The sequence below is a fragment of the Salmo salar genome, chromosome 04 (genome assembly GCF_965601325.2).
Source record: "Salmo salar chromosome 04, fSalSal1, whole genome shotgun sequence".
Classification (NCBI taxonomy): Eukaryota; Metazoa; Chordata; class Actinopteri; order Salmoniformes; family Salmonidae; genus Salmo; species Salmo salar.
In genome coordinates this window covers 49,094,040-49,236,606 of record NC_138294.1, presented here as the reverse complement: position 1 = coordinate 49,236,606, position 142,567 = coordinate 49,094,040, and the positions used below count along the sequence as shown (strand labels likewise).

General features: G+C 43.5%; 1 protein-coding gene across 1 annotated transcript; it reads left to right on the top strand.

The window, feature by feature from the left end:
* Positions 1 to 22,331: 22,331 nt before the first annotated feature.
* LOC106603171 (gamma-aminobutyric acid receptor subunit alpha-3) lies at positions 22,332 to 106,022 on the top strand. The gene is made up of 7 exons (XM_014196486.3): positions 22,332 to 22,398; positions 48,754 to 48,974; positions 72,429 to 72,511; positions 88,742 to 88,885; positions 91,271 to 91,423; positions 98,379 to 98,584; positions 105,306 to 106,022. Exons 1-7 carry the CDS (start codon positions 22,396 to 22,398, stop codon positions 105,642 to 105,644), a joined length of 1,149 nt encoding a protein of 382 aa, XP_014051961.2. The 5' UTR covers positions 22,332 to 22,395; the 3' UTR covers positions 105,645 to 106,022.
* Positions 106,023 to 142,567: the final 36,545 nt, after the last annotated feature.

The following is a 142,567-nucleotide window of genomic DNA, read 5'->3' as shown; positions in this document are numbered from 1 at the left end:
TTTTTTATAAATAAATATGTATTTTATTTATTTTTTGCTAAAAATGTGGGGCCCTGAATGACGGGTCGCCACTGCGTATGTCTCATAACCACACTCCCCCTCATCCTTCATCCCCTGGAACTTTCCAGTGTTCTATGCCATATGTCCTCAAATTGGACTGTTCTATTATTCTCCATGGCCCACACCTTTTCAATATTTCAATAATAATACTTTGATTCATCCACTGTCGTAGTGATAGAGGATCATTTGATTTCCAGTTTTTAAGTAGAAGTGTTTTAAAGTCATTGACTAGAAAAGTATGGTCGACCCTGTTGGGTATCTTACCGCACCCTCATATGCCACGTATGCAGATAAACGGATTAATAGTAAATGTACATTGTAAAACGTCTGACAGCCAACTTCCTAGCTCCGCCCATAACTTTTGGACTTCATAGCATTCCCAGAAGGCATGAATTATTGAGTCCTTGTTAGTTTTACACTTAAGACATGACTCTGCTGTTGTGATGTAGTCTGCTCGTCATGGCGTACACCTGTCACCACCTTAACTCGTAATTACGCATTATGACACTCACCTGGACTCCATCACCTCCTTGATTACCTGTCCTTTATATGTCACTCCCTTTGGTTCCTTCCCCAGTCGTCTCGCGCATCATTACACAGATAGGATTCCCTCGACATTGCTCTGATGTCCAAAAGTTGCATATATTTGAAAATGTCTACATGTGTCAGTCCAAACTTGCTATTTAATTCTGTCATGGAAATAAATGTATTTCCTGTTACCACGTAATTTCCTGTTTCTATGCCTTTAGTTTTCCATGTGGGCGAATTTATCAGTGTATTCTGAAAATCTATTCAAGGATTGTTCCATAAGGTTGAGGTTTTTAGGGAGTGATATTGGTTCTTGTAGAATGCGCTTCATTTTCTTCCATGTTGTTATAGTGTTCTTAACTATGAAGTTGTTGAAAACAAACATGTGAAAAGATTCTGGGTGTCGCGTGTGCTCCCTCTCCAGCCTCTAGGTCACCAGGCTGCTCGTTATGGCGCACACCTGTCACCATCGTTACGCGGACCTGCGCATCTTCAGACTCACCTGGACTCCATCACCTCCCTGATTACCTTCCCTATCTATGTCACTCCCTTTGGTTCCTTCCCCAGGTGTCATTGTTTCTGTTCCAGTATCATGTCTGTGTGTTGTTCGTGGTTCTTGTTTTGTGTTAAAAGAGGTTAAGTTGCGTTTATTTATTAAAAGACTCACTCCCTGCACTTGCTTCCTGACTCTCAGCGCACATCGTTACACTGGGGATGAGCATGCTCGTCTTCAATAGGAATCCTTTCTGGGGGACGCGGTAGATTAAGTCAAACCATACTTTCGGTGCATAACAACAGAGATGTGCGCAATCATTTGAAAGACAACATAAGGCACATAAGCAGCGGCCTTGCACTGCAATCTTCACTCAGAAAATAGTTTTTATTGAAACTTGTGTTATAGTTGAGGGTTTACCTGACTTCCCCCTTTTAGGTAGGAAGTGGAGGGGAGCAGGGCTGGGGGTTATTGTGATGTGGTATCTGTCTGGAGAAATTTGGATCTGAACCGAAAATGTAAGTGTACAGCCGTACCAGCCATGACCAAGTTTGTCAATAATCCTTTTAGACTTCAGAGCACCAGAGTGCTTATACCTCCAGAGTATCTCTCCACATCAGCAAATCTGTCTCTCCCCGAGTCCTGCCGCCTCCCTGATGCCCACTGATACCATCGCCGGGCTCCAAATCGGCTTTGCTACAGTACAGGCAGGAGACTTTGCTAATGGATAAAGTTGTCACAGACAAATCCCCTATATTAGTTTCTGTCACTCTATGTATCGCCGCAATCCCTTACTGCACACACTCGGTGATAGGCAGGGCTTGATTAAACTATTATTTGCAACAATCCATATTTTACATATGAATGAGCAGCCTGTGTTAATTTCCATTGTACGGAGGTCTTATAACCTTGCCTCCAATCCACGCCCTCTGCAGCGCAATCACGGGCTAACGAGTGTGAACAGCCAGACCCGCTACTGTTGTCTGTTTTGTTTGGAATCGGTTTCAATGCCACCGGCCAAAGTGACACATAATCAATGGCTATGAGGGGGAGAGTGCCGTAAGTCCACTCCAGCTATTCCTGCGTATGGATCGCCTCTGAAGTTCCCCGGCTCCTCTCCCCTTCTCACCCTATCTCACATGCATTATTCACGGGACAGAAGGGAAGGGCGTCACTTTGAGATGTGACCTGGTGGACAGAGAACATTCTGTCAATGTTACGGTGGCATTGTCAAGGTTAATGTGTTACAGGGCTGGGCAAGGGTAATGTATTCACTTGTGGTGAGACTCTCTGTATGCAGTTGGATGACTTGGCTGCCTGTCGTAGATTTTCTTTTTCAGCATTAAGATGGGAATGGAGAAAATAGGAATTCAGGTAGGCTATACTGTATGGACAAATGTAAAACACAGCAGGTAGCATACTGTAGTTATAGTACCTGTATGTGTCATTATCATGATATGCAACAGCAATGATCCTATTACATCTTTACATTGCAAATACTATGGTGACAAGAATTGCCACATCTTTTGTTGCAAGTCAAGAGTTGGGAGTAGAATGCCGAGCACATCATGCAGAAGCATATCACTGTTAGGCACCACCCACACATTATCAACAGGGAATATTTAAAGGGGTTCTCCAGTACTTTTTAGCCAGTAGTTCTGAAGGCAGCGCCCACGAGCCAAAAGTGGTCCCCAATATGTGCACCAGGTCATTGCTTTCTCTCTCGCTCTGCTGTGTGTGATTCTTGCTAGCTGTCACTCAAATGGCGAAGGGCTGAATCTCATTGGCTGGATCTCGAATTGCTATGGGGCTGGCCCACATGGAGGGAAATGTAGGGAAAATGGTGCAGCGCAGCTTCCAGACAGCAGTCGCTTTCAAAGTAGGAATTTTATGGCTAATTGAGGTAAGACAGTAATTCTGCTCATAGAAGATGATATATGAACTACACATTGACACATCCAGCACAAGCTGGAGGTTTAAAAATACTCACTAGTCTCCTAAGTACTGGAGCATGTCTTTAATTAAGGCCAATGCTGTGAATCCGTAGGTAACCACCCTGTCCCGCCCCCCTGGATCACTTTCCCCATAGCTGAAGAGCCGAATCGCATTCTGTAGGTGTCACAGCTGTGATAAGGAGCGGACCAAAGCGCAGTGTTTTCGTGGTTCCACATCTTTATTTAACAGTGAAACGTAATGCAATACATAAATACTTAAACTAACCAGAAAACAACAAACTGTGACGCAGAGAGGGGGAAAAAAACACACTACTCAAAATATAATCACCCACAAACAACATGCAGAAACACCCCTACTAAATATGACCGACCTCCAATTAGAGTCAACGAGGACCAGCTGCCTCCAATTGAAGGTCAACCCAATAAACTCCAACCTAGAAATAGACAAACTAGAACTACAACATAGAAAGAGAAAATATAAAACAAACACAAAAACACCCCCTGTCACGCCCTGACCACTCTACCATAGAAAATAACAACTTATGTTGGTCAGGACCTGACAGTACACCCCCCCCCCCCCCCCCCCTCCCAAAGGTGCAGACTCCGAATGCCAACACCACAAACAACCCCCGAAACATTTCTATGGCGGCGGCTCTGGTTCCGGGCGTAGTACCCCCACCGCCCGCTGATCCCCCCCCGCTTCTGTTTGTCCGGAGGAACCAGACCCTGGATCATCGTCGGAGGCTCCGGACCGCCAACCGCCGCTGAAGACTCTGGGCTAAAAGCCGCCGCTGAAGGCTCTGGGCTGCAGACCGTCACTGGAGGCTCCGGGCTGCGGACCGTCGCTGGAGGCTCCGGGCTGCGGACCGTCGCTGGAGGCTCCGGGCTGCGGACCGTCGCTGGAGGCTCCGGGCTGCGGACCGTCGCTGGAGGCTCCGGGCTGAGGAGCGTCGCTGGAGGCTCCGGGCTGAGGAGCGTCGCTGGAGGCTCCGGGCTGAGGAGGCGCACTGGAGGCCTGATGCATGGGACTGGCATAGGAGGCGCCAGACTAGTAACATGCACCTCAGGGCTAGTGCGGGGAGCAGGAACAGGACGCCCCGGACTGGGCAGGTGCACTGGAGGCCTGATGCGTGGGACTGGCATAGGAGGGAACGTACTGAGCTATGAGGGCGCAACTACAACTACAACATAGAAAGAGAAAACATAGAACAAACACAAAAACACCCCCCTGTCACGCCCTGACCACTCTACCGTAGAAAATAACAACTTATATTGGTCAGGACGTGACAGTAGGTGTGTTTACTTTACACACGTGTTTTTACCTTCACCCTCCATTCACATTTCTCACTGCCAATCACCTACAGTATTGTTTTGAATTATGTACAGTCAGAGCAGATGGTTTTAACAAACTGTAGCATACCTGTGTTTAGTTTCAATCAAAGCAGATATTTTGGCTATTTTTGGCCACAGTGCGAACGGTCCAATTTTTCCTCTGTCATTCTAAAATCTCATAAGAAATGAGCTGGTGTTTTGTCTTACAGTAATGTTGTACAGCAGGCTACAACATAGATAGGCTGTTTGTAATAGGTGAATTACCCTATATGAATGTAGCTGTACGAACAGCTGTCTTACCAAAATAATACTAACTAAATGCTGAAAGTAATAACCTAGTTATTCATGCATGCAAACAAAAATACTGAATAGCAGTTTGGCTTAGAATACTGACACAACTGTGAACGAATGAATGTGAAAGAAGAAAATATCAGATCAATAAGGCATGACACAATCTACATTTAGGCTAGTTACATTAACAGTAAATAAACACAGTACAGAAAAGGCAAATGGAGATCCAAGTAACCAAAACACAGCCTACAGCCTACAACCCAACCAGCTAGATTGTTTCTTACCTTTTCAGAAGAGTTTGCAGCCTCCTTGATTCTCTGTGGAACTTTCTGAGTAATCGATCATTCCATTCTCCCCGAAGTCATCTTGTAAGAATCCTCCTCCAATGCCAGTTGGATTAGTTGAACTTTTCTCGGGTGACGCATACTTCTTCTGTGCTGACTGAACACAGTTTGTCAAAGTGGAAAATGAGTTCTCCCATGTACAGTTGAAGTCGGAAGTTTACATACACCTTAGCCAAATACATTTAAACTCAGTTTTTCACAATTCCTGACATTTAATCTGAGTAAAAATTCCCTGTTTTAGTTCACCACTTTATTTTAAGAATATGAAATGTGTAGAATAATAGTAGAGAGAATGATTTATTTCAGCTTTTATTTCTTTCATCACATTCCCAGTGGGTCAGAAGTTTACATACACTCAAGTAGTATTTTGTAGCATTGCCTTTAAATTGTTTAACTTGGGTCAAACGTTTCGGGTAGCCTTCCACAAGCTTCCCACAATTAGTTCGGTGAATTTTGTCCCATTCCTCCTGACAGAGCTGGTGTAACTGGGTCAGGTTTGTAGGCCTCCTTGCTCGCACACGCTTTTTCAGTTCTACCCACAAATTGTCACATGGGATGACGCTGGGGAGACGAAGCAGGTACGGAGAGTCAAACATTTAATAAAGAACGGACATGGAACGAGACAGGAACAGCGTCAGCAAACTAGTAATACAAACAAAAAAACGATTAATGCAGAAGCAGGGGAACAGAGCTGGGGAACTGACAAATATAGGGGAGGTAATAACAGGTGATGAGTGAGTCCAGGTGAGTCCAATATCGCTGATGCGCGTGACGAAGGAAGGCAGGTGTGCGGAATGGATGATAGGAGTGCGTGATGCAGGGCAGCCTGGCGCCCTCAAGTGCCAGGGGCAGGGAAGAGCGGGAGCAGACGTGACACAAATCTTCTATGGGATTGAGGTCAGGGCTTTGTTATGGCCACTCCAATACCTTGACTTTGTTGTCCTTAAGCCATTTTGCCACACATTTGGAAGTATGCATGGGGTCATTGTCCATTTGGAAGACCCATTTGTGACCAAGCTTTAACTTCCTGACTGTTGTTTTGAGATGTTGCTTCAATATATCCGCATAATTTTCCTCCCTCATGATGCCATCTATTTTGTGAAGTGCAACAGTCCCTCCTGCAGCAAAGCACCCCCAAAACATGATGCTGCCACCCCCGTGCTTCACGGTTGGGATGGTGTTCTTCGGTTTGCAAGCCTCCCCCTTTTTTCTCCAAACATAACGATGGTCATTATGGCCAAACAGTTCTATTTTTGTTTCATCAGACCAGAGGACATTCCTCCAAAATGTATGATCTTTGTCACCATGTGCAGTTGCAAACCGTAGTCTGGCTTTTTTATGGCGGTTTTGGAGCAGTGGCTTCTTCCTTGCTGAGCGGCCTTTCAGGTTATGTCGACACAGGACTCGTTTTACTGTAGATATAGATACTTTTGTACCTGTTTCCTCCAGCATCTTCACAAGGTCATTTGCTGTTGTTCTGGGATTGATTTGCACTTTTCACATCAAAGTACGTTCATCTCTAGGAGACAGAACGCGTCTCCTTCCTGAGCGGTATGATGGCTGCGTGGTCCCATGGTGTTTATACTTGCGTACTATTGTTTGTACAGATGAACGTGGTACCTTCAGGTGTTTGGAAATTGCTCCCAAGGATGAACCAGACTTGTGGAGGTCCACAATTTTTTTTCTGAGGTCTTGGCTGATTTCTTTTGATTTTCCCATGATGTCAAGCAAAGAGGCACTGAGTTTGAAGGTAGGCCTTGAAATACATCCACAGGTACACCTCCAATTGACTCAAATGATGTCAATTAGCCTATCAGAAGCTTCTAAAGCCATGACATTTTCTGGAATTTTCCAAGCTGTTTAGAGGCACAGTCAATTTAGTGTATGTAAACTTCTGACCCACTGGAATTGTGTTACAGTGAATTATAAGTGAAATAATCTGCCTGCGAACAATTGTTGGAAAAATTACTTGTGTCATGCACAAAGTAGATGTCCTAACCCACTTGCCAAAACTATAGTTTGTTATCAAGAAATTTGTGGAGTGGTTGAAAAATGAGTTTTAATGACTCCAATCTAAGTGTATGTAAACTTCTGACTTCAATTGTAGCTGTGGACACCCCAAAAGCCAGTCCGTGTTTCAGTGCAGTAAGCATGGTCGGCATAGCAGAGAGAGGCCCAGAGAATCGTTTCAGGATATCAAGTGGGGTCCATTTATCCTCATCGGAGTCGGAGCAGGCAATTTCAGTCGTCAAAAACTGGCGAGCGACACTAAAGTCAGCTTCCACCAAATCTGATCCAGCAGTGGTTTGACATTTTTCACATCTAGAAAGTCATTGCTCTCCGTGTCAAGGGCACAGAGGGTCTCCACCAGTTGGCTGTTGCGTTCGCTAAATCGTTCTGACATTTCACCAATGACAGCATCCAACGTGCTGAAAAATAGTATTTTACATTGAGTGTCTTCTCTGTCCTGCTGGCCTAGCGTATTGCTGGAGATTTGTACATACGTAACGTTGTCGTTTGCTTGGAGCTGGGGGTGCATCATTTGTTTGGAGGATAGAGAAGCCTGAGGATTCTGTGCACCATGTTGGCTGTAAACTTAAAGCCGGGGTCCGTCACCGCGTTCAGCAGCCCTGTAACCTCCAGTCTTACTTCTGCGATGTACGAACATGTGCATTCAATATCAGAGAGGAACTTCACAATGCTAGCTAACTAAACTCTGTAGTGGTGGGGTGTGAGGCAGACTCGAGTGAAGCAGCTTCAACGGTAAACCCCGCCCATAAAAATGAAAATTGACAGGCGGAGGCGTGTCACGTTATTCACTTAGCCTTGCACAGATAAGAAGCGTTTTTTCACGCTTTTCATGGAAACCCAAAGGAGTCATACCTAACCACCCAAGTGGCTTTCCATAGCCCCCCTACACACCACAGTGCACCCTGTCTATTATGCTGACACAGCGCAGCGGAGATACACATTTTTTTTGTAACTTTTTTGCTATTTTACATAGGGACGTAAACAACTACAACTGATGGGGCAGAGGTTTCAACTGAGGGGGTTAATCCCCCTTTTAACCTCTCGTGGAAGTGGGCCCGGCTACAATACTATAATATATGATCTTGCAGACATTGATTCAGCTTTGATCTAACTTTATTAAATGAGCACCATTCGCCAGAGTAGCCTGTTCTCTGGACAGGCGAACAAGTAGAGTACAGACTGTGTAAAGTAGAGAATCCAGCACGTGCGCAGAAGTGTCGGACCTTTAGTGGTCGCGAAGAGGGCTCCAGAAGAGTCGGATCCACAGCCACGCCGTTTAATTCTTGAGTTTAATAATCTCAAATTCTCATCATATCTCCCCCAAGTTCTCCGTCCTGCTCACAGTTTATTGATCTCTTGGCTAATTACCTGAATTTCAGATAGGATAATTAACAGCGGCATTGTGTTGATATATATTGAGTAATTGATCTGTCAGCTTCAAAGTTCCTAATTGGTGAACAATCAGATTAGAGCCGGAGTGGATCCTCCAGAGGGTGTGTCTGCACAGCTGCACTGTGGAACACAGAGAAACTCAATCGTGCTCCAGAGCAATTGGGGATGGATGTTGGTCTCCTTACTGACCAGTGACGGGAGTTGACTCAATGGATGATTCAACACCTTACGCGCTGCAGGGAATGGCTGTGCCAGAGTTTATCTATGCCATGTTAAACTCCCTTGAAGTTGAGCTTCATTAGTCATTGATCCCAGCTTAATCTGACAACAAATATTTTCTCCTATAGAGGCACTGTTTCGTTACATTATGTTTTCAGTCGCATCTGGCGTATATTCTCCAATTTCACATTGGTTTAATACAAGCCACTCTGCTTTCTTGATGCACTGTGAACTCTTATGTTGGAATTCACAGCAATTGGTATGATCCAGCACACCTCCAGATCCACATAGCCTTGCTGAAATCCTTCCATCTGAAAGCCAGTCAATGAGCCAGTCTGTTGGAGCATGCTCTGCTTGAGAATTATCCTACAGCACCCTGTCTGTTGGTATGCCAACATGCCTCATTGGCTTGAACACAAGGGAATAGGCGAAAATAAGTGAAGCATCAAGATTGAGCGTCTGTAAAGCAGGGAGCTTTAGTAAAGCATGATAAAAGTTATCTGGGACGCGAGTCAGTTAGACAATGTTCATTTAACAACAGGGGCTGCTCCATAAAAGCTGAAAAGTTTTACTGAAATAATAATGAAGTTGAAAGAGGAGAAGCTAATACGAGGAAAGCCCCTAGGAGTTGCATTCTGCCTTAGTAAAACGTTAGTAATAATTATCCCAACAGAAGAAAAAAAACATGTTTTATGCATGCTTCTGTATATTTCATTAATTAATACTCTTCTCACTAGAAGTTAATTTAGCCAAAGGCGCTAAACCAAGGACACATTGCACTTTAATGTTTGAGGGACAAAAATAAACAGATCAGAGTAATCTGTGAGCATACATTTTTTTATTTTCCAACCTCCTCGGGATGTTATTTCACAATGCTTGTCAGACTACAGTATGGTTGTAACATCTGTATGTTATCTGGTTTGACAGGAGCTGGTCCTCTCTTCTTGTTTAGTCGCCTCGCAGAGCCTGACTAGGTTTGTCAGTTAAAGGCTTATCCAAACTCTTGGACCCTAACTAGGGCTGTGGCGGTCACGAAATTTCGTCAGCCGGTGACTGTCAAGCAAATAACTGTCTCACGGTAATTGACCGTTAATTAACAAACACATTTAGCATCTCCTGACTTCCACACAGCCTACAAGCCACTGATGCTGACTTTAGGAACATTTACATGTTAATAAGTCTAATAAATCCATGTTATATAGCCTACTATTTCAGAAGAACAGAATAGCATACTCTGAGTTGTCCTTATGTTAGGCTCTGATCTGGCTATACCAAATGGCCGTGGGCTACATTAGTTCATTTAGCAGACAAGATTTGCTTAGAATTCCGTGGCATTATTTTATAGTATGAGGAATACAATTGAACAAAGCTGAATAAAATAGAAAGGATATTTTCTCCAAACGATTTGAAGGGAGTGCGCACATGCGGCTATTCTGTGTTGAGCAGTTAACAAAGAAATACGTTCTCCTATATGCTGAATTTAGAGTTATTCATGTAACTTTAGTTGTTCTACAAACGTTTGGCCAAGGCTGCATGATGTGTAAGGCTGCATGATGTGTAAGGCTGCATGACGTGTAAGGCTGCATGATGTGACTCTAATAATGATAACCCTATTTTACCCTGGCACTTCTGGGGAGTGGGGAGCTACTAGAATGGGGTTGTGGTCAGAGGATCTTGTCTGTAATCAAATGGGTGATGTAAATGAGCGAGGTTACATGTTCCTCAGAGGCCCCAGAGTCCAGATCCAGTGTGTTTGACTGCTGGCCAGACCGTGGAGGGCTGGAGGAGCAGCAGCAGCTGCCGGGCAGAGATGGCTCTGGTTTGGCTCAACACTCAGGCATATCCAACAGATAAACCAGGGATTACTATATTGGGTTTGTGCTGAAGGACTTCTGGATCAGTACACTGTTTCTGAGTCATATATTGGCCAATGGTGTAGTTTAGGGTGCAACCTGCCAGGTTTACTAGATCTGCTCAGTGTTGAGGCCAGAGAACACCACCATTAAACGTGCAGAAGAAGATTGAAGAGCGCCTACTAGGAAGTTACATTTACTTGCATTTGGCAGGCTGATCAGATTATATCTGACTCTGTTGTACACAACACTTGCCAAAGCATCAAACTGAGGTTTATTCTAAAGAGCTATTGATTTATTTTGGGATCAACCAATTTTAACATTCCCCAGCTCATTCACTTAAACATGCTGTACGAAGAGCTAGACATATTTCATATTGCATTAAAAGTGCCTTCAACCCCCATAGTATGTACAGTTGAAGTCGGAAGTTTACATACGCCTTAGCCAAATACATTTAAACTCAGTTTTTGACAATTCCTGACATTTAATCCAAGTTAAAATTCCCTGTCTTAGGTCAGTTAGGATCACCACCTTATTTTAAGAATATGAAATGTCAGAATAACAGTAGAGAGAATGATTTATTTCAGCTTTCATTTCTTTCATCACATTCCCAGTGGGTCAGAAGTTTACATACACTTAATTAGTATTTGGTAGCATTGCCTTAAAATTGTTTAACTTGGATCAAACCTTTCGGGTAGCCTTCCACAAGCTTCCCACAATAAGTGAATTTGGGCCCATTCCTCCTGACAGAGCTGGTGGAAATTAGTCAGGTTTGTAGGGCTCCTTGCTCACACATGCATTTTCAGTTCTACCCACAAATGTTCTATAGGATTGAGGTCAGGGCTTTGTGATTGCCACTCCCAATACCTTGACTTTGTTGTCCTTAAGCCATTTTGCCACAACTTTGGAAGTATGCTTGGGGTCATTGTCCATTTGGAAGACCCATTTGCGACCAAGCTTTAATTTCCTTACTGATGTCTTGAGACTTTGCTTCAATACATCCACATAATGTTCCTCCTCATGAAGCCATCTATTTTGTGAAGTGCACCAGTCCCTTCTGCAGCAAAGCACCCCCACAACATGATGCTGCCACCCCCGTGCTTCACGGTTGGGATGGTGTTCTTCGGCTTGCAAGCCTCCCCCTTTTTACTCCAAACATAACAATGGTCATTATGGCCAAACAGTTCTATTTTTGTTTCATCAGACCAGAGGACATTCCTTCAAAATGTATGATCTTTGTCCCCATGTGCAGTTGCAAACCGTAGTCTGGCTTATGTATAGCGGTTTTGGAGCAGTGGCTTCTTCCTTGCTGAGAGGCCTTTCAGGTTATGTCGACACAGGGCTCGTTTTACTGTAGAGATAGATACTTTTGAACCTGTTTCCTACAGAATCTTCACAAGGTCCTTTGCTGTTGTTCTGGGATTGATTTGAACTTTTCGCACCAAAGTATGTTATTCTCTAGGAGACAGAACGCGTCTCCATCCTGAGCGGTATGACAGCTGCGTGGTCCCATGGTGTTTATACTTGTTTACTATTGTTTGTACAGATGAACGTGGTACCTTCAGGAATTTGGACATTACTCCCAAGGATGAACCAGACTTAATAAATGTAAGAAAGAGAAGGGAAAGAGAAGATGGATAGAGATTAAGTCTGATTGTCAAGCGGGGTGAAGAGAAAAGTCTCCTTTATATTTTGAGTGAGTGAGTGTGAGTGTGAGTGTGAGAGTGTGAGAGAATTTACATAAGTATTCAGACCCTTTACTCAGTACTTTGTTGAAGCACCTTTGGCAGCGATTACAGCCTCGAGTCTTCTTGGGTATGACGCTACGAGCTTGGCACACCTTTATTTGGAGAGTTTCGCTCATTCTTCTCTGCAGCTCCTCTCAAGCTCTGTCAGGTTGGATGGGGAGCGTCACTGCACAGCTATTTTTAGGTCTCTCCAGAGATGTTCGATTGGGTTGAAGACTGGGCTCTGGCTGAGCCACTCAAGGACATTCAGAGACCTGTCCCAAAGCCACTCCTGTATTGTCTTGGCTGTGTGCTTAGGGTCGTTGTCCTGTTGGAAGGTGAACCTTTGGCCCAGTCTGAGGTCCTGAGTGCTCTGGAGCAGGTTTTCATCAAGGATCTCTCTGTACTTTTCTCTGTTCATCTTTCCCTCGATCCTGACAAGTCTCCCAGTCCCTGCCACTGAAAAACATCCCCACAGCATGATGCTGCCACCACCATGCTTCACCGTAGGGATGATGCCAGGTTTCCTCCAGATGTGATGCTTGGCATTCAGGCCAAATTGTTCAATCTTGGATTTATCAAATCAGAGAATCTTGTTTCTCATGGTCTGAGAGTCCTTTATGTGCATGTTGGCAAACTCCAAGCGGGCTGTCATGTGCCTTTTACTGAGGAGTGGCTTCCGTCTGGCCACTCTACCATAAAGGCCTGATTTTGTGGAGTGCTGCAGAGATGGTTGTCCTTCTGGAAGGTTGTCCTTCTTCTCCCATCTCCACAGAGGAACTCTGGGGATCTCTGTCAGAGTGACCATCGGGTTCTTCGTCACCGTCCTCCCTTTTACATTTGCAAACATTTCTAAAAACCTGTTTTTGCTTTGTCATTTTGGGGTATTGCGTGTAGAGTGAAATATTTTAATACATTTTGGAATAAGGCTGTAACGTAACAAAATGTGGAAAAAGTCAGAGGGTCTGAATAGTTTGCTAATGAACTGTATGTTTGCCGTCTTATCAGTGAGACTCGAATGTATGTTCCCGTCACTAACTCACAACATCCCACAGACAAGACTCTCGTCAGTTTGGTCATGGCAAGATAAACACATTTGTTTGTTTTTATAAAGCTGCTTGTTTACAAGGATGTTTGAGAGTGATGCTTGTTCCAGTTTCCTGGATAGCCTTATAGAAGTCAGCAGAACAGATTTGAAATGGGGAACGATAGTGGCTGCTGTTTCTATAGCAGGTTTTAACTTCTGAAGGAAAGGGAAAAGCAGACAAATGGTGTTATTTAGTGGCTGCTCCCTTGTACTGCAGATGTGATAGCAGAATCTCTACTAATTTTCTCTTCTTTTAATTCTCGCCCTCTCCCTCACGCCTTTTTTTTTATAGGACTGTAAACTCACTCACTGTAAACTCTGAGTACTTTTTAAGATTCAGTGTTTGACCATTGCATTTATCTGCCAGCAAGGCCAGAGATTCTACATGGGCAGAGAGTCACGAGTACTCCTAATAAAAGTCTGAGCTAAGTTTGCTGAGCAGTGAGCCTTCTTCAAAAGAGAACGCCCAACACGCATCCGTCCCTCATTAGCTTCAATTAGATAAAAGAAGAATGAACAGAAATGTTGGTCATTATTGAGCTGCGAGGTGGCATCTGCCCCTGAGTCAATCAATGCTGCATTAGCAACCATTGTTCAACCTGTTCCCTTTCTCTCCTGGAGGCCTTATCTCCTCTGAGCACAGACAATTGGTAGACACTAAAAAGACAAGGCCAACAAAGGAAATCAGGCATATTGTGAAGCCTTTGAATGATAGCAGGCATGTCTTTGTCGGATACAATGTGTCGTGTGATATGCTGCATATTAGTATCAATAGGTTGGTGACGGGCTGGGGCTGATGAGATGTGTGAGTGGGTTGCTAGGGAGGGGTTTACCCTTGGTGCTGATGGGTGGCAGTAGGGGGTTGGTTGATTCTGGAATAGAAATGTTGTTAATTAAGAGTTTATTGATGAGGGCATGTACCCCCTCCTTGTCATTCATACCCCCCTGTTGGAGGTAGATGGTGGTTGTCTTTCCTTTAATTTCCCCTTGCCATAGTAAGTAAATGAAGCAGGGCCCCTGTAGCTACAGCACGCTGGGGAGAATCATCAGCTTTCAAAATGTCATTTGTAGGCAGCTCCGACCGGGCTCACTAATCCTCTCCATTGGATTCTGGCAGCCTCCGGTACCCAGTAGCAAAACAATGAGGCCGTGTGGCGTGGGCCCAGCCACTCCAGCAGCGGACAGATATCGGGTCCTTATCAGTCAATCAGTAACAAGCCTCCCTATAAGCCCCCACGGCACACTCCAGAGAGCGGGAGGGAGCGAGAGAGCGAAGGAGGAAGGAGAGTTGTGCGTGTGGGGGATTGGGGGAAGCTTTCTGAGGATGCAGGCCCTCTTAAAGCTCAAGGAATTTAATTAGATGTCGGTGGAGTTATACCCAGTGCGGCTCTTTTTCCTTCCCTCTCTCTCCCCCTCTCTCCTTCTCCCTCTCTCTCTCTCCTCCTCTCTCTCCTTCTTTCCTTCCCTCTCTCTCCCCCTCTCTCCTTCTCCCTCTCTCTCTCTCCTCCTCTCTCTCCTTCTTTCCTTCCCTCTCTCTCCCCCTCTCTCCTTCTCCCTCTCTCTCTCTCTCTCTCTCTCTCTCCTCCTCTCTCTCCTTCTTTCTTTCCTTCCCTCTCTCTCCCCCTCCTTCTCCCTCTCTCTCTCTCCTCCTCTCGCTCCTTCTTTCCTTCCCTCTCTCTCCCCCTCTCTCCTTCTCCCTCCCTCTCTCTCTCCTTCTCTCTCTCCTTCTTTCCTTCTCTCTCTCTCTCCTTCTCCCTCCCACTCTCTCTCTCCCCCTCTCTCCTTCTCCCTCCCTCTCTCTCTCCTCTCTCTCTCCTTCTTTCCTTCCCTCTCTCTCCCCCTCTCTCCTTCTCCCTCCCTCTCTCTCTCTCTCTCTCCTTCTCTCTCACTCTCTCTCTCTCCTTCTATCCTCTCTCCCTCTCTCCTTCTTCCTCTCTTTCTCTCATTTTCCCTCATCTCTCTCTCCTCTCCTCTCCTCCACACCTTATCTCTCTCTCTTTCTCTCTCTCTCTCTCCCTCTCTCGTTCTCTCCTTTTCCCCATCTCTCTTGCTCTCTCTCGTTCTCTCTCACCCTCTCTCCTTCTCACCTCTCTCTCTCCCTCTCTCCTTCTCCCCTCTCTCCCTCTCTCCTTCTCCCCTCTCGCTCTCTATCTCCTTCTCCCCTCTCTCTCTCTCCCTATCTCCTTCTCCCCTCTCTCCCTCTCTCCTTCTCCCCTCTCTCTCCCTCTCTCCTCCCTCCCCTCTCTCTTTCACCCTATCTCCTTCTCCCCCTCTCTCCTTCTCCCCCTCTCTCCTTCTCCCCCTCTCTCCTCCTCTCTATCTCCTTCTCCCCCCTCTCTCCCTCTCCTCCCTCCGCTCTCTCTTTCACCCTATCTCCTTCTCCCCCTCTCTCCTTCTCTCCTTCTCTCTCTCCCTATCTCCTCCTCTCCTCCCCCCTCTCTCTCTCCCCTCTCTCTCCCGCTCTCCTCCCTCCCCTCTCTCTTTCACCCTATCTCCTTCTCCCCCTCTCTCCTTCTCTCTCTCCCTATCTCCCTCTCTCTCCTCCCTCCCTCCCCTCTCTCTCTCCTCCCTCCCCTCTCTCCTCCCTCCCCTCTCTCCCCCTCTCTCCTCCTTCCCCTCTCTCCCGCTCTCTCCTCCCTCCCTCTCTCTATCTCCTTTTCCCGCTCTCGCTCTCGCTCTCTCTCTCTCTCTCTCTCCTCTATGTTGCTCTGCTGTGTTTATCAATCAGACCTGATTCATTTTCAGCAGAGACCCCTTTGGCTTTGACTGACGTCTGAGATGATTGGATGTGAAATACAAATAGTAGTTCATACGTCAAGGTGCCACACGCATGCACACACACACATACACACACGTACTAAAGTGATGTTCTGTCTGTCCTTCCTTTTATGACATAGCCTTAACTGTGCTGTTAGTACTGGTGTACTGACAATGAGATTTCAGATGGACAGCTAATGTACCCATCCCTTGAAACATCACAATTTCTAGTCGGTCTGCCAGTTGAGGGCTTGTGTTTGTTTATCCTTATAGTGTACTATGTGAAGGGTAGATGTACCTGTATAATGTATTTGAACGCACAGTGACCAGCTGCACATGTAAGGTTGTATGTATGTGTGTTCATGTGAGAGTGTTTATGGGCGGTGCATGCCTGAGTATAAATTACTTTGGCTGCTAGCTATTAGTGGCCCTCAGACATTCTTGTTGATAGGGGTAATCTGGAGACAGGTCAGAGGTCAGTCCCTCAGGGGCTCTGAGTTTGATTGAAAATGGCACTCATTAGCTCATCTATGGTGCCCTCTCCGTCTCACCAGCACATTGTTCACTGGGGAACGGTGGCCAGGCCCACAAAGAGATAATTGCTCTGGCATATTTAAGGTAATTAAGGAAGCGGAGGTTGACTGCATATTCAGGACCTCGTTTGTCACTTGTGGGATATTATGCAGAATGAAGGAGGAAAAAACCCTGAGGCAGAGTTTGCAGCAGCTCTGTGACTGTGAGCTGTCTGTCGGAAGCAGCTCTGTGACTGTGAGTTGTCTGTCGGCAGCAGCTCTGTGACTGTGAGTTGTCTGTTGGCAGCAGCTCTGTGACTGAATTGTCTGTCGGCAGCAGCTCTGTGACTGTGAGTTGTCTGTCGGCAGCAGCTCTGTGACTGAATTGTCTGTCGGCAGCAGCTCTGTGACTGAGTTGTCTGTCGGCAGCAGCTCTGTGACTGAATTGTCTGTCGGCAGCAGCTCTGTGACTGTGAGTTGTCTGTCGGCAGCAGCTCTGTGACTGTGAGTTGTCTGTCGGCAGCAGCTCTGTGACTGTGAGTTGTCTGTCGGCAGCAGCTCTGTGACTCTGAGTTGTCGGTCGGCAGCAGCTCTGTGACTGTGAGTTGTCTGTCGGCAGCAGCTCTGTGACTGTGAGTTGTCGGTCGGCAGCAGCTCTGTGACTGTGAGTTGTCGGTCGGCAGCAGCTCTGTGACTGTGAGTTGTCGGTCGGTGTCACGCTGGTATGAATGATTCGGGAGACAGGCGCAGGAATGCATAATAGGGGTTTTATTCAGCGCAAATTACGGTGTGCCGTAATTTCCGGAGGGATCCGTGACTGCACCTGCAGCGCAACGACACCTGCCTCGAGGACGATCACAGGAACGCAGTGTGGGTCAATCAGGACCCGATGCAACTGCCGAAGTTGCGGCGGCGTAGGACGGACCAGTAACAGTGCCGTTGGACAGACCGGTTGTGATGGTGTCGGATGGACCGGTTGTGATGTCGTCGGACGGGCCAGTTGTGATGGCGTCGGACGGGCCAGTTGTGGCTGCTGAAGTGGCGTCGGACGGACTTGTTGTGGCGATGTCGGACGGCCCAGTTGCAGCTGCCGAAGTTGCGGCAGGGCCGGACGGACCAGTTGCAGCGTTGTCGGACGGGCCATTCCCGCTGTCTCCGTTAATGGTCGATTATTATGTCACGTTGGCATGAAGGAACGGGAGACAGATGCAGGAATGCGTAATAGTTTTTTTTATTTAGCCCAAATTACGGCGTGCCGTGTAAAGGCACGGGGACGAAGACCAAACAAACACTATACAAAAACACAGGGTTCAAACCCAAACAAAAGAGCGAGGAGTACCTAGAATAAATACACACGTGCACAATGATTAACACACGGGACGAGACCCGTAATCATCTGCGCAATCCGCAAAGGCACGAAAGCCCAAAACACACAGCACAAGCACTCACACGACCAACGGACATTGTAACAATAATCGACAAGACCATGGAAATCAAAGGCAACATATATATACAAATACTAATCAGTGGGAATAGGGGACAGGTGTGCGTGATGAACGTTCCGGAGGGATCCGTGACAGTCGGCAGCAGCTCTGTGACCGGCAGCAGTTCTGTGACTAATCCTTTTGGACTTCAATCAGTCTTTCCATGTCTGAGAGTGGTGTGCTGCCACACGACGCCCAAAATGAAATCCCAACATGTTTGGGTTTCAATCAATGCGGTAGCCATGACTCTGAAGGTTGAATTTAGAAAAAGGTTCAGTTACCCCTACAACTCTCTCAGTGGTTGGAAACAACAGTGGTAACTCCAATGGTTTGACCAGATCTCGTTGTAAACAGGAAATTGATAATGAGCGCAAAGTGAAGCTGCGGACAGACAGAGACGTGTGGTATTCTGGTTCGGTGGAGCTTTTTCTATTTAGTGTATTTCCCATGGCTGATCTGAGGAGCCGGAGGAACCACTGCTACAGGAAAGACTCAAAGATGTCTGCTGTGTTCAATCTAATACTTTCTCTCTCTCGCCTCTCTCTCTCTCTCTCTCTCGCTCTCTCTCTCGCTCTGTCTCTCACTCTGCAGGGCAGTGGTTGGGCACAGAGAGCCGTTGCCTGACGACAGTAGAGACAACATCACCATTTTCACCCGGATCCTGGACAGACTGCTGGATGGCTACGACAACCGCCTGCGCCCTGGGCTGGGAGGTAGGCTGGTTTGTTGAGCGAAGACACTGCTCACCCCTCCCTACCTCTAACAGCCAGACATACTGCTTATAGTGCTTTCTGGGCTCTGCCGCACACAATGTGTAGGATTCTCTCTAAGCTGCTGAGTCTGCCATCCACCACTTTAATAAAACTATGTTTGTTACATTCACTATATAGCCATACATTGCTTCAACGAGATCATCAGCTAGCTAGCATATTAGCTTTTTGTAATGTCGAACTGTCTGCTTCTACTACCTTAAACTATTAAAGTAAGCTACTTTTAACATGAAGAATCAATCAGCTATTTATAAAGACCTTCATTATCTGAATCAGTTCTGTTAGTGATGGGACAAAAGCTTGAACACATGATATGGCGCACCAGAACCAGGAGTGAAATACAATTATCTAGGTTAGTTAAAAACAAGCCGCTGGCCACTGCCTCTACTGAAACAGAGAGCACCTGCTCTCCTCTCTCCTCCCTCCCTGCCTCCCTGCGGTGCCAGCCCACGCCCAGCGAGCCAGGCAGCTAGCTGTGGCGTGCAATGATGGATTTGGGGCTGTGACCCCATGATGAATTGGTTCCCTTGTCAGAGTGACCTCCATTGATCCTTCAGAGTCTGATAATGGTTTTCATTACCAGCTCAGTTTCCCTGATCACAGTGAGAGTACATCTCTTCAAATGTTGAACAGATTGCTTTTTGGAACAGTGAAATGACTAATCCTCATCACAAGGAGATGCTTATCGCTAGCAGAATGCTACAAAGACCCTATTCAAAACAGCAGCTTCTTGAGACTTGGCATGCAAGCCCAGTCTTCAGATCCCAGAGGTCCAGCAGAGCTCTGATTTCCTGCCCACTGGGGACGGCCCGGCCTTGGCGGAGGAAGTGCTAATGCTACATACTCATCAGGGTGGCATTAAGACCGTATGCTAATGATTTTACATTCATTGTGGATATTTTTTTATTGAGCTTATTATAAGTCATTTTTGGATTCTCAGTCAGAGGTCGGTGAGAGTGTGAATATGAAATCCGTGTGACGTTTTAAGCTGACAGTGTTGAGCACCCCCACACTATTCCACCCCCCCACTAGGATGTCTGATAAGTGTCACCACATCAGCTATGCCACCTGTGCACTTTCCATGAGTCTCCGACCTTCCAGACAGAGAGATCTCAGGTGCCCTCCAAATGTATTGGACGTGTTCTGTATTCCAAAGACCTCAGCATGTGCATTTTGATTAATGGCTGATGTCATGTTGCCAGGGGAACTCTAAATTCCATAAAGGCAGGTTCTGGAAGCATTCCATTGGTTCCAGTCTGTCTAGGAGCAACGACTGGCAGACAGCCACTCACAGCCTTACATCAAAGCCCCTCATTTGCACAGAGACATTCATTTACATCCTACAATTGATTAAATCAAAGTTAAGGCCTTGAGGCTCTAATTGGAAACCTTATAACTTAAAGGTGATTCCCCGCAGTCCCGTCATCGTATTTAGGATGACTCATGTGCAGCACATTGTCATCTCTGTTACATCTCCTGTCTTTTCTTTAACTCTATTCTGAAACTGCACAATTCACCCAGTTACACCGGAAATGTTGTTTACCCCAGATAGGAAGCACTTCCAGTTGAAGGATAATAAACAGTAGAAAACCTTAGGATAATGCACAGTGAATAGCATCATCTGACACCAATACAAACAAGTCCCTCTAAACAGGCCTAAATATGATTTGAATGTGGTCCTGCCAACCCTCATTATTCCTGTGATTTCTCATCTCTCGTTTCTCATTTCTCGTTTCTAATCTCAGTTTGTGACTTTGATGATGATGATGCAAACACTCTCCCTGAAAACAACCTCCGTTAAAGTCTGGCTGTCTCCATACAGTAGGTTCAGTCTTGTTTATTTGGTGTAGAGTGTTGAGACATGAAATATTCATGCCTCTGCCTCTACCATTGGATTTGGAGTTTGGAGAGTGAACAGATTTTTCTGAACTGACATTAACAACTAACCTGAAGCAGACAGGGCAGCAGTAAGGTCTGTTGGTCAGGGAAAGGACCGGTCAAGTCAAATCAAATCAAGCTTTATGTATACAGCACATTTCAGACATGGAATGCAACGCAATGTGCTTCACAGGAAAAAACGAATACAAAATAATAATAGGGGAAATATTTACTACACAACAAACGTAAGATAAAAAACTAAAGAATTACAAAAACTGAACGACTAAAAAGCACCCTAAGGAAAAGCACAGCTAAAAATATGTATTTAACATCTCTTTTAAATATGTCCACAGTTAGGGGCCCCATTAGGTTCTCTGGCAGGCTGTTCCAGAGGCTGGGGGCATACTGTAAAAAGGTCAGTGCCAGAGGACCTGAGGGACCTACTTGGACATAACTTAAAAGCATGTCTGACATGTATTGGAGTGCACAATCGTGGATTGATTTAAAAATCAATAGAAGAATCTTAAAATGAATTCTAAAACTCACAGGTAGTCAGTGCAGATACCTAAAAACCGGTGTAATGTGTGCTCTCCATCTGGTCTTGGTCAGTACCCATGCTGCAGCATTCTGTATGTTTTGCAGTTGACCAATGGCTTTCTTGGGTAGACCAGACAGGAGAGCATTACAGCAGTCAAGCCTGCTTGTAATAAAAGCATGGATGAGTCTCTCTGTATCAGCCTGAGAGAGAAACGGCTGCAACTTGCCAAGGTCCCCCAGGTGGTAAAAAGCTATTTTGGTCACATTCCTAATGTGTGATTCAAAATTCAGTTCATAATCTAAAATGACAACTAGGGTTTTTACCTGGTGTTTTATCTTTATTGTCTGTTAATTAAAATGTGCGACTAGATTCTCTCTGTGCTTTGGCTCCAAAAATAGTACATCGGTCATGTCTTGATTTAGCTGGAGGAAGTTGTGAGCCGTTCAAGTATTTAAATCACTAATAAAGACTAATCATTTATCCGTCGAGCTAAAATCCTCTGATGACACAGAAATGTAAAGTTGTGTATTGTCTGCGTAGCAGTGAAAATCAATGATGTGCTTTCTGATAACACTGTCAAAGGGTAACATATATAAACTGAACTGTACCGGACCCAAAATCAAACATTCTGGAATGCCACATGTCATATTTATTTTCTCTGAGTTATGTTCACCAAGGGTGACAAAAACTCTCAACTGGTTAAATAGGTCCTAAACCCATTTAGAACTGGACCGGAGAGGCCAACCCACCTCTCCAGTCTGTCCAGAAGGACATCATGGTCAACAGTGTTGAATGCAGCACTTAAATCCAGGAGTACAAGGACAGAGAGCTGTTTGGCATCTGTGTTGGCTCTAAGCTCATTTACCACTTTAACTAAGGCTGTCTCTGTGCTGTGGTGAGCACGAAAACCAGATTGGAATTTTTCTAAAATATAGTTGCCACTAAAAATCAGCTGTTTGAAAACCAATTTCTCCAGAATTTTGCTTAAGAATGGTAAACATCTAAGATGGAGCACTCCTTTGTCATTTCATAAAGGTACTTAAACTCTGCCTCTTTGTCTTCTCTTCGTGCCCAAGCAGAGAGTGTGACGGAGGTGAGGACAAATATCTACGTGACCAGCTTTGGACCAGTGTCAGACACAGACATGGTAAGTGTTTTATTATTGCACCGTCATCCAGGTCCTCAGAATGTGACCCCTAAAGGACCAGCATGACTTATCAAATAATTCATCACAGATGTTGTAATATGCATCCATTTTTTTAAATTTATATTATATTTGAGACAAAACTGTTGTAATTATGTCATACTTACAGAAGGAGTGTTTAAGGTAATGTTGCATTGGACTACCCTTATCTGCCAAATGAATACTGCAAGCATCTTCTACTCGGCTGTACTGTATGTCAACACAGTAAATCCTATAGTGAGTGACTGGCTGAACATGACATCATCGGCGATATGCAAAAAGCCCATACAATGCAACAGGAAGTGACAAGTTGAACCCTTTGACCACCGAGACTAATGCAAGTCAAAACAATGTTGACTTATCGACACAGTCTATTGGTTACCTAACAAATGGGGAATGGCTTTTTATGCAAATACATATTCAGACGTCTTTTTCATGTTCAGTGACACACGTCAGCTGCTTAGAATGGAATGGGTTCATTTTAGAGATCAGGAAATTGGTTATGGGGCAGGCCTGGAGGAATTGTATGTGTCTTAATCATACACACAATTAGGTTTGGCATGCGAGATGAATGAATGGAGCCATGCAGAGCCACTGCTCATTCTGCACAGGCAGGCTTCCATCTACTAATAGTGAGAAGGAAACAGAGTGCAATCGGCTGCATTATATGGAGCGTAAACTGTAATTCAATTACAAAGCAATAATTAGCTAGGTTAACATTAACATAATCATCCTTTGAGTATCAAAAGGATTCAGCGAGTTTCTATAAATGATTTATTAATTACCAAAAAGTAGGACCGTTTAACGCCTGGGAAAACAGATCTAATTAACAGCATATTACGTCATTTCAAATGTTGTTCTGAGGACAACCTATACCCAGGCAACTCACAACTTGGTGTCTCACAGATCCAGTGGTCCTGTTGCCCATCTGTTGCCACTCCCAGCCAGTCTCAGGAATCCTCCCCCCACTCCCCTACCCCCAACTCCTACCCTCAGGACCATTCATCCTGCCTCCTCACTGGGCCCAATATGCCATGTCTGCTCTAATTTCTCCACCGTCACGACAGCGGACGAATCAGAGCTAAATTCAGGAAGATATTTTGGGCAAAACTGAAATATCAGGCCAATAACAAGAACACGCAAATTCCAGTCAAAGTGTAGAACGCTTACAGTAAGTGACTATGTGGTCCGCAGATGACTTTAGAGGCTGTCAGTCCAATCCCTTAATTGTGGATTATCTTGGTGATGGCTTGAGAGGAAGTGAATGTGTTGCTCTCTCATCTCTGTTCCTCTCTCATCTCCCTTATCTCTCCATTTCTCTCCCTCTCACCTTTCCTGTATCTCTCTCCTCTCCTGTCACTCTCTCACTTCTCTCTCTCTTTCTCCTCTCTCCTCTTGTCTCCCTCTCTCTCTTTCTCCTGACTCTCTCCCCTTGTCTCCCTCTCTCTCTCTTTCTTCTGACTTTCTCCTCTTCTGCTCTCTCTCTTTCCTCTCCTGTATCTCTGGAGGTTTATGTCGCTCCGTCCCATTTGTTCCTGTGTCTGCGCTGTCGTGGTGTATTCTCCTGTTCTCTGGCGGGCTAGCCTTGACAGGCCTGGTGTGATGAAATTGAGGGCAGTCTAATCTGCCCCAGGTACTGTGTAGAACCCTGCTTGATGAAGATGACAGAACTAGTCCCGGGGCCTGTCTTGATCCCACCAAGCTCCGCTCTCATTTCACAACTCTGTTGTGCTAAAAACACTGGAGACCCGCGGTATCAACACGCTAGCCAGTGGTACGCTGCATGGCCTAGAATGAAGCAGTTAAAAAGCCTTATCGTGCAAGAGATGAATAAAGGCGATATAATTTTCAGTGCCCTGGAGTTATTTTTGCTTGATTATAAAGCATCCGTCTACAGGCTAACAGTTTTTAGTGTTTTACTGAAACGGACTCTTCCTGATCCAAATGGAGTATAGGAGGTGGACGTTGGGCTTCTCTGTAGCTGGATATATTACTCTGCTCTGCTCTGGCCCTCCATTTATTAAGCTTTGCCAAAAGATGTCATATTTTGGTTTATTATCAACTGGTACAAATTTCTCTCCTTCCCTCTGTAGCCTATTTGGCTAGACCAGTGAAGTACTCTCTCTCTCTCTCTCTCTCTCTCTCTCTCTCTCTCTCTCTCTATTGCAACTCATATTTTTTCTGCTGTAATTGTTCCCTATTTCAGCTACCAAATTATATTTTCTGTGACGAGGGAAGAAAAATAACACTTGGATATAAAAACTTGGGAAGGAAAACTGTACAGTAAATGGTCCTACCCATGAACAAATTAGGTGGAGATATTTTTCCTGTTGGTGTTTGAGGGTGAATGCATCCATCACCGTGCCCTTGCTCAAGGGGACTCTCGCCATATTAGTTCTCTAGCAGGAAAATAAGAAAATAAATGCAGGTTGTAATAAGGATGGTTAACTGATAATTAAAACTATTGTTTCTGAGTCTCCAGTAAAAAGAAGTGTCCTTCAGGGAAACGCATTGACGTTCACTATAATGTGCTCTCACAATAGTCCTCCATCTTCTCTCCCACCATACCGGTCTTCATTTTGCTCTTTGTCACAATATGATAAACATATATTCAGGGCGGGAATAAGTGTTAAAAGCTTAACGGGCACAGTCTGGAGGAAGACAATTTGCATCCTTAATAGGCCACTTCCATGAGACTCTGTATTGTGTTGCCATAGTTACAAGTCGTTAAGCCGCTCTCTTAAGTCCATGCTGTGTAATTGCAATGCAACTTATGTCTCCCAAGTATCCCTCATAAACATTTGTTATGCAGTCTCAGAATTGTTTACTGCAGTTGCTCACTCATGCATGTCAAATGATCATTTCTTCTGACTTTTTGTTTCTACAACGATCATGTGAAATAATCTTGATATTGAGAGATAGCAGCACAGTATAACAAATCATACATACGTTCCATATTTTCATCCAAAGGTCATTCTGAAGATTAGACCAAACCGATTGAGCCAATTAGAATGCATCAGGGCGAACACACTAAAAGTTTCTGAAGAAAGTATTGACCCGTGGAGAGGCTGTAATCATCTGGTCTGGTCATGAAAATGACGGCACCGTGATTATGACACAGCAATCCCAATGTTCCGTGCTGCCTTACACTGCTCTCTGAGGACAGCCTTTAGCATGTCACATAACTGAGATGGTAGGAAAACGTCAGAGGTGAAGTGGACTATTAGGAAACACAAAATGCTCCAGTGAGTGGCTTATTGGGAAACCATGCAACATCTACACTATCTAATGTGAAAAGCATCAGAACATCTCTGAGATGTGTACATGCTTGTCATCATCACTGTGTTTACCTAACTGTGTCTGATGTACGGTAGCAATTTGAGAACATAATGCGATTCATTATGTGCGTTGTGTGTCATTATGCAATTATCCACATGAGGAAAATAGCTTTTCATTCGGTGCTAAAACTAGCTACAGTAGTAAGCATGATGTCTAACAGGGGACATTGACACATGTAAACTAAGTGTGACCTTGATCAGATCCTCGTTGGCTAATCGATACACCACAGGGAATTATTGTGTCATTATCGTTTCTAATCAAATAGTGTTATCGATCTCAAACCAAAATTATATGGTTCTTGATGTCCATTAAAACATAATGAGGAAATGTTTAGCTGTGTAAATCCTCTCTCTATCGCCTGTTCTATACTGAATAGTACCCACACACAGTTTGTATGGAAATGCTGTTGCCTGAACTCTGATTCTTCTGGAACAAATCAGACAGACGTGGTGGCCTGAAACAATCTGTTGCCAAAATGTGTTTCTGCCTCAGAGCCAAGTGTGGAGGAGCTGTTGGAACACCAAAGATAATGTGTGATTGACAGCACATCACACATGCACAGGTCAGAGTCCCAGCAGGGGACAACGAGAGAGGAAGTGAGGGAGAAAGAGATTGGACTGGGAAATGAGTGAGAGAGGGGAGAGAGAGAGGAAAAATGACTAGCTGTTAATTAACAAATACATGGGCCAGCTCATCATTACGGAGCTCAGGGAGAGAGTTGGTCTCATGGAACCAGGTTCGCCTCCAGCAACTCAGATTTTGAAGAGGAGGACAGACAATGTTTTTGTAGGAAAATCAAGACTGCCGCAGAACCAGACTGAAAATGAAGTTATTGTTTTCAATTTGGGAGGCACTGAGGTAAATTCAGGACTACTACTGCATAAAACTCACTAAGAGATTAACTCTTCTTTAGGTAGAGGTAGCTGCCCACATAAAAAATACTATGGTTTACTATAGAATACATTTTTCGAGAATAACACAACAAAAAGTTGAACATGTATTTCCATTGTGGTCCTAGTTCAAACATCAAACATGTTACACATTTACAACTAACCCACGTGAAAAAATCCTATACTGTATACCACACCCCCTCGGCAATAAGGCCCGAGGGGGTGTGGTATATGGCCAATATACCACGACTAAGGGCTGTTCTTGGGCACGACGCAATGGGGAGTGCTAGGACACAGCCCTTATCCGTTGTATATTGGCCATATATCACAAACCCCAGAGGTACCTTATTGTTATTATAAACTGGTTACCAATGTAATTAGAGCAGTAAAAATACATGTTATACGGTCTGATATACCACGGCTGTCAGCCAATCAGCATGCAGGGCTCTAACCACCCAGTTTATAATATGGTTTAAATAAATGTATATACTATAGTATTCACTGTATTGTTTTTTTATAACTTTGTAGTATTCATTGTAGTGTTTTTGCATGACCATAGTATACTATAGTATTCATTGTAGTATTTTTTGTGGACACGACTGTAGTGTTTTTGTCAACTTGACTGTAGTATTCTCTGTAGTGTTTTTGCAGACTTTAAATGAAATCAAATTGTAATTGTCATATGCGCCGAATTCAACAGGTGTAGACCTTACAGTGAAATGCTTAACCAACAAGCCCTTAACCAACAATGCAGTTTTAAGAAAAATAAATGTTCAGTAAAAAATAAATAAGTAAAAAATAGAAAATAAAAGTAACAAATAATTAAAGAGCAGCAATAAAATCACAATCGCCAGGCTATATACAAGGGGTACCGGTACGGAGTCAATGTGCGGGGTTACGGATAGTCGAGGTAATTGAGGTAATATGTACAGTTGAAGTCGGTAGTTTACATACACCTTAGCCAAATACATTTAAACTCAGTTTTTCACAATTCCTGACATTTAATCCTTGTAACAATTCCCTGCCTTAGGTCAGTTAGGATCACCACTTTATTTTAAGAATGTGAAATGTCAGAATAATAGTTGAGAGAATGATTTATTTCAGCTTTTATTTCTTTCATCGCATTCCCAGTGGGTCAGAAGTTTACATACACTCAATTAGTATTTGGTAGCATTGCCTTTAAATTGTTTAACTTGGTGCAAATGTTTCGGGTAGCCTTTCACAAGCTTCCCACAATAAGTTGGGTGAATTTTGGCCCATTCCTCCTGACAGAGCTGGTGTAACTGAGTCAGGTTTGTAGGTCTCCTTGCTTTTTCAGTTCTGCCCACAAATGTTCTATGGGATTGAGGTCAGGGCTTTGTGATGCCCACTCCAATGTTGTCCTTAAGCCATTTTGCCACAACTTTGGAAGTATGCTTGGGGTCATTGTCCATTTGGAAGACCGATTTGCGACCAAGCTTTAACTTCCTGACTGATGTCTTGAGATGTTGCTTCAATATATCCACATCATTTTCCTCCCTCATGATGCCATCTATTTTGTGAAGTGCACCATTCCCTCCTGCAGCAAAGCACCCCCACAACATGATGCTGCCACCCCTGTGCTTCACGGTTGGGATGGTGTTCTTCGGTTTGCAAGCTTCCCCCTTTTTCCTCCAAACATAACGATGGTTATTATGGCAAAAAAATTCTATTTTAGTTTCATCAGACCAGAGGACATTTCTCCAAAAAGTACGATATTTGTCCTCATGTGCAGTTGCAAACCATAGTCTGGCTTTTTTATGGCGGTTTTGGAGCAGTTGCTTCTTCCTTGCTGAGCGGCCTTTCAGGTTATGTCGATATAGGACTCATTTTACTGTGGATATAGATCCTTTGGTACCTGTTTCCTCCAGCATCTTCACAAGGTCCTTTGCTGTTGTTCTGGGATTGATTTGCACCTTTTGCACCAATGTACGTTCGTCTCTAGGAGACAGAACGCATCTCCTTCCTGAGCGGTATGACGGCTGCGTGGTCCCATGGTGTTTATACTTGCATACTATTGTTTGTACAGATGAACGTGGTACCTTCAGGCTTTTGGAAATTGCTCCGAAGGATGAACCAGACTTGTGGAGGTCTACAATTTTTTTCTGAGGTCTTGACTGATTTCTTTTGATTTTGCCATGATGTCAAGCAAAGAGGCACTGAGTTTGAAGGTAGGCCTTGAAATTCATCCACAGGTACACCTCCAATTGACTCAAATGATGTCAATTAACCTATCAGAAGCTTCTAAAGACATTACATAATTCTCTGGAATTTTCCAAGCTGTTTAAAGGCACAGTCAACTTAGTGTATGTAAACTTCTGACCCACTGGAATTGTGATGCAGTGAAATAATCTGTCTGTAAACAATTGTTGGAAAATTACTTGTCATGCACAAAGTAGATGTCCTAACCGACTTGCCAAAACTATAGTTTGTTAACACTAAATTTGTGCAGTGGTTGAAAAATGAGTTTTAATGACTTCAACCTAAGTGTATGTAAACTTCTGACTTCAACTGTACGTGTAGGTAGAGTTAAAGTGACTATGCATAGATAATAAACAAAGAGTAGCAACAGCGTAAAAGATGGGGGGGGGCAATGCAAATAGTCTGGGTAGCCATTTGATTTGCTGTTCAGGAGTCTTATGGCTTGGAGGTAGAAGCTGCTAAGAAGTCTTTTGGACCCAGACTTGGTGCTCCGGTACCGCAGAGAGTACAGTCCATGGCAAGGTTACTGGAGTCTGACAATTTTTTGTGCCTTCCTCTGAAACCACCTGGTATAGAGGTCCTGGATGGCAAGAAGCTTGGCCCCAGTGATATACTGGGCGTACGCACTACCCTCTGTAGTGCCCTGTGGTCGGAGGCCGAGCAGTTGCCATACTAGGCAGTGATGCAACCAGTCAGGATACTCTAGATGGTGCAGCTGTAGAACATTTTGAGGATCTGAGGACCCATGCCAAATCTTTTCAGTCTCCTGAGGGGGAATAGGCTTTGTCGTGCCCTCTTCACGACTGTCTTGGTGTGTTTGGACCATGATAGTTTGCTGTTGATGTGGACACCAAGGAACTTGAAGCTCTCACCCTGCTCCAAAACAGCCCCATTGATGAGAATGGTGGCGTGCTCGGTCCCCCTTTTCCTGTAGTCCACAATCATCTCCTTTGTCTTGATCATGTTGAGGGAGAGGTTGTTGTCCTGGCACCACACAGCCAGGTCTCTGACCTCCTCCCTATATGCTGTCTCATGGTTGTCGGTGATCAGGCCTACCACTGTTGTGTCATCGGCATACTTAATGATGGTGTTGGAGTCATGCCTGGCCATGCAGTCATGAGTGAACAGGGAGTACAGGAGGGGACTGAGCATGCACCCCTGAGGGGCCCCGTGTTGAGGATCAGCGTGGCGGATGTGTTGTTAGCTACCCTTACCACCTGGGGGTGGCCTGTCAGGAAGTCCAGGATCCAGTTGCAGAGGGAGGTGTTACGTCCCAGGGTCCTTAGCATATTGATGAGCTTTGAGGGCACTTGTGGTGAGCTGTAGTCAATGAATAGCATTATCACATAGGTGTTCCTTTTGTCCAAGTTGAAAAGGGCAGTGTGGAGTGCAAGAGATTGCATCATCTGTGGATCTGTTGGGGCAGTATGCAAATTGGAGTGGGTCTCGAGTTTCTGGGATAATGGTGTTGATGTGAGCCATGACCAGCCTTTCAAAGCACTTCATGGCTACAGACATGAGTGCTACGGGTCGGTAGTCATTTAGGCAGGTTACCTTAGTGTTCTTGGTCACAGGGACTATGGTGGTCTGCTTGAAACATGTTGGTATTACTGACTCAGTCAGGGACAGGTTGAAAATGTCAGTGAAGACACTTGCCAGTTGGTCAGCGCATGCTCAGAGTATTCGTCCTAGTAATCCCTCTGGCCCTGCGGCCTGCTTAAAGGTCCTGTGATCACACAGTCGTCCGGAACAGCTGATGCTGTCATGCATTTTTCAGTGTTACTTGCCTTGAAGCGAACATAGAAGTAATTTAGCTCGTCTGGTAGGCTCGTGTCACTGGGCAGCTCGCAGCTGTGCTTCCCTTTTGAAGTCTGTAATAGTTTGCAAGCCTTGCCACATCCGACGAGCGTCGGAGCCAGTGTATTACGATTCAACCATTGTCCTGTATTGATGCTTTGCCTGTTTGATGGTTCATCAGAGGGCATAGCGGGATTCCTTATAAGCTTCCGTGTTGGTGTCCTGCTCCTTGAAAGCGGCAGCTCTACCCTTTAGCTCAGTGCGGATGTTGCCTGTAATCCATGGCTTCTGGTTGGGGTATGTACGTACAGTCATCGATGCACTTATTGATGAAGCCAGTGACTGATGTGGTGTACTCCTCAATGCCATCGGAAAAATCCCGGAACATATTCCAGTCTGTGCTTGCAAAACAGTCCTGTAGCTTAGCATCTGCTTCATCTGACCACTTTTTTATTGACCGAGTTACTGGTGCTTTCTGCTTTAGTTGTTGCTTGTAAACAGGAATCAGGAAGATATAATTATGGTCAGATTTGCCAAATGGAGGGCGAGGGAGAGCTTTGTACCTATCTCTGTGTGTGGAGTAAAGGTGGTCTAGAGTTTACTGTACTATTCACTGTAGTGTTTTTGAGGAAATTACTGTAGTATACTATAGTATTCACTGTGGTGTTTTTGCGGACATGACTGTAGTATACTATAGTATTCACTGTAGTGTTTTTGCGGGCATGACTGTAGTATTCTATAGTATTCACTGTAGTGTTTTTTGTAGTGAAAGTAGCAGATCCAAGAAGTCTTATAAATTTATAAACTTATAAACTTTTTAATAAGTTTAGAAGTTGTTCTTATCTGCCTCTGTACTGACTCCCTTTAATGGTTATAGAACCTGTCTAACCTGTCTAGTTGTTACAATTGTAATAAAACATTTGTGTTTTTGCTAATGTGTTGTCTGGTCCGTTGCATTGCTCAAAACTGTTGACCCAACTCAATAGGTGGCATATCATGAACCTGTGTCTTATGTTCTGGTTGATGTGTCCCCCTCATTAAACAATAGGCGTAGTCTGGTAGTTGTGCCATCTTAGCTAACACTAATCGGCAGGTGTTACTACAATATACTACAGTCATGTCCACAAAAACATGACAGTAAATACTACAGTATACTACGATCATGTCCGCAAAAACACTACAGTTTAACACTATAGTATAATGCAGTTATGTCAGCAAAAACACTATAGTGAATACTACAGTTTTCACTATAGTATTTGTCCGGACTTCAGTTCGCAGAAATACTACAGTGAATACTATAACATATAAATATACTAATACTACAGTATTTAGACCATAGTACCTAGAAACAAAACACATACATAACCACAGTGAGCTGTACAGGCACTAGGAAAATAGGAGTGGCGTGTGCTTGCTGGGAGGGAGGCAGTCAGTCTGCCCTACAGCCGCTGAACATAACCACACGCTGGACCCCCTTAAATGGAGTGCCAGCTTCCGTGGCTGTGGCCTGTGGGCTATGATACACTGCCCACGGTCCAGACAGGGAGGGAGGGAGGGAGGGAGGGAGGGAGGGAGGGAGGGAGGGAGGGGAGCAAGGCGAGAGGTCCTCTATATCTGTTATCTGCTGCTTGGAGACTGCCGAGGATGTACAGACAAAATGACACATAAAAGAGCGAGCTATATTGGACTGCAGTGGACTGTAAGCTGAAGTCACATTACAAGAGATACCAGCAGAGAAACATGTTGCTAAATTGTAGAAAATGTGCTGACTTGCTGCTATTTCAAGAGTGTTTACCTCATATTTATTCTCATGTAATGCCCAATTCTGACTCAGAATTCAATTCAATTAAACAGATAATTTGCTCTGTTAGTGACTTTCCTACCTGAGGTGTGTTTGTGTAAAACCAGGCCTGTGTGGAAGACAGGTAAACACGATGATAGCTAACCTCAAGAGCCACTGCTCACAAAGTCAGTTCACATTCAGTCTGAATATCAGTCAGTTGCTTTTCACTCAAATTAAATAATTGATCCTATCTATACTGAACAACAATATGGAGCAACATGCAATCATTTCATTGATTTGACTGAGTTACAGTACCTATGAGGAAATAAATTCATTAGACACTAATCTATGGATTTCACATGACTGGGAATACAGATATGCATCTGTTGGTTATATATTTCTTTAAAAAAGGGCCTCACAATAGACCTCAGGATCTCGTCATTGTATTTTTGTACATTCAAATTACAATTGCAGTACGTCCAATCGGCCTCACAACCGCTCGCCCTCACAACGCCATACACGTGGTCTGCGGTTGTGAGGCCGATTGGACGTACTGCCAAATTCTCTAAAATGACATTGGAGGCGGCTTATGGTAGAGAAATGAACATTAAATTCTCTAGCAACAGCTCTGGTGGATATTCCTGCAGTCAGCATGCCAATTGCACGCTCCCTCAAAACTTGAGACATCTGTGGCATTGTGTTGTGTGACAAAACTACACATTTTAGAGTGGCCTTTTATTGTCCCCAGCACAAGGTGTAATGATCATGCTGTTTAATTAGCTAATTGATATGCCACACCTGTCAGGTGGACGGATTATCTTGGCAAAGGAGAAATACTCACTAACAGGGATGTAGACAAATTTGAGAGAAATCAGCTTTTTGTGCGTATGGAAAATGTCTGGGATCTTTTATTTCAGCTCACTTTACATTGTGTTGATATTTTTGTTCAGTGCAAATAGAATCATCAAAGCGAAGAAGTCCCTATCCAGACCATCAGGATTTGTGGATGTTTTTAGTTGTAATGAATAAACAAAAGAATAGAGGAAATTAATGTCCTGACAGACTTCATTAGATGGTAGAATTTCGATGCCTCCTTTTTAATTAATGTGCAATATGCCATAGTGGCCCTTATCACAATTACAAGAGAAGACTACCTTGGGAAATGTATGATTCATTTGTCATCAAGACCATTCCCATATGAGGAATGCACTTCTTTGGGGTAGAGACATATCATAGGAAGGAACTGTTCATTTATGTCTCTCTCTATGGGCTTGTTCTTTGTAAATGGACTCTTGATCGTTGTCGCCAATAAACCACAGGGGATCATAGATTGCATAGTGTGTCTTTCTTTTATATTTTTTCCTGTCTGTTTTTTCATGGTCCCTCATACTGTATACTGGCTTTACTCCTTTAGGACTTTGTTTTATTCGTATATTTCTAAACAGAATAGTCCATAACCTATCAAAATATACTCTCACATCTTATGCCCGCACCACACTAGAGACAGACCAGGCAGTACATATCCCTGGCAATGTGAAATCCTTTCATGAATAAAAAATTCCATGTCAGGTTTTGATGTGTAAACATTCTGACATCTAATTCAGCCCTTGAATCTTTCTGAGTGATCATGCACTCCTAGAGTGCTGTTCTCTCCAGCTGTTTCAACATATGCACGAAGACTTGCATTAACGAAGGCAGGAACATGGCAGGAACCATCAGATACACCACTGTCAGGTTAAGAGGCAACCTTGCGTGTTAGATATAGCATATACATTCAGAGTCGGGGTTCTACTTAAGCTAGGGCTAGAGTAAAGATTAAAGCAGGCGGCGCTGAAAGTCAAGTACATAATTTAAGGCACTTAAGAACATTGGCTGAAAGTCAGGCACAGCTGCACAGACATTTCAGTCGCTAATGGTTGTTTATGTTTTGGCTCAGTATTAGTGATCCATCGTCAGATGCAGCCTCGGAGACCCTAATTAGAGCATACTGTACCAGGCTGGTGCTGTTTGCGAGCCAGGCCCTCCTCCATATGCTCCTATAGGCTGTGGGAGTGGGGGACTGAGAGTGGCACCTGCCCTCTCCTGTTCGTTTGGTTCCTCCTACACACATGTTGAGAATTCGGTCAATCCCAAGCCACCTCCTCTCACTAGGGGAGAACGGCGGAGGAGGAGGAAGAAAGGAGAGACGCTCTTCTCTGTCTTCTTCTTTCCCTGGTGTCTGCGGCTCTCTCTCCTCTCCCCTCTGTGGGATGTTTTTGTGTGTGTGTGTGTGTTTTCTCCCTGTACTCTGTTGATGAGAAATCAATCACTCTCTCCCTGGAGGAGCACCAGCTGCTCTTTGAATCTGCCGTGCCACTTGGCCCTGATTGGCTCCGCTCTTTTCTTTTCTCATTCCTTTTTTATCTTCAAATGAGTTCCCCACCTTGACTCAGTAGCCTATCCAGGCCTAACAGGGAAACAAACCGATGATATCTACGCCCTGCTAAGCCAAACACAACTGGGCTACGTTTATTTATCACATGGGATCTCTGCCTGGGTTGTGTTGGGGGCAGGTGAGAAGTGTGAAGAACGTTAGGGTTTCGATGAAAAAGCTTGGCACAAAAAAAAAAAACGGTGGTTCGACATGACCGGAAGGAATCCTTGTGGTTTCGCAGTCAGTGTAGCAGGTGCAACACTTCTACAGTAGGTCATGAAAGGCCACAATACTCTGAAGTCACCATAAGGCTGCTTAGTCTCGCTCTATTTGTCTCTCTCTGTGTGTTCCCTCTATCTTCAAATCTCCCAGCCCCACCTATTACATCTGTGTACACTCCCAGCGTTTTCATTGATTTCTTTTTCAAAGTGGGAAAAGTGCTTTGGTGTTTCCACTGGGTTTCTACTTCAGAATTAACACCCTCCATGTGACATCATTAACACGGATGAATGCCTTAAAAGGGATGGACTAAATTCTTAAAGGAGAGAGGAAAAAAGCTGATAGAAGAGAGGGAATAGCTAGCAGAGAGTTGCAGAGAAATTGCAATTAAAACCGGAAAAATGCTTAACACGGGGGAAGTAAGGGGAAGAAGAGAAGTGACTTGAACATTCATACTAGAATGCAAACCATGCTTTTATTGTGTGTTCCCTCTGTTTGTGCTTTCAAGGTTTTCTCCATAGAATTACTGGTGTGACTTGGCCAGGGAAACAGAAGTTCAAAGAGTGCGATCCGAATTCCGAGGTCCTGGGCTGGCGTGGTTACACGTGGTCTGCGGTTGTGAGACCGGTTGGACGTACTGCCCAATCCTGTCAGGTGGATGGATTATCTTGGCAAAGGAGAAATGCTCACTAACAGGGATGTAAACAAATTTGAGAAAAATAAGCTTTTTGTGCATATGGAAAATGTCAGTTTTTTTCTTATTTCAGATCATGGAACATGGGTCCAACACTTTACATGTTGCGTTTCTATTTTTGTTCAGTATATATTTGCCTTGCATTAAACACAGACCCTTTCTTGACGTGCTGAAAAAAGTTAACATCCCCGTGGCTAGAAAAAAATAGAATCAACGCAGCGTTTGTTCATTGCTTTCGGCGACTTTCCACACCAAAAGCTTCTCATCTGCTTGTGCAGTTTTTTCTGTCAGTTTGGCATAACAGGGAGTTGTTTGCTCTTTTGTGAACATGCTCATTGCTACTGAAGGTTGATGGGTGGGAATCATGAATAAAGATGTGACTCTAATTGATCTTTTTATACAAGCATCAGCAAGGAAGGAAATGGAAAGGGTTTGTGTTTTAACCCAATAAATCCATCTTGCCTCTTTATCTACATCTAGAGAGGCGACAGATTCTTCTGTCATTTTGTTTGTGCGTTTGTTTGTGTACTTTGTGTACAGTGTGTACTGTATATAGCTGAGAGCATTTGGCTAGACAGAATTAGCCCATTTTAAAAGGTTTAATCCTCAATCTCTTATCTTCAATTATCATTGTCAAGACTATGAGTAATCACAGCCTCACATTCTTCTGTCTCTTACATCTACCTTTGGGCCATCCAGATCTCTCCCTCAAGCTAGGGAGGAGTGGAGTGTGTGCCCCCCCCCTCTCTATTTCTGCTCCCCTTCTTCTCTCTCGCTCTCTCTCAATTAAATTAAATTCAAAGGGCTTTATTGGCATGGGAAACATATGTTAACATTGCCAAAGCAAGGGAAGTAGATAATATATAAAAGTGGAATAAAAAATAAAAATGAACAGTAAACATTACCCTCACAGAAGTTCCAAAAGAATAAAGACATTACAAATGTCGTATTATGTATGTACAGTGTTGTAACGATGTGCAAATGGTTAAAGTACAAAAGGGAAAATAAATAAACATAAATATGGGTTGTATTTACAATGGTGCCCTTTTCTTGTGGCAACAGGTCACATATCTTGCTGCTGTGATGGCACACTGTGGTATTTCACCCAGTAGATATGGGAGTTTATCAAAATCGGGTTTGTTTTCTAATTGTTTGTGGATGTGTGTAATCTGAGGGAAATATGTGTCTCTAATATGGTCATACATTTGGCAGGAGGTTAGGAAGTGCAGCTCAGTTTCCACCTCATTTTGTGGGCAGTGTGCACATAGCCTGTCTTCTCTTGAGAGCCAGGTCTGCCTATGGCGGCCTTTCTCAATGAAAAGGCTATGCTCACTGAGTCTGTACATAGTCAAAGCTTTCCTTAAGTTGGGTCAGTCACAGGTATTCTGCCACTGTGTACTCTTTGTTTAAGGCCAAATAGCATTCTAGTTTGCTCAGTTTTTTTTGTTAATTCTTTCCAATGTATCAAGTAATTATCTTTTTGTTTTCTCATGATTTGGTTGAGTCTAATTGTGTTGATGCCCTGGGGCTCTGTAGGGTCTGTTTGTGTTTGTGAACAGAGCCCCAGGACCAGCTTGCTTAGGGGGCTCTTCTCCAGGTTCATCATAGGTGATGGCTTTGTTACGGAAGGTTTGGGAATCGCTTCATTTTCGGTGGTTGTAGAATTTAACGACTCTTTTCTGGATTTTGATAATTAGCGGGTATCGGCCTAATTCTGCTCTGCATGCATTATTTGGTTTTTTACGTTGTACATAGAGGATATTTTTGCAGAATTCTGCATGCAGTCTCAATTTGGTGTTTGTCCCATTTTGTGAATTCTTTGTTGGTGAGTGGACCCCAGACCTCACAACCATAAACTGATTCAAGTATTTTTAGCCAGATCCTAATTGGTATGTCGAATTTTATGTTCCTTTTGATGGCATAGAAGGCCCTTCTTGCCTTGTCTCTCCAATAGTTCACAGCTTTGTGGAAGTAACCTGTGGTGCTGATGTTTAGGCCGAGGTATATATAGTTTTTGTGTGCTCTAGGGCAATGGTGTCTAGATGGAATTTGTATTTGTGGTCCTGGCGACTGGACCTTTTTTGGAACACCATTATTTTGGTCTTACTGAGATTTACTGTCAGGGCCCAGGTCTGGCAGAGTCTGTGCAGAATATCTTGGTGCTGCATTTCTTAATATTACTCAGTTCCTTTGGCTTTGATGCCTCATGATTGACTATTGCTCGGTTCAAGTAGACTGTGATTTTGTTGTGATCTGAAAGGGGTGTCAGTGGGCTGACTGTGAACGCTCTGAGAGACTCTGGGTTGAGGTCATTGATAAAGTAGTCTACAGTACTACTGCCAAAAGATGAGCTATAGGTGTACCTACCGTAGGAGTCCCCTCGAAGCCTATCATTGACTATGTACATACCCAGCGTGTGACAGAGCTGCAGGAGTTGTGACCCGTTTTTCTTGGTTATGTTGACATAGTTGTGCCTAGGGGGGCATATGGGGGAGGGAATGCTGTCACCTCCAGGCAGGTGTTTGTCCCCCTGTGTGCTGAGGGTGTCGGGTTCTTGTCCGGTTCTGGCATTTAGTTCGCCACAGACTAGTACATTGTCTGGGCCTGGAAATGATTGATTTCCCCCTCCAGGATGGAGAAACTGTCTTCATTAAAGTATGGGGATTCTAGTGGAGGGATATAGGTAGCACACAGGAGGACATTTTTCTCTGTTAAGATCATTTCCTTTTGAATTTCTAGCCAAATGTAAAGTGTTCCTGTTTTTACTAATTTAATGGAGTGAGTTAGGTCTGCTCTATACCAAAATAGCATACCCCCTGAGTCCCTTCCCTGTTTCACACCTGGTAGTTTGGTGGATGGGACAACCAGCTCTCTGTAACCTAGAGGGCAACCAGTGGGTCCGTCTCCTCTATACCATGTTTCTTGTAGGATGACAATGTCTGTATTTACGATTTCTTTGAAGTCCAGGTTCCTGCTGTTTAGGCCAAAGGCAGATGACCTCAGGCCTTGGATATTCCAGCATGAGATAGTGAAGGCTTTGCGGGAGGGTCCCGCTGGTCTGGGAGAGTGTCTCGCTGGTCTGGGAGAGGGTCCCGCTGGTCTGGGAGAGTGTCTCGCTGGTCTGGGAGAGTGTCTCGCTGGTCTGGGAGAGTGTCCCGCTGGTCTGGGAGAGTGTCTCGCTGGTCTGGGAGAGGGTCCCGCTGGTCTGGGAGAGGGTCCCGCTGGTCTGGGAGAGGGTCTCGCTGGTCTGGGAGAGGGTCTCGCTGGTCTGGGAGAGTGTCTCGCTGGTCTGGGAGAGTGTCTCGCTGGTCTGGGAGAGGGTCTCGCTGGTCTGGGAGAGTGTCTCGCTGGTCTGGGAGAGTATCTCGCTGGTCTGGGAGAGTGTCTCGCTGGTCTGGGAGAGTGTCCCGCTGGTCTGAGAGAGTGTCTCGCTGGTCTGGGAGAGTGTCCCGCTGGTCTGGGAGAGTGTCCCGCTGGTCTGGGAGAGTGTCCCGCTGGTCTGGGAGAGTGTCTCGCTGGTCTGGGAGAGGGTCCCGCTGGTCTGGGAGAGGGTCTCGCTGGTCTGGGAGAGTGTCCCGCTGGTCTGGGAGAGTGTCCCGCTGGTCTGGGAGAGTGTCCCGCTGGTCTGGGAGAGGGTCTCGCTGGTCTGGGAGAATGTCCCGCTGGTCTGGGAGAGGGTCTCGCTGGTCTGGGAGAGTGTCCTGCAGGTCTGGGAGAGGGTCTCGCTGGTCTGGAAGAGTGTCCCGTTGGTCTGGGTGGGGTGTCTATTGATCTGTTGCTCCTGTGTGAAGTGTTGGAGCTGTGTTTGAGAGCGATGTCCTTTAGGGTCCGGGCGAAGGTGGCCACTGCTGCCTTCTATAGGTGGACCTGGTCATAGAGGGGGTTCAAGTCCAGGGTAGAGTGGTGGACCAGGTAAACATTTGGTTTTGAGGCCAAATACTTGCGTTTACTCGCTTTTTGTGGTAGCAGGGTGGAGATAACCACTTGTGCGTTGAGGAAAGTAGAAGAAGCTTTTTCAATCACTCCCTTGAGTGCTGTGGCCACCCTTTCCTGTTGGGCTCTCAGGTCGTTTGTGCCTGTGTGTATTATTATGTGGCTGGGTGACCCTAGTTGGTCCTCAGATAGAAGGTCTAGGGAGCGCTGGGTGTTTGGACACCAGAGTTTAGACAAACTGTGTTTGGTAAAAAAAAATGTTTGTTGTTGTATATATTTCCCATTTGAGTCCATAAGGAGTACAATATGTGTCTTGTGTATGTCCTCAGTGGGTGTGGGGGGGTTGTCAGGAGGGCTATCAGGGTGGCTAACGGGGGGGTGCTCAGAGGGGGTGAGATCCCCTGGGCTTGGGGTTATTCATTTGTCTGTCCTGCTGTGATGTTGAGGCTATGGTCAGGGTCTGGGGTGGCCTGTTCTGCTGTGGTGTCAAGACTTTTGTCGGGAGCTGAGGTGGGCTGTTCTGCTGGCTTCTCTGTGGGGGTGGCCACCTCTCTAGTGGGTTGTTCTCTGTCACACGCCATCCCCCTCAACCTCTCCTCCAGCAGTCTGATCCTCTCCCTCCATCCCCCTCAACCTCTCCTCCAGCAGTCTGATCCTCTCCCTCCATCCCCCTCAACCTCTCCTCCAGCAGTCTGATCCTCTCCTCCATCCCCCCTCAACCTCTTCTCCAGCAGTCTGATCCTCTCCTCCATCCCCCTCACCTTCTCCTCCAGCAGTCTGATCCTCTCCCTCCATCCCCCTCACCCTCTCCTCCAGCAGTCTGATCCTCTCCTCCATCCCCCTCACCCTCTCCTCCAGCAGTCTGATCCTCTCCTCCATCCCCCTCACCCTCTCCTCCAGCAGTCTGATCCTCTCCCTCCATCCTCCTCACCCTCTCCTCCAGCAGTCTGATCCTCTCCCTCCATCCCCCTCAACCTCTCCTCCAGCAGTCTGATCCTCTCCTCCATCCCCCTCACCCTCTCCTCCAGCAGTCTGATCCTCTTCTCCATCCCCCTCACCCTCTCCTCCAGCAGTCTGATCCTCTCCCTCCATCCCCCTCACCCTCTCCTCCAGCAGTCTGATCCTCTCCCTCCATCCTCCTCACCCTCTCCTCCAGCAGTCTGATCCTCTCCCTCCATCCTCCTCACCCTCTCCTCCAGCAGTCTGATCCTCTCCCTCCATCCCCCTCACCCTCTCCTCCAGCAGTCTGATCCTCTCCCTCCATCCTCCTCACCCTCTCCTCCAGCAGTCTGATCCTCTCCCTCCATCCCCCTCACCCTCTCCTCCAGCAGTCTGATCCTCTCCCTCCATCCTCCTCACCCTCTCCTCCAGCAGTCTGATCCTCTCCCTCCATCCTCCTCACCCTCTCCTCCAGCAGTCTGATCCTCTCCCTCCATCCCCCTCACCCTCTCCTCCAGCAGTCTGATCCTCTCCCTCCATCCCCCTCACCCTCTCCTCCAGCAGTCTGATCCTCTCCCTCCATCCTCCTCACCCTCTCCTCCAGCAGTCTGATCCTCTCCCTCCATCCTCCTCACCCTCTCCTCCAGCAGTCTGATCCTCTCCCTCCATCCCCCTCACCCTCTCCTCCAGCAGTCTGATCCTCTCCTCTATCCCCCTCACCCTCTCCTCCAGCAGTCTGATCCTCTCCTCCATCCCCCTCACCCTCTCCTCCAGCAGTCTGATTCTCTCCACCATCCCCCTCACCCTCTCCTCCAGCAGTCTGATCCTCTCCCTCCATCCCCCTCACCCTCTCCTCCAGCAGTCTGATCCTCTCCTCCATCCCCCTCAACCTCTCCTCCAGCAGTCTGATCCTCTCCTCCATCCCCCTCACCCTCTCCTCCAGCAGTCTGATCCTCTCCTCCATCCCCCTCACCCTCTCCTCCATCCCCCTCACCCTCTCCTCCAGCAGTCTGATCCTCTCCTCCATCCCCCTCACCCTCTCCTCCAGCAGTCTGATCCTCTCCTCCATCCCCCTCACCCTCTCCTCCATCCCCCTCACCCTCTCCTCCAGCAGTCTGATCCTCTCCCTCCATCCCCCTCACCCTCTCCTCCAGCAGTCTGATCCTCTCCCTCCATCCCCCTCACCCTCTCCTCCAGCAGTCTGATCCTCTCCCTCCATCCCCCTCACCCTCTCCTCCAGCAGTCTGATCCTCTCCTCCATCCCCCCTCAACCTCTTCTCCAGCAGTCTGATCCTCTCCTCCATCCCCTCACCTTCTCCTCCAGCAGTCTGATCCTCTCCCTCCATCCCCCTCACCCTCTCCTCCAGCAGTCTGATCCTCTCCTCCATCCCCCTCACCCTCTCCTCCAGCAGTCTGATCCTCTCCTCCATCCCCCTCACCCTCTCCTCCATCCCCCTCACCCTCTCCTCCAGCAGTCTGATCCTCTCCCTCCATCCCCCTCACCCTCTCCTCCAGCAGTCTGATCCTCTCCCTCCATCCCCCTCACCCTCTCCTCCAGCAGTCTGATCCTCTCCCTCCATCCCCCTCACCCTCTCCTCCAGCAGTCTGATCCTCTCCTCCATCCCCCTCACCTTCTCCTCCAGCAGTCTGAACCTCTCCTCCATCCCCCTCACCCTCTCCTCCAGCAGTCTGATCCTCTCCTCCATCCCCCTCACCCTCTCCTCCAGCAGTCTGATCCTCTCCTCTATCCCCCTCACCCTCTCCTCCAGCAGTCTGATCCTCTCCTCCATCCCCCTCACCCTCTCCTCCAGCAGTCTGAACCTCTCCTCCATCCCCCTCACCCTCTCCTCCAGCAGTCTGAACCTCTCCTCTAGTGCTCTGTTCTTCTCCTGCTCCTGCTCTTTCTCCTGTAGATGTTGTCTCACTACAGTCCAGAGTGCAGATATGTCTCTCTCCACCTCCAGCTCTCCGGGTCTGGTTAAGGGTTTTTTGTTGTGCTGGACTGTTGTCTGGGTCTGTGCTGACTGGAGTGTAATCACCTGTTGTTCCAGCTCCAACTGCCTTACCTCCAGCTCGGTAAATGTATCCTTCATTTCAATGAGGGGAGTAGTACTCTGTGCTGGGAGGCTGACTTTCCGCTTGGGGTTGCTCGTCCTTGGGGTTATATAATGAAGAGGTCTGGTCTGGTGGGGGTATCTTTCTCAAGGGAGAGCTTCTCCTGCTGAGCTAATTCTTTGATTAGGTGAAAGTCCAGCTGAAACTGTTTGGGGTTGCCCTGTACCAATACTGTTCCAGATTTATAGAGATTTATTTTAGCTGAATCAGGGTCCTCCGTTGTCTTGTATCCTGAGTTTCCACCCCTCGGTAACAGGGATTTAACAGGTGACATCAATAAGGGATCATAGCTCTCACCTAGATTCACATGGTCAGTCATTGTCATGGAAAGACCCGGTGTTCCTAATGTTTTGAACACTCAGTCTAACACAACAATTTTTAAACAATACATCATCTATGTACATGTGAGGCACGGGGCCTGCCTAAATCAGCCATTTTGAGCTAGATTACACACTGTCACTGTAAAGACTGTCTCTCAGCAGGTAGCCTAGTGGTTAGAGTGTTGGGCCAGTAACCAAAAGGTTGCTGGATCAAATCCCGAGTTGATAAGGTAAAAATCTGTTGTTCTGCCTCTGAGCAAGGCAGTTAACCCACTGTTCCCTGGGTGCTGAATACATGGATGTCAATTAAAGCAGCCCCCTGCACCTCTCTGATTCAGGGGGTTGGGTTAAATGGGGGAGACACATTTCAGTTGAATGCATTCAGTTGTACAACTGACGATGTATTCCCCTTTCCCTAATATTGTACAACATGTAAGCAGCCAATGCTTCAATATAAGGCAGGATGAAAACAATGGAATACATCCTGAAGATTTATATCATGCTTATTGAAAGTAGGTCATTTTCAAAAGACACAAAGCAGATAATGTGATATTGGTGCACACAGTGATTATTCAACATACAGCTGAAGTTAGGGGGTTGTTAGAAGTTTGTATTCAGATGAATACACAAGTCTTTTTTTCGGCACTAAGTTTTAAACTATGGGTGTGACATGACGCGTCATGCCCATAAATCAACGCAATGTCTTTTTTCGGGTTTTAGAATTGTCAGGGTCTTGGATAGAATTGGATTCATCTCCACTCAGTAGACAATATATTAGGTACACCGCTCCGTTCACGAAAATGGTCACGTGGCAGTGGCTTGCTATATAAAGCAGGCAGACAGGCATCGAGGCATTCAGTTACTGATCGATTGAACATTAGAATGGGCAAAACAAGTGACCTAAGCAACTTTGAGCGTGGTATGACCGTTGATGCCAGGCTTGACGATTCCAGAATATAAAAAACTGCCAGCCTCCTGGGCTTTTGACGCACGACAGTGTCTGTTTTCCAGAGAATGTATGTTTTTTGTTTGTCGTACCAGTCAGTGGCAGTCCTGTGGTGAAAGCAGCTTGTTGATGAGAGGTCGAAGGAGAATGGCAAGAATTGTGCAAGCTTACAGGCGGGCCGCAAACAGGCAAATAACGGCGTAATACAACAGCGGTATGCGGAACGGCATCTCGGAACGCGCAATTAATTGGTCCTTGTCATGGATGGGCTATTGCAGCAGACCACCACACCAGGTTCCACTCCAATCAGCTAAAAACAAGAAGAAGTGGCTCCAGTGGGCACGTCATCACCAACACAGAACAATTGAGGAGTGGAAAAACATTGCCTGGTCCGACGAATCCCAGTTCCTGTTGTGTCATGCTGATGGCAGAGTCAGGATTTAGTGTAAGCAGCATGAGTCCATGGCCCCATCCTGCCTGGTGTCACATCGGGTTCCTTGATACCAATTGGGCAATGTTTCCATGCCCTTAAGAATTCAGGCTGTTTTGGAGGCAAAGGGGGACCGACCCCATAGTAGATGGGTGTACCTAATAAACTATTCTGTGCTAGCTACAATATGGCAAACTTACCAAATGAGGCATCCTTATTCAATGACATTTGTTTGTTGCTCCTGCTAGTTTCACTCTATTAATCATGCTTTTTGTGTATGAATATTTCCCCTACAGATGTCATGTTGGTCAACAGATAGGTATTTCTGCATTAGTAATGGTTAGAACTTACTTACTGTAGCTCTGGTGTGTCAGCCAAAGCTATGTCCTGTGTTTTTGGGTAATGCATGTTGCTAAATCGCAGGGGGAATAGCAACGTGACCACGGTGTAAAATCATGGCATACAGTTATAATTTAAGTATATTTAGGAATATGATGACTATTACCTTAACACCCTAAGGTCGATGTTCACGCCCAGGTGGTAATCTAATTATCATAATAAAAAAATCTGTCAATTTAAGCTAGAGATACAGTATCTATTTTTTTGCATTGGATGCATCTCAATCCACCACATCTGCCTATGTCACACTTCCACATCTGCCTATGTCACACTTCCACATCTGCCTATGTCACACTTCCACATATGCCTATGTCACACTTCCACATCTGCCTATGTAACACTTCCACATCTGCCTATGTAACACTTCCACATCTGCAGTGAAAGGTGACAGTGCTATAGCGGTGTTTGTCAGACCATGAGACATCCCAAAAATGGGTCTTCTCACAAAAACGTCAGTAGTGTCTGAACTATTATGATCCCTCTATGGAAAGATGAGACTCTCACGAACATGATGGTGTTCTCCATTTTGCTCTACGACCTCCACAAGCGTGGGACTCCACTGAAGTCGGTACAGCCGATCTGCCAACTTCTGTCTATAGCGTCCGAACAGTTTGGGCTACACACTAATATGACCCCTCCGTGTAAAGGTGAGACCCTCATGAACACGTACATGTTTTTCTCTAGGACGCCCACAGGCCTCACAATACTCCTCTGAAGGTCTCCCGGTACCAGTCAAAAAAAGTTAATGGAAGTACTGTATATATGGAGACTGTTTAGTAAAAAAATAAACATGTTTTCTGATCTTTCTTATATATCTCAGATATACAGTTGAAGTCGGAAGTTTACATACACTTAGGTTGGAGTCATTTTTTAACCACTCTACAAATTTCTTGTTAACAAACTATAGTTTTGGCAGGTCGGTTAGGACATCTACTTTGTGCATGACACAAGTAATTTTTCAAACAATTGTTTACAGTCAGACTATTTCACTTATAATTCACTGTATCACAATTCTAGTGGGTCAGAAGCTTACATACACTAAGTTGACTGTGCCTTTAAACATCTTGGAAAATTCCATAAAATGATGTCATGGCTTTAGAAGCTTCTGATAGGCTAATTGACATCATTTGAGTCAATTGGAGGTGTACCTGTGGATGTATTTCAAGGCCTACCTTCAAACTCATTGTCTCTTTGCTTGACATCATGGGAAAATCAAAAGAAATCAGTCAAGACCTCCGAAAAAAATCGTAGACCTCCACAAGTCTGGTTCATCCTTGGGGGCAATTTTCAAACGCCTGAAGGTACCACGTTCATCTGTACAAACAATAGTACGCAAGTATAAACACCATGGGACCACGCAGCCGTCATACCGCTCTAGAAGGAGACGTGTTCTGTCTCCTAGAGATTAACGTACTTTAGTGATTAACGTACCACAGTCAAACGAGTCCTGTGTCGACATAACCTGAAAGGCTGCTCAGCAAGGAAGAAGCCACTTCTTCAAAACCACCATAAAAAAGCCAGACTACGGTTTACAACTGCACATGGGGACAAAGATCGTACTTTTTGGAGAAATGTCCTCTGGTCTGATGAAACAAAAATAGAACTGTTTGGCCATTATGACCATCGTTATGTTTGGAGGAAAAAGGGGGAGGCTTGCAAGCCGAAGAACACCATCCCAACCATGAAGCACGGGGGTGGCAGCATCATGTTGTGGAGGTGCTTTGCTGCAGGAGGGACTGGTGCACTTCACAAAATAGATGGCGTTATGAGGAAGTAAAATTATGTGGATATATTGAAGCAACATCTCAAGACATCTGTCAGGAAGTTAAAGCTTGGTTGCAAATGGGTCTTCCAAATGGACAATGACTCCAAGCATACTTCCAAAGTTATGGCAAAATGGCTTAAGGACAACAAAGTCAAGGTATTGGAGTGGCCATCACAAAGCCCTGACCTCAATCCCATAGAAAAGTTGTGGGCAGAATTGAAAAGCATGTGCGAGCAAGGAGCCTACAAACCTGACTCAGTTACACCAGCTCTGTCAGGAGGAATGGGCCAAAATTCACCCAACTTATTGTGGGAAGCTTGTGGAAGGCTACCCGAAAAGTTTGATCCAAGTTAAACAATTTAAAGGCAATGCTACCAAATACTAATTGAGTGTATGTAAACTCTGACCCTCTGGGAATGTGAAAGAAATAACTAAAAGCTGAAATAAATCATTCTCTCTACTATTATTCTGACATTTCCCATTCTTAAAATGAAGTTGTCTAACTGACCTAAGAAAGGACATTTTTACTCTGATTAAATGTGAGGAATTGTGAAAAACTGAGTTTAAATGTATTTGGCGGTGTATGTAAACTTCCACTTCAACTGTAGGATAGACATTTCAGAACAAACTTCTTTTAGATATTTTGGGGGGACTATCTGTTGTTCCATGATATGAATTTCTTAATTCCATTATTTTACCTTTACATTTGTTTGTGTTGTTGTGAATTGTTAGATACTACTGCACTGTTGGAGCTAACACAAGCATTTCGATACACCCGCAATAACATCTGCTAAATATGTGTATGTGACCAATAAAATTTGATTGGATTTTGATTTGTTATCCAATGCGTTTGTATGGGCTAATAGCAGGAAGGCCAAATACATTTTTTCTCGTCAAATTCTTTTTAAATATTTGTTTTATACTTGAAGGGGTCTTAAAATTCTAAATCAAATAGCAAAATGATCCTTGGTATGACCTTCTTAAAACAGTTCCATATAGATTAGTAGACACTCCACCCGCTCCGGGTTAGACAGGGCTTAGACTGTTTAGTGCCGGAAAATAAGAGTTAAATACATATAAAAAAATAACACATTTTTCCTGATCTTTCTTATATCTCTCATATATACGTTAAACACTTCATAACAAACTTGGTAACTTGGAATTACGTTCTTAAAACAATTCCATATAGCTTGGTAGTACCCCTGCCCCAGCTTAGACCGGGCTTAGACTCTTATTGGTTAATATGTTTCTGTGCATTTCATGCACTTATTTTGTTCCATGAATTGTTGATGGTTTATTTCAGGGTCCTTGATGGAAACGTATATAATATGTGCCATTCCTGTAGTGGCTGGCAGGGGACAGATTGCTACATTGTTGCTGACAGGCATTATTGTGGCCTGGGTGTATGTCTTGGTGTACACTTGATTACTATTATTTGATGTTCCTGTTTGTTCATCGTCCTGTTCATTATGACATGAATTTTCAATGAAAAACATCACTACACCATTCGTTCTAAATATGCTGGTGACCATTTCGTAAAACAGCCAAAGTCTAAATGAAGCTGAGATTATAGGCGATTAGTTTATGACATTTTAATACCTATGGAAAATCCTATCAGAATGGAAGAAACATCTGAGGAATAGAAGTGTGAGGCCACTCCCCTACTTCACCAGCAGCCACTAACGGCACGAGATTACTCTCTGAACTTAGAGAGGTTTATCGGGGACTCTGTCCCTTGTTACGTGTTTGGCAATATGGTCAGAGAGATAACTCTTGGAAAAGGCATGTTTTATCCCGCCGGCGACAGCTGTGAAAACGCAATCATTGGAGTATGAACTCTGAAGGACGCCTCGAGGATCCCGCATTGACAAGGCTGTTTTCCCCTTCAAATAAAATGCATGATGCATTATTGACGTCTGTGCGTGTTGTTGGGAGGGAACTCAACTCTCTGCTAGTCAAGGCCATAACTGACAATATACTGACAATATACTGTACCTACCAGGACAGCGAACAGTCTTTCCATTTGCAGCTCTTACGGGAGATGCTGAGTATTAGATTCATATTTGATTGTAAATTCTTACCTTATAAACAGACTTATTCTCTCCGTCTTTTCCCAGGAGTACACCATCGATGTGTTCTTCCGTCAGAGCTGGAGGGATGAGAGGCTGAAGTTCGACGGGCCCATGCAGGTCCTGCCTCTTAACAACCTCCTGGCCAGTAAGATCTGGACTCCGGACACCTTCTTCCACAACGGGAAGAAATCTGTGGCCCACAACATGACCACGCCCAACAAACTTCTACGACTGGTGGACAACGGTACCCTGCTTTACACTATGAGGTGAGCCATTACCCTTTATTCACCCATAGTACCAAGATTGGATACTTTCAAAATGATGTTGGCCCACTGCATACTCCACTACCACCCACCACCACTGTCTGACCAAACACCGCCACCACCACACTCATCCCGTTACTCACACAAAAAAATCTCCTGACAATGCACATTTGGTATTGGCTGGCTAGCAGAGAGGGCATGGTCTCCATCTTGTGTAATGTTATCTGAGTTAGGGGAGTCTGAGGTGGGCGACAGGAGTTTGAGGTGGGCAAGTAGGCCTGAGGCCAGCTAGTGGAATGACCTGCGCACAGAGGTGCTTTGATGAATGAAGGTGATAATTGAATAGTGGATGTCTGGGCCAGGAGCTATCCAGAGCAATGTGTCTGACTGCCAGGGGACTGAGTGGTCTCTCCCTGAATCCAGTCTGACACAGCACATGCTTCATGGAGGCAGCCATGGTGTAACTAAGCTCCTCTAGCCACACTCTTTTGTTCAGAGGATTGTAACTATGATGTTCAAAGTACTCTTTGTCCTGACAATCAGTAACCACTCAGCCAGTCTACTGTGTACTATGTAGCTGTTTGGACATCCTCAACAAGCTTGAGTAAAATTGTATTGCTTATTTAAGAAACCTGTAGCAGCAAGAAATGTTTTAGCACTTAACTGCCGCCACTCTGTCTCCTCATCAAGTATTGCTTCTGAATTTCTTGATATACAGTGCATTCGGAAATTATTTGGACCCCTTGACTTTTTCCACATTTTGTTACACTACAGCCTTATTCTAAAATTGATTTTTTTTAAAAGATCTCTCATCAATCTACACACAATACCCCATAATGTCAAAGCAAAAACATATATATATATATATATATATATATATATATATATATATAATTTTTTATTTTTTTTGCAATTTAATAAAATAACAAAACATCTGAAATATCACATTTACATAAGTATTGAGACCCTTTATTCTGTACTTTGTTGAAGCACCTTTGGCAGCGATTACAGCCTCGAGTCTTCTTGGGTATGACGCTACAAGCTTGGCACACTTGTATTTGGGGAGTTTCACCCATTCTTCTCTGCAGATCCTCTCAAGCTCTGTCAGGTTGGATGGGGAGCGTCACTGCACAGCTATTTTCAGGTCTCTCCAGAGAAGTTATTCCTGCTTTGTCTTGGCTGTGTGCTTAGGGTCGTTGTCCTGTTGGAATGTGAACCTTCGCCCCAGTCTGAGGTCCTGAGCGCTCTGGAGCAGGTTTTCATTAAGGATCTCTCTGTACTTTGCTCCGTTCTACTTTCCCTCGATCCTGACCAGTCTCCCAGTCCCTGCCGCTGAAAAACATCCCCACAGCATGATTCTGCCACAACCATGCTTCACCGTAGGGATGGTTCCAGGTTTCCTCCAGACGCGACGCTTGGCATTCAGGCCAAAGAGTTCAATCTTGGTTTCATCAGACCAGATAATATTGTTTCTCATTATGGGGTATTGTGTGTAGATTGACGAGGAACAAAAATAATGTCATTCATTTTAGAATAAGGCTGTAACGTAACAAATACTTTCCGAATGCACTGTATAACCCTTAAAATCTGAATAGAAGCAGGGCTCTTCATATAGTAATGACAGTAGTCCATAGGGACTCTAGCTGATAATTAGGATAGCTCTTATTGGGGTAGTTCATTTACCTGTGAATTTAATGCTGCAGTTTTCACATTGAAAGAGTCATGGAACGGCATTATTTTCCCAGCTGGGTCCCTTATTATGAGTTCATTTGATGTGACTGTGATTCTCCTGAGGCTAAGAATAACATTTGGATTTGGATTGATTATTAAAGGGCCTGTCACTTCTTCATTTGCAAGCAAAAGTAGCGTGTTGCAAGACAAGTTGCTATCAAGGGCTTTTTGGCTATTCTAGACACTGCATTAAGGCAAACAAGATACAGAAATACTATTTTATAAATAGTTTCTGGGGCTATTACACGTGGACATCAGTACACCGTATTAATTTCATTGTATTATTCATTTCATTGTTAGTATTCATTTCATTATTGATTTAAAATCATTTCCGATGTTTTAGGAAACGCCAAGGGCAGGCAATTTAGGGACACTACGAAACGTGTTCCAACTCGAAACGTGTTCCCCTCCGACAATCAAAATATTTTCACATGACCCTCCCTTTGTACTGTAAAAACAAATGTCACACCCTCCCCCCTCCATAAATCGAACTGCCAAATAGGGATTATCACCACAAATAAAAATAATTGTAGCAACCATGTGTTTATAAACGTGGATATTGCCTTGACCAAATCGACCTGGCCACTTCGCCGAACACCACGGATGAGCTCACTCTCCCTGCCATTACACTATGATCAGAGCCAGCTGCAAACAATGATCAGCTAGGGGGAAATCCGATTTTTTACATTTTGATGCTATATTTATAATCATATAAAATATATGCAACAAATGTTCCACCTACAGGTTTCTGTACCAATCCACCACACACAACCAACACATAACTGCATACCGATTACCGACTTCGAAAGCTTCATCATGGTTTACGTTTTCAACACCACAATCAAATAGAATAGATAAATAGAGTATGTCAATCTCGACAAACAGAAAATTCATCCCTCCCTACTAAGTATCTAAGACGTGGCTTGACAAGCTCTGAATGTCATTAAACCTTTTGGTGTTTTCTAACAAATGTCTCTTTTCATTCCATGGGGTGGCAGGTAGCCTAGTGGTTAGAGCGTTGGCCAGTACTGAAAAAAATGAAAGGTTGCTGGATCGAATCCCTGAGCTGACAAAGTAAAAATCTGTTGACTGCACCTGAGCAAGGCGGTAGACCGGTAGACTGTCATTGTAAATAAGAATGTGTTCTTAACTGACTTGCCTAGTTAAATAATAATAATAATAAAATCCATTTATTGAATTGATGCTGGTATTGATGCTGGTATTGGAGTGAAGTAGATTAACGTGCGCAGGTAGCCTACAGGAGACTTTTACAGGAGCTTAATCAAATTAAAACATTGTGACTGGTTTTGTTTATTCCACACATACTATAAAATGCATAATACATTTAAAATGTTAAATTACACATATTTAGGCTATATTGAAGCGTTACGTTCGAGGTCGAGGAATAGTCGCTCATATCGGAAAGGAGGTAGGAGGTTCGCATTAAGCTTTCCTGAATAACTGTACCTGCTGTGTGGCCACATTATATAGGATGACTTGGGCGAATGATGATTGGCAACAGTCAGTGCATCAGTATCAGAAGTAAAATTACAGCCAGACTGTCCTGTACTGTGGCATTCTACACCTTATCATCTGTCGAGTGCAGACCCACAACTGATCCAAATGGAATGAAACATTCAAATAACTGTCACAACTGTCGATGAATTGAGAGTCCAACCCCAATCAACTAGACATAGAAACACAGACATAGACCAGTGACAAACCCCATAATACATACATCAACTACCCTCTGCCACGTCCTGACCAAAATACAATAACCAAATATACTCTATACTGGTCAGGACGTGACAATAACAGAGCTTTTGCGCCATTATTCAAATTACATTTTCACTGCAGTTTCCAGCCTAGAGTAGAATTGTACTCACTTGTAAACAATAATGCAATATTCATTAGCCTGCATATTTAAAAAAAAAGATATAATAATGTAGCCTGCAAAAAAATACAAACCATTAAAAAACCAAGGGACCTCACCAAAAGATTTTAGCCTTTTGGTATTCCCACTTCTGACACCAGTGTAGCAAATGGCAGGACAAGGAAGTGAATCCAGGTCACTGGCGTGAAAGGCAAATGCCCTGTGCATTGTGCCAATAGGGTTAACCCACTTGGTAGGAATTGTACCATGACTCATATAGCGAGGATTGTGACAGTATAATGGCTTTGGTTTGACAGTCACAGGGACCAGGGTTGGAGTCCCAGTCAGGGTACCCCCCTAATCCAATATATTGGTGTCAGATGTTTGAGAACACCATTGAAAGCATGTCCCAGCCGAGTTTTAGTCACAGTACATTTGTGTTAGGCTAGCAATGTTTCTGTCAGGTTTCTGCACTGCATATGTGATGGCAGAGTATGCACCCAATTGACACAAACCACCATGATATCGTCTGCCAGGTAGACCTACTTTGCAGTCAACATTTCATTGGGAAGGTTTTTGGAGATTACTATTTCATGCATCACAGAGTTTATAGAGCCAATATGCTATATACAGTGAGGGAATTTTGTACGTTTGCCCACTGACAAAGAAATGATCAGTCTATAATTTTAATGGTAGGTTTATTTGAACAGTGAGAGACAGAATAACAACAAAAAAATCCAGAAAAACACATGTCAAAAATGTTATAAATTGATTTGCATTTTAATGAGGGAAATAAGTATTTGACCCCTCTGCAAAACATGACTTAGTACTTGGTGGCAAAACCCTTGTTGGCAATCACAGAGGTCAGACATTTCTTGTAGTTGGCCACCAGCTTTGCACACATCTCAGGAGGGATTTTGTCCCACTCCTCTTTGCAGATCTTCTCCAAGTCATTAAGGTTTGGAGGCTGACGTTTGGCAACTCGAACCTTCAGCTCCCTCCACAGATTTTCTATGGTATTAAGGTCTGGAGACTGGCTAGGCCACTCCAGGACCTTAATGTGCTTCTTCTTGAGCCACTCCTTTGTTGCCTTGGCCGTGTGTTTTGGGTCATTGTCATGCTGGAATACCCATCCACGACCCATTTTTAATGCCCTGGCTGAGGGAAGGAGGTTCTCACCCAAGATTTGATGATACACGGCCCCGTCCATCGTCCCTTTGATGCAGTGAAGTTGTCCTCTCCCCTTAGCAGAAAAACACCCCCAAAGCATAATGTTTCCACCTCCATGTTTGACGGTGGGGATGGTGTTCTTGGGGTCATAGGCAGCATTCCTCCTCCTCCAAACACGGCGAGTTGAGTTGATGCCAAAGAGCTCCATTTTTGGTCTCATCTGACCACAACACTTTCACCAGTTGTCCTCTGAGTCATTTAGATGTTCATTGGCAAACATCAGACGGGCATGTATATGTATTCTTGAGCAGGGGGACCTTGCGAGCGCTGCGGGATTTCAGTCCTTCACGGCGTGTGTGTTACCAAATGTTTTCTTGGTGACTATGGTCCCAGCTGCCTTGAGATCATTGACAAGATCCTCCCGTGTAGTTCTGGGCTGATTCCTCACCGTTCTCATGATCATTGCAACTCCACGAGGTGAGATCTTGCATGGAGAACCCAGGCCGAGGGAGATTGACAGTTCTTTTGTGTTTCTTCCATTTGCAAATAATCGCACCAACTGTTGTCACCTTCTCACCAAGCTGCTTGGCGATGGTCTTGTAGCCCATTCCAGCCTTGTGTAGGTCTACAATCTTGTCCCTGACATCCTTGGAGAGCTCTTTGGTCTTGGCCATGGTGGAGAGTTTGGAATCTGATTGATTGCTTCTGTGGACAGGTGTCTTTTATACAGGTAACAAACTGAGATTAGGAGCACTCCCTTTAAGAGTGTGCTCCTAATCTCAGCTCGTTACCTGTATAAAAGACACCTGGGAGCCAGAAATCTTTCTGATTGAGAGGGGGTCAAATACTTATTTCCTTTATTAAAATGCAAATCAATTTATAACATTTTTGACATGCATTTTTTCTGGATTTTTTTGTTGTTATTCTGTCTCTCACTGTTCAAATAAACCTACCATTAAAATTATAGACTGATCATTTCTTTGTCAGTGGGCAAACGTACAAAATCAGCAGGGGATCAAATACTTTTTTCCCTCACTGTACACTGAGTGTACTAAACGTTAAGAACACTTTCCTAATATTGAGTTTCACCCCCTTTTGCCCTCAGAACAGCCTCAATTTGTCAGGGCATGGACTCTAAAAGGTGTCAAGCATTCCACAGGGATACTGGCCCATGTTGACTCCAATGCTCCCCACAGTTGTGTAAAGTTGGCTGGATGTCCTTTGCCTGGTGAACCATCTTGATACACACAGGAAACTGTTGAGCGTGAAAAACCCCAGCAGCGTTGCAGTTCTTGACACATTCAAAACGGTGCACCTGGCACCTACTACCATACCCCCTTGAAATATTTTGAATGGAACACATACACAATCCATGTCTCAATTGTCTAAAAGGCTTAAAAATCCTTCTTTAACCTGTCTCCTCCCCTTCATCTACACTGATTGAAGTGAATTTAACAGGTGACATCAATAAGGGATCATAGCTTTCACCTGGATCCACCTGGTCAGTCTACGTCATGGAAAGAGCTCAGTGTATCTTGCCTTTTAGAAAAACAAAACAAAACAAGGAAATAGCATCATACATTCTTGCAATACTGCTACTTATATTCTTACACTATTCAAGCATGATTTTCCCTGAAAATGTTCAGTGTGTTGTTAGAGGTGTCCCCATCTTTACCATGTCCACCGTACGTGTCAGTGAGTCTTGCATATGCACGCTCTGATTCAGAGAGGTTGGGTTAAATGCGGAAGACACATTTCAGTTGAATGCATTCAGTTGTACAACTGACTAGGTATCCCCCTTTCCCTATCTTAGCACACGCAGTCGTGCTATTGAATCTACATCTGATCCGGTGCCACTACCAAACCAGAACCCTTATGCTTTACAACATAATGAAACACTTAAGTTGTATAATATGTTTACTTAGCGGGTTGAAAAGTGCCGTTTTGACTCATGCAATCTTTCAGAAAGCCTTCTAAAGCGTGTGATGTCATCATTTGTCCCTGTATTGCAGTGTATTGTAGCTGTTTAGTGGCGGCATTGTGTGTTGGCATTGTGAAAGCAGAGAGAGGGGGTTGAATAATAGATCCTGGACTGGATATTGCTGTTTCTCAGAAGCAGTTTTTTTTTCATAGAGTGCCTTGCCCTCCACAGTGCTACCAGTTATGTGTTAAAGACAGGCTGCAGTTGTCTCCAACAGCATTTTATGGAGAGTTCATTATGTTTTCATGAATTAAAGAGTACTGTGTGCAGAAACTGCCTGCGGTTAATGTGACTGATACAAAAGATAGATTACACTTCGATAGCATCCAGCCCTGTGAGCTCATCTGACTCAAATGCATCCTCTTAGCTATGACAGAAAACAAAGAGCTCCCTTCCTGTCTTCACATAAGACCCTGGTGAAATGAGAAGTACTATAAAGTTCTGCATTTCCATCTGGTTTGTTGCCAAACTTCAGTTCTTAGTTGTTGTTTATTTTTTGGAGTGGTTGGTCTATACTGTGTACTCTCAGATCTTCTGTCATGCCATTGTTTGGTCATTTGTAATTCGTTAAACTAGTATGGCAGGTCAAGCGTAGCCTGAGTGCCAGTCTGTTTGTACTCTCTTGCCAAGTCCTATGGGCATTGTCAAGTTCAGGCTAGGTCAGGTTAGGTCCCAAAAAAATACAGGTTTAAGACAAAATAATAATTCCACGTGGCAGCGTTCAAAAATAAACAAATTCATTGGACCAGCACCATTGTTGATCCTACGGGATTAGCATTAAAATTGTGACCAGCGGTCGGGAAATCAAGAAATAAAGTGGCTGTAGGTCATTTGAAAAACTTTTCAATGAATAGAATGATAGTAAAACAGTTATACTATGTGTTTTCTGAGTAGTTAGCTGAAATTCACCACGATTGTGTTTATTTTCCGCTTAATTGGCAAACTTTCTGTACAGCTAACATTCACTTCGTCATTTTCGCTCCACCACACCACTGGTCAAATGAATTTGTTTCTTTTCAACTGCTTCTGCATGTAATTGTTACGTTGTCTTAATTAACTTTGTTATCTTCCTCCTAAGGTCAAGTCAAAGCCATATATATTGAGTTCAGCCAATACCTTGTTAGTGTCCTTTCACTTTTATGATGCCATTATGACACACATCTTGAAGATTGTCCTGTTTTAATCAGTCTAGTGAATGAAGTGAATGTCCCAACCACAGTTTTCTGAAACTGAATCCTACTTTGGGTTATACTTTCTACAGTTTTTCCTATTTCCATAGTAGCATTTCATCATTGTCCTGCCACAACCAGTACTAGAGCTTCTAAAACGAAACAGGCAGATTCTGCAGCAGTAAGCATTTCAGCAGTAGAGGCAGGGGCAGGCAGCGCACTGAGAGAGAGAGAGATTAGAGGGGGGATCAATATGCCAAGACACAAGAAGAACAACAGATACACTGATTGTGGTTTTGTTTGGTGAAACGGACAGCGTGGTGCAGTCTCATCAAAGGCCGGGCCAAAGTCACAGTGCTTGTTATGAGGTTGGCTTCAGCCTTCCCACACAGCCAGGCCGTCACTGGCCTGATTCAGCCCAGATTGGCTCCACAAGGACAGGTATTGGCTGGAGGCAGTCAACACTGCTGCCTTTATGACCTGTCTGTCTATATGTTGTCTATTGGGGATGGGATGGTGCAGTGTGAAAATGAAGTAAATAGGTGAGCTCTGACCCTCCCACTAGCCAGCAGTAGAGAGGAGAGCTGTGTCTCCATTTACACCCCCCCCCCCCCCCCCCCCATCACACACCCACCATGACCTCTTCGTCCTCCAGTACTGTCTCATCTGTCCCAGACATCTCACTGTTCCAATCTGTAATCATGTAGTGAAGCAATGAATGTGTGCATAACTACAATTAAGGCACATTCGTCTATTTAGATGATCAGTCTAAGGCCCTTGTCATTTTTTCCAAGGATAATGTCCATTTTAATGATGATGATGTTGACGATGATGGTTTTGATGGGGCTAAAATATGTGTCGGTTCCTTTTTGTAATTTATCACTATCATGCATTCTTTATTTTGTTGTTCGAACTTACAAAAAGTAGAGAGGAGACGATAACGATGCAGCTGCAACCCCATGAGCAGCCAATCGCCATTGTCACGTTTCTGCAGATGTGCACGTGTAATGGATGTGCTTGAGGGAGCTCCATACTTACAGCCCACATGCTGCAGGTATCACATACAGTACCAGACAAAAGTTTGGACACACCTACTCATTCAAGGGTTTTTCTAGATTTTGACTATTTTCTACAATATAGAATAATAGTGAATACATCAAAACTATGAAATAACACATGGAATCATGTACTAACCAAAAAACTGTTAAACAAATCAAATTAGATTTTATATTTGAGATTCTTCAAAGTAGCCATCCTTTGCCTTGATGACAGCTTTGGACACTCTTGGCATTTTCTCAACCAGCTTCACCTGGAATGATTTTCCAACAGTCTTGAAGGAGTTCCCACATAGTATGCTAAGCACTTGTTGTCTGCTTTTCCTTCACTTTGCGGTCCAACTCATCCCAAACCATCTCCATTGGGTTGAGGTCGGGTGATTGTGGAGGCCAGGTCATCTGATGCAGCACTCCATAACTCTCGTTCTTGGTTAAATAGCCCTTACACAGCCTGGAGGTGTGTTAGGTCATTCTCCTGTTCAAAAACAAATTGATAGTCCCACTAAGCGCAAACTAGATGGGATGGGATGGCGTGTCGCTGTAGAATGCTGTGGTAGCCATGCTGGTTAAGTGTGCCTTGAATTCTAAATCAATCACATGACAGTGTCACCTGCAAAGCACCCCCACACCATCACACCTCCTCCTCCATGCTTCAGGGTGGGAATCACACATGCGGAGATCAATCACCTACTCTGTGTCTCACAAAGACACAGCGGTTGGAACCAAAAATCAAACGTTTGGAGTCATCAGACCAAAGGACATATTTCCACTGGTCTAATATCCATTGCTCGTGTTTCTTGGCCCAAGCAAGTCTCTTCTTCTTATCGGTGTCCTTTAGTAGTGGTTTCTTTGCAGCAATTAGACCATGAAGGCCTGATTCACGCAGTCTCCTCTGAACAGTTGATGTTGAGATGTGTCTGTTACTTGAACTCTGTGAAGGATTTATTTGGGCTGCAATCTGAGACTGGTAACTCTAATGTCTTCCCTGTGGCTCAGTCGGTAGAGCATGGTGTTTGCAACGCCAGCATGGTGTGTGCAACGCCAGGGTTGTGGGTTTCATTCCCACGGGGGGCCAGTACAAAAAAAAAAAAAAAAAATGCATGAAATGAAATGTATGCATTCACTACTGTAATTCGCTCTGGATAAGAGCATCTGCTAAATGACTAAAATGTAAATGTAATGAACTTATCCTCTGAAGCAGAGGTAACTCTGGGTCTTCCTTTCCTGTGGCGGTCCTCATGAGAGCCAGTTTCATCCTAGCGCTTGATGGTTTTTGCGACTGCACTTGAAGAAACTTTAAAAGTTCTTGAAACGTTCCGGATTGACTGACCTTCATATCTTGAAGTAATGATGGACTGTCATTTCTCTTTGCTTATTTGAGCTGTTCTTGCCATAATATGGACTTAGTCTTTTACTAAATAGGGCTATCTTCTGTATACCACCCCTACCTTGTCACAACACAACTGATTGGCACAAACGAAGGAAATAAATTCTACAAATTTAACAAGGCACACCTGTTAATTGAAATGCATTGCAGGTGACTACCTCATGAAGCTGGTTGAGAGAATGACAAGCTTGTGCAAAGCTGTCATCAAGGCAAAGGGTGAAAAATATTTGTTGAACCCCTTTTTGGTTACTACATGATTCCATATATGATAATTCATAGTTTTGATGTATTCACTATTATTCTACACTGTAGAAAATAGTAAAAATAAAGAAAAACCCTTGAATGATTAGGTGTGTCCAAACCTTTGAATGGTAGTGTATGTTCCATGTTGACTGGATGGATTACGCTCCCTCTGGGGGACTGACACTTCATCTAGGGCCCTCTCACTGTTTCAAGGAGTACTTTTTCCTTAGGAGTTTCTTGACATATGCAGATCGAGTTCTGTGGATTTCTTACTAAATGAAAAAGTACAGTCACTCGTTCATCTGCCTTCTTCAAGTATTTAATGACCATCGTCAATATATTTTGCACCTAATGCCTCCTCTCAAATTCTTATTTAAAACGCTGAAGGACAGAATTTCCTGAGAGTATAATGTAATTACCATCATTCTCTGTGCTTTTACATTTTTCCTCAATATTTTACTGTGAATTAAAAAAAAATATGACACTACATTATAGAGCCCTATCAACACTTAATGGATACATTACATGAGATTCGTACAGCCCCCTCCCTATATACTGTACCTCCCTCCCTCCCGTACTCTCTAGGTTCTTTTAAGTTCCCCTTGACCTCCCGGTGACATTCCCATCCAGCTCAGGCAGCTAGCCACTGTAGTTTGTTAGCCTGGGATTAGCCCTGTGGTGGTATGCCCAGGAGCCCTGTTCAGCCTGGCTCTTACTACCTGTCCCTGTCTCTGTCTCTGTCCCCTCCACAGCCCCTCAGCCCTCCCCTGGCCCTGGCCCAGCACTCGATATGGGGGCAGCAGCGGTTAGGATTTAATTGCACGTTCAGAGCTATAACAGGCACTCGGTTTGGGTGCCTGTTGGCAAAGCCCTGTCACAGAGCCAATAGTTATGTCTTCACCATCTCAGACCAGACAGAAGAGGTGTTAAGACAACCGTAGGGGCAGATGAGGGGTTAGATAGTCTAAGGGCAGGCATGGATTTCTAGTCATTTAAGCTTGCTGACGTAATACACGTATATAGATATACAGTTGAAGTCAGAACTTTACATGCACCTTAGCCAAATACATTTAAACTCAGGTTTTCACAATTCCTGACATTTAATCCTAGTAACAATTCCCTGTTTTAGGTCAGTTAGGATCACCACTTTATTTTAAGAATGTGAAATGTCAGAATAATAGTAGAGAGAATGATTTATTTCAGCTTTTATTTCTTTCATCACATTCCCAGCGGGTCAGAAGTTTACATACACTCAATTAGTATTTGGTAGCATTGCCTTTAAACTGTTTAACTTGGATCAAACTTTTTGGGTAGCCTTCCACAAGCTTCCCACAATAAGTTGGGTGAATTTTGGCCCATTCCTGATGACAACTGAGTCAGGTTTGTAGACCTCCTTGCTCGCTCACACTTTTCAGTTCTGCCCACAAATTTTCTATAGGATTGAGGTCAGGGCTTTATGATGGCCACTCCAATACCTTGACTTTGTTGTCCTTAAGTCATTTTGCCACAACTTTGGAAGTATGTTTGGGGTCATTGTCCATTTGGAAGACCCATTTGCGACCAAGCTTTAACTTCCTGACTGATGTCTTGAGCTGTTGCTTCAATATATCCACATAATTTTCCTCTTCATGATGCCATCTATTTTGTGAAGTGCACCAGTCCCTCCTACAGCAAAGCACCCCCGTGCTTCACGGTTGGGATGGTGTTCTTCGGCTTGCAAGCGTCTCCCTTTTTCCTCCAAACATAACGATGGTCATTATGGCCAAACAGTTATATTTTTGTTTCATCAGACCAAAGGACATTTCTCCAAAAAGTACGATCTTTGTCCCCATGTGCAGTTGCAAACAGTAGTCTGGCTTTTTTATGGCGGATTTGGAGCAGTGGCTTCTTCCTTACTGAGCGGCCTTCCAGGTTATGTCGATGTACGACTCGTTTGACTGTGGATATAGATACTTTTGAACCTGTTTCCTCCAGCATCTTCACAAGGTCCTTTGCTGTTGTTTTGGGATTGATTTGCACTTTTCGCACCAAAGTACATTCATCTCTAGGAGACAGAACGCGTCTCCTTCCTGAGCGGTATGACAGCTGCATGGTCCCATGGTGTTTATACTTGCGTACTATTGTTTGTATAGATGAACGTGGTACCTTCAGGCATTTTGAAATTGCTCTGAAGGATGAACCAGACTTGTGGAGGTCTACGATTTTTTTCTGAAGTCTTGGCTGATTTCTTTTGATTTTCCCATGATGTTAGGAAGTTAGGCCTTGAAATTCATCCACAAGTACACCTCCAATTGACTCAAATGATGTCAATTAGCCTATCAGAAGCTTCTAAAGCCATGACATCATTTTCTGGAATTTTCCAAGATGTTTAAAGGCACTGTCAACTTAGTGTATGTAAACTTCTGACCCACTGGAATTGTGATACAGTGAATTATAAGTGAAATAATCTGTCTGTAAAACAATTGTTGGAAAAATTACCTGTGTCATACACAAAGCAGATGTCCTAACCGACTTGCCAAAACTATAGTATGTTAACAAGAAATTATGTGGAGTGGTTGAAAAACGAGTTTTAATGACTCCAACCTAAGTGTATGTAAACTTCTGACTTCAACTGTTGCTATTAATTACTGCCTGTGAGTAACTGTTGCACATGGAAGTCCTACGGTTACCTCTACAGCGCTGCCTTGGAATGTCAGATGGAATTGGAGGGCGGGTACTGTTTGTTGCCTCTCTCAGTGCATGCCAGCTCCACACTTTGCAGTTATCCCTGTTGATTTAGCCACTTGCAATTGACACCCCACCAGGGTCAGCAGTATGAAGCGGTAGCCTTGCGGGGACGGGGGTTTGGAACAGGCATTATCACTCCGGCCTTCCTACCATCTGCTCCTTCTCTACTGAGTACAAGGGTTCAGAAAGGGTTCAGAAATGGTTCAGAAAGGGTTCAGAAAGGGATCAGAAAGGGATCAGAAAGGGTTCAGAAAGGGTGAGTCATTAAAAGTAAAAGTTCAAGTACAAAGATTCAGCGCATGGTTTAAATAATGTACAGAAATTGCATGATCAGAAAAGTATTGTAGGGAATGAAGTGGTGCATAACCAGAGACTGGGGCCTATAGCGTAGCTCCGAGCATATATCCCATTTTAGCCATAGATATGTCTTAATACTTACTTTAAGTACTGTAAACAATAAATTCCACTGGTTGTCTCATTAGGAACAATGGTAGTACTTGTGTCTGAACCTAGATTAATGCGTAAAACTAATGAAATCTTCCATGTTTTCTTCTCCTGTATTGTGCATAATTATAATGAGTATATCATATGAGATGAGAGAGGGAGAAATACAAAAAATAATTGCCTCTAACTAAACAAACAATGTTGGAATTGAAATACAAACACTGCTGATAATTGTGATGTGTTTTCTCCTCCGAAACAATTTGTGTGCATCCTTGTGAACGACTGACAACACAATCATGTAGTGCCAGATATCGCTGAGTCAGCTGGCTTCCTAGTAATGATTTTTGTATCTACTCTTGTCCCGGGGGAGACAATTGTTTAATAGACATTTAAAGTGCCTTTTTACTGACGGCTTTTAAGGCAATCCTCTGGCTGCTAGAATTCTCCTTTTAACAGTGCCTATAATAAGCATACATATGCTGAGAAGAAAGAAAGTACTTTATTGATTTCAGCGTGGAGTTTAGGGCCATACAAATAAAAATATTATTTTCTGTCTGACCTTCTCTCCTCTGTGTTTGCTGCATGTGATTGGATTAGGAGTTTTTGCGCTGGGTAAATACGGTAGTTCATCTTTTGTTTTCACACCGATTCAGGTTGAATTACTTTCTCGTACTCTAACTGATGTCAAGCGTCTCTGGGTCCATAAAACAGATTCTCAGTGGCTTTTTTAAGTCCTGAAAAATGGCGAAATAATATTAAACGCTGCTGCCATAGGATCCTCCTCCTAGGAGTGTTGTCTAATTGGAGCCCAGGGGTCCATTTTAATGATGTTTGTACACTGAAGCATGGAGCCCATGCATCCTATTTATGTTTCATAGTCATCATCACCAATAGGAGCAATGGACTCAGAAACACACAAGGACCCACTAACTGTTTGTGAACCTGTACAAGGGCATGTTCATTGAGACGTGATGCGACAATACTGCAGCCAAAGAGCCAGGTAGAGCATTTAACCTTTACTTCAGTGGGCTAAATCAGGGTCACACAGAGTGATTCTTGGTAGTCTTTAACAAATCTACTTTGAAACATAACTATACACCTCACACACATAGTTATGGGCTTAAAAAAGAAGACACCTAGACCATGTCCGATATAGAGTTGAAACGTACTCCATTTTGAGTTTGCATCCTAATATTACACTTTATATACATCACAGAAGACTGAAATATAACAAAACCGTTTGACATAGAAACGCCAAATTTTCTGCGGATTATAAAAAATGTTTATTAATTATGAAAATATGAAAAATATTACTAACATTCCACCCATGAGGCCACTAGGGGGTGATTTGGCCAATTGACTGCAGGAAAGGGCTACATAGAGAGGAATAGTGACAGGAGGCTTTGGCTTAGCTGCTGCAGTATAGCTTTGCTGCTTGAATGTGTAACCTTGACACAGATGGAAATACAGTCAAATTCAACTGTCTCTACTGTGTTCCAGCCTGCCTTCTGATTGACACACCTCCGGACATTTAGTGGGATATTGGTAGGGGCTAATGAGGCCATTCAGGGAGGGGAGCGCTGGGCATGGAGGACATGGGATGGGGAGGGTTGGTTCCCACTTCGCCACTCATTTGGCCACAGCGGTGACTGACACATATTGTAACGGGACATTTCACGCTTTGTTAGCTGCTCGGCCACCTCATAATTAGGGTGGCATGTGCTTGAGCTCAGCTCAGCCTGATTTTACATTCTCAAGATACTAAAAAGATCATGAAGGAGCTTTTTGTTCTGATCTCTTCTGTTGTTTTTGTTGCCGTTGGTTTAAATCAATTCAAATTGTATTGTTAACTCACATACACATACACTGACTGTACAAAACATTAGCAACGCCTTCCTAATATTGAGTTGCACCCCTTTTTGCCCTCAGGACAGCCTCAATTTGTGAGGGGCGGTGGCCCGCGTCGGCGGCTCTGTGTTTTCCTCGAAGCGTGCGAAGAAGGTGTTTAACTTGTCTGGGAGCGAGGCATTGGTGTCCACGACGTGGCTGGCTTTCCCTTTATAATCTGTGATTGTCTGGAGTCTCTGGCACCTACGGTCGTCTCTTGTCTGAGCCGTTGAATTACGACTCACTTTGTCCCTGTACTGTCGATTTGCCTCTTTGACTGCCTTACGGAGGGCATAGCTGGTCTGTTTGTACACGTCCATGTTCCCAGTCACTTTGCAGAGGTTAAATGTGACACTTTGCGATTTCAGTATTGTGCGGATGCTCCCATCTATCCACAGTTTTTGGTGGTCCAGAGTTCTCGATGTGCGAGTAGAACAGGAGATGTGTTGATAGAATTCTGGTCGTGTTTTCCTCCGATTTTCTTTATTAAAGTCCCCAGCTACAATAATTGCAACCTCAGGATATGCGGTTTCCAGTTTGCACAAAGTCCTGTGTAGCTCCTTGAGAAAATTCTCTAGGGAGGTATTGCGGTCTGCATTTTATGGTGAGGTAATCCAGATCGGGAGAACAAAAGGACTTGAGTTCCTATACGCTACCACAATCACACCATGAGTAATTTATCATGAAACATACACCTCCACCTTTCCTTTTCCCGGAGAGTTTCTGTCCATGCAAAGGACGGAGAACCCCGCTGGCTGAATGAAGACAAGATTCCGTAAAGCAAAGTATGATACAGTCCCTGATGTCTCTCTGGAAGGAGATCCTCGCCCTGGCTAGTCTACTTTATTGTCCAGAGACTGAGTGTTAGCGAATAAAATACTCTGAACCGGTGGATGGTATGCATGCCTCCTGAGTCTGACTAGGAGCCCAGACCTTATTCCTCTTCTCCGGTGACGGCGTCTTGGAGCAGCCCCCGGGATGAATGGAATTGCCTGGGTGAGTTCAAATAAAGGACCCATTTCAGGAAAGTCAAATTTATTGTCTAAATGCTGGTGAGTGACCTCCGATCTAATATCCAAAAGTTGTTTTCGGCTGTAGGTAATAATGCAAGAAACGTTCTGAGCAAATAATGTAAGAAATAATAACAACAAAAAAGAATTACTGCAAAGTTGGCAAGGAGATAGAAACATGGCGACCATGTCTGTTGGCGCCATCTTTTAAGTATTAACTTACAGGACATGGTTATGTCCTGTAAGAGGGAGGCTGGGATGTTTTCTCTGCTCTCAATATCATCTTTTTACCTCACTGTGTAATTTATGTGAGGAAACGTACCAGCTGAGCCAATGATACTTGTAAAGCTTTGTCTTAATACCATCCAGAAACTCTACTGTAGTTCAACAGAATACTGTGAATCTGAAGTCATCTCTAGTTTGAATCTCTTTTCTAAACACTGATACAGAGAGCTATTTTGGGTGGCCTTTTGCTCTGGCCTTTTGCTCTTGTTCAGAAGTAGTTGGTTGTGAAGGGGGCTGATGTGAACACTTGCAGTTCACCAGAGCTGACAATAGTTACGGAATAGACTCTGTTCATTCAGGGCTTCATGTCCCTGCAAGTCATGTCAGCATGAACTTGTTATACCACTGGCCAGAAGAAAATGGTTTCCTCTTTTAGACATCTGGTTGTATAACTGTACAAAATGTGTTTTATATGTTCTCCAGTATACAACATGTTCAAGGGCATGAATTGCAATAACATTTCCTGAGAATTGAATGGTTAATAAAGTCTTATTGTGTTCTTCCTCTGGTCTCCAATAAAGAAGGGTAATCATGGCAGAGAGAGCAGAGCATTTATGTTTTCAATGAAGCACAATAGTAAAGGACAATCATGTTGCTCGAGTGGACAAAAAATACAGCCCTATCTCAGGTTTCTAGGCAACCAGGCCCTGACGCACACCAACACAATACATAGGAGCTCTTTGAGCTAGCCGGCCATTAGGCCTACCTACCCTACCCTTGCTGAGACTGGATTCTGTGTTCGCAGTCGGGCTTGTATGTTAGTTACCACCATAGTTACCACCATAATGCTTTACAGCTACCTCTATTTCAGTATGCATATTCCATAATATGATGTCGCCTAATGTAGCAGTACATTAATTGTGTGGTACGAGAGTAGTACTGTGCGATTCAGAGCGTTTCTGCAAGTCATTGTTGATAACGGTAATTACGGAGATTTTCTCTTTTAGCTAATTGCCGTGTGTTGTTATAACTGTGAGAGCTTGTGATCTAGACACACCCCAGCACCAGGCATCAGAACCCAAGGAATAGCACTGTGGTAAAAAAAAAAATACTTGTTTGGATAGTAATATTGTGAGCCTTGACTGCAGCTTTAGAGTAGAGTAGAACTGTAAAAATGTAATGGCTTCAGCAGAAATTACACTCTGGTTATGTATACTCAGGGGCAGAATATTTAGGATATGTTGACCTTGATAAAAGGTCAATTCTCCATTCTGCTGCATTTGACTGGTTGAATGTCACCTTGACAGATGACAGCCTTCCATATAACTTCACAGCTCGTTTATATTCCACCTCTTTCTTGTCAACCCCCCTCCTCCTCCTCTCCCAAGGGTGTCTTCCTTAAGGGGAGATGGAGTAGGTGGGGTACGGTTCTCCCCCAATTTAGGAGGAGGTGTCATCATTAAAGTAGCGTATGTTCTCACCAGGGATTCCCAACCAGGAGAGGGAGACTCATTGATCATGATCCAGAGTGTGATGAACGATCCACCCTGGACCTGACAGTAGATTTCTCACTCATCACACGGAGGAGGAAGAGGCGGAGGTGTATGTCTCTCAGCGCCAGACGAAGGTCCAGTGTCAGCATGTGACTTGACCATTTGTTCTCTGTGAGGTGTATATGTCAAGGTGAAACCTTATTATTACAAAGAGAGCGGAAGTGATAGATTGACAGGCTGACAGGCAGAGTCTGAAAGTCCTCCAGAAGCTGGGAATCAGCCAAACAGACCACTAGCTAGAAATGCAATCGAGTTCCATCAATACAGACTCATCTACTCCACCGGACAGATTACAGTGTATAATAGGAGAAGTTTTCAGGAGCTGGTGAGGTATGGAGGAGAAGTTTAAAATAAAGGGGGGTTGAGGTAGGTGGAGTGGAACACACAGCTCCTTCCAAGGCCCCCCTGCAGCTCCGACAGAGACAAGGTACTACAGGCTCTGGCGATGGCACTGCGATCGATGCAGCTGTTTTTTCGGGAGGAGGAGGCGGCACCCGGAGAAGGAGGGGTTGGCCCCGTGAGGCCATTTTTGCTGTGGTTCCCCGGGCTGACAGGCACACACACGCACACACACACGCGCACACACACACACACACACACACACACACACACACACACACACACACACACACACACACACACACACACACACACACACACACACACACACACACACACGCGCACACAGGAAGGATATTAATTAATGTCAGCAATAGTGTTCATCTTCCTCCAAGTGCAGTTATTTTGCAAGGCCAAGAACATCATAACCATTAGGGTTGAAGATTACCCAGAAGGTAAAATGCTTTATCTCATTAAACACTTAAGAGTGGTGGTACTATGTAGACTTTGTGAAATATTGCTGACATCTTGATGGCAGGGGGTAAGGGCCATTGCTCAACATCACAGCAGTGTTCAACTAGACTCTAGTGTAAAGATGTATTTAATCTTACCATGCAGGCTTTGAGTTTCTTTGGTCATGGGGTTAATTGAAAGCTTGAACTGCTGCATTTTAGTGAAAGTGAAGAGGACACAAAATAGAAATCAATGGGTTTTATGGTTTTAACAATGTTGGGGAATACATTGGAGCTGTGCTGTGTTGATCTATTGCTACCATAATGGAGGTGGTGAAAAAATATGTTGTTGTTATTCTCATGGTTACTATTTCCCAGAATGCATTTCTGTATATTGTATTCCAAAAACAAATGACAGTACAAAACAAGAATATCTCAATTCCATATATACTATAGGTAACTGCCAAAATAAAGGAATCACTTGAGCAAATGAGGGATACACCTTAGCCAAATACATTTAAACTCAGTTTTTCACAATTCCTGACATTTAATCCTGGTAAAAATTCCTTGTTTTAGGTCAGTTTCCCACAATAGGTTGGGTGAATTTTGGCCCATTCTTCCTGACAGAGCTGGTGTAACTGAGTCAGGTTTGTAGGCCTCCTTGCTCGCACACACTTTTTCAGTTCTGCCCACAAATTTTCTATAGGATTGAGGTCAGGGCTTTGTGATGCTCACTCCAATGTTGTCCTTAAGCCATTTTGCCACAACTTTAGAAGTATGCTTGGGGTCATTGTCCATTTGGAAGATCCATTTGCGACCAAGCTTTAACTTCCTGTCTGATATCTTGAGATGTTGCTTCAATATATCCACATAATTTTCCTCCTCATGATGCCATCTATTTTGTGAAGTGCACCAGTCCCTCCTGCAGCAAAGCACCCCACAACATGATGCTGCCACCCCCGTGCTTCACAGTTGGGATGGTGTTCTTCGGCTTGCAAGCCTCCCCCTTTTTCCTCCAAACATAATGATGGTCATTATGGCCAAACAGTTCTACTTTTGTTTCATCAGACCAGAGAACATTTCTCCAAATAGCACCATCTTTGTCCCCATGTGCAATTGCAAACCGTAGTCTGGCTTTTTTTATGGCGGTTTTGGAGCAGTGGCTTCTTCCTTGCTGAGCAGCCTTTCAGGTTATGTCGATATAGGACTCATTTTACTGTGGATATAGACACTTTTGTACCTGTTTCCTACAGCATCTTCATAAGGTCCTTTGCTGTTGTTCTGGAATTGATTTGCACTTTTCGCACTAAAGTATGTTCATCTCTAGGAGACAGAACGCGTCTCCTTCCTGAGCAGTATGACGGCTGCGTGGTCCCATGGTGTTTATACTTGCGTACTATTGTTTGTTCAGATGAACGTTGTACCTTCAGGCGTTTGGAAATTGCTCCCAAGGATGAACCAGACTTGTGGAGGTCTATGATTTATTTTCTGATGTCTTGGCTGATTTATTTTGATTTTCCCATGATGTCAAGCAAAGAGACAATGAGTTTGAAGGTAGGCCTTGAAATACATCCACAGGTACACCTCCAATTGACTCAAATAATGTCAATTAGCCTATTAGAAGCTTCTAAAGCCATGACATCATCTTCTGGAATTTTCCAAGCTGTTTAGGCAAAGTCAATTTAGTGTATGTAAACTTCTGACCCACTGGAATTGTGATACAGTGAATTATAAGTGAGATAATCTGTCTGTAAACAATTGTTGGAAAAATTACTTGTGTCATGCACAAAGTAGATGTCCTAACCGACTTGCCAAAACTATAGTTTGTTAACAAGACATTTGTGGAGTGGTTGAAAAACGTTTTAATGATTCCAACCTAAGTGTATGTAAACTTCCGACTTCAACTGTATATTGAAAGCAGGTGCTTCCACACAGGTGTGGTTCCTGAGTTAATTAAGCAATTAACATCCCATCATGCTTAGGGTCATATATAGAAATGCTGGGCAGGCCATTATTCTGGCTACCATGGCTATGCCACCTTAGGGTTACAATGCTTCCATCCACAGGGCACGAGTGGTCACTGAATGGTTTGATGAGCATGAAAACGATGTGAACCATATGCCATGGCTGTCTCAGTCACCAGATCTCAACCCAATTGAACACTTATGGGAGATTCTGCAGCAGCGCCTAAGACAGTGTTTTCCACCACCATCAACAAAACACCAAATGATGGAATCACGTTCTTCCAATAGAGTTCCAGACACTTGTATAATCTGTTCCAAGGTGCATTGAAGCTGTTCTGGCTTGTGGTGGCCCAATGTCCTATTAAGACACTTTATGTTGGTGTTTCCTTTATTTGGGCAGTTACCTGTACATTTCTATACAAATGCCTATACTTATGTCATTGCTCAGGAAGAAGTCTTTTCTGATTCTTAGTGACGATGAGGTCCCATAATGCTCATAGTCCCGGTAGAATGAACTATGGACCCAGACAGTGTCATTGACATGCCATTCTGAAGTAATGTTCATTGTCCACCATTATTCATGTCATGTGGAATGGTAAAATGGACTTAGTAAGGAGAATGGAACAGTACTGGTTCTGTCGTTGTCTGTTGTGAGATGTGATCTCCCAGGCAGATGCCAGTCTCCTCCCATCACTGCTGCTTGATTTGCAGAGCTCCCTCCATCAGTAGTGGAGTAGGTGATGTGCCGAGGATCAGCGCGTCAATATCTAATCAACTGGATGAGGAGGCGACAGGAGACCACATAGCTGACTGTCTGGCTGCTCCACAGGTCTGCAGAGCTGTCTGGCTGGCTGGCCCTGGCCTTAGTAGTGGGGGGAGGGAGTGGGAGTTTTGAGCTATGCTGATGGGAAAATGTCATGAGAAGTTTCAATCCCAGAGGTGATAACTAACAATTATTTAAACTTTGACCAATCCCCGAGGTTTGTAAGACCCTGGGTTTAATAATAATTAGGCAAAGACTCAGCTTCTGCAAAAGGTTTGGTTCTCTCAACCCCACCTACTTCCACGCACACACAGACATACAAACAGTAGGTGGGATGTATCTTTCCCCACAGTCCTCATTCCTCGTTTATCAATACCAGGCTGGCAGTTCTATCCTCCCGAGATTAGAGGGACCTTGACAGGACTCCCTTTCCTGTCGTAAGTTTCTTAGAGTTCTAACCAGGTCAGGTCATGAATAGTTTAATTGTCCTCTGTATTTTCTTAGTCACACACACACATTTCTCTCCCTTACTTGTCTCGACCAAACCTTATTGGACTTAAGTTTATCAGTCTAATTATTCATTATACATGTTACATAATCTAATAATTACATTTCAGGGTGGAATTCTTTAGTCATTACCTTAAACATATAAATTCCCTTATCAGAAAACGGACAAATCACTGGCAACCAAGACATACTGTAGTAGCCCTCAACAGGCACATTGATGGCCAGACGCACTACAGTATGTGACTGCACATGCTGACTGTTCCCCTCACTCACATCACCCCCCCCCCCCCTACTCTATTCTCCTTTCAACAAAACCCAAATGTCAGGGAAGTCTCAGAACAGCAGATTATCTCTGGCAAACCATAATATTAATTATCTAGGTTGGTGCTTATTTTTGTCCTGTTTCACACATATAAATATGCCTGTGTGAATTGGAAATGTGTTTTTTGCATATCCCAACTCCCCTTGAGAGGCAACTCTAGGGCAATTAGGGTTAAGTGCCTTGCTCAAGGGCACATCAACAATTTTTCCCTTTGTCAACTCGGGGATTCAAACTAGCAATCTTTTGGTCACTGGCCCAACACTCTAACCTCTAGGCTACCTGCCGCTCCTATTCCCCTGCCATTGGGGGCAGGACAACCTTGGGTGACCCGAAGGAGGCGTGGTGTATGCTTACTGTATTCAAATACAGAGGAAAATGACTAAGGCCCTGTCATTCATGTTTCTACTGAAGCTCTGCGTGACAGGTAGAGAGACTAAGAATGGTGCAGAATGGTGTGCAGTAAAAGTTATTGAAGTGGGCGAGCCACTGCTTTGCCCTTTAGAATGATACTGAACAGGATCTGGCAAATTAAAAGGATGTCTCAACACATAAAGCTTTAACGTACAGAATGTGTTGGTGCCATGTGACAGGTGTCATGGAGTGTTTAAGGCCTGTCACTAACATGTCTTTGTTGTTTTTCTCCCTCTCTGACCAGGCTGACCATCCATGCTGAGTGTCCCATGCACTTGGAGGATTTCCCCATGGATACACACGCCTGTCCTCTGAAGTTTGGAAGCTGTAAGTCTCTCGAGATATACATCTGTATCAGGTCCACATAGCTGACATCACAGAAATGGAGGTCATAGATCAAATCGGACATCTACATGTAAAGCAATGGTCCATTGTTATTCGCCAACTTGCCATGGACCGTGTGAATTGCATGTAACGTTAAAGTATAATAGAGGCCTTTCCATCAGTTCTATCTCCATCCCTGTCACTCTCCTCCTCAACCAGAGACTCATATGTTTCACCGCGTATAGACCAGGGAGAGCTTATTTTATAAGTTAATGATCCTAGATAATAACAACTCTGCCAATATTAAACGTCAGAGTGATGTGGCCAATACAACAAAAGGAGTCCTTTCGGGGTCGTTTTTTCATTCAGCAAGCAGGTCTCTTATTGGCAGACTGTCACAATGCTCCCTTCGGCGCAGCTCCTACTCTAATCTGTATGTACAGTTGAAGTTGGAAGTTTACATACACTTAGGTTGGAGTCAATATAACTCGTTTTTCAACCACTCCACAAATTTCTTGTTTACGAACTATAGTTTTGGCAAGTCGGTTAGGATATCTACTTTGTGCATGACACAAGTAATTTTTCCAACAATTGTTTACAGACAGATTATTTCACTTAGAATTCACTGTATCACAATTCCAGTGGGTTAGAAGTTTACATACACTAAATTGACTGTGCCTTTAAACAGCTTGTAAAATTCCAGAAAATAATGTCATGGCTTTAGAAGCTTCTGATAGGATAATTGACATCATTTGAGTCAATTGGAGGTGTACCTGTGGATGTATTTCAAGGCCTACCTTCAAACTCAGTGCCTCTTTGCTTGACATCATGGGAAAATCAAAAGAAATCAGCCAAAAAATCGTAGACCTCCACAAGTCTGGTTCATCCTTGGGATCAATTTCCAAACACCTGAAGGTACCACGTTCATCTGTACAAACAATAGTGCGCAAGTTTAAACACCATAGGACCACGCAGCCGTCATACCGCTCAGGAAGGAGACGCGTTCTGTCTCCTAGAGATGAACGTACTTTGGTGCGAAAAGTGCAAATCAATCCCAGACAACAGCAAAGGACCTTGTGAAGATGCAGGAGGAAACAGGTACAAAAGTATCTGTATCCACAGTAAAACGAGTCCTATATGGACATAACCTGAAAGGCCGCTCAGCAAGGAAGAAGCCACTGCTCCAAAACCGCCATAAAAAAGCCAGACTACGGTTTGCAACTGCACATGGGGACAAAGATCATACTTTTTGGAGAAATGTCCTTTGCTCTGATGAAACAAAAATAGAACTGTTTGGCTATAATGACCATCGTTATGTTTGGAGGAAAAGGGGGAGGCTTGCAAGCCGAAGAACACCATCCCAACTGTGAAGCACGGGGGTGGCAGCATCATGTTGTGGGGGTGCTTTGCTGCAGGAGGGACTGGTGCATTTCACAAAACAGATGGCATCATGAGGAAGTAAAATTATGTGGATATATTGAAGCAAAATCTCAGGACATCTTACAGGAAGTTAAAGCTTGGTCGCAAATGGGTCTTCCAAGTGGACAATGACCTCAGGCATACTTCCAAAGTTGTGGCAAAATGGCTTAGGGACAACAAAGTCAAGGTTTTGGAGTGGCCATCACAAAGCCCTGACCTCAATCCCATAGAAAGATTTGTGGGCAGAACTGAAAAAGCGTGTGCGAGCAAGGAAGCTTACAAACCTGACTCAGTTAAACCAGCTCTGTCAGGAGGAATGGGCCAAAATTCACCCAACTTATTGTGGGAAGCTTGTGGAAGGCTACCCGAAACGTTTGACCAAGTTAAACAATTTAAAGGTAATGCTACCAAATACTAATTGAGTGTATGTAAACTTCTGACCCACTGGGAATGTGATGAAAGAAATAAAAGTTGAAATAAATCATTCTCTCTACTATTATTCTGACATTTCACATTCTTAAAATAAAGTGGTGATCCTAACTGACCTAAGACAGGGGATTTTTACTCTGATTAAATGTCAGGAATTGTGAAAAACTGAGTTTAAATGTATTAGGCGAAGGTGTATGTAAACTTCCGACTTCAACTGTATGTCAATGGATATCCGCTGCAAAGCCCAAGAACAATCGTCTCCTTAGCACAACGGCACATGGTTGGCATGTAATTAGTGGCCTTTGTTGAAGCCTGCCGTGTAACAGCACTTGCAGCACGTCCCCACTCACCGCTATTATACATTTTATTTTTATTTGTCTATTTGGATCCCAATTAGATTTAGCGGAAGCAGCAGCTACTCTTCCTAGTGTCCAGAAGAAACACAAAACATGACAAGTAACAAAACACTGATACACTGATAGACATGGACAGTAACACAGAAATGTTAAATACAACAATATACAAATTATACAACCAAAAAATGATACAAACTAGGGCTGACCCCATTTAGTTGACTGGTCAATTGTTTGGTCGATAGGCTGTTGGTTGACCGAGATTGATTTAGTCAAGCAGCCACAATATTTGTATTTTTTTTCATGGTGCATAAGACACCTGTCTGATTCGTACCTGTCTCTTTGGACTAATCCATTGCGGAGGCTACGGGGATGGCACAGTCCATCACTGTAAGACATGTGATACTGAAATTGTATATGGTTATATTATGTAAAAATAAGAATTTCACCATAGAATTGGCGCCTTTCCCTATGTTGCTATGTGCATAATAGCAAAATGAACCAGCATATTGAGATTGAGAACAATGCAGCGGAGGCAGCAGCAGCAGAGACGACGAAACTGCCCTTGCCTTAAGCCCTATTCGAATGGGATTAGTTTTACTGGGGGTGGTCCGGTAACGTAATTACAGACTTGCTCAAATTTGTTGGTACCCTTACAGCTCATTGAAATAATGCTTCAATCCTTCTGAAAAGTCATGAAATTAAAAGCTATTTTATCATGTATACTTGCATGCCTTTGGTATGTCATAGAATAAAGCAAAGAAGCTGTGAAAAGAGATAAATTATTCCTTATTCTACAAAGAGATTCTAAAATGGCTTGGACACATTTGTTGGTACCCTTTTAGAAAAGATAATAAATAATTGGATTATAGTGATATTTCAAACTAATTAGTTTCTTTAATTAGTATCACATATGCCTCCAATCTTGTAATCAGTCATTCAGTCTATTTAAATGGAGAAAAGTAGTCACTGTGCTGTTTGGTATCATTGTGTGCACCACACTGAACATGGACCAGAGAAAGAAAAGGAGAGATTTGTTTGAGGAGATCAGTTAGAAAATAATAGACAAGCATGGTAAAGGTAAAGGCTACAAGACCATCTCCAAGCAGCTTGATGTTCCTGTGACAACAGTTGCAAATATTATTAAGAAGTTTAAGGTCCAAGGAACTGTAGACAACCTCCCTGGGCGCGGCCGCAAGAGGAAAATCAACCCCAGATTGAACAGAAGGATAGTGTGAATGGTAGAAAAATAAAAAAGGATAACAGCCAAATAGACACAAGCGGAACTCCAAGGTGAATTTGCTAAAATGCATATTGACAAGCCACAATCCTTCTGGGAGAATGTCCTTTGGACAGATGAGTCAAAACTGGAGCTTTTTAGGAAGTCACAGCTACAGCTCTATGTTCACAGACAAAAAAATTCAGCTTTCCAAGAAAAGAACACCATACCTACAGTGAAACATGGAGGAGGCTCGGTTATGTTTTGGGGCTGCTTTGCTGCGCCTGGCACAGGGTCCCTTGAATCTGTGCAGGGCACAATTCAATCTCAAGACTATCAAGGCATTCTGGAGCGAAACGTACTGTCAAGTGTCAGAAAGCTCTGTCTCAGTCACAGGTCATGGGTCCTCCAACAGGATAATGACCCAAAACACACAGCTAAAAGCACCCAAGAATGGATAAGAACAAAACATTGGACTATTCTGAAGTAGCCTTCTATGAGTCCTGATCTGAATCGAACATCAATGGAAAGAGCTGAAACTTGCAGTCTGGAGAAGACACCCATCAAACCTGAGACAGCTGGAGCAGTTTGCTCAGGAAGAGTGGGCCAAACTACCTGTTAACAGGTGCAGAAGGTACCCTGAGACAGCTGGAGCAGTTTGCTCAGGAAGAGTTTGCTAAACTATCTGTTAACAGGTGCAGAAGTCTCATTGAGAGATACAGATAATTTTGATTGCAGTGATTGCCTCTAAAGGTTGTGCAACAAAATATTAGATTAAGGGTCCCATAATTTTTGTCAATGCCATTTTCATTTGTTTTATTATTTACAATATTATGTTGAATAAAAAAGCAAAAGCAAAGTCTGATTTCTATTAAATATGGAATAAACAATGGTGGATGCCAATTACTTTTGTCAGTTTCAAGTTATTTCAGAGAAAATTGTGCATTCTTCACTTTTTGTGGAGGGGTACCAACAAATTTGAGCACCTCTGTATGTGAACAAGCACAAAACACCATATCTGTAATTCTAGTCCCGTCCAAATCTGCCATGTCAGTCATTTGTACATGGCAGGAGAGTAACAATTTCAGCCAGAATAACAGACTGTTTTTTGGTGAACTCCAAGGTCCTCCCATAATACTAGTCATGTGCAAATTGACATCCCTGTGTTTGAGAGAAATGTCTGAGTTTGACAGATGTTGCTCGCGGTTTGAGCAAGAAAACAATAACTGTTTTGATTGACATATGTCTCCATAGCCACCGTCTCCTCCGGTGACAATGGGTACACGTGACTCTTGGGAAGTGCAGCGTTAACCTGGAGATCTATCGCACAATCTCCCTGTCGATGAGTTGGTAATTTGGTCGCCCTCTTCTTACAAAAAGCAATCGCCAAATCGGCGTATTCAAGGGGAATGCGCACGGTGGAAACCTGGTCTGGACTCTCCACCGACATAGCACCTATGGAAACTCCTATACACCTCCCTGAACACTCCTCTCCCCACCCCTGAAGAACCCCCTGTTTCCACGAAATCTGGGGATTGTGATCAGCCAGCCAGGGAACCACCAGCACCACCGGAAACGCATGTGAATCAATAAGGAAGAGACTAATCCGTTCCTTATGATTCCCCTGCTTTACCATGTCCAGTGGAACCGTGGCCTCCCTGACCAGCCCTGACCCTAATGACCGGCTATCTAGGGAGTGCACGGGGAAGGGGGGATCTATCGGCACAAGCGGAATGCACAGCTTGATGGCGAGTCCGTGATCCATAAAGTTCCCAGCTGCGCCTGGATCGACTTATGCCTTATGCTGGGAAGAGGGAGAAAAATCAGAAAACAAAATTAATACGAACATGTGACCAACAGGGGGTTCTGGGTGAGTATGGTGCTGACTCACCTGGGGTGACCGAGAAGTGTTCTGCCTGCCTTCTCGACTCCCAGACTGACTCCTCCAGCACCGGTCAGCTGTGTGTCCTCTCCGACCACAGCTGGTGCAGGAGGAGCCACCTCCTCCGGTACCCCTCGGCACGGCTCCCCCTAACTCCATCGGAGTAGGGGCGGGAGTGCATGAAGGTGGAACGGACAGGACCCTTTCTGAACGCCGTGGGCAGCCAGCAGATTGTCCAGTTGGATAGACATGTCGATAAGCTCGTTGAGAGAGAGAGAGCGGTGTCCCGACAAGCTAGCTCCCTTCGGACGTCCGCCCGGAGACTACACCTGTAATGGTCTATCAGGGTCATGTCGTTCCACCCCGCCCCAGCGGCCAAGGTCCTGAACTCCAGCGTGAAGTCCTGCGCGCTCCTCGTCTCCTGCCTGAGGTGGAACAGCTGCTCAACTCCGGATAGTGATCCCTCGCCGAGTCCGGACCATTCCAGACTGCGTTGGCCCACTCCAGAGCTCGTCCCGTCAGGCAGGAAACGAGGACACTCACACTCTCCTCCCCCGAGGGAGCAGGTCTTACGGTGGCCAGGTACAGCTCGAGCTGGAGCAGAAATCCCTGGCACCCAGCCGCCGCTCCATCATACTCCCTCGGGAGCGCAAGACGCAGCGCGCCGGAGCCAGACGCAGTGGGAGGAGGAGGTGGCTGAGTCGGGGGAGCCGGAGGTGGAGAGAGGAGACCACTCCTCTCCCATCGGTCCATCCTCTCCATCATTTGGTCCATCGCGGATCCAATCCGAGGAGGACTGAGGTGTGATGGAGCACGCGTTCCTCCATCGAGGGAAGGGGGTTGGCAGCTGCTCCTGCTGACTCCATAGTGGTGCTGGATTCTGTAAGGCTTGGGCGTTGTAGGTGAGGAATCAAACGCAGGAAGCAGCGATATAGGGTAATGGCTTTTAATGAGCCCAACAGCGAAAACACAAGCCACCCCAAACAGCGATCTGAGCGCACACAAAACAAAGTGCCCCAAACACAGGGGACAAACACAGTCGGCGTAAAACCACATACTAGCGCAAAAACACCATCAGCGTGTACACAAGAAAAATACATACAGAGAAACAATCCCGCACAAAGAGCAGGCGGGCCTACTGGCTAATATAGCCCCGCTAATCAACCCAACACATAACAGGTGCAAACAATAATGGAAAGGGGGAAAACAAAAGGGAATCAGTGGCAGCTAGTAGGCCGGTGACGACGACCGCCGAGCGCCACCTGAGCAGGAGGGGGAGCCACCTTCGGTGGGAGTCGTGACATGAACTTTCACAGTGAATGCTTTTGTTCATATGTTTTGTGCGTATGAATTTAATATTGCCGAATGCGGCAGTAAAAAATATTGTGCCTATTTAATGTAACCCTTGCTGTTAATAGATCGCAAAGCAGCATACAACTGACCTAAACGTTTGGAAATGATAAGTTCACTTTCGCATCCAAAGCCTTAAAACGCATCTCAAGTGCAAGTGCACTGTTTAGTTCACATCTGAATATCCTAATGATTATGATCACACTTCCTCAATTCAAATATTATGGTGACACTATACCAAATAGGGTTTGGTATGGTTTAGAAACTTGGGAACCAAGCTCGAGCCATCAGTGTAGCCTGTTATCGTCTGGACTTGTTGAAATATCTTCACGCCTAGAAAAAAAAACTCCAGGCTTACGTCATAACTGTGAAATTATAGAAAAAATAAAGAATTGCAGGGGCAGTTTGGAAAAAACGAATCCCCTCCGAATCGTCCTCTGGAATAACGGATATTCTGTGGTAATAATTACATAACAAACGTTCTCTAGTAATACTAGTCCCGTGCGAATAGGGATTAGCCTAATTGTCTAAGAAAGCAAACCCCAACTTAATTAGGTCTACAATCAATAGCCTAACTGTTAAATGTGCCTGACTTTATAAATCATCAATATATATCCACAGAAATTAAACAGATCTTGCTTCTGTTGCCTGTTTGAATGTTTGTTTAATAGCCTACTGATTCTGTGAGCACCAAGCCTCATGCAACTGCAAAATGTCAGACAAAGCAACTGCACAGATTTGGCTGTTTTTAATCTTTGCTATGCTGTAATAAAGGCTTTACACTTTTCTTCAGTTAGAACAGACAGGTATTGCTTAACATTATTCAGTGTTGTTTACTCTGTTCCAAACAGGCAGAAAAAGTATCTAACAGCACCTGTTTGTCACACATACTATGCTCGCAGCTCTTGCTCCTGCTCCTATACCCTCCCTTTTTCTTGATCTCGTTCTTATTGATATTATTACAATTATTATTATGATCATCATTATAATAATACGTGATGTCGTTATCATTAGTAGGTTTTGTATAGTATCCTTGTATAACCGCCATCGAGCTGTAGGCCTAAGAGCACATCCTGTTTAGTCAATACCGTAACTTACTTAGGCCTGTATTTCAATATATAGGCTACTGTATCAATCAATCATTCATTCCTTCATGCCATCACACAGCATATGAGACATTTATGGTTTGAAATGCAATCAAGCATTTTAGTTTTAAAATGAAATAACAAAGCTTTGAATAATGAGCCTAAACAATAAATAAACCACAATTCAGGAATGCATGCAACTGTTTTTAGTCTGCTGTAATAAAGGCTTTATATATAAAAAAAACTCACTCTCTGTTACACTTGTTTATTTAGGGTTGTTTACACTGTTCCAAATGGTCAGAAAAAATATATAGTTTTGTAATCTAACAGCAAGTGTTTGGCCCACATAATACTCAGAAAATGCTTGCTCCTACAGTATACCCTCCTTTATCTGGATCCCCAGTAGTTTCCACCACTAAGTCAAATGTCTTCCACAGATCTGACTTCCTCTTTACCTCCCGAGCAACCAGTAAACATACCCCCATTTTGAGTTTCTTTTTTCACGTCCTGTGTATCCATTTTGCTGTTGACATTATTGTGTTCTGACTTTATTTATGTGATTAGGCTATAGGTCAGGCCCTATTGGTCACATGCATGCGATGCTTACATGTTTCACGTAAAGAGAGCAAGGGTTGAGGGAATGAGGAATGTTCTTCCTAAACAAATGAGGGATTTTGGTAACAGAACTTTTCAGTCAGGAACCAGTAAGAAACTAAATGGCTGTAATGATGTGGCAGCTTCAGCACGGACAGCACAATAAACACTTGCTGTGGTGCCTTTTCACTGCAGTAGGGAGGAGAGAGAGACAAGTGTGCCAGCCACACAGGCACTTGCTTTTTAACACAGTGTGACCATCAGGCTCTTTCTTGAGTCATTTGTTTGTCTTAATTATTTAATCAAACAGTGTGCTTAACCCCTGTGTTGTCTTTAGGGTCAAAAATGACCCACCATTATGTTTAACAGCAGAGAAAAAAACCTAAATTATATTTTTTACATTTTAAATTTGACTTTTCCTAGAGTGACCCCAACATTAGAAAAAGTGAAACATCGCCATAGTTTGTATTTCCATGAAAGCTGTACACCACCAGGGTACAAAGATTGTCTTAGGGTCATTTTTGACCTGGCAGTTATAAAATAATTTACACGCCACAAAAACACACACACACACACACACACAAACACACACACACACACACACACACACACACACACACACACACACACACACACACACACACACACACACACACACACACACACACACACACACACACACACACACACAAAATGAGAAATTGAGATTATGTGTGCTACTGATTGAACTCAGACAAAACTAAAACTGTCTTGTGCATGTGCAGCATCTCCCCACCACGACCCCACCACGACCCCACACACACGACTCAAGTTCACAGAATAAAAACAATTTCTGACAAAATAAACAAAATGTCAGACATAATAAACATTTCTTGAAAGCATTGTGTACTAATGGGGAATGCAGTCAGAGGCTATAAAGGTGCTGCAGATGACAGTCCCCCCAGTTCTCTCTTTGCTGAAGCCATGAGTGCACGTTTCAGTGCCCAACAGGTTGTAGATTAGATTTTTTTCAGATGTCCAGGAGGAACAAGAGAACAATGATTTAGAAGAGGAGGTGGTATTTGAAGAAGAAGATGGGGAACAATACAACCCAGAGCACGATGCATCATCTTCAGATGAAGAAGAAATCCCCCAAGCTGAAAGAGAGACAACATCAAAATAACATGGTCCTTGTCACCATATGACAACCAGGGCAGGATGGCAGCACAAAATGTCATAAGGATGATCCCAGGGCCCACAAGACATGCAGTTGCCCATGCCCAGGACATTGCCTCAACTTTATACATGTACATCACACCAGCCAATGAAAAAATCATCCTGGAGATGACAAATTTGGATGATTTCCGTAAATATGGAGACAACTGGAAAAGGATGGATGAGATTGACCTGGGTGCCTACATAGGGCTGCTAATCTTAGCGGGTGTGTATAGGTCTCAAGGCGAGGCTACATGTAGTCTCTGTGATGCAGAGAGTAGAAGGGTGATTTTCCATGCCACGATGCCATTGAAAGTCTTTCACACTTTCTCAAGAATGCTATGATTTGATAACCGTGAGTCAAGACCTGCAAGACATGTGAGAGACAAACTGGCGGCCAGTTTGGGAGGTCTGGGAGAAGTGGGTGAGGCGTCTGCCATACCTCTGCAACCCTGGGCCTGAAGTAACAGTGGATGAGCAACTGGTTCCATTCAGAGGTACATTTTTATTTTCATATCTGTAATGTAAGTGATTTTCACTGTTAATTTTATTATGTATTGCTGTAATATCATTGATATTTGTGATTGTTTTCTGTGACACTGATACTAATTACTGATAGCAATCTCTTTTGTCAAATGGTCGTTGTCCTTTCCGGCAGTATATGCCCAGCAAGCCTGCAAAGTATGGCATCAAGATATGGGTGGCCTGTGACGCACAATCCAGCTACGCTTGGAAGATGCAAGTCTGCACAGGGAAGCCGACCAGTGGAGGCCTGGAGAAGAACCAGGGGATGCTGGTTGTGCTTGATGTGACAGATGGACTGAGGAGGCACAATGTCACGTGTGACAATTTCTTCACCTCTTATGAACTCAGCCAGCAGCTACTGAAGAGGAAGATCACCATGGTTGGCACAGTTAGACAGAACAAGCCTGATCTCCCCCTGCACTCCTCGCAACAAGGGGGAGAGAGGCCTTCTCATAAAAGTTTGCCTTCACCCCCACCACCACTCTAGTTTCTTACCTCCCAAAGAGGAACAAGAATGTGGTCCCCCTGAGCACACTGCACAAAACGGCTGAGATCAGTGATCATGAGGACAGGAAGCCAGCCATCATCCTGGATTACAACCACAACAAAGGAGGTGTGGACAACCTGGACAAGGTGATTGGAACTTACAGCTGCAGAAGGATGACCCCTGGCCCCTGGACATCTTCCATAACATCATTGATGTGTGCTCATACAATGCCTTTGTGATATGGAACGAGAAGATCAACCCTACAGTTGAAGTCGGAAGTTTACATACACCTTAGCCAAATACATTTAAACTCAGTTTTTCACAATTCCTGACATTTAATCCTAGTAAAAATTCCCTGTCTTAGGTCAGCTAGGATCACCACTTTATTTTAAGAATGTGAAATGTCAGAATAATAGTAGAGAGAATGATTTATTTCAGCTTTTATTTCTTTCATCACATTCCCAGTGGGTCAGAAGTTTACATACACTCAATTAGTATTTGGTAGCAAACCTTTAAATTGTTTAACTTGGGTCTTCCACAAGCTTCCCACAATAAGTTGGGTGAATTTTGGTGTAACTGAGTCAGGTTTGTAGGCCTCCTTGCTCGCACACGCCTTTTCAGTTCTGCCCACAATTTTTTTATGGGATTGAGGTCAGGGCTTTGTGATGGCCACTCCAATACCTTGACTTTGTTGTCCTTAAATAATTTTGCCACAACTTCGGAAGTATGCTTGGGGTCACTGTCCATTTGGAAGACCCATTTGCGACCAAGCTTTAACTTCCTGACTGATGTCTTGAGATGTTGCTTCAATATATCCACATCATTTTCCTCCTCATGATGCCATCTATTTTGTGTTAAGTGCTCCAGTCCCTCCTGCAGCAAAGCACCCCCACAACATGATGCTGCCACCCCCGTGCTTCACAGTTGGGATGGTGTTCTTCAGCTCGCAAGCCTGACCCTTTTCCTCCAACCATAACGATGGTCATTATGGCCAAACAGTTCTATTTTTATTTCATCAGAGCAAAATACATTTCTCCAAAAAGTATGATCTTTGTCACCATGTGCAGTTGAAAACCGTAGTCTGGCTTTTTTATGGCGGTTTTGGAGCAGTGGCTTCTTCCTTTATTTCATCAGAGCAAAATACATTTCTCCAAAAAGTATGATCTTTGTCACCATGAGCAGTGGCTTCTTCCTTTATTTCATCAGAGCAAAATACATTTCTCCAAAAAGTATGATCTTTGTCACCATGTGCAGTTGAAAACCGTAGTCTGGCTTTTTTATGGCGGTTTTGGAGCAGTGGCTTCTTCCTTGCGGCCTTTCAGGTTATGTCGATATAGGACTCTTTTTACTGTGGATATAGATACTTTTGTACCTGTTTCCTCCAGCATCTGCCCAAGGTCCTTTGCTGTTGTTCTGGGATTGATTTGCACTTTTCGCACCAAAGTAAGTTCATCTCTAGGAGACGGAATGCGTCTCCTTCCTGAGCGATATGACGGCTGCGTGGTCCCATGGTGTTTATACTTGCGTACAATTGTTTGTACAGATGTCTTTGCTGATATATTTAGATGTCAAGCAAAGAGGCACTGAGTTTGAAGGTAGGCCTTGAAATACATCCACAGGTTCACCTCCAATTGACTCAAATGATCTAACTTAGCCTATCAGAAGCTTCTAAAGCCATGACATAATTTTCTGGAATTTTCTAAACTGTTTAAAAGCACAGTCAATTTAGTAAATGTAAACTTCTGACCAACTGGAATTGTGAAATAATCTGTCTGTAAACAATTGTTGTAAAAATTACTTGTGTCATGCACATTGTAGATGTCCTAACCGACTTGCCAAAACTATAGTTTGTTAACAAGGAATTTGTGGAGTGGTTGAAAAATGAGTTTTAATGACTCCAGCTTAAGTGTATGTTAACTTCCAGCTTCAACTGTACCTGGATGCCTAATAAGCAGAACAAGAGGAGGGTGTTCCTGGAGCAGCTGGGAAAGGCACTTGTAACCCCACACATTCAAAGAAAGGAGCGCCTCCACTACACAGCAGCCTCTGCAGCGCTTGTGAAAGCTGTTCAGGGGCTGAATCTTGTCCTGATCCACCTGAGGCTGCAGCTGGGGCAGGCAAGAGGAGGAGATGCCAATTCTGCCCCCCAAAGTGTAAAACAAACAAATTCTTTGTGCTGCACATGTGAGAAATACATCTGCAAAGTCCATGCACACACACTTGCATACTGTCCTACATGTGCTAATTGGAGTTGATTTATGTTCTTCACGTTTTTGTTTTGTATCTATTATCTTATTTTATTCTTATTTATTGTTGTTGTTTATACACCTTATGGGTGGGGGCAATGGTTCAAAAAATGGAGAAGACTAGTATTTTGTAGTTTAATTCCTCATTGTACAGTATATACAAATATATCACTATGTTGCCAAAAAATGTCAAGACTGTCATTGTTTCCCTTCAGTAAAATGCATTCAAAACTACTTTCTGGACATTTCTGCTACTTTCTTAGGCTATACAAGTGCTAACTCTTGCAACAACAACAACAAAAATGTTTAAACCTATGCAGTATCTTCAGCAATAATAATAAATAGTAATAATAAACCTCTACTTTAGTAAAGAAAACAATTATGACAGGTGCATTGTAATAAAAACGAGTGGTGTCCACTGATTAAATGCAGTCTTTCTGCATTGTGAAGAGGGAAAACCCAGATATTCACCAAGTTTGTGATGAACGACAGGTTGTTTCTTCATGCAAAATAAATGTGGGTTTTAAAATTCAATTAAGCTGCTTTATTTTAGGTGTTTAGTGAAGGCATGTCATTTTTGACCCTTAGGACATGGGGAGTATATAGAATGTTAAGACTACACAAGGGTTAAAGCATCAGACACACTCAGTCCATATGTAGTTGTTGTGTCTGCATAGGGTTGTGTGTTTCTATATATGGAAAAATAAGTTGAAACATATTCGAAAGAGCAGGATGAAGATTTTATTTGGGGACAGCCCTAATACAAAAAAAATACAAGAAAAAAAGAATGTTTTTCTGTGTCCCCTCGCAGTCGCTGACTTTCTATGAGATGTTGTTTAATCCGTTTTTAGAAGGTAATTAAGCTGTTTGCTTGAGGAATTGGAGATTAAGGAGTTCCATGCGATCATGGCTCTCTATAATACTGAGCATTGCCTTGAATTTGTTTTGGACCTGGGGACCGTGAAGAGACCCCTGGTGGCATGTCTTGTGGGGTATGTATGGGTGTCTGAGGTGAATGTTATTTGATTATGCAGACAATCTGGAATTTTCATCACAGTAATTTTTCTCATAAAAAGTAGAAGAGAAGCAGTTAATCTCTTCAGATTAATCAGTCAATTTAAATTAATTAATTAGGCCCTGATCTATGGATTTCACATGACTGGGAATACAGATATGCATCTATTGGTCACAGATACCTTAAAAATAAGGTACAGAGGTGGATCAGAAAACCAGTCAGTATCTGGTGTGACCACCATTTGCCTCATGCAGCGCGACACATCTCCTTCACATAGAGTTGATCAGGCTGTTGATTGTGGCCTGTTGAATGTTGTCCCATTCCTCTTTAATGGCTGTGCGAAGTTTCTGGATATTGGCTGGAACTGGAACACGCTGTCATACACGTCGATCCAGAGCATCCCAAACATGCTCAATGGGTGACATGTCTGGTGAGTAAGCAGGCCATGGAAGAACTGTGACATTTTCAGCTTCCTGGAATTGTGTACAGATCCTTGTGACTTGGGGCTGTGCATTATCATGCTGAAACATGAGGTGATGGTGGCGTATTAATGGCATGACAATGGGCCTCAGGATCTCGTCATGGTATCTCTGCATTTAAATTGCCATCGATAAAATGTAATTGTGTTCGTTGTCCGTAGCTTTTGCTTGCCCATACCATAACCCCACCGCCACTGTGGGGCACTCTGTTCAAAACAATGACATCAGCAAACTGCTTGCCCACACGAGGCCATACACATGGTCCATGGTTGGACGTACTGCCAAATTCTCCAAAATGATGTTGGAGGCAGCTTATGGTACAGAAATAACCATTAAATTCTCTGGCAAAAGCTCTGGTGGACATTCCTGCAGTTGGCATGCCAATTGCACTCTCCCTCAAAAGTTGAGACATCTGTGGCATTGTGTTGTGTGACAAAAGTGTACATTTTAGAGTGGCCCTTTATTGTCCCCAGCACAAGGTGCACCTGTGTAATGATCATGCTTTTTAATTAGCTAATTGATATACCACACCTGTCAGGTGGATGGATTATCTTGGCAATGGAGAAATGCTCACTAACAGGGATGTAAACAAATTTGTGCACAACATTTTAGAGAAATAAGCTTTGCATGTGTATGGAACATTTCTGGGATCTTTTATTTTAGCTCATGAAACATGGGACCAACACTTTACATGTTGCATTTATATTTTTGTTCAGGGTACATACCTTTTATTCTCCCTCCCTTCGAGCTCTGAACCTTTCATATTTTCACATTCTGAACATCGGGTTTGTTTTGTCTGTCCTGATAAAAAAAAATGTATTGGCTGAAGATATATGATGCTATTATTCTGCATAAAGCGGATCTCAGAGCCAGACAGGTTGCCATGCAGATTTAACTACAACATTTACATGCAGTTTTACTCATTTCAATTTCTATCGTTTCCTGTCATGGCGCCCTCGTCATGTTGTTTTCTTTAGGATTGTATTGAGCGGCGATATTTAGGTATGCTGCATTATCCTTGCAACTGGTTATGGAGACTTGTATTCTTGACATGATGCAGCCATGAAATTCTACATGTACTGTGCATCCAGAGAGATATGAAAGATTGTAGTGAAAGAATGCAAAGCCTTGAATAACAATGGAAGTGTTTGACATAGTTGACCTTCTCTGCTGAGCGAAGCTGGGAGTCTGCCCACACCGAGTAGCTCCTTTACAAACAGACAGAGCCATAGAGGACACACACGATGACAGAATGATACCTTTCATTACCAATTACAATTGTAATAGATGAAGACACATACAAGTAGATGAATTAACTATTATAATTAATGGTCTCCCATGAGAATAAAACTATAACTTCTCTGTGGCTATCAAAATGTAATTAGCAAACCTCAGGCTGATGTGTGAATTATGTTCTTGGGCTCAGCTGGGGGTCTCTTCTACTGTAATGTGTGTGTGTGTGTGTGTGTTTCTTTAATGCTTTTTAAGCTCCTTTCCCTAAGTTTGACCTTGTGGTTTTTAAAGCCTATTTATGACATTATTCCTCATGCGGATGTACCTTGAGGTCAAGGTGCCAAATGTATAAACTAATCAAAACACTGCCTGCTTTTATTAAACTCTCATTGACATGCATTTATTCAGATCAATGCCCCCCCCCCCCCCCCCCCCCCTTTTATAACCTTTGTTTGTTGCCATCATCAGAATCAGCCAATGGTAGCACTGCTGAATTATGGAAAAGAGTGCTTAGTGTTATTCACTCATTGGAAACTGCCATTTAGTACTGTCATTCTTTGTCTCTGCCTCTACCTGTGTGTGTGTGTGTGTGTGTGTGTGTGTGTGTGTGTATATCTGTCTATCTGCACCCCCTTCCCCTCCCTACCCTCGCTCTTTCTCTCTCGCTCCCTCCCTCCCTCTTTTCTCTCTCTCTCTCTCTCTCTCTCTCTCTCTCTCTCTCAGATGCGTATACCAACAATGAGGTTGTCTATATCTGGACCAAAGGGGATGAGGAATCTGTAGTCGTAGCGAAGGATGGTTCAAGGCTAAACCAGTATGATCTACTAGGCCACGATATTGGAAAAGAATCCATGAGTTCCAGCACAGGTACCCTTACAACCGGTCTGCCACTTTCATAGTAACATGCAGTTCCAGCACAAGTTCTATTATGCCATATGATCAAGGCATTGACACTGAGACAACATCAGAACAAAGGTTATAACTAATGGAACATCTGCTTTGAATTTCTCAAGAAAGTCTCTCTTTTCAGCTCCTGGCGTGCATGACAATTTGGATGAATTAATTTCTCTCCCTTTTCCATTTTCCTTTGTACACCGTTGGCATATACTTACAGATTCCATTTGTGTCTTTTTGTTAAGTAATTTATCTGAGTTGCTGTGCAAGTGGCTGCCTCATCGATTGGTCTCTGCTAGTGTTATTGGGGTCAGTGAGGTCTCACCACTGAAAGGAAGACTTTCTGAGTTTGGGGGAAGGAGGTGCCCGCTGATCACTGAATGCAGTGGCTTTCTTATAGGCTGGTGGAGAGAGACTGACAAACTCTCCTGTTATCCAACACTTCGTCTGTGAACAAAATAAAAAAATTCAGGGTAGATGAAGAAAACTGATCTTTGTGGCGACTCCCATTTACATGGTATTTAATCTAAGAAGACACAGGCACCCTGATTTCAGATTGAACACACATTTCATCTGCACAGTTTTAGCAAGTATTTTAAATGGTAACCAAGAGCAAAAATGTTCAACTTTTTCAGCGGTAAGATAACAATTCCGCAGTAGTAGAAAGATAAGGAGCCTTGGAGCAGGAGGGAGAACTCCACTTTTCCTCTGATTGAGCTCTGGTCTGGAGTCCATTTGAATTGGCACTAAATTATAGGAAATTCTGTCAGCCAGCACAGTTGATCAGCCATTCATTTGATCTTAAATTCTGATTTCCATAGCAGCTGTGAAATCCCTTTATCTACAACACCCACAATTTTGACAGTTTTGTCTTTCTTCTCTTAGGGGAGTGTCAACCTGTTTTTACCAGGCACAGACTGCTATTCAAATCAGGGAAGTCATTTAAGTGGCCTGCTCTCTAAAAGGCAGGTCCCTGTGAGAGACAGATAATGACTAACCTCTACTTAGTCACTGTGATGCATTAGGTCCCTTTGTTTTACTACTGTCACTGTCTCAGTCTGGTTTCATGGCTGCAGTGATAGAGGCAGGCAGGGTGAGGAAGATAGGGACTGAGGAGGGTTGTACCCTGTACACAGCTCCGATAGAGTAGGTTATGTTGGAACAGTCCTTTGTGTACATTCACTGTGACACCACAGAGACGCCTCATACTGACTCACATTAGTGGCACATCACTGACTCACATTACTGACTCACATCACTGCCTTCAACCACTGAATGTGAGATCAATCTGAGACACCACAATGAATGTTGTACCACGGGGTTTTCTCAGTATTTGTGGTACATACTGGACATACAGGCTTCAGGGAATATCGGTTCTTTTAGCACTATTTAGTTTTCCTCTCTTCCCATGTCAATAAATATAGTGTCCATGTGTCACCTCTACTCTGCATGTACTGTAGGAGTGCATCTGTCATCCAGGAAAGGTTCTCAGCACATTGGTGGCTGCGGATCAAGGCAATGTTTTTAAAACACAGTAGTCGTGAGATGACATATTTAATAGCCTGTCATACTGTATCACATATTTCTCTTCCTTAGGAGCTGAACCCACACAGGTACAGTAGGTGTGCTACTCTCATCTCTATCACACACACACTAGCTCTTTATTACTGCTGCCGAGGGCAACAGATCTAATCCGGACCAACAGTGGTGGGAAAACCAATCTTTGTCTTTAACAACCTAGTCTTTGATTGGATGTTGCGTTTCAAGATCCCTCCCCCACATGGCCGTTGGTGCTGCGTGTAATGTTCGTTACTGTTTTCAAACCGGGTAGGAGACATTTTGCAGAGAGTTGTTACCTATGCTAGTTTGTAACGTTGCAGAAGATGGCAGAAAATCTGGAGGAAAACTGAATTCTGTTTTGCCAGAAGTGTGCTCTATATACAAAATCGGCATACATAGGTTCCTACCCCTATTTAGCTATTTTTCTACCATGGACTTCCCCAGGCTTCACGTTTAGGGAAGCCTGGTTTTTGATGAGGCGATTAACAACCAGACACTGTGGTACACAAGCGATCAGTTAACATCCACTCTCACAAACAGACACTCGGCTTCCCACACTCGGCTTCCCTTTGCTAGCATGCATGCCACTGTATTAAAATGTTCCCAGTGCTGTGCTAGCATGTATTCAACTGTATTTACTTTCATAAATATGGTTCTGAATATTTCAGCAGGGTGCTTGTGTTTATCTGGACTGAACATGAGCTGTATTAATAATTCATGTCCTCTGCATCTCTCTCTCTCTCTCTCTGTGTCTCTCCCTCTCTCTCTCTGTGTCTCCCTCTCTCTCTCCCCCCTCAGGAGAATATGTAGTGATGACAACGTATTTCCATTTGAAAAGGAAAATTGGCTATTTTGTGATTCAAACCTACCTCCCGTGCATCATGACTGTCATCCTGTCTCAGGTCTCCTTCTGGCTAAACAGAGAGTCGGTTCCCGCCCGCACTGTATTCGGTGAGTGTCTTCCCCTATCTCCTTAACCGTATTCGTTGAGTGACTTCCCCTATCTCCTTAACCGTATTCGTTGAGTGACTTCCCCTATCTCCTTAACCGTATTCGGTGAGTGTCTTCCCCTATCTCCTTAACCGTATTCGTTGAGTGACTTCCCCTATCTCCTTAACCGTATTCGTTGAGTGACTTCCCCTATCTCCTTAACCGTATTCGTTGAGTGACTTCCCCTATCTCCTTAACCGTATTCGTTGAGTGACTTCCCCTATCTCCTTAACCGTATTCGTTGAGTGACTTCCCCTATCTCCTTAACCGTATTCGTTGAGTGACTTCCCCTATCTCCTTAACCGTATTCGTTGAGTGACTTCCCCTATCTCCTTAACCGTATTCGTTGAGTGACTTCCCCTATCTCCTTAACCGTATTCGTTGAGTGACTTCCCCTACCTCCTTAACCCCGAAATGCACTTAACAAGTAACTGAACCATTCCGACAGTTTGGAGTGCTATTGTTTAAATTATGAAGCTACATCAAAACAAGTGTTCAGCAACGGCAGCTTCCGCATTTGTGGAGCTGCTTTCGTTCACATCATCAGCTGCAATCAGTAAATTGGAGTGCCAGGGGAGGGGTAGAAAAAGTTCATCTTTGAGAAGTTGTGGTTCACACAGCGAAGTGTAAAAAGCAGCTTGGTGCCCATGTTGGCTCTGTTGGGTCTTGGACAGTGATTCATTTGGGTTTAAAACTGTTCTTGGATCACAGGATTGACCTGTAATTAACTTGGCCACCGCAAAACCACCTAATTAATTAAAGATTAGCGCCAGCAAACTTGGAAAGGAATTAACTTGGAGAAAGTGAGGCTGTTCACCTCCAGGGACAGAGTGATACAAAGAAATGTTGCAGTTGCATCTCTCGCGTCGGGATATTGAACGTGCCTTGCAGAAAGTTTAAGCCAGCCAAGTTTTAAGACATTATTGCTTATTGAGCTCTTGCTGACTTTGGCAAGGTGTCTGGCTTTGTCAACACTTTTTGTAGGGCAGACGTATCAGGTGCAAAGCACAGCTGATCCTGCCAACATCGCTATGGAGACTTAGGAAGGGTGAGATCCTGCTTCCTCTGTGATGGAGCAGAATGAAACATGAGCTCTGCCAAATTGAGTTGGTAGACTAGAAAGAAATGGCAGCCTATTCACGCTTCGGGGAAATGATAGTAACAGACAAGTTGTGCTCAGCCCTCCAAAGCAATGTCGAGGTAAATAATGAAAACATTCAAACCTTCAGTTGGAGAAAACATTTCCCAATCTAGGCCTAAAACTTTCAAACGGTAACTGAAGCTCAAGAAACACCAAGAAAATGAAATATATTATGGTCTGCTGACACATCCGGTATTATTGTAGGCTTGTAGTATGACACTTTGACTTCAAATTATGCAGAAGATTTGGCAAAGACATTTTGTTTGTTGTTACAGCTAGCATATGCAACTTTAATGCACAGACCCACACGAACACGAGTCACTAACACACCTACAAATGTATGTGTGTAAATCATACAGCTTTGATATTTGACAGGTTTCACCACAGCTGATCTTGTGCATGACACCCGGCCACTAGCTCTTTATACTGTGACTAACAGATCTGGAAACATGAATAATTGGACAAATGGAGTCATTGAAAAACATTAATCTCACTACCTAGTGCCTCTCGTGTAAAGAGGTCAGCCAGCAGGTGTTTCTTCTAATCAGTTTACCCCACACTCCAAAATAAGAGCATGCGGCACATTGTTCCCCCTCCTCTCTCCTCGTTTATGGAGACCCACGGCTTCACCTCTCAGCCTGCCATGAGGACTGTGTCATGGCAACCCAAAGTGCCTCCCCCTGTTTGGCGGCTAATTAGTGTTTGAGAGCAGAGCAGGGCAGGGAATGCAGTGAAGCACAGTGGAGAAATACACTGGCTAGCCACTATGATTTGGTTTGATTTGCTTTGCATGTAAGGTGCAACAAAAAAAGAGGAGTTCACATACTTACAGCCATGTGAAAATGATCAGGTATATTTCTCTGGCACAGTCCCCTCGCCTCGGATTCTCCATTCTCGCAGTCCCATATTCCTCTCATGAAGGAGGGGCCTTCACCTCAGCTCTATGACTGACTTCCTTGTAAAACAAAGGCCTTTCATTCCCAAGAAAAGTCACAGTAAGAAGCTGTTAGTCTGTCAACCCTTTCAAGAACAACATATCATGTGTTTTCTAATGGAGGTTCAGTTGAAACAAGGCCAAGGACATTGAGAACCATTCAGCAAACAGCAAGCAGTATGTGTGTTTGTTGTCTACTCAAAATGAGCCAACTCTCACTTGTAATGGAAGTGCACAAAGGCACAAAATTGTTTAAAGGACAGGTGTGGAGTTAATGGAAGTGAGAATGGCCTCAGGGCACAGGACTGGTCCAGGTAAACAGGTGTCCTGCTGTTAGCTGGGAGGAGGTTTCAGATTGAGACTATCCTCCCTGACTGGACAGTCACTTTAACTGTTCTTCAAAACCAGCCCCTGATAACCTCCTGCTCTCTGAGCCATCCACAGGGCTTTAAAACGGTCTAAATGTTTTAGGAAAAACTGGTGACTTGTCTCGTATAAAGAGCAGCCAATTCTCCAACCTACATTTATGAGTATGAGCAGCTCCCGGGCACTGTTCGAAAGATGATATTTAATCAATAATTTGTTCCCTAGCGGGTGGCCTGGTTGGAGAATCTGACTGAAATGACCTGATATTTTTTGGGTGGAAAATCCGGTTTGTCATTTTCTCATTCACCCAAGTGTAATGTATAATTAATGGTTTGAGCGGACGTATTACACAGTGGACACAATACAATCTCCAGTGACAATGGACATTCGCCCATTGATCTTTTTTAATTGCCTGATCTTTTTTAATATGGGGAGATTGGATTTGCCAATTGTCAATATTTTCTACAACTTTAGCACTGACTAATATTAAATGATGCTATATTTTACTCATTGACGATGCACATTAAGTATAAGCAGTACAGGGCAGTCTCAATGCTACCGATTATAACAGTTTTTAAATGTAGTCACCTAAAAAACATAGTAATGGGGCTAGTTATATCTTCTGCATAAATCAACAGTAAGACCATAAGTTCACATTTCTTATTTAGGAGGTGGTCATATGAGTTGACCTCTTCAGCTGCACAATGTCCATTTTCTGAGCCTATATTTTCTTCTAACAGATGCGGCAAGTGGGAACAGCTGAAGTGGAATGATTGCTTATATCGGCTTTGATGGACACCCATTCTCTGCTCTCCTCTCATTTCGTTTTTTAAATTCCCTGAGACGTAGAATACAAAGGCCAGTAGGCACAATGACCTATAAAAGATTCACATTTCACCCAGCAATTGATTTATCCTCTAAAATCTTTTCCTGTATTGTAATTCAAATCTACATTGGGCCTGACACACAGTAAGTGTATTGCACAGCCACATTTGGAATGCTTCTGTGATATGTCTTCTAGCTGCTGGTCTAGATGGACAAATCAAATCAGTATCTTGGTCTCAGTGTTTCTGTTTCAACATTTTGATTGCCTGTGTAATGACATCCGTGGTGGCAGATGATTTTTCCCCAAAGCTTTTAAGTGTCAAACAATGCCAGGAAAGTTACATTAAATCTCATTGTGGATATGATGGCTGTGTCACACTGTCAGACATGATGGAGGTGGTCAATACAGCCTCCAACACAATGGATGTGGTCAATGGAGGAGGTCTGTCCAATTACTTAACGCCTACGGCCCCTGGTAGGCTTCTCTCCTACCCACCATCATGGGCATTGTGTGGTATTTGGCATCCCTTTCCAGCTGCAGGTCACAGTGTGCGCTCCTCACATTTCCATGAGGTGATCAGCCAGCAGGGTTTCCATATCAATTGCAGCACCACTCTGCCAGGCTGCTGCATCTGTTCCAAAGCAGCCCCTTCTCTCTCCCATCCACCCATGGCTCCTCTTCCCCCTATGAAGTGGTTGTTCCAAGTTCTGCAGACAGATGGCAGGGGACTGCCTAGCCGCCTGTACTGTATCAATACAGGGATTATTGTGTATCATCAGACAAGCTCAGCGGAGCTCTCCTGTGGGGCGACTCCAATCCGCGGCTCTGTGAGACTTAGGGAGCCGGTGTAGTAAGGGGCATGGACAGATGTTAGGCAGCTCTGGAGCCAGGGATGGAGAGGTTAGATTGTAGCTGCATCTCAAACACTAACTCTGCAATCTGAATTGGGAATAAAAACATTTTTACAATCAGGTTTTTATAATTTTTTGAAGGATATAGCTATGGAGAACTGTAAAAATGTTGCTACAGCCCTGAATTTAGCTGGCGTTATCAACAAAGCTCAGTGGGAGAAAGTTCAAGACTACTTTCTGGAGGACAATCCTACTTGTCTCCTAAGTGGGAAAACATGTTTAGCAACTTTCAAAGCATCATAACTTCCCCCCCAACTGCAGTCTATGATATACCAGTTTGAAACTCTGTGTCTGTACTTTTATAAAAACGTAAAAATACATATATACAGCTCTGGAAAAAATTGAGAGACCACTGCAAAATAATCCGTTTCTCTTGTTTTACTATTTATAGGTATGTGTTTGGGTAAAATTAACATTTGAGTTTTATTCTATAAACTACTGACAACATTTCTCCCAAATTCCAAATAAAAATATTGTCATTTAGAGCATTTATTTGCAGAAAATGACAACTGGTCAAAATAACAAAAAAGATGCAGTGTTGTCAGACCTCGAATAATGCAAAGATAATAATACATAAGTTCATATTAATAAAAAAAAAACACAATACTAATGTTTTAACTTAGGAAGAGTTCAGAAATCAATATTTGGTAGAATAACCCTGATTTTCAATCACAGCTTTCATGCATCTTGGCATTCTCTCCACCAGTCTTTCACATTGATGTTGTGTGACTTTATGCCACTCCTGGCGCAATAATTCAAGCAGCTCGGCCTTGTTTGATGGCTTGTGACCATCCATCTTCCTCTTGATCACATTCCAGAGGTTTTCAATGGGGTTCAGGTCTGGAGATTGGGCTGGCCATGACAGAGTCTTGATCTGGTGGTCCTCCGTCCACACCTTGATTGACCTGGCTGTGTGGCATGGAGTATTGTCCTGCTGGAAAAACTAATCCTCAGAGTTGGGGAACATTGTCAGAGCAGAAGGAAGCAAGTTTTCTTCCAGGACAACCTTGTACGTGGCTTGATTCATGCATCCTTCACAAAGACAAATCTGCCCGATTCCAGCCTTGCTGAAGCACCCCGAGATCATCAACGATCCTCCACCAAATTTCACAGTTGGTGCGAGACCTGGAGAGGCCTACAAGCCATTCTCTCAAGACCATCTTTCCTCCCTCCCCCATGCATTGCCCTGGCTTTTAAATATACACTATATATTCAAAAGTATGTGGACATCCCTTCAAATTAGTGGATTCAGCTATTTCAGCTACACCCGTTGCTGACAGGTGTATAAAATCGAGCACACAGACATGCAATCTCCATAGCTCAACATTGGTAGTAGAATGGCCTTACTGAAGAGCTCAGTGACTTTCAATGTGGCAGTGTCATAGGATGCCACCTTTCCAACAAGTCAGTTCGTTGTGTTATTATGAAGTGGAAACGTCTAGGAGCAACAACGGCTCAGCTGTGAAGTGGTAGGCCACACAAGCTCACAGAATGGGTCGGCCGAGTGCTGAAGCGCGCAGCTCGTAAAAATAGTCTGTCCTTGGTTGCAACACCCACTACCAAGTTCCAAACTGCCTCTGGAAGCAACATCAGCACAAGAACTGTTCATCTGGAATGGGTTTCCATGGCAGAGCAGCCGCACACAAGCCTAAGATCACCATGCACAATGCGAAGCTTCGGCTGGAGCGGTGTAAAGCTAGCCGTCATTGGACTCTGGAGCAGTGGAAACGTATTCTCTGGAGTGATTAATCACACTTCACCATCTGGCAGTCTGACGGACAAATATGGATTTGGCAGATGTCAGGAGAACGCTACCTGCCCGAATGCATATTGCTAACTGTAAAGTTTGGTGGAGGAGGAATAATGTTCTGGGTTGTTTTTCAAGGTTCGGGCTAGGCCCCTTAGTTCCAGTGAAGGGAAATCTTAACGCTACTGCATACAATGACATTCTAGATGATTCTGTGCTGCCAACTTTGTGGCAACAGTTTGGGGAAGGACATTTCCTGTTTCAGCATGACAATGCCCCCGTGCACAAAGTGAGTTCCATACAGAAATGGTTTGTCGAGATCGGTGTGGAAGAACTTGACTGGCCTGCACAGAGCCCTGACCTCAACCCCATCGAACACCTTTGGGATTAATTGGAACGCCGACTGTGAGCCAGGCCTAATTTCCCAACATCAGTGCCCGACCTCACTAATGCTCTTGTGGCTGAATGGAAGAATGTCCACACAGCAATGTTCCAACATCTGGTGGAAAGCTTTCCCAGAAGAGTAGAGGCTGTTATAGCAGCAAAGGGGGGACCAATTCCATATTAATGCCCATGATTTTGGAATGAGATGATCGACGAGCAGGTGCCCACATACTTTTGGTCATGTAGCGAATGTCAATTAGATATTTCTGTATTTAATTTTCAATAAATGTGCAGCATTTTATAATAACTTTGTCATTATGGGGTTTTGTGTGAGGTGGGTGAGAACTTTTTTGAATTCAGGCTGTAATACAACAAAATGTGGAATAAGTCACGGGGTATGAATACTTTCTGAAGTATGTCAGGACACCCTGTGACACCATGTACTGAATATTCAAGGATGATGCTTTTTCTTTCCATGACACACCGTTATGTTTACTGTTGTTCAGCCCAATTGTGTCTGTGTGTACTGTACGTGTGTGTGTACAAAGTATGTTTGTCAATTAATACACTCTCTCTTTCCCTTTGCTTCTCTTATTTTTGTACCCAGGGGTCACAACAGTGCTGACCATGACAACCCTGAGTATCAGTGCCAGGAACTCCCTGCCCAAGGTGGCCTATGCCACAGCTATGGACTGGTTCATGGCGGTATGCTATGCCTTTGTCTTCTCTGCCCTGATAGAGTTTGCCACAGTCAACTACTTCACCAAGCGCAGCTGGGCATGGGACGGCAAGAAGGAGGCCCAGGAGATGAGGGTGAGTTCTGTAGCTATGGTATACCTACAGTACATGGAGGTAGTTTCAGTACTTCAAAGGTTAAAACAGGATAATGTAACTGCTCACACATCCCGTAAAAGCCCTGCTCCCTCTTTGTGTGCTTTGTAGCTAATCACAACTGTCTCCATCCTCATTAATCTGCTAGATAGTGTATTTGTCTCCTCCTTGGCTCGCTTCTCGGGTTGCTCTCTCTCTCACTCTCTCCCTCTCTAGAGTGGAGTGGCGTTTTGCTCATTCTAGATTATATGCTCTCTATCTATCCTCTACTGATAACCTCCTGAAAAATGAGCGTATTCAGAGCTAATTGCTCAGAGATGCGGCAAGGGAAGCTGGTCAGAGCTCTCATATTGTATTGTAGTGGGAATGAGGAGAAACACTGACAGAAGGTCTTATCCCAGCCTGCTGGCAAAGGCAGCCCTGGGTAATCTGTAAAGAGACACTTTATTTATTCATTAACAACCCCACAGAGGAGGATCTCTGTCCTGGACACAACAGAGTGAGCAGCAGGGGTGGGGGAGGACAACTCCCAGAGCAGGTATCCTGAGCACAGAAAAAACATTGTATATCACACACATACAGGGCATTGAGAAAGTATTCAGACCCCTTCACTTTTTCAACATTATGTTACGTTACAGCCTTATTCTAAAATGGACAATACCCCATAATGACACAGTGAAAACAAGTTTTTAGAAATGTATGCACAAAAAAATTATATTTACATAAGTATTCAGACCTTTTGCTATGAGACTAAAAATTTTGTTCAGGTGCATCCTGTTTCCATTGATCATGCTTGAGATGTTTCTACGACTTGATTGGAGTCCACCTGTGGTAAATTGATTGGACATGATTTGGAAAGGCACACACCTGTCTATATAATGTCCCACAGTTGACAGTGCATGTCAGAGCAAAAACCAAGCCATGAGGTGGAAGGAATTGTTCGTAGAGTTCAGAATCAGGATTGTGTCGATGCACAGATCTGGGGAAGGGTCCCAAAAAATGTCTGCAGCATTGAAGGTCCCTAAGAACACAGTGGCCTCCATCATTCTTAAAAGGAAGAAGTTTGGAACCACCAAGACTTCCTAGAGCTTGCGGCCGGGTCAAACTGAGCAATTGGGGGAGAAGGGCCTTGTTCAGGGAGGTGACCAAGAACCCATTGGTCACTCTGACAGAGGTCCTCTGTGGAGATGGGAGAACCTTCCAGAAGAAAAACCATCTTTGCAGCACTCCACTAATCAGGCCTTTATGGTAGAGTGGCCAGAAGGAAGCCACTCCTCAGTAAAAGGCACATGACAGCCTGCTTGGAGTTTGCCAAAAGGTACCTAAAGGACTCTCAGACCATGAGAAACAAGATTCTCTGGTCTGATGAAACCAAGATTGAACTCTTTGGCCTGAATGCCAAGCATCACGTCTGGAGGAAACCTGACACCATCACTACAGTGAAGCATGGTGGTGGCAGCATCATGCTGTGGGGATGTTTTTCAGCGACAGGGACTGGGAGACTAGTCAGGATCGAGGAAAATATGAACGGAGCAAAGCACAGAGAGATCTTTAATGAAAACCTGCTCCAGAGCACTCAAGACCTCAGACTGTGGCGAAGGTTCACCTTCCAACAGGACAACAACCCTAAGTACACAGCCAAGACAACGCAGGAGTGGCTTTGGGACAAGTTTCTGAAATTCCTTGAGTGGCCCAGCCAGAGCCCGGACTTGAACCCGATCGAACATCTCTGGAGAGACCTGAAAATAGCTGTGCAGCGACGCTCCCCATCCAACCTGACATGAGAGAAACTCCCCAAATGCATGTGTGCCAAGCTTGTAGCGTCATACCCAAGAATACTCGAGGCTGTAATCACTGCCAAAGGTGCTTCAACAAAGTACTGAGTAACGGGTCTCAATACTTAGAATTGTTTTATACATTTGCAAAAAATTCTACAAACCTGTTTTTGCTTTGTCATTATGGGGTATTGTGTGTGGATTGACGAGAAGAAGAAAATAACTATTTAATCCATTTTAGAATAAGGCTGTAAGGTAACAAAATGTTGAAAAAGTCAAGGGGTCTGAATACTTTCCGAATGCACTGTACAAATTAAAACTGTGTGTATCATACATAGACACACTGTCTCTCATACACAGAGACACATACAGCACATAAACCCCAGTGTACCTCACACACACACAGAGACACTGAGAGAGACAGTGAGAGACAGTGTGAGATAGTGATAATTAAGGCATGGGGTTATATGAGGATCTCATTAAACATTGTGATTTTGACACTCAGGGTCCGCAAAAATGCCAGTAGGCATTTTGATGCTAGAAAAGTTAGGAATGTTTGGGTGCAATCAGGGGATGTGTTTCATGTGAACAGCTGTGAGGATATTAAAGGGATATTTCAGGATTTTGGCAATAAAGCCCTTTATCTACTTCCCATTTTTTTTGTCTCTGTGTACAGTTTCAAGGAAGTTGAGAACTAGCATAGCTCAATTGCTAACTGGCGTTAGTGCAATGACTGGAACTCTGGTAACTGCTAGCATGCTAGTAGATACCAAAGCCTTCCTGTCATTGCGCTAATGCTCGATAGTATTGGCTCCTGAAACTACCTCTAACTTTGTTCATACTGGATGCAGAGACATGAAAATGGTATCCATTTGTTCATCTGACTCTTGCCAAAATCCCAAAATAGCCCTTTGAAAGTAAATGGTGAACTCCTGGTAAGTTTTTAAAGTGGAATATCTGAGACTCGATTTACAAGTCTAAAGTCTACTATTTAATGTGCTTCTGTGTCAACCCAAGTCAATATTTGTAGAAATATCTCAGACTTTCAGTCACTGCAACAGATGTTTACAGTGTCACAAATCCATTTTATAATATGCTGAGTATGAAGGACTACCATCAGTTAAACACTCTTAAGTTCTTTGTAAGTTGACTGGATGATTGACACCATGGCGAATTGCTGACATGAAACCTTTCTGTAGTCACTGAGGGACAGATGGTTATGTGAATTACAATGCAGTAAGTGGAGGAAGATTTGTCTTTGTTGCTTTGTCTTAAAGGCAGCAGCAGCAGCAGGATGTCTGTCCTGTGTTCTCTGGGCTGTGCTGAGCAGGCAGTTTGTGGTGATGGATACGTGAGGGTAGGGGTCACTCGGGGAGCGATAGCACACCCATCACAGTCCCTCACTGATAAAAGCTTCAGGAGAGGTGCTGGATGAAACTCTGTATTCTTTATCCTCGTTTAAGAGCGTCACAGGGGAAGATGTGTGTATAAAGTGAGTGTAATCAAAAGGCCGTTCCTCGGAGAGAGGGAAAGGACTCTTGGCTGAGTGTCCTGTTGGGAGTAGCACTCTGTTCATCAGAGGCTGTGGCTGCAGCCTTCTCCTGATGGGGCCAGATGGTGACCCTATTGGCATGGGACCCTGAGGAGAGCCTCTGAGAGGCTGTGAGAGACTGTGTCTCAGTTGATGCTGGGAGTGAGGAGCCAGAGGAGGGTCGATGTTAGGTAATTTACCTCAGTGGCTGTGGAGCTCCTCTGACTCTCAACGTTGCCCTTTTTAGTCCGATGTGTCCTGTTAGACATGCCAGCCATGTGGGCCTGGTCGGCAGTAGCAGCAGCACCATTCATGCAACCTAATGAGGTTTCTCTCTCCTCTCTTCCACTCGCCACTGGAGACCCAGGGCGTGATAGTCAGGGGTACAGGCACAGACAAGTTAGTCAGCTTTCTGTGATTATTGACTGATAAGAACGGATTGAATTACAAAACATATATTGGGTTGGATTTCCATGACATGATAACATTTTAGGGCATTAGCGCAGGGGAGAAGCAGAGCTGACCTTGATTAGGGATTTGAAAGCATGTTTAATTCATGCTGGCTGACAGACAGTCTGTAACACACACTGCAGTCAGGTCTATGTGGGGACCAGCCACCTCTACAGCTGTCATCGTTCCCAGCAAGCCAGGCCACCTGCACGGACACACACAAATACACACACATATACATACACCTACAGTATACTGTACTCTCACACACGCACATGCAAACACGGACACACACAGATAGACACTTTTCCCCCAAACCATGTCCGTGCACACACGTCTACTCTTAACTCCAAAAACATTTGTCACACACTCACACACACACACTGGGACACACTTATAGCCCCAAGATGTGCTGTCACATCCAAGCACAAAGGCTGCACGTACAGACACGTACATGCACGTACAGACACGTACAGTACACACACAGAGCACAGAGACATGTATTGGTACTCTTAACCATAACCCATAAGGCACCTACTCTCCGAACACAGACCCAGTGAGACACTGTAAGACCCAACCGACTCTGTTACCCCTGCATACACTCACATCAAGACACTTTCAGCCTTGTACCCAAACACCCTCACACCCTCACATACACATACAAATGCACAGGCAATGTCTCCCAACACTCCCCACTCAGGGCCAAGGGGCACTCATATACACTCACACACACACACACACACACACACACACACGCAAACACACTAAGGAGTCTTCACGCCCCAAGCTAGCCGAAAGCATTAATATAATCACACAAAGTTAGTCTGCCCTCAAGCAATTTTGGTGTACTCTTGTGTATAGTGCCACACAATGTTTTGCAGAACATTACTTTCTAAACAAAGCCCCATGCTATGGCTGCCTCTGCCTGTATCTCAGACTACGTAACTCAAAATGATATTATGGAGTCCCTCGCCACTAAGCTGATTGGCAGGTGTGTACTAGCAGGGTCTTGTATGTCAGGGTGGTAGGCTGAGAGCAGACCTGATGCCGGGGATAAATGAGCTTAGGTAGCTGTGGTAAAGGTCATGAGACGCTTGTTAATAGTTATCCCTTACTCATGCTGATCTAAGCTGTGATATAAGGGGCCCGGGGTGTTGTTGGATCAGGAGGAATCAATACCCTGTGAAAGCCTCAGGGCGTCCAGGGGGCAGCAGTCGTCACCACTAAAAGACTCCCTCTCCACTGATATTGGCATGAGATAGAGCCAGAGTGCATGCCCAGCCCGGCAAACAGAGCCCTGGTCCAGCCCGGCAAACAGAGCCCTGGTCCAGCCCGGGCAAACAGAGCCCTGGTCCCCTGGTCCAGCCCGGGCAAACAGAGCCCTGGTCCAGCCCGGCTAACAGAGCCCTGGTCCCCTGGTCCAGCCCGGCAAACAGAGCCCTGGTCCAGCCCGGCAAACAGAGCCCTGGTCCAGCCCGGGCAAATAGAGCCCTGGTCCAGCCCGGGCAAATAGAGCCCTGGTCCAGCCCGGCAAACAGAGCCCTGGTCCAGCCCGGGCAAACAGAGCCCTGGTCCAGCCCGGGCAAACAGAGCCCTGGTCCAGCCCGCCAAATAGAGCCCTGGTCCAGCCCGGGAAAACAGAGCCCTGGTCCAGCCTGGGAAAACAGAGCCCTGGTCCAGCCCAGGCAGGATCACAGACAGACAGACAGACAGACAGACAGACAGACAGACAGACAGACAGACAGACAGACAGACAGACAGACAGACAGACAGACAGACAGACAGACAGACAGACAGACAGACAGACAGACAGACAGACAGACAGACAGACAGACAGACAGACAGACAGACAGACAGACAGACAGACAGCATACTCTTTCTCTGTTGAACATCATTAATGCTACTTTATTCTGGTTTGAAGACCCTCTGGTAGTCTGTTGTTGTTTTGGAACGGATGGAGCGCTATTGTTCATGTGCCACTTGTATCCTCTGTGCATTCTGTAGCCTCCATTCACCTTGTACATCTGAGGTGAAATGTAAACCATTACCCTCTGTGTTAGCCCCCCTGACTGGCCTGCTTGTCCAATTGGATCGGCCAGTTCTCCTTGATGCTGTGGTTTAAGACAAAAATACATCATAGAACCCTGGTTGTTATATCCCATTTACCCAATTAATACATGAATCAACACCTTGTTGATGCAAGCCTGGCCATACTAATGTAATACAGCATATGAATGTCTCAGCTGTAGGTGTATTTCTGACATATGAAAAAGTATCTAAGAATTTCCTGAGGTAGGATTTTGAGACCTAAAACTGTTCCCAACCCATCTGTTTTATATCCCCTTGGCTTCATTCCTAATCTATGGCCTATATACAGTACAGCCCCAGTCCTCAGAGGGTAGTTTGTCAGGCCTGTTTACAGGTGCATTGATTCATCCTGCTCTGCTCTTATCCTACCACTAATTCTCCAGTGCCAGCAGCCTAGACAAACCCTGCCCACTACTCTGCTCTGCCCCATTTCTTTCAGTGGTTCAGAAAATAACAAGCCTCTCTGAAATGAAACCATAATATTGCCCATAAACCTCTGACCTGTGTATGCCATGCCCTGGGGTGTTCCTGTTCTTACTGTGATGTATGCATATTTTGTCAGGGAGGCTCATGTGATTTGCCACTTATTGGAGCGTAGATGCGTAATGTTCTATGACCCTGGCCTTTTGTCTAGGCTGGTAGGGCTACAGCCCCAATCCCTACACTAGGGCCTTGAGTTCTTTCAGCTTAGCTCCCAATGGTGCAAAATAGGGATGTCATAATGCTCCCATCATGCATCTTGAGCATCATTGCACCCCCAGTCAAAACAGTCCCAGGTAATGTTGTCATTTTGAAAACAAGGCCTTTGTTAGGTTTGATGATCCAGCCCTGATTCTCTCAGTTTCTCTTCTCTTTACAGAGAAGAGAATCTGCCTCCCTTTCCAAAAAGGCCAATAACACATTCAACATTGTCGGAACTACCTACACCATCAACGTGGTAAAGGACCCAGGTTTAACCACCGTCTCCAGGAGTGCCACCACAGCTACACACCACCACCACCACAGCCACAAGGTCCCTAAAATGGACGACAATTACGTGGAAGCCATAAAGTCCTACAACCGCGTCAGCAGAGTGGACAAGATCTCACGCATCATCTTCCCTGTGCTGTTCTTCATCTTCAACCTGGTCTATTGGGCCACGTACATCAACAGCAAGCCGCGCGCCATCCCCTCCCCCAGGTCCACCACCCACAATTAGAGTCACCCCGACAAACTATTAGGCTGAGGTGGAAGGAATCCATGAGATCCACGACATATTATTGTATCATTGTTTTGGACTTCATTTTGATATTTGCAAGCCTCAATAGGTCGAAGACAAACATTCTCTTAGATTTGTATGTACATAGTCAATCTATAAATGCTAATTTGTTGTTTCCTGATTATTTGTTTGATAGAATAGCCGGATGGTGTTTTGGACATGCTTTCTCTTCACTCTGACATGATAAGGGGGAGCATGTGTTTGAATCCTTCATGTTAGCTCATTACAGAGGATCAGGTCCTGGTGCATCACACACACACACACACACACACACACACACACACACACACACACACACACACACACACACACACACACACACACACACACACACACACACACACACACACACACACACACACACACACACACACACACACACACACACACACACACACACACACACCATTCACTCTGAATTGCGTCAGAATGCAGCAAGGAGAGCCATTGGCTTATTGTCACTATGGTGGGCTCTTATAGCCAGGGGCAGCCTGTACAGTTCCATTGGAACATCATTAATAATCCTCAGTGTCTGCCCTTCTGCTAGCGCTGAATCTCAACAGACCCAACGCAATATCATCTGGAATTGCTTTTGTGTCCTATGGGCCTGCCTGTGCATTTTCCAGTCCAGTGACTTTTATTGTTTTAACAGGCTGAGTATGCTCAAAGAGAAAGAAGCAGTGTGCCTTTTTGAATACCTACATCTTTAAGATAAAGCTTTTGGCACACGCAAACACACACACACATATATACACAAGCACACTGGTGTCCATATGGTTTGGGCCTGTGTGCGGAGGCTCCCCCTTCTCTCCCTCCACATACAGCCCATGGTCACCGGTGGACATGGTCAGCGAGGGTAAAATCTCTCCCTCCACATACAGCCCATGGTCACCGGTGGACATGGTCAGCGAGGGTAAAATCTCTAAAGCATGGATGAACTGTAATACTAATGTGACTGATGCAGCATTCTAAAATATTCTCTATGTACATTCTCATGTACAGTGGGGGGAAAAAGTATTTGATCCCCTGCTGATTTTGTACGTTTGCCCACTGACAAAGAAATGATCAGTCTATAATTTTAATGGTAGGTTTATTTGAACAGTGAGAGACAGAATAACAACAAAACAATCCAGAAAAACGCATGTCAAAAATGTTATAAATTGATTTGCATTTTAATGAGGGAAATAAGTATTTGACCCCCTCTCAATCAGAAAGATTTCTGGCTCCCAGGTGTCTTTTATACAGGTAACGAGCTGAGATTAGGAGCACACTCTTAAAGGGAGTGCTCCTAACCGCAGCTTGTTACCTGTAAAAAAGACACCTGTCCACAAAAGCAATCAATCAATCAGATTCCAAACTCTCCACCATGGCCAAGACCAAAGAGCTCTCCAAGGATGTCAGGGACAAGATTGTAGACCTACACAAGGCTGGAATGGGCTACAAGACCATCGCCAAGCAGCTTGGTGAGAAGGTGACAACATTTGGTGTGATTATTCGCAGATGGAAGAAACACAAAAGAACTGTCAATATCCCTCGGCCTGGGGCTCCACGCAAGATCTCACCTCGTGGAGTTGCAATGATCATGAGAACGGTGAGGAATTAGCCCAGAACTACACGGGAGGATCTTGTCAATGATCTCAAGGCAGCTGGGACCATAGTCACCAAGAAAACATTTGGTAACACACACGCCGTGAAGGACTGAAATCCTGCAGCGCTCGCAAGGTCCCCCTGCTCAAGAATACATATACATGCCCGTCTGATGTTTGCCAATGAACATCTGAATGACTCAGAGGACAACTGGTGAAAGTGTTGTGGTCAGATGAGACCAAAATGGAGCTCTTTGGCATCAACTCAACTCGCCGTGTTTGGAGGAGGAGGAATGCTGCCTATGACCCCAAGAACACCATCTCCACCGTCAAACATGGAGGTGGAAACATTATGCTTTGGGGGTGTTTTTCTGCTAAGGGGACAGGACAACTTCACCGCATCAAAGGGACGATGGACGGGGCCATGCACCGTCAAATCTTGGGTGAGAACCTCCTTCCCTCAGCCAGGGCATTAAAAATGGGTCATGGATGGGCATTCCAGCATGACAATGACCCAAAACACACGGTCAAGACAACAAAGGAGTGGCTCAAGAAGAAGCACATTAAGGTCCTGGTTTGGCCAAGCCAGTCTCCAGACCTTAATCCCATAGAAAATCTGTGGAGGGAGCTGAAGGTTCGAGTTGCCAAACGTCAGCCTCCAAACCATAATGACTTTGAGAAGATCTGCAAAGAGGAGTGGGACAAAATCTCTCCTGAGATGTGCGCAAACCTGGTGGCCAACTACAAGAAACGTCTAACCTCTGTGATTGCCAACAAGGGTTTTGCCACCAAGTACTAAGTCATGTTTTGCAGAGGGGTCAAATACTTATTTCCCTCATTAAAATGCAAATCATTTTATAACATTTTTGACATGCGTTTTTCTGGATTTTTTTTGTTGTTATTCTGTCTCTCACTGTTCAAATAAACCTACCATTAAAATTATAGACTGATCATTTCTTTGTAAGTGGGCAAACGTACAAAATCAGCAGGGGATCAAATACTTTTTTCCCCCACTGAATTGGCTTACAGTGGTCAGCCTCTGTCATAGTATTCGGACATCATTACCTCAGACTGAAGTCTAATATAGATAACAGTTCATTAGTACAGTAAGGCATTCATTGGTTAATTTATTCAACCATGTTCTATCTATAGTAAATATTCTTGACTTTTCAGTTAATGGATGTTTTCTGATGAAAGCTTTGACCCTTGTGCCTGTTTGTGTTGTTTCTTTTCTCCATGGGATTATGATACAAGTTTGAGGCCCCATTTAGAAAAATACAACTTATTTTTTAAGATGATCATTTCCATGTTGTCATTCCCATTCTATATATTTGGTTTTATTTGTGTGTACAGGGATGGGCAAAAATAAAATTAAAATACAATTGCATAATACATTTTCAAAATACCATAAAGATCAATTAATCAAAATAAACTACAAAATACTTTGATTTTTTTAATGTATTTAATTAAAATACATGTATTTTGTTTTTTAAAATACAGAAATATATTTGCAAGTAGCTGGCCCGAAGAGCAATAACATTCTCAGTAACGGTTACAGAAACATTTTACTTGCTATAATTGTAATATGTTGTTGTTTATCTACCTTAGTTGAATGCACTGACTGTAAGTCACTCTGGATAAGAGTGTCTGCTAAATGACCTAAATGTAAATGTATTTATGAAAATGAACATGCCAAACGGAACTGCAAAGCACACTGGGTATTATTATTATCCTTGTGTTGGATGGAGCTCATTATAATAATACTCAGCATGCTTTGCAATTGTCCATTTTTACATTTACAATTATATTTAGTTAATTTAGCAGATGCACTTATCACACCATAGTGCCATCAGACTTCTGATACCAATTCAGGGGGAGAGGGGGCTACAACATTGTGAATGGTATAGAAAAGTATTTTGTATTTAGAAAAGACATATTACAGCTCTCAAAAGTAACTTGTTACAAAATACATTGGAGTGTAGTTCAGCCGAGTGTAATACAAATGACAAAATACTCAGACGTAAAGTGTTAAGGTAAAATATGTTGTGCTCAAATCATGGCGATGATAATAGTTGCTGTGAAAGTAATGCCATTGCACAGGACTTTTCCCATGGGTTTCCAGGGAGTTCTGTAATTGTTAAGCAGATGACTTTCCCAGAACCCAAACTATGTTCTCAACCATCTCTCAAACCAAGACTACGTTCAAAGGAGAAACGCCTTTGAAATGGATAGATTGGGAACTATTTTTATTGTGACTTCTCTGAAGGTGTGTTAAAAACACAAACCATGTACAATGTATCAAACATATGCATGACAATCTGTACATGTGGAAGTCTGCAACCTCCAGTAATGCTGTTTGTCATATTGAACTGTAAGGCTTTAGTATCAGTGTTTCAGTTGCTAACTAAGATACTGTGTAGTATTGCATCTCTGTTGGAGCTGGGGGTTGTCCTTCTAGCAGGGTCAGGGTTTGATAGCTACAGGAAGGACACTTATCATCATAAAATCACATATGGAATATATTTATATATGAATACATACATAGTAAATATATTTATGCTAATTAACACATGCAATATAAGACATTATATACATGTTATATATGATATAGCCTATACAGTATAATGGGTAGAAAGCAGTAGAGAAACAAATAGACACATGAATACAATATTTAAACTAAGGGCAAATACTTTAATTATAACACAAAATAGTAATTTGTGAATTTTGTAGATATTGTGAATCCAACTGTAAAAGAGCGTTTGTGGAATATAATGAAGTCAGGTTTCATATTGATCAGTATTGCAGTCTTACTGTACATTCAGCTCTAAAACACCATCAATGCTATGGGAGGTTGACGTTGGTGTAGCCCAAAGGCCGGCAGATGGCGATGTTGAGTCGTTTTATCTTAACGTCCAAAGGGAATGTATGCAGCCGGCTATACACTCGTATCCCTCGTGGACCGGTTCGTACCTTATACATTCTCCATTCAGGCTGCAAACTTGATTTAATGACAAGAAGGCGGAAAAAAACATGGAGAAATGTGCATACTTTATGAAACACCATTTTCCAACACCGTGCTACTTTACATTTTACATTTTAGTCATTCAGCAGACGCTCTTATCCAGAGCGACTTACAGTAGTGAATGCATACATTTCATACATTTTTTTCCTGTGCTGGCCCCCCGTGGGAATCAAACCCACAACCCTGGCGTTGCAAACACCATGCTCTACCAACTGAGCTACAGGGAAGGCTTCCTGCATTCAGACAAAGGGTAAACAACAGATTGCTGCAACTTGATTGGCTGAGCGCTTTGGGCTAACATTGGTAATGCTTGGCGTCTGACATCTTGGCTTCTCAGCAAGATGAATACCTTGCATGCCCTTTTCATACCTAACTGAACAAGCAGATGCCTTGTCTACAAGTGATGCTGCTCTACACACTATACTCTGTTCTCCGTTCTAACTGCACTGAGGGAGTGGAGACCTCCACGAAGAGAGCTCCCAGTTTACTATGGACTCTGGAAGTAGCTCTCTTTACTGGCCATGCTAGTCGTTGCAATCCCATGTTGAAGTGTCTCTCCCCTGTCTCTCGATGACAGGACCCTGGGTGTTGGAGAGCCATTTCTGTATATTGTCTACTCGCCACTTAGCCAATAACAAATAACAGTTGGGATTTCAAGGACATTGTATGTGGACCAAAAAAAAGTTTAGGGACAAAATCTGCCCAAGAAAAATCCGCCCAAGTAATTTGGTTTGTTTTGACATGTGGATCATTGAAACATCAATCTTGTGCCTCTTGGTAGCTACCTCTGCCACATGGGCTGTGCTCTAGCGCATGCTAGTAATTTTGTTTGTGGTGTTGACACTGCGATTCAATGCAAAAAGGTAGCAGGACGGAACGAGGAAATCCTATAGGGGACAGGGCACGGCCTGCACAATCTGTGTTGCAATGCTTGATAGCACCAAGGAACAGTCACCTGAAACTTGGAGTGTCATTTCTGTGAGGTACTGCATACAAATGCAAGGACAGCAGATGCAGCTTATAGACATGATTCAGTAGTGTCCACACTTTTTCATTTAGTGGAGAATGTATGGGGTCATTGTGAATCACCTCACAGATGAAATATAGTCATGATTCACTGGGCACAAACTGGGTGAATCAACGTTGTTTCAACGTAATTTGTCAACGTATTGTGACGTGGAAAATACATTGTATTTGAAAAAAGTACTGTTTTCTCTTTTTTTTCTTCTTTTTTTTACCTTTATTTAACCAGGTAGGCTAGTTGAGAACAAGTTCTCATTTGCAACTGCGACCTGGCCAAGATAAAGCATAGCAATTCGACACATACAACAACACATGGAATAAACAAAACATACAGTCAATAATACAGTAGAACAAAAGAAAACAAAAAGTCTATATACAGTGAGTGAGGTAAGATAAGGGAGTTAAGGCAATAAATAGGCCATGGTGGCGAAGTAAATACAATATAGCAATTAACACTGGAATGGTAGATGTGCAGAAGATGAATGTGCAAGGAGAGATACTGGGGTGCAAAGGAGGATATGAGTCTCCAGCTTCAGAGATCTTTGCAGTTCGTTCGACTGGAACGAACTGCAAAGATCTCTGAAGCTGGAGACTCATACCTCCCTCACTAGCTTCAAGCACCAGCTGTCAGAGCAGCTCACAGATCACTGCACCTGTACATAGCCCATCTGTAAACAGCAGCAGAGAACTGGAAGGAAAGACGACCAAAGGAGGAATTGGCTTTGGGGGTGACCAGTGAGATATACCTGCTGGAGCGCGTGCTACGAGTGGGTGCTGCTATGGTGACCAGTGAGCTGAGATAAGGCGGGGCTTTACCTAGCAGAGACTTGTAGATAACCTGTAGCCAGTGGGTTTGGCGACGAGTATGAAGCGAGGGCCAACCAACGAGAGCGTACAGGTCGCAATGGTGGGTAGTGTATGGGGCTTTGGTGACAAAACGGATGGCACTGTGATAGACTGCATCCAGTTTGTTGAGTAGAGTGTTGGAGGCTATTTTATAGATGACATCACCGAAGTCAAGGATCTGTAGGATAGTCAGTTTTACGAGGGTATGTTTGGCAGCATGAGTGAAGGATGCTTTGTTGCGATATAGGAAGCCGATTCGAGATTTAATTTTGGATCTCATTTCAACCAGCTTAAGTAAACGTTGAAATTAGGGTAAAACTTCAACTTAAATACTTTGACTTATCTGACTAACAGGTTGTTACATCAATGTAATTTCAACATAATCATCAGAACTATGTATAGATTGAAATTGCATTGAAAATATTTTTCATCCTATATTAAATATATTGAGTGGTTGAAATGATGTTGAATTACATATTTGATTAGACATATTTTATTTGACCTTGTTTCAATAGTAAAATGGTATGTTTGAATAAACATAATTAACCAAAAATAAAGAACTACCTGTATATTGAAATAAAACGTGATGCCACAGTCTGCCTGAACAGTGCCTCCTAGTGGTGTCTGAGAGGTAATACAGTTCAGTGGGAACAAGTCTACCATCCAGATGCCCATCTCTATGTATGCTGCTTAGCAACAAGCCGTGCTCTGTTCAGCTGAGCTATCATGTCAACACATTTAGACCTTGATCAGCTTCTATACTCATGTGTGTAGACTACCTAAATAACATAGACTAGTTGAAAGTTAGTCCTTTAGCTTTTTTTACACTAGCTGTATGTGAAAATAAATTCGGAGTGAGGTGCCCAAAGGACATTTAAAGATGTATTTAAAGGACATTTAAAGATTATTTAAAGATGTATTTAAAGGACATTTACAGATGTATTTAAAGATGTATTTAAAGGACATTTACAGATGTATTTAAAGATGTATTTAAAGGACATTTAAAGATGTATTTAAAGGACATTTAAAGATTATTTAAAGATGTATTTAAAGGACATTTAAAGATTATTTAAAGATGTATTTAAAGGACATTTAAAGATGTATTTAAAGGACATTTAAAGATGTATTTAAAGGACATTTAAAGATTATTTAAAGATGTATTTAAAGGACATTTAAAGATGTATTTAAAGGACATTTAAAGATGTATTTAAAGGACATTTAAAGATGTATTTAAAGTGCATTTAAAGATTGATTTCATTCCAGTGCCAATCTTTAACTTAGATTTATGGTTGAGATGGAGAAGTGAATCCAACATATTCAGTCGTTAATTTGAAGACAAACTGGATGTTGAGTTGTCCACGCAACCAAATATCAACATTTGAAGGAGATATACAGTATCTTCTACTTGGATAGTATATATTATGAATAACACATATACAAGACCATATCCAAAGGTAAACGTTTATTATTAATGTCATGAATTTAGCATCCTATTTAAAGGGCTAATGGTAACTACTTCTAAACTTACAAAGATCCAATCAACCATAGACGAATAATGGTATACTTAGCTTCACGTTGACAACTAGGTAGCTAGCTACACACACTCGACCGGTGACCGCATCTCTCAAGCCATGCATGTTTGGATACCAGGTGCACAATCTCTGTGCAGGGCAGACTAGGAAAAAGGCTCATCCGGAGGTGTGCAAGCTCCGTACAGGGCAGATCAACAGGTGCAACCAACAGATGGGGTGAAACAACAATGACTTAAAAATGATAATTTGGGGGGAAATTATACCACCACCGGAAAGGGCACTTTGGAGACTGGATTGGAAAAGGGGCATGTGCTCTGCACAGGTAGAGCCCTATCTGTACACGTGCCGGTGTACCAGTAGGAGTCACTGTTCAGGCAGGAATGGTTAGACTGTGGCTTCACATTTTATTCCAATATACCTCATTATTTAGGTTGATGGCATGACGTTGAAACAATGACGTTGATTCAAACATACCATTTTGCTATCAACATTGAAACAAGTTCAAATAAAATCTGTCTAATCAAATATGAAATTCAACATCATTTTAACCACCCAATATATATAGTATGAAAAATATTTTTTACATTTCTATGTGACATTTTCAATGCAATTTCAATTGATATGCTACGTAGTTCTGATGATTATGTTGAAATTAGATTGATGTAATAACCAGTTAGTCAGGTTAAGTCAATGTATTTAAGTTGAAGTTTGGCCCTAATTTCAATGTTTACTATGCTGGTTGAAATGAGATGAAAACAGTACTGGTTGATTACTACCAATGTATTTTTCACGTTGATCACACATCACAATACGTTGACAAATGACATTGAAACAACGTTGATTCAGCCAGTGTTTGACCAGTTGGTAGGCAATAGGACCAGAATGTAGATGTCTGCCTAAATACGTACCGTTTAACAATTTTTTGCCTCTGCCATACAGTATGTCTCCATTATTGTCAAATTATTTTCTGTGCCAAATGACCTTTTCGAAGAAAAAAAAACACTAAAGAAATCATGTGCCCAAGGATATTGCATGGTTTCATGTTTTGCTCTCAGAGAGATTGAGTTTGGCATTGAAAATGTCTGAAGGGCGTTGATTAGGACACAATTTGATAAAGCAGGCGTGTTGGGTGGGAGATTACATTTTGTATAGACAGACCCTGACCCGTTTAACATGCATCGAGGTGGGGATGATGGACATTTTCCATATGATGCTGCAACAGCTGACCCATTCGCCTTAGTAAATGATTTAATGTCAGGACTAAAACACTATTCAATATTGCATCACTTGAGATGCTCAGCTAGACCACTTGCTGTACCAGACAATTGCTTAGGATATTCAAGTGACTCTACCATGCATCCTGCAGTAGGAGCCGTATACTACAGTTTGGAACTGTGCACGTACAGTAGTTTGTCAGACAAGACAAACAGAACATCAATGTCATTCTATGGTGGTTCACTTCCTGTTTATTATTGAATGGTATAAAGAGGTGGACTGTGTAGTCCGTTATATTTAGAGCCAAATAACCTCTCTCTTTTTTTTCTCTGCCCGCATTAGAGAAAATTAGAATGTGTGAAAAATGGCTCCATGAATATTTGAGGTTATAACCTAGAATAGTTTTGACTTTAAATTGGTTAGGTTGCTTGTGCCTGCTACGTTAAAATATTTATCATATTTATACATTTAGTATACGACTTTTATTCATAACCACTGTTCTCTGAGTGTACTGAGTTTCAATTGGTGTGCTGCACTGTGGATGCTGCACTAGCTCTGTGAATCCAAAGTTAATAAAGCCAAACACATTTGACAACTTTCATCACTGTAGCCTAGTTTCAGGAATCAGTGCGCTTTGCATATTTAACCTGTGTGGAAACCTGCAGCTTCTGTGGAAGCTTCTGTTGCACTGTGCTCTGTCCTGCGGTATTAAAGGATACAATTATCAAATATAGAGTTATAAAACTGATCAGCACCCAGCATATCTGATGTGATTTGATCATATTGTTCATTTTGAAGGCAGAGTGTCTGCAAGGAGGTTTATTTCACCTCTCGCTGTTTTAAAGACTATGGTGTAATGATGACGTCAATCTGTCAGAGATGTTTTTTTCTTGTAGAAACCTGACTTTGAAAGTGTTCATTTTTCTCTCTGTTGTGAAAGTTTGTTTGTGGGGCTGATGACAATACAGAAATGTTCTTTTAAACCTCCCTTTGTCTAGGTTTTGCTGTTCTTTACGTTAAATAAAGATACAGTACATTCATTTGCTGCTTGCTTTTCAGTTATCTTTGTGAAAGTGATTGAATAAACGATCCAATGCTGTAACCCCATTCTCATTTTCAGCTGTTGACGTTAGTATTAATTTGTGACTATGTACTTCATATAGGCATAATGCATTGGTTATGAAGTGTCTATGCAATCCTCACAATGGGCCCTTAACTGAGGGATTCTCCATGTTTTCTGTTGGGAAGAAGTGTTTGAGTGTCTAGATTGATGAAATATGTATTATTGCGATGTCCTATTCTTTTTGAGCCCAGTGTGTGCACTGCCTTCACAATGAGCAGCATTGAGGATCTGTGTGCTTGGGTGTATAGACCACATCCATCTTTAAAAAGGTGTGGACCTTCTGAAGCCTCTCTGCCCATCACTCACCTCAAATAAATTCTACTAAACATAAAAGCAGTAGCAATGTCTGACTGTTTTTGTAAGGCACGTTCAATACCAATTTAAATATTCACTTTGTGCTTCCTGCTCAACCAGATGATGCCCAGTCTGAATTTTCATAATTAAAAGAGAAACACAAATGCTCATACATGAGTTTTAGTTGGGGAAAAACATATACCTGTACAGTATTTATATTTCCTAACATAGACTGTGTGATGTACAGAATTATTGTGACATACTGTATTTAAGCAATAAGCACGAGGGGGTGTGATATATGGCCAATATACCATGGCTAAGGGCTGTTCTTAGGCACGATTCAGTCCTTAGCCATGGTATATTGGCCTTATGCCACAAAGCCCTGAGGTGCCTTATTGCTATTATCAACTGGTTACCAACGTAATTAGAGCAGTAAAAATAAATGTTTTGTCATACCCGTGGTATACGGTCAGGGTTGGGTAGATTACTTCCTAAATGTAATCTGTTACATGTCCAAAATTGTAATCAGTAACATAACTTTTGGATTACCCAACTCAGTAACGTAATCTGATTACATTCAGTTACTTTTAGATTACTTTCCCCTTAAGAGGCATTAGAAGAAGACAAAAATGTATGTTACCAATTGATCTACTGCAGGATAAATTAATGTTAAAGTTTACATAGCTGGCCATATATGGACGTTCAATTTTACTTTATGGGTTGGTTATGTAGGCTTCAACTAACCCACCGCTTTCTACTACATATAATAATACGATTCAATTATATCTTTACATTAAAAACCAAAGTGTATCAGAATTCCAGTCATTCCAATAAATGTTATACCCCTTGATCTTCAAGAATAGTACTTGGAAATATGGAAGTATAGATTAGCCAAATTGTTTTACCTGAGCATAACACCAAAACGAAGGATTTATTATACAGCTCTACTCTGTTGTTTATGATGTTGTCATGGAGGACAGATTGGGCTCATTGATTTGTGTTGAAAAATAAATGCTGCGCTCATGGGGCAAATCCACTGATGAAACAATAACGAAATCGGTGCCCCACCTCTGTTTTGGTAAAAAGCTGAGGGATGGGCCTGGAGAAATGTAACCACTCTCAGATTAATAGACAGAGCTATGGATGCAAGGACTGACCATCAATGATATCAAAAGTATTGTTTTAACCATGTTATACAGTGTTTGTTTACATTTGCAATGTTTACAAACATTGGAGTAAAACAAGCTTATATTTTGGGTTGTCATGGATTGTGACAGTTGAACTAAGCTCATGAGGCATTTCTAAATCAATGGATATATACATCATTTACAAGTAAAATGGATGTAGCAACTACAGATTGCCCCTTTAAGTCTATCATAAGTGTGTGAGTCTGAGCATGTGTCCATCAGGCCTATGGATTTTTTTTTATCAGCATGAATTAGATTGAGCAATAAAAGCCCCGCTTCTATTCCATAGGCTGGGATCCGCACTATGCAGCTGTTGCAAGAGCGCATTTTTCACTGGCTGGCTACTGGTTTCTAAAACAAAGACTGATAGGCAGTTTAAACTTCTTGAATTCAACCATTATTGGGTTCAAATACACATTTAGATTTGTGAACAGCCATCCACAACAACCATAATCTGTAAGGTGCAAATAGCTAAATGAGAGAGCAGCAGTGTGATTCACATCAATGCACTATGTAGATATCAATAATAAGTGATATCCGTATCACCGTAGACTACACCACTGCTGTCATCCTTACCTCCAAGCGTTTAGTCAAGTTGGATAATCTTTGGATGCCGACAGCAGTCGCACCATTGGAAGACATGGCTTGGACTGTAGCCTACAAAAGCCTATTCCTGCTCTTTTCCCATGATCCATCAAACCCATTTGGTGTGTCATCATAGTGGTCTCTGACAGACTACAGTTAACGTTTTTTTGCAATCCCTTACATGTAACGGCTCCTTATATGTAATCCATTACCTCCCAACCCTGTATACGGTCTGATATACCCCGTCTGTCAGCCAATCAGCATTCAGGGCTCAAACCACCCAGTTTATAATCCAGGTTCGAGCCCTGAACGCTGATTGGCTGACAGCCGAGTTATATCAGACCGTACACCACGGGTATGACAAAACATTTATTTTTACTGATCTAATTACGTTGATAACCAGTTTATAATAGCAATAAGGCACCTGAGGTGTTTGTGATATTGGCCATATACCACACCCCCTCTGGCCTTATTGCTTAAATATTATCTTCTTCAAAAGCATGTGAGGATGAATTTCAGTATTTTGTTATGAAAAACCATTAGAAGCTATACCCAGTATATCTAGGGATGGGGAAAGCACCAGGTTCCTGAGTGTCTGTGTCTTCATGCATGTCTCTATGGGAGCATGTGTGTGTCTTTGTCCACTCTTTGTGGGTAGGACTGTTCGTCTGCAGGCTTTGTCCTCTGGGATGGTCGGTTACATCATCACGGGACCAGTGGTCAACACACTAGGAATCTCACAGCTTCTCCTCTCCTCTGCTCTGGGGAGGCCTGGGCTATGGACGTACTGTAGAAGGGTCAATATGGAGCCGTTTGTTACGGATCAAACCTTGCTGTTCCAATAACTAAAGGTCAATGGGAGGTGGAGAGGTACAGGACTTTTAGCTTTATGGACATCAGCCATGTTTTAAACTCCATCCACATCCTACTCTCTCTTTTCTCCCCTCTGCCTTCTGAGATTTACAGACTAAAACAGCCCTGTGGGCAGGATCCCATATACAGTGGGGAGAACAAGTATTTGATACACTGCCGATTTTGCAGGTTTTCCTACTTACAAAGCATGTAGAGGTCTGTCATTTTTATCATAGGTACACTTCAACTGTGAGAGACGGAATCTAAAATCAAGAATCAAAAATCCAGAAAATCACATTGTATGATTTTTAAGTAATTAATTTGCATTTTATTGCATGACATAAGTATTTGATCACCTACCAACCAGGAAGAATTCCTGCTCTCACAGACCTGTTAGTTTTTCTTTAAGAAGCCCTCCTGTTCTCCACTCATTACCTGTATTAACTGCACCTGTTTGAACTCGTTACCTGTATAAAAGACACCTGTCCACACACTCAATCAAACAGACTCCAACCTCTCCACAATGGCCAAGACCAGAGAGCTGTGTAAGGACATCAGGGATAAAATTGTAGACCTGCACAAGGCTGGGATGGGCTACAGGACAATAGGCAAGTAGCTTGGTGAGAAGGCAACAACTGTTGGCTCAATTATTAGAAAATGGAAGAAGTTCAAGATGACGGTCAATCACCCTCGGTCTGGGGCTCCATGCAAGATCTCACCTCGTGGGGCATCAATGATCATGAGGAAGGTGAGGGATCAGCCCAGAACTACACGGCAGGACCTTGTCAATGACCTGAAGAGAGCTGGGACCACAGTCTCAAAGAAAACAATTAGTAACACACTACGCCGTCATGGATTAAAATCCTGCAGCGCACGCAAGGTCCCCCTGCTCAAGCCAGCGCATGTCCAGGCCCATCTGAAGTTTGCCAATGACCATCTGGATGATCCAGAGGAGGAATGGGAGAAGGTCATGTGGTCTGATGAGACAAAAATAGAGCTTTTTGGTCAAAACTCCACTCGCCGTGTTTGGAGGAAGAAGAAGGATGAGTACAACCCCAAGAACACCATCCCAACCGTGAAGCATGGAGGTGGAAACATCATTCTTTGGGGATGCTTTTCTGCAAAGGGGACAGGACGACTGCACCGTATTGAGGGGAGGATGGATGGGGCCATGTATCGCGAGATCTTGGCCAACAACCTCCTTCCCTCAGTAAGAGCATTGAAGATGGGTCGTGGCTGGGTCTTCCAGCTTGACAACGACCCGAAACACACAGCCAGGGCAACTAAGGAGTGGCTCCGTAAGAACCATCTCAAGGTCCTGTAGTGACCTAGCCAGTCTCCAGACCTGAACCCAATAGAAAATCTTTGGAGGGAGCTGAAAGTCCGTATTGCCCAGCGACAGCCCCGAAACCTGAAGGATCTGGAGAAGGTCTGTATGGAGGAGTGGGCCCAAATCCCTGCTGCAGTGTGTGCAAACCTGGTCAAGAACTACAGGAAACGTATGATCTCTGTAATTGCAAACAAAGGTTTCTGTACCAAATATTAAGTTCTGCTTTTCTGATGTATCAAATACTTATGTCATGCAATAAAATGCAAATTAATTACTTAAAAGTCATACAATGTGATTTTCTGGATTTTTGTTTTAGATTCCGTCTCACAATTGAAGTGTACCTATGATAAAAATTACAGACCTCTACATGCTTTGTAAGTAGGAAAACCTGCAAAATCGGCAGTGTATCAAATACTTGTTCTCCCCACTGTATATACGAGTGGTTTATTAGCCTGTGGCACACCATGAAGCACCACGGAAATACAGCAAATAAGGGATCTGTGTTTAGTTGTTATCTTATTGCCAGCAAACTCTGTCTATCTTACCGTGAGGGTGTATGGGAGAATAATGGCCATTGTTATGTTAACCAGGGGATTAATGAGACGCCTGATGACGTGAAGGCTGAGGTGAAATCCATAGGTACCTTAATCCCTCCACTGGATCAGAGGGGAGGGCCCTGCACTCCGAGCCTCCAAGCAGGGCCCTGGAACAGGGGGAGACAGGTAATGGAGGGGGTGGAGATGAATGTGTTGCCGCTGCTATACCTGACAAGTACAGTCCTCACTGCTGTGGAGCCCCCGAGCACAACATGTCTGTCTCCGCTCACAGGCTCTCTCCGACCCCCACATTACTATCAACCCAACCCCAGGAAGGAAGGAAGCCTGTCAGATGAATTGATAGGTGAAAAGAAAAAAAGGAAGATTAAAGTTTATGGAGCTTAATCGTCTTTCTTATAATGGGATCTGCCTCCTCCTCAGTGAAATCAGGAAAGGCTAGAGAGGGATTACAAAATGCAGTATGCAATGTGTTTACATACGCACAAACATGTACACTTCATAAAACGGTATTCTCTGCATATGCACTCTGACTCAGGAAATGTGGCCACCAATGTTTCTTATTAAAAAAAAATCACAACAGGGGATATTGATACCATAACCTTGAACAGTTGTCTAATTTAGTGATATCCGGACATATTTGAATCACTGGAACCATAAAATATTCTTGATTAGTCTGCTTTCAAGCATTCCTCCGCTATGGAAGACCACAGTACTTTTATGAGACAGTTCAATACGGTGACGTTCTTACATTTGTTGGACAGTTAAATCCTTATGGAACCCGATAGGGTTGGTTCTATTTGTCGGATCCAGCGAGGAATGGAAACAGGTCGTGTCCATAACATGATGAAGCCACGTGCCACTGGTTATATGGCCAGTATTTCTTCATGTTCCCCATGGCTATTTTTCTAATGTGGCCATCCCACACTGTTCATTACATGGCCATCTCAACATGGCCACTGATCATGATGGATCTGACATGCTGCTGTCACGTATGGTATATGTGACCAACCGGCTTGATTCGGTCTTATGTAGCAAAATTCTAAATTGTGCTTTTTACGTTGGATTAAAGTAGAGACTCAGAGCTGGAAAAGGGTATATCATACACTACAGTTAGGGAACAAAGGGAAAGTAATTCTGCTTTGAAAGTCGATAAATTGTAACCTCACTTTTGAGAAAATGGCCCTTAAATTTACATTTACATTTACGTCATTTAGCAGACGCTCTTATCCAGAGCGACTTACAAATTGGTGCAATCACCATATGATATCATTAAATGTTTTGGTAAACCTACTGGAGAGCTCTTCTTTATATCCTAATTTGAATTTGGTACAGGTCATGTTCTTCATATTATCGTCTCTAGTAAACGCATACTATATCAAATAAAATCAAAGTTTATTTGTCACATGCACAGGATACAGAAGGTGTAGTGAAATGGTTACTTGCATAGTGGAGCATTTTGTTTAGACATGTAGCTAGCTATCTAAACAATGGACCATAATCAAAACTCATAACGTTACTACCCTGCATGAATCTACAGGTAGCTAAAGCTAACCAACCAGGTTCAATGTTAGCTAGCTAGCTAATAGTAGGCTATAACTAGCAATGCAAATGGCTCTGAGATACGAATAATATTGCTACACAGATCATACACATAACGTTAGCTAGCGAGCCAGCCAGCTAATGTTAGCTAGCTAGCTAACAGTACTCTTTAAATTGGGTACATTTTTCATCCGGCCGTGAAAATACTGCCCCCTATAGCGAAGAGGTTAACTTGAAATGAAAACAACTTTCTGACAAAATTGGAGGCGTATAATATGTGAAGATTTAGCTAGCTAGACTATCTTACCCGTATACATGAATGGACACTTCTCCCTCTGTCACAGATGCCATGGTTGCCATTAGTTTGAAGATGTAATCCGAAGGCAGATGTTTTATACAACAGCCTTCTGTGTGTTCTCTTTTCGACTCCCTCTGCATATTTGCAATTAAACGTCAGCATTTTCTCCATCTCCTTAGCTATCATACTCTAATTCCACCAAAACTAGAAAAAAGTGGAGAGCAACACTTTTGCAGTTCTACTACTTGATATCTTTCAAAAAAGCTGTGTTAGAAAGGATTACCTACACACAATGACCAGCTCATATTATAGACAGAAGCGTGCTACATGGCAGACCGAACAGAACTCATCTCTCGGCATGTCCAGCCCATCCATTATCTCAGCCAATCATGGCTAGCGGGAAGGTTCCTGTATTTTTCCATGTATAAACCAACTAGGCACGTAATTTAACAATTGTATTCGTATTTACAGATAGCATACGCGTTTATTATTAAGGCACATGAAAGTTCACGTTCCAGAAGGCATTTCTACCAAAAAATGCATTTAGATTGTTTTTTAAAGTTTACATTCAAATGAGGTAGTGACGCCTAGTTTCCTGAAACGAATCACACATGCCCCCTTTAATGTAGACTACACACACACACACACGCACACACACACACACACACACACACACTGGAGGAGGAGAATAAACCCTCCCTCAAAACACATCACCTTCCTTTTCTCTGTCATCGCACCCCACCCCAGCTCTGTTACACTGAAAGGACTAGAGAGGTTCAGAATCTAATTACAGCAGGCCTGGTTGTCCTAAGGACGGGAGGCAGGAGAGAGATGCAGAGAGCTCCTAGGTGTACGGTATCCAGTGCGAAGAGAGAGGTGGCATGGGTAATTTTGGGTCCATCCTCCCATTTGACATTCCACCCAGTGCCCCAGAGAGTGACAGGGCCAGTTGAGCAGCTGCCAGTCTATGTGCCACTTTGCCAGCCAGCCATGGTCACCTGGGTTTGACCTCCAAGGAGCACTCTTCCCGGTCAGAACAAAAAATACATTGGGACGAGCTGAATGATTCATACTTAACGTCATACCCTGCCACTGCCTAGAGAAGTACTTGTTTAGTAATATTACATTTTTTTCTTCTCTTCTTGGACAACTCTCAGTCCCTCAGGGACTATGCAGAAGGTCAACAAATCACTGCTGCCAAATGTTCCACATCTCCCCAGTGCCCTGCCATGGTGTCAAACTTCAAACTGCTGTTCATCTATCCCCGCACCGGGAGAGGATGTAACCCAATTAAGACTTGACCCTTGCCAGGATGTCTAATCAAGACTCTTTGTCAGAGCAGAGACATTGCTTGATTAACATTCTGTACCCCTGTTCCGCCCTCTGAAAACACTCCTCCCACTATGCTGCGGAGGAGATGCTCCCGCTTGTCATCAGCTTTCCGTTTGACTGCATGTGCTGTCACCTCGCCAGCTCCAGTTTTATTAAAGTGACAAGGACCAAAACCTTGCTGAATGCCGACAGTACACAGCCTCCTGCCCTCTGCAGTGGGCACCTGAGTTAACGCCTGAGTACAGTACTGCACACTGCCCAAGCCTAGGCTGCCATTAGACTACATACATTCACTTGAATGAAAATCTCACTGTCTCCTGACACTGTAACCTCCACGGAGAAACAAAGTCATAATAATGTAGGCTGGCCAATCCAGGTTCCTAGTAGGTTCAGTACTTCTCTGCCCCCCAGGGCAAACTTCAATACTGTTTATAGGCAGAGATGGCTCAATTACCCTGTCAGTTCATGACAGTGCAGACTCCTGCCAACCTCTTTAAAGCAGAGAAGACGCATGAGACAGAGAGAACCTGACACCCCCAGGGTTCGCCTCAGGTGCTGGAGATGAGCAAAGAGGCCGCCAATAAGCAGTGAGCAATGCTCGACTACTCTACTCTGGTAAAGTAATGTGTCTACTACGTCAGGAGAACATGACCTGGCACACAGAATAGAATACTTTTTTCACTTCCATGTGTTCCAAGTTTTTCCAGCATCATCAGGTTAGATGTCCTTAGTTCTAAATGAGAGATACAATGCAATAATAATAATTTTGTTGGTGACATCGGTTCGAGAAGATGGACGCCCACAAACTCTTAACAGAGGGCATTGGAGACACAGCATTCAATATAGGTCGATAAGACAGAGGGAAGGAAAAATACCAACCTGGCATAACCTTACACATTACATCCGCCCATTCTTCTCCATCAAGCAGGTTCCTGTATCCCTCAAGGCTCCGTTTCCACATGGTTTAGTTTAATCGTGCCATTTCTAATGATAAGAACATCGCTCACTCACCTCTCTTGGCAAGGCTATATTACGCTGGGAAGGTAAAAGTGATTCTGCCCAAATTAGTTCCGGCCGGCTGGGTAGCCTCCTGGATTTAAGGTACAAATTACTTGAAGTGATGTCTCGACTCGGGTAAAAGATGATGGCCCAGAAACATCAAGTCAGGGGAGGATTGTATTGGCTTCAACTTAATGTGAGACGAGTGTTAAAGTTCAGTGTCTGTTAACGTCAGATGTTTGTCAGGACGAGAAACTCAAAAAGCCCTTAATCTAAAGTGTGAGTCATTACACCTATAGAAATATAACACATAGAAGTGACAACTGTTGTTTTAAATGATTAGTTATATGTGACCGTAGACAATATAACAAAAATGGCAACCCAAATGATTTGGTAAGCTTGATACTGGTTGGTCTAACCTAACACTTACTAGCTCAACAGTATGTTCATAACCATCTATTTGTGTGGACTTGTAGACGATCACTGTTCACTAACCATTCATCATGCCGCATTAGAGAAGCCCGCTGCTGTCTGTATTTCAGTGAATCTGTTCACTTTGTCTGGCTCATCTTACAGAGTGCGTGTGGCAGGGATGTATAACACCAAGTGGCGTTGCACATCAAATTTCCCCCTTGGGTAGACAAATAAACATTGTTTTTACACAGATGTTAGGAGTAAGGCAAGTGTGGAGAAGAACTATTCTATTCACAACAAATAAATAGATTTCGAGTCATGCAGAAAATTAAAGATGGGTTTTTTCATTTGCAAAAATATGGGCTACTGAGAAAATACAAAAGCTGTTTTGTTGTGCATGTGCTGTATAATTGTATGTGATTCACACACCATGTACCCAGCAATCCAAAGTGTCATGACAAGAGGAACTCGAACAGACACACATTGTTTGGTTTGGGGATTGAGAAATAGACAGGAGCATGGGGGTTGGGGGGGTTACTTGCGTTGTGGGCGACGAGCAGCAGAGGGACATAAAACACTGAGGAGGCCACTGTCTCCATGCAGTATCTTAGCAACAACAGCATCACACCTTAACACTGCACACAAGCCAGTAGGCTGCTGGATAGCTACATCTATGAGAGCTCCTCGCGGGGAAGCTCAGGCATATGTTAAGATCCACATCATTGCCAGAGATTGGTGCATATTTATGTCTGTTCTCTCTCCCTCCTTTCCTCTCTCCATTCTAACTATGTATTCTAGGGAGTTTTTCCTAACCACCGTGCTTCTACATCTGCATTGCTTGCTGTTTGGGGTTTTAGGCTGGGTTTCTGTACAGCACTTTGTGACATCAGCTGATGTAAGAAGGGCTTTATAAATACATTTGATTGATTGATTGATTGATTGATTGATTGATTGATTGATTGATATCCGCAATTTTTTAACATCTGTCTGTGCATGGATTTATCAGTTGAATTGTGATACTGTATCATAGTAGAGGTATTTACATTTGAGTCATTTAGCACAGGGTTTCCCAAAAAGGGGTGCACATTTTGGTTTTTGCCCTAGTACTACACAGCTGATTCAAATAACCAACTCATCATGGAGTTTTGATGATTTGAATCAGCTGTGTATCCCTAGGGGGAAAAACTAAGCATGCACCCCTTGGAGTATCCAGGACAGAGTTTGGGAAACCCTGAGTTAAGCAGATGCTCTTATCCAGAATGACTTACAGTTAGTGCATTCATCTTAAGATAGCTAGGTGGGACAACCACATATCACAGGCATAATAAGAACACATTTCCTCAATAAAGTAGCTATCAGCAAAGTGTGAGTGTTAGTTCACTAAAGGCAAGGTTGTTGTTGTTTTTTGGTGGAGAGTGAGGGGTAGGGGGGAGCTGTGGGATTACTTAATATACTCTTTGAATAGGTAGGGTTTCAGATATTTTTGGAAGATGGCCAGGGACTCTGCTGTCCTAGCTTCAGGGGGACTTCTCTCATATCTGTAAAACACTGTTCCATCTCTCTTCTTTGCCTCTCTGGGAGAAATCTATACAGGGAGGTTCAAATTGCATTTCAACATACCACTATAGCCAGAAGTCCACTTGTGTCTGTAATGGAATCACCGCAAACTGATTCCCCCTCAGTGACACACAAACCTCTGCTAAAATGGAGTTACAAACGACTGCCAGCTGCTAGTATTGCCAGTAAAGATTATAGCATCTTGTTGCTGGTGGCTGAGACTAGTGCTGAGAGGAGTTTCTCTCTCTGTACTGGGGGCCCTGTGGGAAGGAGAGTCTCCCTGTGTTAGTGTAAATGGTTCAGTCACTATTTGGCCATTGGGACATTTTTCATAACATACCTCCATGCTTTCATCTAAGGGTGACAGGTAGCCTAGTGGTTAGAGCATTGGGCCAGTAACTGAAAGGTTGCTGGATCAAATCCCCAAGCTGGTAAAAATCTGTTGTTCTGCCCCTGAGCAAGGCAATTAACCCACTATTCCTGGGTGCTGTGGATGTCGATTGAGGCAACCCTCTGATTCTGATTGGGATAAATGCAGGAGATGCATTTTTGGTCGCCGCATATGTGGGAACTCCTTCAAGACTGTTGGAAAAGCATTCCAGGTGAAGCTGGTTGAGAGAATGCCAAGCAGTGTACAAAGCTGTTATCAAGGCAAAGGGTGGCTACTTTGAATAACCTTTTTTTGGTTACTACATGATTCCATATGTGTTATTTCATAGTTTTGATGTCTTCACTATTATTCTACAATGTAGAAAATAGTAAATAAAATAAAAAATGGAATGAGTAGGTGTGTCCAAACTTTTGACTGGTACTGTATATATGTGGGTTTGGAAATGATACAGACAATTACATTGATAGAAGCCACAATCTATCTGCAATATTAAAGCTGGTCTACCCCCCATATTAAAGTAAATAAAAAGTGTGTTAAATAGAGGCTGCTGCATGCCGAGACTCTAGGAATCTTGCTGGTTTGCATGTTGTCGGTGTTCCCCCGAGACATAGTCAATGACTTCCTAAATAGGTAAAAGGATTATAAAGTAGGAAAACATAGATGTCTGTATTTTCATCAATACTGTAGCATGGACACAAACTTATCCAACGTGACGTTGGAGGTTACAGAGTTCACCTGTAACTGTATATTTGCCGTAGCTGTATCAATATGAGATCAGTATGGTCAGAGTGTGACTAACACTCTCACCGGAGTCCATTTCACCACCCACTAGTGCACACTTCTTCCAACCAGCTGCAACTCCTTCGTCATTACAGTGCAGGATGGTCCCCTCCCACACGCTCACCTTCTACTTCCTGTTCATTAGTTCCAGTGGGCGAAGAGGGAGGAGTCTGAATGGTGGAGGTGAAATGGTACACTCACCCTCCCAGGAAGCTAACGTCATGTTGTGTCGCCAGCTGCCAGCTAATAGTCCCTGTCACCAGTGATTGATTCTACCGCACTGGAAAAGATAGCAGTCTCATTTCTATTGAAGTGAGTGTCAAAGAAGATTCTAGGAAATTGGTAAGAGAAGGTCAAGATTTAACACCCCAACCCAAACTCACAAATCCCCACCCCCACCCCCACCCCCCTCCAATTTCCCTTAGAAGAAAATGATTGAGACGCTATCCCCCAATCTGATTCTTATTCACTTAACATGTTGTATTCTTCGTGGCAGATACAGGAGCTGTGCGAGTGACAGATGTCTCTGTCCAGACAGGCTGGATTGATGTTGACAAGTGAAAAACAGCTCAGCAGTCAATCTGCTCCTCAGCACCCCCAGCATGAGCTTCTCAGCAATGAGGCAGCTGGATATGCAGCGGGAATACAGGATACGGCCTTTGATAAGGTTGCGTAAAGGAAAATAATTTGTTGTTGTTCTGTCTTGCCAGCCTCCAAGACAACGTAGGAGCAACAGACAAGACACAGTAACGAGCCCCAGAACCACAGGGGTGGTTGGCAATATTAGGTCGTTTGTATAGTTATGTTAATTACCACATGAATAGTCTGATACAGATATACACTTAATTATAAAGCATAGCAGCATAAAAAAAAGTTCATGAAATTTATTTGTGTTTTAGAGTTCCAGAATGACTTAAATTTGCTCTCCCTCTTAAGTAAGACTAGTGCATTCTGTGAGAGGGTTCATGACTAGTAGGCAGGACATGCCAGATACAGACTTTCATGAATAATATCAGAAATATCAATAACTGCAATAACCGCAGTATATTGCTACATATACCTCATATACACACTGATTGTATTATAGATAGAGGAGTATACATGGCGGATCAATTCTAGTTCCCATGAGTGTTCAGTCTTTCACACAAATGAATGAATGTATATCTCTATGTGTGATGTATGAGGCCCGGTGGAATCAAAGGTGAAGTGCCATTGTATTCCTCTCCTTTCTCTCTCTGTGATCTCTCTGCTGAGTCAGCTGCTTCTCTCTCTCTGTGTGTCAGAGGAAATCAGAAGATGCCGCAGATATCTCTAAAGTCTGTTTGGCACAGATAAGACGTGACTACTACTCATTGGTTGACTTGCCATTTCATGTACCAAACCTAGGAGTGTTTCAGCTTCTGTCACTGCAATAGGACAAACGCATTTATACTCCCACTTTCAATCTTCATAAATAAAACAATACATTTTCCATTTTCTACTTTTCATCACTTTATTATGCAATGCTCATTGCTGACTTGACAGGTTTATGGGACAAAAGTCCCTGTCTTTCATCAACAAAGACCTGCATCACCAGGGGCCTCATTTATAAAGTGTGCATACTTACAAAATACTGTATACCCCAAAATGTGTGTGTGACAGTTTTCACGCAAAAGTTGGCTAAATTTAACTTGACGTGAGAATGTGCTCGCCTCCCCGCCAACTATAGACCATGCAAATGCACATCGGCTAGTGGTTGAAATATTGTATTGCAAGCTGGCAAAGAAGTGTTTTGTGCAAATGGGGCTATGATCAAAAGCTTAATCATCAAAGACAAAAAAACGAGAAAACATATTAAAGGAAAACTCCAGCCAAAAAAAACGATCTTTTGATATTTGTTTAATTAGTCCATTGTTGATATACTGTAGTCCCAAAATGTTTTTCATGTCAGGAATCAAGTTTTTACTATATCTAACTTTCAAAATACAGAAATACATTCTGCATCATATGATCATACCGGCTGTATTTCTGTATTTTGAACAACATTTTCCATTAGTGAGAAAAGCGAAAAGGTATGTTTTATTTTTGGAATGTTAAATCATTAGACATAGGAATCTTTTTCCCATTTATATTATTTTCATAACCATTGGAGAATAAATGACTCTCCTTTTCTGGCCATGATGGGTTCATATACCTGAAGTAACCATACAACAAATTACCTTGCACATTTCTCATTTAATTGTACTTAGTAGCCTAATAAATAGGTAAGCTAAATGTTTCAAGTTTTCCTATACCGTACACATATAATTTACAGTTGAATTTAACAGATGAACTGTTCATATTTTACATTGAAGTAGTTCTATGTTTGCTACTGTAAGTACTGTAATTGCATTTTTTTTTGCCTGCCCTAGACATTGTTTCATAATTCAGAGGCAGCCCGTCATTATTTAGGTTGGGGGGAAAGTCGATGCAAAATATTGTTGAATTCAAATGTTCTGCTGACAGGTCCACAACTGGCAATTTGCAATTTGCCATTGCCTTTTCTTTCAGAAGCTGTCACAGTCCTTTGCCAGATACAGTATAAGTTACTGCAAAAACATTTCATACAATTTGACATTGCTCTTTCTTTTATAAACCGCCTTGGCCTTATTCCAAAAATTCCAAATTATACAGCAAATAAAGGGCGTTATTGCCACGGTAAAAGGATAATGGAGGGCATCATAATGCTTGTTATAATGTTTGTTCATGCACACACAGTTTACGATGGGTCTGGGAAACATGCGTAAGTATGGCGCATGTCAAGTTTAGAAATCTCAATATTTTTATACGTACATATTCTTTTCAGAAATGATGCACGCAGATATTTTGTGTGAAACCTCCGCAATGGTTATAAATGAGGCCCCTGAGGCACATACCATACCTGTTCACAGGTCTTTTTAAATTCCTCTCTCAGGGTGAACATTGCTGATAGTAGACAGAGCTGTACATAAAAACAGATAGAGCTGTACATAAAAACAGATAGAGCTGTACATAAAAACAGACAGAGCTGTACATAAAAACAGATAGAGCTGTACACAAAAACAGACAGAGGTGTACATAAAAACAGACAGAGCTGTACATAAAAACAGATAGAGCTGTACACAAAAAAAGACAGAGCTGTACATAAAAACAGATAGAGCTGTACATAAAAACAGATAGAGCTGTACACAAAAAAAGACAGAGCTGTACATAAAAACAGATAGAGCTGTACATAAAAACAGATAGAGCTGTACATAAAAACAGATAGAGCTGTACATAAAAACAGACAGCGCTGTACATAAAAACAGATAGAGCTGTACATAAAAACAGATAGAGCTGTACATAAAAACAGACAGAGCTGTACATAAAAACAGACAGAGCTGTACATAAAAACAGATAGAGCTGTACATAAAAACAGATAGAGCTGTACATAAAAACAGATAGAGCTGTACATAAAAACAGACAGAGGTGGTGAAAATCCATGCGGTTCTCTCTTGCGCTGCATTTATGTACAGATGCCTTCTTTCCAACATATGATTGGGCTATTTCTGTATTGTACTTCTGTAGCTTTTGCAAACAACTGTAATATACAGCGCAGACTCCAGGAGGATACTCCAGTCTAGGAGGCAAGGAGTGGTAGACTAAATTGTTTTTATTTTACTTGTTACACATCTTTCTCTATTTTCTGGTTAAGGCATAAAAAGTGTGTGTGTGTGTGTGCGTGCGTGCGCGTGTGTGCGTGCACGTGTATGTGTATGTGTGTGTGTGCGTGTGTGTGTGTGCGTGCACGTGTATGTGTATGTGTATGTGTGTGTGTGCATGCACATGTTCTCAAGTACATAGGCCAATAAATTGCCGTTAGCCGATCTCCAAGCCTCTCCAATGTACACCTCATCCTTTAATGTCTCTAAGGTTTCACAGAGGAATAGTGGATTTATCTGTTGCAATATTGTCTCTAATGGCCATATTGTAGATTATTAGAAAAGTGAAAAATCACTTTGACCATTATCATTTAATGTAGATGTGGCTTTTGGGTGACAGCCTGAGTGTGACTAAACAAAAACACAGCCATCGAAGTCACAAATCACAATTTGCCAATAATGTCTCCTCCCCAGAGGGTGAAAAACTGTACGACAGTTTTTGTGCCGGCAGTTTCTGAAGTACCTGAGAGACGATAAGAAAAGGGTTATTGACGGCACCATGGCACTGATAAAACAGCTCCACCCTGGCTTTAATGTCCTCCAATTAACTTTCTCCTCACTTGATGGGATCTATCTTTTGTGGAACACATGGTCCTCTTGCCCCACCACTGGGTGGGTGATGGAGGATAAATGGCAACCCTGGTCCTTAAAAAAAAGAAAGGAAAAAACCTTAAGAGCTTCCAGAGTACCTCCAAATTGAGGAGACTGAATTGTAAGTAACACTTATCCAATGGACAGTTTCACAAAGCACTGAATGTGTGAATGCACAGTTCATAGCAAAGAAACGTTTAGCCCTGGTCTGTATTAAAAGTTGTCTGGGTCAAACCTCTGACATCTTAAGAGATACAGAACATGTTTATCACTGCCACGTAGGTAAAAGCTAGCTAACAAAAAAAAAAAAGGAATCCCTTTCTGCTCTTCAAAATGTAGCCCACTAGACTAAATTATTGAAGAATGTCCCAATAAAGACCTGGAAATAGAAGGGTAGGTAAGGCTGAGAGCTAGTATATTTACTCTGCAATGGATAGATTTGTTTGAAGTATAATAATGGGAACAATTCAATTCCATGAAGTATGATTAATTAAAAAAGCACATCCATCTACTGTCCATTGTAATTCCCACAGCCTTTTACATAGTATCCTAAAACATGTCAGTTTCAATAAAGCATGAACAGCGTATGTCATTGTGTTGGCACTGGATGCATTGTAGCATATCCAGATAGCACTTATGTATTTAGCACTACAGTATGTAGGAACACATAGATTGCTAGATGGGGGCAGAATGAACAGTGCAGTGTTCCAAAAGCCTTGTGTGTTAATTTAAGACCTTTATGTCTAAAGGGGATGTTGGGGTCTGCATAAATCACACTCCCATGCTTATCTGGAGTGCACACCATGGTATGCGTACAAATGTCTTTGGGTGGAAAGAGAGATGTAAAGGAAGTCATGGAAGACTAATTCAAATGTCCTGCTGTTTCTGCCCCTACATGCTTTTGGGTGGCATGTATCTGTCAAGGCATGATTAATAATGAAATGCATCAGAAACGCGTCTGAAACCAGCCGCTTCTCAGCCCAAACAGATGTTGTGGGGGGGCTGGATGCCCCTTTATTTAAGTTGGCATCTCCACAGAGTTCCTGAGGGGAAAAGATGGGAGGTGGGAGAGGAGCAGGGAAAAGAGAGTAGGGGGGCAGATAGCAGTGTAGTGCTTCAGGGAATCCTATCTTCAAGGTTAAAGAGGCTGAACAGCTGGTCAGAGTTTAACTAACCTGGCTGAATGACAGTCCAGTGACCAGGCAATGCCACCACAAGTTGCCCAGCAGCCATGAGCAGCCATGGGTAACCAGACAGTAGCCGCGTCTTCAGAGCATGTGCAGACCAGCTTTGAAAGGCTAGTTAAGGATCCTATCATCTTACCCGACAACCTAGACCCACTACAATGTGCATACACCCCCCCCCCCCCCCCAACAGATCCACGGAAGACACAATCGCCATCGCTCTGTACACTGCCCTGTCCCATCTGGACAAGAACTATACCTTAAGAATGCTGTTCATCGACTACAGCTCAACCTTCAACACCATAGTGCCCTCCAATCTCATCACTAAGCTTGGGGCCCTGAGTCTGAACCCCGCCCTGTGCAATTGGGTCCTTGACTTCCTGATGGGCTGGGGAAACTAGGCAACAACATTGCTACAAAGGTCCTCAACACGGGGGCCCCACAAGGGTGCGTGTGCAACCCCCCCCCCCCCCCCCCCCCCCTCCCCCAGTACTCCCTGTTCACCCGTGACTGCGTGGCCATGCACGTCTCGAACTCAATCATCAAGTTTGCAGACAAGACAACAGTGGTAGGCCTGATTACCAACAACGACAAGACAGCCTACAGGGAGGAGGTGAGCGCCCTTGAACTTCAGGAGACAGCAGAGGGAGCACGCCCCCATCCACATCAACGATACCGCAGTGGAGAGGGTGAAAAGCTTAAAGTTCCTCGGTGTGCACATCACTGACAACCTGAAATGGTCCATCCACACAGACAATGTTGTGAAGAAGGTGCAACACTGCCTCTTCAACCTCAGGAGGCTGAAGAAATTCGGCTTGACCCCTAAGACCCCACAAACTTCTACAGATGCACCATTCAGAACATCCTGTCGGGCTGTATCACCGCCTGGTACGGCAACTGCACTTTCTGCAACTGCAGGGCTCTCCAGAGGGTGGTATGGTTAGCCCTACGCATCACCGGGGCAACATTGCCTGCCCTCACAGAAAGGCCAAGAAGCCATGGACTGTTCCCCCCTCTACCATCTAGAAGGTGGAGACAGTACAGGTGCATCAAAGCTGGGACTGAGAGACTGAAACAACAGCTTCTATCTCCAGGCCATCAGACTGTTAAATAGTCACCACTAGCCGACCTCTGCCCAGTACCCTGCCCTGAACTTAGTCACTGTTACTACCCGGCTACCACCCTCTACTCTACCCTGCACCTTAGAGACTGCTGCCCTATGTACATAGTCATTGAACACTGGTCACTTTAATAATGTTTACATATTGTTTTACCCACTTCATACGAATATACTGTATTCTAGTCAAGGATCATCCTATATAACTGTTACTGTACACACCTTTTCTATCCATATACTGTCCATAATGTCTATACACACCATCATATACATATTTACATTTTGGACTCAGACATGGCTCGTTCTAATATTTCTATATTTCTTAATTCCTTTATTTTTATTTTTGTTTTTGCGTGTTTTGTTGTTAGGTATTACGGCACTGTCATGACGTTGGCCTGTGGGTAAGGTTTATGACCCCCCCCCCCCATAAATACCTTTCTCCCTTCCCCTCTCTGACCCTACTGAAGGACTTGAATAGCCTGTGTTAAATATAGAGAGTCTGGGAACATCAAACAAATGGGGAAAAGGAACCATATTTTGGTAATAAAACCAGTTGGAAATATTCTTGGGAACGTAATGAGTATGTATGTAAAGTTCGTTGTTATCTGAGACATTATGATTGATGACAGGACGACATAAACTGTACCTGAGAAAGTATACACCCTCTAGTTATCAGAGTAACATGGAATTGTTATGCAATTGAAATGTTTGATATTGAAATTGTTTGTTAGGAGATGAAATGTAATTTTATCTTCCAAATGAGAGATTTGGGTTTTCATAAGGAAAGTGCCCTGCTTGATCAGTGGCCCACCCCTGTGAAGAGGAGGGGTTATAAACGATGAAACACATCCTTCCCCCCCTCTCCACTATATAAGCCTTTGACGAAAAGATAACCAGGTTGTTCCAGTACGGGAGGTCTGCAGCCTCTACGTTAGAAGGACACACATGTCAAGGACAGAACTAAGCCAACCTCGGCGTGAGCTATGGTATGAACTGGTATGAACTTTGAGCTTATTCACTACAGAAGTGCTACTTCCTAGCCGTTGAGTTAGCAGCGGCCGCTGTCGACGTGGGCTAGGAAAGGACGGACGACGGATCCAGTCTAACAACCAGACGAAGATACCACCACGTATCCAATTGACCACCATTGACATTCTTCCGAAAACAGGGAGATCTGTTGACCAACCCGGCCAGCATCTACGACCAATCTACCGAAGCACAGCTCAGAGTAAATATTTATTGCATTTTCCTTTTCCAAATGGGCGGTAATTTAGAATGCATAAGATTTACGATAGCATAGCTGCTGTTTCTTTGTTCCTAAATCTTCCCGCTCTTTCATTCAAGCCCAACCCCCTTTCCTTGGTGTAACCAGCTTTCATACAGGTTCCGTTCACCAGGGGTGAATTCTGTATGACATCATTGTATTCTGTGTATTTGTAATTCTGTGTGATTAGTTAGGTATTTAGTAAATAAATAATTAAACCCAATTTTGTATTGCTGATTCAACTTGTTAGCCAGGGCTCGTGAAGATAGCCAAGAATTTACAACTTTCATTATGAAACTGAAAATAAGATAAGGGTTAATATTGACTGCTATCGATGTAAAATATTACAAAGTATTTTAAGAGTTTATTCGGAAGATAACGGCTCTATAAACGTTCTTCCGTGGTGCCCCGACTTTCTAGTTAATTACATTTACATGATTAGCTTAATCAGGTAATATTAATTACAGAGAAATCATTTTATAAGTTAGCATGTCATATCACTTAATCCGGCATAGCCAAAGACACGACAGCACTGTTGGAGCTAGGAACATGTCACCACAACAGCTATAACATCTGCTAAATATGTTTTATTTGATTTAATGACAAAAACAGCAGAGAATACATTTATTTTGGGGAACGGGAGAAATGTCCATAGACTGAAGATGAGTGAGTAAGGTGCAATCATAATATTTTAGGTCAATAATTTTTGCCTAATCCAATAATAATATGAAATTGTGGTCAGTGAAACATTTCTCCTGTCATAGTGGGTGTTGGTTGATAATGCTCCCTGAAATGGAATTGTGACAGGGACAAGTTGGTGTCTGTGTCTTTCTGTTTTTGGAATGCTTGTTTACAGCAGTTTGCTATCACAGACTGGAACATGTTCCGGGATTCTTCCAATGACATTGAGGAATACACCCCATCAGTCACTGGCTTTATCAATAAGTCCATTGAGGACATCGTCCCAACAGTGACTGTACGTACATACCCCAACCAGAAGCCATGGATTACAGGCAACATTCACACTGAGCTAAAGGGTAAAGCTGCCGCTTTCAAGGTGCGGGACTCTAACCCGGAAGTTTACAAGAAATCCCGCTATGCCCTGCGACGAACCATCAAACAGGCAAAGCGTCAATACAGGGCTAAGATTCAATCATACTACACCGGCTCCGACGCTCGTCGGATGTGGCAGGGCTTGCAAACAATTACAGACTACAAAGGGAAGCACAGCCGCGAGCTGCCCAGTGACACGAGCCTACCAGACGAGCTAAATCACTTCTATGCTTGCTTCGAGGCAAGCAACACTGAGGCATGCATGAGAGCATCAGCTGTTCCGGATGACTGTGTGATCACGCTCTCCGTAGCCGACGTGAGTAAGACATTTAAACAGGTCAACATTCACAAGGCTGCGGGGCCAGATGGATTACCAGGACGTGTGCTCCGGGCATGTGCTGACCAACTGGCAGGTGTCTTCACTGACATTTTCAACATGTCGCTGATTGAGTCTGTAATACCAACATGCTTCAAGCACACCACCATAGTCCCTGTGCCCAAGAACATAAAGGCAACCTGCCTAAATGACTACAGACCCGTAGCACTCACGTCCGTAGACATGAAGTGCTTTGAAAGGCTGGTAATGGTTCACATCAACACCATTATCCCAGAAACCCTAGACCCACTCCAATTTGCATACCGCCCAAACAGATCCACAGATGATGCAATCTCTATTGCACTCCACACTGCCCTTTCCCACCTGGACAGAAGGAACACCTATGTGAGAATGCTATTCATTGACTACAGCTCAGCGTTTAACACCATAGTACCCTCAAAGCTCATCACTAAGCTAAGGAACCTGGGACTAAACACATCCCTCTGCAACTGGATCCTGGACTTCTTGACGGGCCGCCCCCAGGTGGTGAGGGTAGGTAGCAACACATCTGCCATGCTGATCCTCAACACTGGAGCTCCCCAGGGGTGTGTGCTCAGTCCCTTCCTGTACTCCCTGTTCACCCACGACTGCATGGCCAGGCACGACTCCAACACCATCATTAAGTTTGCTGACGACACAACAGTGGTAGGCCTGATCACCGACAATGACGAGACAGCCTATAGGGAGGAAATCAGAGACTTGGCCGGGTGGTGCCAGAATAACAACCTATCCCTCAACGTAACCAAGACTAAGGAGATGATTGTGGACTACAGGAAAAGGAGCACCAAGCACGTCCCCATTCTCATCGATGGGGTTGTAGTGGAGCAGGTTGAGAGCTTCAAATTCCTTGGTGTTCACATCAACAACAAATTAGAATGGTCCAAACACACCAAGACAGTCGTGAAGAGGGCACGACAAAGCCTATTCCCCCTCAGGAAACTAAAAAGATTTGGCATGGGTCCTGAGATCCTCAAAAGGTTCTACAGCTGCAACATCCAGAGCATCCTGACCGGTTGCATCACTGCCTGGTACGGCAATTGCTCGGCCTCCGACCACAAGGCACTTCAGAGGGTAGTGCGTGTGGCCCAGTACATCACTGGGGCAAAGCTGCCTGCCATCCAGGACCTCTACACCAGACGGTGTCAGAGGAAGGCCCTGAAAATTGTCAAAGACCCCATCCACCCCAATCATAGGCTGTTCTCTCTACTACCGCATGGCAAGTGGTACCGGAGTGCCAAGTCTAGGACAAAAAGGCTTCTCAACAGTTTTACCCCCAAGCCATAAGACTCCTGAACAGGACTCCTGAATACCCGGGCTATCTGCATTGTGTCCCACCACCCGCCAACCCCTCTTTTTACGCTACTGCTACTCTCTGTTCACCATATATGCATAGTCACTTTAACCATACCCACATGTACATACTACCTCAATAAGTCTGACTAACCGGTGTCTGTATATAGCCTTGCTACTCTTATTTTCAAATGTCTTTTTACTGTTGTTTTATTTCTTTACTTACCTACACACACACACACACACACACACACACACACACACACACACACACACACACACACACACACACACACAGATACCTTTTTTTTCCTTTTTTTTTCTTCGCACTATTGGTTAGAACCTGTAAGTAAGCATTTCACTGTAAGGTCTACACCTGTTGTATTCGGCGCACGTGACAAATAAACTTTGATTTGATTTGATTGTGAATGAAAACCAAAAGAGATGCTTTCTGTTTGATCCTATCATTGTGTCGTTATCTATTCATCAGTCATTTGTTCTACCACAAATTTAATTGACTTGGAAGTGCTGGGTCTGAGCAGATGTACTTCCCTCGTCACTGGGCTGAGGAAAGAGGAACTATTTCATTTAAAGTTATAAGATCTAGGGGAAAATGCCCAATGAAATTTTTTCGGTCCCGTTAAAAGATTCATCAGAAATCCATCTGGTGTCCCCCTCTGTGAATTGGGGACACTTTTCATTGATTCAACACAAGTCTCAGGTTTCAATTGGCTCTCCTCTGTTACTCTTTTTACTCTTTTCACTCTCCTCTTGACTCTGACTCTCCTCTGTTACTCTTTTTACTCTCCTCTTGACTCTGACTCTCCTCTGTTACTCTTTTCACTCTCCTCTTGACTCTGACTCTCCTCTGTTACTCTTTTTACTCTCCTCTTGACTCTGACTCTCCTCTGTTACTCTTTTTACTCTCCTCTTGACTCTGACTCTCCTCTGTTACTCTTTTTACTCTCCTCTTGACTCTGACTCTCCTCTGTTACTCTTTTTACTCTCCTCTTGACTCTGACTCTCCTCTTTTTACTAGTTGTATGATTAAGTAAAACAATATCCAATGATTCGGAATAAAGGCTATTGGAGATTGCCTTGAGATGCAATTGTTGTTGTTGATCAGGGGTGCTTTTCATGAAATTGATTTATTCGTTTTTCTACTGTTACTGTGTAGTTAAAGCATTGCTTCATGTAAATGTTGAGTTGAAAACAAAACACTGTGCCAAGCACTGTGTCCAGGGAGTCAGTGATTATTGAATCAAAAGTGGATCGTGAGTGTGAGAAAATGCATTTTTACAGAGGGGTGGAGTGCAGTTCTGTTTTATCCAATAACTGTTGGCTTTTGTAGTTTCAAGGTTTGTCGCAATCCGATATGTTTCAATGAATTTGATTGATTACTTTGTGGGTGAGAAGCCTCTGATCATTTCCATGTTGTTGCTGTTGGTCACTAGTGTTGGACTCCTGGTCACCTCATTTTGTGTCCAGCCATGCAGCTCTATTCTACATTGCAAAGTATTTGTAATCTTAGAGAGGGCATTAAACTTTTCATTCTGTAAAAGAATGTGTCAATATAATCAGGCATGAATTGCTCAATTAATGATTAATTGATTGGATTTACAGTATATAGATAGCACTTTTCTACCAACTCAAAGCACTTTATATAGTAGGGGGAAACTCACCTCATCCACTGCCAATATGCAGCACCCACCTGGGTGATGCACGGTCACCATTTTGTGGCAGAACACTCACCACACATCCACAATCAGGTGGAGCATATATGCCAATTAGGGGGATGATTAGGTGGCCAAGATGGAATGGGGCCAGGTTGAGAATTTAGCAATGACACCGGGGTTGACATCCCTACTCTTACGATAAGTGCCATGGGATTTTTAATGACCACAGAGAGTCAGGACACCCATTTAACATCCCATCCAAAAGGTAGCACCCCACACAAGCAAGGCAATGTCTCCTTCACTGCCCTTGTGATCTCCTTAGACCAGAGGGAAGAGAGCCCCCTACTGGCCCTCCAACACCACTTCCATCTGGTCTCCCATCCAGTGACCAACCAGCATCAATTCTGCTTGGCTTCAGAGGCGAGCCAGCAGTGGGATGCAGGGTGGTATGCTGCTGGCATGATACTTCCTTAAGGCTACAGTGACTGTTGTGATAAATGGACCGTACTTACAACGCATTTTATGGATGAGGATCCTTTGGAAAAGCATTTCCATGTTCTCCCAGTTTGAGCTAGGCAGAGTACCTTTATTGATTGGGGAGACTGCTACTGTTTAAACAAATGAATGTATTGACTTTCTTCTCTGCGCTCTGCACTGTACTTGAATTATGTACAGAGCATGTGTAAAACAGGTTCTCTCTCCCCAGCGTCTTTTACGTTGCCTCCCTCAGATCATTACCTTGTGACTCACCCTTTAAATGACCAGGATAGGAGATTAATCAGCATGGTTAATAGGGTAAACATACTGCAAACCCAATCTACATTCAAGATGGGGATGGTGTTGTAATTCTCATCACTCTCACAAGTTCTGATGTCAATGTGCGATCACAACGTCCTACTTTACAAGCACTATATTGTGTTACAGTCCATGTTAAGACTACTATGCAACATTTTGTTTCCCATGTTTCTAAGTGCCGGGGTTTATTCTGTTTAGGGAAAACAGTGCATACACACGTGCATATCTGTGTGTTGAGTGACAGCCATGGAATCCAAAGTCCAAGGACAGATGTATTATTTTCTGTGTTTTGCACCAACTTTTGAAACACAAATTGAGGAGAGAGAGAAAAAGTCAACCTTGGGGAATGTTGTTTTGTCAGTATATTCTACGTGCCCAAGAGGAGGGCTTAGCTCTCCCTACTGCTGTCTGGAAACTCTGGGCCTTGACTGTGGAATTGGGCGGCTGCGGTGGCAGTAAATTGTCGCTGAGTGACAGCTCTCTTTGAGAGGCCAAGGAGAGGTGTGGGAGTCAGTGTATTGTTCGCCTGCTTGCCTACCAAGTGCCACTAAACAATCACCAAGGCTGAATAGTCACAGCACTGTTTATTAAACTAGTCTTATATACTTTGTTTGGGTTGTTCTGGGGGTTAGAGGTATAGAGAAGTCTCAATGAGCAGACTCACAGGCGAGGTGCTGTAGAACTATAGCTTAAACAGAGATCTCGTCTACTTTCACAAGTGTTCTCCCTAACTCCCTCATTTATTTGTTCTGTACTTTCTCAAAGTACATGCTCGTGAAACATCTCAGGTGATAAGTGACGGTAGGAGATGCACCAAGCAGAATGATGGGAAAGTCTATCATGCCTAAAGGATATAGGTTGCCTTATCTGAATCCTGAGCAGTTTTCCCAGACTGCACTGCTGCACTAGCCGGCAAACAGCTAGGGAATACTGACCCATTGACAGAGGCTGGTCCTTTTAAGAAATGCATTAGGGTAACGGATGAGCAGGGGAGCAAACAGATCAGTGTGAATGCCTCAGAGATTCTGCAGGGTGACCGGTGAACTGATCCAAGAACATTTTAAAGGCCCCCTCCAGAGTTGACACCATGAAAAAATGTAATGTAAAGTTAGATATCCACAGCTGGGTTGAACCATGCTGCATGTTAAGCAGGAATCTCTTCTGGTTAATAGTGTTTATTAAAAGATCAAGATGTTTGTATGCAAATGTAATCAGAGTACTGTAAGTTAATTGTTAGTATATTAGAAGATTATGCCACAAGTCCTCTGTGTGGTAACCAAACCATGACTGCAGTCAAAGTCCACCATCTTTGATTTGTTTTCCAATTTCAGCCTTTCCAATCTTATCAACTTGTTTT

Bases quoted from the DNA above. Each gene is read 5' to 3' on its own strand.
- LOC106603171 (XM_014196486.3), top strand. The intron at 48,975-72,428 runs GTGAGCCATTAC...CTCTCTGACCAG, and splicing joins ACCCTGCTTTACACTATGAG to GCTGACCATCCATGCTGAGT. The intron at 88,886-91,270 runs GTACCCTTACAA...CTCCCCCCTCAG, and splicing joins ATCCATGAGTTCCAGCACAG to GAGAATATGTAGTGATGACA.